The sequence below is a fragment of the Taudactylus pleione genome, unplaced genomic scaffold (genome assembly GCF_031769625.1).
Source record: "Taudactylus pleione unplaced genomic scaffold, aTauple2 ptg000120l, whole genome shotgun sequence".
Lineage (NCBI taxonomy): Eukaryota > Metazoa > Chordata > Amphibia > Anura > Myobatrachidae > Taudactylus > Taudactylus pleione.
The window spans coordinates 12,816,780-12,960,958 of NW_028284522.1; the positions used below are offsets into that span (position 1 = coordinate 12,816,780).

The window sequence follows — 144,179 nt, forward strand, 5'->3', positions numbered from 1 at the left end:
AAATACCTGATGAAATTTTCAACTTCCAAACTCCATACTACAGATTGGATTCTCATGTGCTACGTATTGCACCCACATGCAAAAAACAATGCATATAAATAACTTTGCAGTGTGGGCATTAGGGATGGCCATTGGAAAATAATGAAGGCTGAAGGCTCACCCTACGGTTAATTACATCCTTTCAGCTGGAGACACGCAGAAGCTGCTTCTGCACAACAGTACCTTTCCGCATGTGTGAATTTTTGAGTGCCACAGGCAGCACATGCGTACTAAATAACCTTCAATGCATGCCATGGCAAGGAATGATGTAATGCCGCAACTGTGTGATGATAATCCTTAGTGAAGATTGAACACTTTAAGGTGATCTCGGATTAAATAGGTAAAATCAGGTAAAACTGTTGTTTAATAGTAGACTCACACCAATTAGCACAATCAAGCTCATCTTTCACCCAATTATTATATTAGTGTGCTTACTAAGCCCCTCCCTCGCGTATAAACTCCGCCCCTCGCGTATAAGTTCAGTCCCTCCAATATCGGAATGTATTTGTATGGGGGGGTTTGCATTACTCCGGTGCTGATACATCGACTGTAACTCTGCATCACTCGGTTAATTACAGATCTGTTCCCTGAACTAGCAGCACACAGCACCGGCGGGTGCTCTCAGGGCGTGTACAAGCTGGGGGAGGGCGGGATAGTCAGCGTTATAAGAAGTCATGTGACAGGGAGGCACGAAGATCAGCTGATAAGAGATCATATGGCAGAGGCACGGAGATCATGTGACATGGCTCACACACCGCTGCTGCTATTGCTGCTTTTCGGGTTCTCCATCTGTTGCAATGGCCTCATATACAGGAGGCTGTATACCGAGCCCCCGAGCTCCGGGGTGAACGTGCAGGAGCGCTGGTTTTTGCAAAGGTTGGATCACTTCACCGGGGCTGACACCAGGGTGTGGAAGCAGGCGAGTGCCGGGGAGAGTGCTGGGGAGAGAAGGGTATAATGTACATGTGTGTAGGGGTAACCCTCAGCAGCTCTGCTGTATCTTTGAACATATACATGGCCCGTGGGAGTCATGTAAGATGCTCGGTTCCTATATAAGCTATATTATTACTTATTTTCTGTATATGAGAAATGTATGTTCTTGTAGTTGTGGCAGCACATCAGGAGTAACGCGATGTCCTCATTATCTTCTATGCAAACCTCCTGCATGCAGGGAATGATACCTATATGGTGCAGGGAATGAGACCTATATGCTTGTCATATATGGTGCAGGGAATGATACCTATATGGTGCAGGGAATGAGACCGATATGCTTGTCATATATGGTGCAGGGAATGAGACCGATATGCTTGTCATATATGGTGCAGGGAATGAGAACGATATGCTTGTCATATATGGTGCAGGGAATGAGAACGATATGCTTGTCATATATGGTGCAGGGAATGAGAACGATATGCTTGTCATATATGGTGCAGGGAATGAGAACGATATGCTAGTCATATATGGTGCAGGCAGGGCCGGGTTGAGGGTCACATGGGCCTGGAGCTGAAAATGACCATGGGCCTATTATGAGAAGCAGAGGAGGTGTGACCAGTGCTGTGTGGGTGTGGCCAGTGCCATGTGGGTGTGTACACCCCTATACTCTCAGCCCCAATGTTTCCCTATATATGTAAAAGAAAAACAAATCCTTCATTTTGTGAGGTAAATAGAAATACAATTTTACTACTTATGATTTATGGCTGACCGTATGGAGAGCTGATGGCCAGTCAACATCATGTTTTCATGACAATGGGCCTATTTTTATGTGGAGGCCTGGAGCTGTAGCTCCATCCGCCCCATTGTTAATCTGGCCCTAGGTACAGGGAACTGCAGGACACCTACTGTAGACAAATGATAGGATCCCACCACAATACACACGTTCTGTGTGCTGGAGGATCCATACAGTATATTTGTGTACGTGTACATAATAAAAGTAGCTGAACTCCATAAATGGAAAAAATAAAGCACACACATGATTTTCAAGCAATGTTTCTTGAGTTGACAATAAGCCAGGAAGTCTGCTTACATAAACTTTTTTATTTAGTTCTCTCAGGAATGTTAGAGGTTTACATTAAATGGAGATATATAATAAAACATTTTTATTTTTTTTGTGGGGGGGGTGAAGGTTATATGTGAAAAATGGAGCTTAAAGTTTTATTTTGCAAACCTAAATCCTTATCCTACCTGTGACCATTTTGGATTTGAGCTGGGAAAGCGAAACTAGGTTCTCGCTGTACTCCATTCAAATTACTATAGTCACGGTGCAGTGACAAGTTGGTCAGAGCTAGATGTAAAAATGAGACTGTATGGGGGATGCAATGTGCCGCCGGAACGGTCAGGCACAGTCACTCCACTGAGATCAGTGGTCAGGGAACAGGGGTAAATTACCCCACATGGGGTAAAAATGAATTCCTGGGGGTAATGGACGGATGGCCGAGCATGCATATCAATCATTCTATAATATAGAATGATTCATATGCATGCCAGCCTGTGCCGCAGGGAGGCTCTAAGCCGGACGCCCGGCTCCTTCCCTGCTGCGTTAGCAGGAGTTCTCTTTTGAACTCCAGCTTCCGGCTCTCTCCATACGCACTATGGGAGAGACGTCCTAACATCTCTCCCATAGTTCCGAGGAGCAGCCGGGACGGACAGGATGGCGGCGGATGCAGGAGCGGGGATTAAGGTAAGTGTGTGGTGGCTTTTTTTTTGTACAAGCAGCATAACTATGGGGGCACTACTATATGATTTCCTTCCTTTAAAATCAAGGGGGGATAATGTCTGTGTATATCTAAATTTATATTTTGGAGTAAAAGGTAAAGTTCCCTGACTTAGATGGTGTGCAGGAAAATGAGCAATGATTGCCTACTGTATTACATGGGTCATTCCATGGTAACTCTTCAAAGTGATATAGCAAACTAATAGAAATTCCTGTATAATCGTGGGTTTTTTTTTTTTTTTCTATTTATTTTTTAAAGCATGACAGGTCTTATTATTTTCTCAGAAAAGAAAATTAATTTCAGATAAAATTTTCTTTGCTCTTGATAGCCATGCATAAACTTGCTATGTCACTTTGTAAAGCTGGGTGCACATTAGACCAGGGATGGGGAATCTCAGATCCGGGGGGCCTTATAAGGCCCGCAGAATCATTTGGTCAGAGCTTTTTTTCTGCTAGCCTCATTACACAATCACAAGGTTAGCGCTGGACACATCACTCTTATTTAGCCGCATTTGGCTATCAGGGTGACTAGAATGGCACCCTGTAGCCAGAATCTATGAAATCACTGGTGAGAACCAGTAAGTGACCTTAAGTTACCTTTGCGGTTCTCACCATTGACTTCAAGGTGGGAACTGTTCATTGGCTGAGAGGCGGAAGGCTCGCCTCTCTCAGCCAATGAGCTTTCAGCAGCGGGGTTTCCGTAGTGAAATCCCGCCACTGAGCTCTCATTCGGGAGGTACTGTCCTTATAGGAAGGTACTAAAGTCCGTGGGTCTGCGAAATGCGTGTTTTTATTTTGCCGGGGATGCCTGCTTTGGAACGAAGAGGACCCAAACTTCGCATAGAAGGCGAGTATGGATATTTTTTTTACAAGTACTCTCTGGCTTTTCTATGAGGATGTGCGGGGCTTCAGGGATACATAGGTGTGTGTGCGCATGTATGTTTTGATAAACTTTTACTTTGTATGGGGTGTGTGTCTTGTGTTTATTTTAATATTGCCTTTGCTGTGGAACTACAGGTACCAGCGGGCCTGTAATGCCCCACATGCTGGTACGTGTGGTTTTTCAAGTGACAGCATGCGGGGGAGATTTGCTGGGACCTGCAGTTCCACAGCAAAAGACAATATTTTCAACACTTTCAAATGCTCTACACTACTTAATCAACTCTGCACCCAACGCCCAGGGGTGCCGGAGATAGCCCCGGGCTATCAGCATAGGCCTGGAGAGGGCCCTTTATTGGGCCGGGGGTGGTGGCTCCCCAGGGATCTCCGGCCTGGGCTGATTAGCGGTCAGGGTTAATGCCTTGTCTGGCTGTGGCATTAGCCCCCCGCTAGAAAAAGTCCGGTGCTGGTTCTGGATAATACAGGGGGACCCTACTCATTGTTTTTACCCCTGTATTTTCAGAACCAGGACCGGATCAGAGCCCAGTGCTGGTTGCGTAAAATACGGGGGACCCCTACGTCCTTTGTCCCCCATATTTTGGCAACCATGGCTGGTTCTGCTTAAATGCAGGGGACCCCTAGGCAGTTTTTTTTTTTTTTTCCTTTTAACCAAAGCAGCAGACTGGTCTCACTGATCCCGTCAATGCTTCTGTGTCAATGACATATGCATGTAGCATGGATCTCCCTGGTCCGTGCTACATGCATCTGTATCGTGCATGACGTTGTTCCGTGTGCACACACGGAACAATGTCCTTCAAATCGTGGAAGATGTGTCGATATCTTCCTGCAGGTTCAGTTGAGCTGCGATGACTATGTACGACGGCGGGGGCATGCATCGTTATCCTGCCCACACAGCACTTTTTACACGATTGGTCGTCCCAATCGATTGAAAACTGCCAAATTGTGTAAAAAATCGCACGGTGACCCTAGCTTTGTAGACTGTTTTGCAGTGATACAAGTCCTGCAACTTTCATAAATCTGCGTAAAACTGAAACAAATATTAAAGGTGATAAACAGCCACTTGATGATTTCTACCAGGGTCTTGCACAAAAGTGTGTAAGATGGGTGTGGATCATTAGATTGATAACAAAAGTTTGGCAGTCAATAGGGCGACAGGTACTAAAAATTGACAAACGAAATGTTGACATGGCTGTAGGTTGACTGGGTAAAAAAGGTTTACCTGGGAATGGTCGACACAATATTTTTTTTTATTTTTTTTGTTTCTAACCCTAATCTTCACCCTAACCATCTCTGTGGTGCCTAACCCTAACTGTCCCTCCTAGTGAAAATTTTAAACTGCATTTATAGACTGTGTAAAGTCCTGTTTGTTGACAGTAGTGTAGCGAGTTCCCGTCTAATTCTGAGCAACATGTAGTAGGCAGGACACCTATGCGTTTCAACGTATCTTTGTCAAAGATATGCCACAAAACATTTGAATGTAAGTAGAAAATGTGAATGCTATGCAGAATAAGAAATGCAACCGTAAAGTTCAATAGGCCTGCAGTGTCACAGCCGCAGAAAGGATTGTTGGTCTATTGAGTTAGGCGATACCAGGTCATTTCAGCTGCAGTGAAGAATAGCTCACCAATTAATCCGCATGTGGTCCTATTACAATTAAAGAAATTGGAAATGAAGTGCTTACTGCTAGAAAAGTTGGAACAATTAAAGCCCACTTGAAAATTTTGACCAGAACTAGATCACAGAATCCAAAACTTAATGTACCAGAAATGGCAACAAATCTTTTAGCCATCAATATCCTAGGAACAAGGAGGCCAGACTTCATTTTGCCAAAGGAAAGTGCATTGTATGGAACAGGAAAGGGACTGATGGCAACAGGTACCCAATGCCGTCAGTTATACGTCCTTAATGCTCAACAGTTATGCAATGATGACCGCTGAGTCACTAGAACTGGCATAGAAGATTTGGTCACCTTGGATGGGATATTACAGTATTCAAAAATTACTGAATGGGAATGGTCACAGGAATGTCAATGACTGATACAGAGAAACCCATATGTGTAAGCTGTATAACGGAAATAAAAAAGCAGCCATTTCTAAAATCTGCAAGCATAGCTGAAGCACCACTTGAGTTAGTACATACAGATGTGTGTGGTTCAATGGAAGTCAAGAAGAGTGGATAAAGATAGCTAATAGCATTCCCCCTTCTCTCCATCACTTTGGGCACGCTCCCCATCTGCCCCACCACCACCACCTAGCTGTGCCCTGGAGATGGCCTCCAGATCTGGGTCCCTGAAATCCAGTATTTTATCAGGATTTGGCATTTACTGTACCTTTACAGATTCTGTCTATTAAGACTGCCTGAAAGTATAGATTTATGAATCTTCTGACTCTATTGGACACCTGCGTATGCGTTCTTATTTAAATCTATTTGCATGATTGTGATCATTTTTTGCACACGTAGTGATCATACCCTAAAGTCAAATAGACTTTAAAGAAAGCTGCAAATGCTCTTTAGTCATCTTTTGTGTTTTATTTTATTTCCCTGGCATTTTGAATAAAGATAAAAATCCCAGCTCCATATGTATATGTTGGTTAAATGTAAGCACCAAACAGAAGCTCTATTAAGCATACACTACTTACTTCATATGACCACTAGAGGTCCTGCAAAGCAAGTAACGAAGTCAAAAGTTGTAGAAAAATGTCAACTGATTTGAAATGACTTTTGAGCCCTTTTTTTAAAGGTTTCACTAAACATGAACTTCTGCAAAACAAAAATCCAGGATGGTCTCCCCACATTTCTTGCATTTCTCTCAAGTCTAATTTGGCAGTCAATTCACACCCCTCCGCTGCGAGTAGGCATTTTTAAGGCACCACACACTGTGTAATGGTTAGCATTACTGCCTCACAGCACTGAGGTCATGGGTTCGATTCCCACCACATCCCTACCTGTGTGGAGTTTGTATATTCTCCCTGTGCTTGCGTGGGTTTCCTCATGGGTACTCTGGTTTCCTCCCACACTCCAAAAATATACTGGTAGGTTAGTTGGCTCCCAACACAAATTAACCCTAGTGTGTATGTGTGAGCATATGGTAGGGACTATAGAGTGTAAGCTCCACTGGGGCAGGGACTGATGTGAATGGCCAAATATTCTCTGTAAAGCGCTGCGGAATATGTGTGCGCTATACAAATAACTGGTAGGAAATAAATAAATAATTTTTTTAATTGGATTGGGGAATTCTTAGGCGCGCGCTTCAATGTGAAGTCTGCGAGTTTCAAGAAACAAGCTCTCAATTTGCACCTAATTGGATTGACCCCTATGTGTAGCGGAACAGGCTGCTTCATCGGCGGCATGTATTACCTTAGTTGCCATAGGGGGAGAGTGATAACTTGCCGTTCCGGTGAATGGCACTCTCTCTTTCGGCTTCTGACCGGTGTTTTGTGTATGTGTCGGTCAGAAACCCTTGAGCAGAGCGGCACTTACGGCTCATTGAGAGGAAAAAAAACACCCCTTTGTAATACACAATTCCTGGCTGTCGGAATGGATAGCCAGGTACAGCGCTATGCATCAGGCAGTGACCGCTGCAGCTGTTGAAATCAATAGCTACAGCTGTCTGAACGGTCAGTGCCACTGACTGTTCATAGCAGCGCCGGTAATGACTGGCGTATAGCGCATCTGTCATTTACCATCCAGCCCCACATTTATACATTGGGGAAAAGCTGTATCTGTGCATGTAATGTGTGCCGATACCACTAAACCTCCCGTAAAGACAGATCAGAAACCTACTCCTCTGTTACTCCATTCCTACTTGGCCCGCACTGGAACAGATCCCGGCAGCGGCAGCCCGACAGCGTTCCCCCCAGCGGCTGTCTGCTCGCGGCGCCCGGCGTTTGGGAAATGAGCGGTGTCTACATCTAGACGCCAGGCATTTCAACCTCGCCGGGATATGACAGTCAGGAAGCCGGCTGTCGGTATAAGGTCAGCCGGCTTCCCAATTGCATCCCGTCCATGAAGAGGGCACAGTTAATACTTATCTAGCTTTAATATGTGTCATACAATGTGTATTGTGTATCATAATTCCAGCATATACAGGATCACAGTAAGCCATTAGATGCGGCAGTAGGGCCATCCTGCCTGAGTTGGATGTTTTTTATTTTAGATGAGAGCACCATTCCAGAGTATTAGAGCAAGTCCGGGAGCCTGGAGGAGCAGCAGAAGAACCTAGCACTTCCCTGGACATATATGTACATATTGGGCTCTATAGCAGCACATCCCTAACAGTGCATGTTTTCCAGATCTCCTAGTTGGTGCACAGGTTATTTGTTAATGGCTGATACATGTTAAAAGATCCACAGGTGGTGCTAATTATTTCATTTGTGATACTGAGAAGAACATGTAGCACTAGTAACATTCTATTATATTACTATTTGTACTGTGGTCATGGTATGTGCTGGGGAGGGGGGTTTCCAGGCAGACTGAAACCACCCCCTGCATTTGTCTATGTCAGCTAATACATTCTGCAAGCACATCTGCAGTATATAGTCCATTGGGTGTGTGAGGTGACTACAGAGAGACAATCTCCTCGGCCACAGGTGCAGTCACAGTGCATCCATACACTCCTCTCCTGTCTGCCTTGTGCCCTTTAGCTGATATTGTCCTAATGGAATGGTTAGTATTGGGTGAAGTCAGTTACTGAAAATATAAATATAAAGTATCTGATTCTGTCTGATGCAAAATAGCTGTTTTTGCAAGCAACTATGCAAAAAAATAGACAAATCTCAGGTGCACAACTCCAAATTATTAATACATATAAATGCAATAAAATTTTGCAATCAATAGAGGTTTTTAGCATAATCATGGCCAAGGTTATGGGCCTACCCACCATATCCAGGTAACCTCTTTTGGGTAGGTCTATATACAGTCAGGTGCATAAATATTGGGACATTGACAGAATTTTCATATTTTGGCCTGTATTCACCACCACAATGGCTTTGAAATGAAACAAACAAGATGTGCTTTAACTGCAGACTTTCAGATTTAATTTGAGGGTAATTACATCCAAATCAGGTGAACACTGTAGGAATTACAACTGTTTCTATATGTGCCTCCCACTTTCTACTTCAGGGTCCATAGGGTATCCACAGGATACCTTGGGGTATAGGTGTGACGTCAGTCGCAGGGCACCAAAGAGTTAAGCTTTCAGCCTCCCAGGATGCACTAGGTCCCCCTCCTATACCCCGCCCCCGGGCCAAGGCACCCCAGTTTAGTTTGGTGCCCGGCCGGAGTCGGGTGCACCTGTTGGAGTGGGGGCTAGAAGAGCCCCTGAAGCTTTTTCTTCATGCAGCTGTGGCTGCACATCTGGATGAACAGCATGGACTGTCAGTCCTGACGTCCATGCTGTCTTCCCTACACCCCGCCGGTACCAGAACGCCGGTACTGATCCGGGGATGCTGGTGGGCGTCTGGGGTCACAGCTAGCGGTGACCCCAGATGCTCCGGACCATGGCCGGATTCAAGGGGGACAGAGGTAAGCAGCGGGGTCCCGCGGTGGGTCCCCGCTGATCACATGGTCCTAAGTCCCCAGGCAGGGGGCTCCCTGGGGACTGGCTGCAGCGTGGAGCCAGGCGACCAACCTGCGCTTCCACTACCCCCTGGGACAGCGGACCGCAGCAGAGCGGTAGCGCTGCGGCGTCCCAGGGGTTAAATGCATGCCAGGGGAGCGTGCCTTCCCTGTCTCACAGCCGGCGCCTCCCCCGCTGCACACAGCCCTCTCTGCATGCTGCCGACTGGTCCTGTGGCAGCGCTCCTCCCCCAGGCCAGCCTCCTCTCTGCTCCTCGGCGGCCATCTTCTCCAGAACGCATGGTGAACGCTGCTGGAAGCGCTGGACGGAAGCATCGTGGTCTGGGTCCCCCCGCATACCTCTCCTCCGCTGTGGCTCAGGTCTGTGTATGCAGCGCTGTGTCCTACCAGGCCCTGTGTCTGTGTAGTTGAGTAATCAGCGCTGTTAGTGCAGGAATTGTTATTTCTCTGCATTGTATGTGACTGTGCTAGCGCTGCCTGTAACTTTTCTTCTCTAAACTGTCAGCTTTATTACTGTCCCTGTTCTTCTGCTAAAGCCCTTGCGGTGCGGTGCTGCAGGGTGGTCTCTCGCCTATTTAATACTTAATTGGTGAGAGAGGTCACATACGTGGTGCCATCATGTCTGAAAGTGATTTTCCCCTCCGGCTACAGTGTACCACGTGCAAAGTACCGTTAGCGGAGGGGGAGGGTAGCGCGGAGGGCCTTTGCCGGCAGTGTTTGTCCATGGCGCGGCCTATTACGGTTACAGCACCGGTACAGGAGCCGCCCTGGGCTTGTTTCGCTCAGGCGTTAACAGCTTTAGTGGGCCAGTTAGCTCCGCAGCCCGCGTTTACTCCGATGGGTTTGTCCCAGCAGTCTGTGGTGTCGTCACCCATGCAGGGGTTCCCACGACAATTGGTGGTACCCCACAGTCTCCCTATTTCCCCGCTCCCGGGTTCTCAGGAGCCAGCGTGGGTTAACTCCCTGACGAGTTCTGTACAGCACTTGTCGGATGTGTTGCAAGGGGAGTCTGTGATGCGGCCTCATAAAAGGCCGGTGGCGTCTCTGTCCGCTCCTTATGAGGATGACGAAGGGACGTCTGATGATGGGGAGATTCTGGATCCTTACGATCAGGAACCTCTCCATACTAAGGACGCTGATGCTAAGTCCAAAGTATATATTCCTGGACTTATTCGGGCGGTCCGCACAGCCTTGGTGATTGAGGACGAAGTTCCCCCAGCGGCTAAATCTAAGTATGCCTTTTTAAAGATGTGAAGGGCGATGCCACAGTCTTTCCTCTTTCGGGTCAGTTGGTGGACCATTTAGAGGAGGCGTGGAAACAACCTGGCAAAAGATACCAGCCGCAGAGACGCCTGGCGGTGGCTTATCCGTTCGCGGATAATTATTTTGCTAAGTGGGAATCCCCTCCACAGGTGGATTCTCACGTGACCCGTCTTGTCCGTAGTGCCACATTGCCGATGCCATCCATGTCCTCCCTTAAGGATGCTACGGACCGCAAGGTAGAAATCTGCCTGAAGTCCGCTTATTCCCTTGCAGGGGGGGCAGCACGGCCGGCTATGGCCATTTGCTGGGTTGCCAGAGCGATGGAGCGCTGGGCGGATTCATTAGAGGCTTCTTTTGAATCCGACTGTCCGGCCGAACAGGCGGAGTTGATTGGCAATCTCCGTGATTCGGCCACCTACATCAACGAGGCGGCTCTAGACATTAGTACTCTGGTGTCTAGAATTTCTTCAGCAGCGGTGGCTGCTCGTCGCACCTTGTGGCTGCGATCCTGGAAGGCGGACGCAGATTCCAAGAAAGGTCTGGAAGCGTTGCCGTTTACCGGAGAAGTTCTCTTCGGTCCGGATCTGGATAAGATTGTGGCCACGCTGGCGGCAGCCAAATCTGCTTGTCTCCCGTCGGCCGCTGCTCCTTCTGGTTCGGGACCATCGTCCTTTCGGTCATCTAGGGCCCAGGGCAGGCCCAAACCACAGTCGTTTCCTCGACAGGCTGGCCCTAAGAAATCGGTCAAGCCCCGGAAGCAGGCATGGAGTACCAGACGTCCGGCCCCCAAGCCAGATGACAAGCCTGCGGCCTGACGGTCCGGGCCTCCCTTTGGGGGATCCCAGGGTGGGAGGCCGCCTGCTACAGTTCGCCCAGTGTTGGTCGACCACTACGACAGACACTTGGGTTCTGGAGGTGGTTTCCCACGGATACGCCCTCTCCTTCCGGCACAGACCCCCGGCTCGCTTCTTCACCACGGGTCTCCCATCAGACCGGAACAAGGCTACGGAGCTGCGGAAGGTATTGCACACTATGCTCCAGGCTGGAGTTATAGTGGCTGTTCCATTCTCCCAGAGGGGCCAGGGTTTCTATTCAAATCTATTTTTGGTACAGAAACCCAATGGGTCATATCGTCCGATTCTCAACCTCAAAGCACTCAACAAGTCTTTGCGGGTCCCGAAGTTTCGGATGGAGACCCTACGGTCCATCATTCTGGCGCTGGAACCTGGGGACTACTTGGTGTCATTGGACATACAGGACGCTTACCTGCATGTCCCTATTCTTTTGCGCCATCAACAGTTCCTCAGGTTTGCAATCCGCAGCGACCACTTCCAGTTTCGGGCGTTACCTTTTGGCCTGGCAACAGCACCACGTGTTTTCACCAAGGTGATGGCGGTCATGGCGGCTTCTCTGCGGCTGCAGGGAGTCCGCATGTTGCCGTATTTGGACGACCTGTTATTGGTGGCAGGATCTCCAGAGCTCCTGTTACGCCACTTGGACCTGACCATTGCACTGCTGCAACGGCACGGCTGGCTAATCAACTGGCAGAAGTCCACTCTAATCCCGTCTCGGAGGATTCTGCATCTTGGAGCCTTATTGGACTCGGGACAGCAAAGGATCTTCGTGACTGAGGACAAGATCTCTGCTTTACAGTCAAGGGTGCGCAGTTGCCTGCACAGCCGCCGGGTGTCCTTACACTCGGCGATGAGGTTACTGGGCTCCATGGTGTCGGTGTTCGACATGGTGGAATACGCCCAGTTTCACTCCAGACCTCTGCAGCACCTGATCCTGTCCAAGTGGAACGGGCTGACTCAGTCTCTGAAGTTCCAGACGATTGTGCTCACCCCGGAGGTTCGCCTGTCCCTTGCGTGGTGGTTACAGATGACCCACCTCAACAAGGGACGTCCGTTCTGGGTTCCAAATTGGGTCCTGTTGATAACGGACGCCAGTCTTCGGGGCTGGGGAGCAGTTTCGGGTCCACACTTGTTCCAGGGCAGGTGGACGCCGACAGAAGCGGAGCTTCCAATAAATATCTTGGAACTCCGTGCGGTCTTCAATGCTCTCCAGCAGGCACAGCGGTTTCTCCAGGGTCGCCCGGTGCAGGTCCAGTCGGACAACGCTACCACCGTGGCCTACATAAACAGGCAAGGAGGAACTCAGTCGGGCGGCTCTCGTAGAGGTCTCTCTGATCCTGGTTTGGGCGGAGCGCAATCTTCCGGCCATATCAGCGGTCTTCATCCCGGGAGTGCTAAATTGGGAGGCGGACTTTCTAAGTCGCCAGGACGTTCATCCGGGGGAATGGTCCCTGCACCCGGACGTTTTTCAACTACTGGTGGACAGGTGGGGTCTTCCAGAAATCGACCTCATGGCGTCCCGGCACAACAACAAGTTGCCGGTGTACGGGTCTCGCACAAGAGACGAAGGGGCGTCTCTGGTGGATGCTCTGTCCGTCCGGTGGACGTTCCGGTTCGCATACCTGTTCCCTCCGGTCTCAGGGTCCTTGCCTTCACCCGGACCTGACTCGGCTGTCTTTGACGGCGTGGCTGTTGAGACGGCCATGCTGAGGTCCCGGGGGTTTTCCAGCTCTGTGGTGCGTACCATGTTACGAGCTCGGAAACCGTCTTCCGCGAGGATATACCATCGCGTGTGGCATACGTTCTTCCAGTGGTGTCGACCGAGAGGTTATGCATCGCGGGAGTTTCGTCTGTCTCGGATTCTCGCCTTCCTGCAAGCGGGACTAGATCATGGGCTTCGCCTTGCTTCTTTGAAGGTACAGGTTTCGGCCCTATCTGTCTGGTTTCACCGTAGGATTGCTACAATCCCGGATGTGCGCACCTTTATGCAGGGTGTTCTCCGCATTCAGCCGCCCTTTGTTCCACCTGTGGCGCCTTGGGATTTGGCTGTGGTCCTGAGGGCTCTCCAAGGACCGCCGTTTGAACCACTGGGCTCAGTGGATCTTAAATGGCTAACAGCTAAGACTGTTTTCCTTCTGGCCATTGCTTCGGCCAGACATGTTTCTGAGTTAGGGGCTCTTTCTTGTAGACCCCCTTTCTTGGTTTTTTATGGGAACAGGGCAGTGCTCCGCACTCGGCCCGAGTTTCTTCCCAAAGTTGTTTCCCAGTTTCATGTTAACGAGGAAATAGTTGTTCCGGCCTTTAACTCACCGGGTCTTTCCGTGGGTGAGGCCTCTTTGGATGTTGTGCGGGCCTTAAGGACTTATGTTGACCGCACTTCTTCGTTTAGGAAGTCGGACGCTTTGTTTGTCCTCTATGGCTTCCGTAAAAAGGGTTGGCCTGCTTCAAGGCAAACTTTGGCAGCCTGGATCCGTATGGCTATTTCTGAAGCTTATCTTCATGAAGGCCTACCGGTCCCCCCTTCTCTGAAGGCTCATTCCACTAGGTCTGTGGGTCCTTCGTGGGCAGCTCGACGTGGTGCCTCGGCAGTTCAGATCTGCAAGGCTGCTACGTGGTCTTCTGTCCATACCTTCGTGAGGTATTACAGGTTTGACACCTTCGCCTCTCAGGATGCTTCCTTCGGGCAGCGGATTCTCCTTTCTGCACAGGAGCGTCCCCACCCTTAAAGGATACTGCTTTGGGACATCCCCAAGGTATCCTGTGGATACCCTATGGACCCTGAAGTAGAAAATATGAGATATGGTAAGAACTTACCCTTGTTATCTCTATTTCTACGAAGTCCATAGGGTTCCACAGGACTCCCGCCCTGTCGCACCTGTGCTGCAGATGGGCTTTGCTCTGGTCACCGGTTTTCCGTCTCCCTCTGGTGAGAATGTGATTCTTGTATGTGTCCAGATCTTTGTTCTCTCTCTTCCTTCTCCTCCTCCGGCCTATGGCTTGGTAACTAACTGAGGTGCCTTGGCCCGGGGGCGGGGTATAGGAGGGGGACCTAGTGCATCCTGGGAGGCTGAAAGCTTAACTCTTTGGTGCCCTGCGACTGACGTCACACCTATACCCCAAGGTATCCTGTGGAACCCTATGGACTTCGTAGAAATAGAGATAACAAGGGTAAGTTCTTACCATATCTCATATTTTTTAAGGGGCCAAAAGTAATGGGACTATCAATCAAATTAAATCTGAAAGTCTGCAGTTAAAGCACATCTTGTTTGTTTCATCTCAAAGCCATTGTAGTGGTGAATAGAAGCCAAAATATGAAAATTCTGTCAATGTCCAAATATTTATGCACCTGACTGTATGTACTTCACTTTTTTATTTTCATTCCTTATATGCAGCTGCTCCTAACTATTTCTTTACACTGCACTTTTCTTACTATGGTGGTGCCCTGGGGCAGCTTGGGTGGGACAGTTTTTGGGGGGGTCCTGCGCTCTGGATTTGAACCCTAGTATGTTAGGGACCTACCCGAAAGAGGTTACATGGATATAGTGGGTAGGCCCATAACCTTGGCCATGATTATGCTAAAAACCTCTATTGATTGCAAAATGTTATTGCATTTATATGTATAATTAATAATTTGGAGTTGTGCACCTGAGATTTGTCTTTCTGTGCCTGCAATTAGTCTCATCAGGTAGCACCTCCCATTTTATAGAGCGAGATAGATAGATAGATATATTTATAGTTAGGTTGTGCAGTCCAGAAATCTTTCCCATATAAGCAACTGTGCAAGCCAGATTTATTACCTTAGAAGTGCCTATCCATAGGGCTAATGTGAGAATCGGTACAGCTTCAAACTGGAATCCGCTCTACCCACTGTTTGTTAGGCCACAGCTACAACAGTCATCATTAGTATTGGCACCAGCATCAGAAACTGGCTTCCCTTCCCCGTACGCATGACTCAGAATAGCATGGAACTCTAGCTACATACCCACAACACTGCCGTGACACTCGCACGATACAGATATCTTCTGTGCGTTCCCGGTGTTGCTGTCCTGTACGCCCATTGCGCGCAAAGAGACCTGGCCAAAATCGACCTGAATCAGCCAAAAATGAACAAAAATGTGCATGGACTGTATGTTAAACTTAGCAATTTGCATCTGTGAAAAGAGATGAATCCAACTCTGCAACAGCCCCATAGTGCGGAAAGGTGACACACAAGTGGAGCTCTGCGAAGCTGCTTGTTCCACCATGAAGCTCAACTTTTGCTACAGCTTCACTCCTCTTTAGTGAATTGTGGTATTGTCAGTGACTGCAGGAGAACTGAAACCTTTCTATGTAATGAGTTGTTGGTTACCATTAGCATAGTCCATGTCTGCTCCTTCTGGTTGGAGCATGATAGATGGGCTTTATCTGTATATGTGCTTACTACCAGATTTGGTAAATGAGTAAGGGGGACTCTGCACTATGCATACTGGTGTTTTTAGTGTAATATATTAAGTGTAATGGGCGAAGTATAAACAAATGAACAGATACAAATTGTATACTCAGAATGTACTTGGAGTTAAGTGATATAAACCCAGTCTAATACATCTTGCAGCTCTGTATCTGTAATGACGTGGGAATAAAGACACAAGGCCTGATTCAGAAGTGCCTGCAGCGGCAATATATTTCCAATACCCTTCTCCCTGCGCGCGCCTCAAATTACAACTGCGGCTCTGCACGGACACAATCAGGACGCATGTGTAGTGTAGTGTGATATATAGTAGCAAAACAATCTCTCCACTATGTCCACCACTGGTAGCACGTACACCTCTGGTCAGGCAGACTCTTTCGCTATCTGCGTGTTTGGCGACTTTCTTTTGGAGTTCCTCTTTTCTCAAAGGTGTCTCCGCTGTTGCATGGACTGCTACTATAGTAACTAACCCATCCATGGCTAAAAGCTTTATTCTCCAACCCAGATTCCACTCAAACAATTATTTCTTCTACTTTGATGCCCATAGCAACCATTCCAATGCAGTCTAGAAAGAGCAGTCTGGTCTTTTCTACACTATTGACTGTAGACCCTATTATGCAATTGTGTGTGGGTTTTTTTTTTTTTTGGGGGGGTGACGTTAAGTAAGGGACGTCTGACTGAGCAATTCAAATAGTTTGTGAGACTTATTAATTATTGCACTTATCATGCCTAAAAATACCTGGGATAGCTGCGCAAAGGGGCTAAGCCCGTCTGTCCGGGTTAGGGGGCCCACACTATGGACTTTTCCCCCACTTCTATTTGCCACCTCAGGAGGCTGTGAGCAGAAATGCCAGTGGCTCTTGTGCCCCAGCTGAGCAACAATAGAATTGCTCTGTCGAATGCCCATAAGTTAAAGTGCCCAAGAAAACAATTGAATTCTCACCTATACTGTATATCCATTGCTGATTATTAAGGACCGTACAAGTAATGGTTTTGTGTATTAAATAAGCTAAAAAATTTTTTTTTTTTCTTTTTTCTACAGCGATATTTTGTGAATGACACCTTCACACAGACTAGCGGTCCTGTGTTCCTGATGATCGGAGGGGAAGGTACTGCCAATCTGGGTTGGATGACAGCTGGAACATGGATAACGTATGCTGAGAAGATGGGAGCCCTTTGTCTACTACTAGAACATAGGTTTTATGGCAAAAGTCACCCAACCAAGTAAGAATTATGATTGCACATAAGGGAAATGGTTATATAGGATCTAATGTTTTCTGTTTAATTTATACTTATTACTGTTATGTAATTTTGCACTGCTGATTGTGGTTTATCTCATTTGCTGTTGTAACTATGCCATACAACTTATTTTTTTTATTTTTTTTTAAATGTCAATGGTATCCTTCTGGTATGTTTTTTTGCACAGTTGTGTTGGCCATACACTCCTACTTGTAAGTAAATGTCTATAATAGAAAAACTGTATGTAGCCTTAAATCCCATTAAATAATATGTTTGACTTAATTCAAAATAAATCCTCAATAAAAACCCAAGTCTTAAATTAGTGTGTGTGTGATATAAATAAATATATATATGTATATGTTTAATATTATATTCATCTCCATCTGCTTGTGTCACTCTATGGAGTATTGGAAGGGGACTTGATTCATGATGGGGCAGCTCTGATAAAGGTTGGCTTACTTGTATTTTAGTAGCTAATCCCTATCTATTAATGTCTCTTCAGTACACTTTGCTTTCCCATCTGTATTGCTGTTCAATATTTGCCTCCCAAATAAATTGCATTATGATGGCATATATTTGAGCAGTCCTTTCCTGAAATATATATTGTGGCTGCACTGTGGCCTGGTATATGTATACAGCATGCATTACATGGCATCAACTGAGATACCTTTTTTTTATCTGTCTAAGGGTTATGGCATTAGTCCATACTTACCTACTTTGCTGAGCAGCTTTCCGGGAGCAGCAGGAGGGGGACCTGCTGCTCTCCTCTTCAGGGGGCGGGGCCAGATGGTAGACGGCATTAGGCCCCGCCCCCTTTACAGAAAACCCCCGTGATTCGCGGGTCCGTGAGGAGGGGGCGGGGCTAAATGACGCAATTTGCCTAATTTAGCCCCGCCCCTTCCCGACGGACCCGATAATTTCAGCTAAAATCTCCCCATCCTGCCCACTTCACTAGGAAGTGGGCGGGATGGGGAGATATGCCTGCCCTTCCGGGATCGCGGGGGGTTACCCGAAAAATCGGGAGCCTCCCGGGAGAGTAGGCATGTATGCATTAGTCATATACTTTAATTTTTCCCTATAGGGATATGAGCTTGGAAAATCTACGTTACCTGAGCAGCCAGCAAGCCTTGGCTGACCTTGCCCACTTCCAGACTGTGATGACTGAGAAACTGGGGTTAGGTACCAGGAAGTGGATTGTGTTTGGAGGATCCTATCCTGGATGTCTTGCAGCCTGGTACAGAATAAAGTATCCTCACCTGGCCCATGCAGCTGTAGCCAGCAGTGCACCTGTTAAAGCTGTAGTCAATTTTACAGGTAAGTGCAACATAGAGATGTGTCCTCATGCATCTAGCCTCCAATACGTCATACAGCGCGACATGTCTGGCGTGACTGAGCCACCCGTGCTGCTCTGACAGATTTGGGCATCTTTTTGTTGGCGAAAAATGCATCTAAGTCGTAATGTGATGACCAGCAGATCTTTCTGATTGAATGGACATGTGACACTTGTATATCTATGTGCACCTGAGTCTGTATTTGAAGCACAAAGGAACTTGGAATGAAAAAAGCTGCGGATGCTACATTGTACCTTTTTGTATTCTGCATTTGAACACAGTAAAGTCAGTAGTTTAATGGACTAAACCTATATTCCTGAGACTACATCAATTGCATTGTGTGTTTACAGTGGATGCATATTAATGTTATTTACTCAGAATTATTTATAAATATTGTTACAGTAACACTACCAATAAATTGCCAATGTATTTAACCCTGAAGTGGTGATTGCTAGGTCGGTTTCTTTAGGTTATCGACAGATGCATGTGCATGGAGCCCACTTGTTTGAGGTGTTAAACATGGGTCCATCACAATGGAGGGTCCTGACAAAACCCTTCTGTGTCTTTAAATAGCTTGTGGGCGGCTTGTTGGGATTCTCATTCAAGATAGTCATGACTGTATAAACCTTCAGACTGAAAGCAATCGGGAAGCCGACTGCCTAAATACCGGCAGCCGGCTTCCCGACTGTCGTTTCCCGGCAAGGGTGAAATGCCGGGTGTCTAGATGTAGACGCCCGCATTTCCCCGACGCCGGGAGACCGGCGCCCGGCATCCCGATCGTGGTGATGCCAGGCTCCGCGAGCGGACAGCCGCGGGGGGGGCAGGGTTAGGTTTAGGGCTCCCGGCGGGGTCTTAGGGCTAGGCACCCCCCCCGGGAGGGTTAGGGCTAGGCTAGGGGGAGGGAGGGTTAGGCACCCCCGGGGGGGGCTTAGGGTTAGGCACCCCCCCGGGGGACTTGGTTTAGGCAGCGGGGAAGGGGGTGGTTAGGGTTAGGCACTTAGAGGGGGGGATTAGACTTAGGCACTTGGGGGGGGAAGTTAGGGTTAGGCACTCCTAAGGAGGATTAGGGGGGTTAGGTTAGTATATGCTTATCTATCCACGATCGGGTTTCCAGCGCTGTCGGGTTTCCGCTGCTTCTAACTCTGCTTTTGTCGGGCGGCCGGCGGTATTTCATACCCATTCCCTTCAGACACTTGGTCCTTATGAAATCAATTCTGTCTTGGTATGATGACTAGTATCATGTGTGTTTTTTGTTTTGTTTCTTCCCTGCGACTTTAATTTGGGAAACCTAATTTCACCATTCGTTTCAGTCATAGGTTTATTTGCCAGTGTGCCAAATGAAATGTGGGCAGCACTTCCTGTGCAGCTGGACCGTCTCATTGTTCAGTCAGGGTAGCACAGAGACCATATTACAGCTGAGCACTTGTTAGTCATTGCTGCTTCTAGAACTAAGCTCTGACCTGCACGGAATTTTAATTGATGATATGTGATAGAGTCCAGACGACCTCTTGTTTGCCAAAAGAAACAAACCCCACTAGTACTGTCATTTGTGTGTTAGTTATTCAACGATCACGTCAAGAGTCCACATGTGAAATAGTGGCATACTGAGGGTTTTCTATGCAAACTGACCAGGCATTCTATAAATATATACGTATGTAAGTGTCGGGGTTAATAACGTTCTGCATTAGCTTCCAGTGAATTGCTTCCTCTATTTGTAGCTTCTTTCTTTGCACAGAATAACAATGTGTGGTTTGTATCGCCCACATTCTCTACTAGACCCTACAATGCTATCTGAGTTTACCATAAATCGTAATTGTTCCTCCATAAACTGAGAGCAAAGGCAGCCCAGAGGAAGGAAAAGGCCAGGAAACACTAATGAACATTAGGTTTGATCATACTTGTTGAATCCTTTAATGCCGTCTGAAAGCAAAGATTCCAAGATGCCTACTTACTATGTGTAACATATAATATTGGTTGTTGCAAAAAAAATAGTCTGTCTGCTTCATGACTTTGATGGAGCTACAGATATGTCAACATACATCTTACCTCCGTGTGTTACAAGTTGCTTTAAACATAACGCGTGAGTGCCTTACGACTCTGTAGCGCATAGCATCTTTTCGTGCGACTTTATCTTCAAATGCGTCTTATTTGCAAAGTGACTGACACTGTAACGCAGCATTTCTCGCAGTTGCACACAGACTATAGGCATGCCGCATATAATTTTAATCAGCAGAACTGCTTATGTGTCCTGATCACATCGCTTTGCGAGTAAGACTCGTTTGACGGTAAAAATTTGCACGAAAAGATGCTCGTACTGAGTCACACCGCGGCATGGCACGATTAGAAGGGCTAACATGCAAGTAAGATGTATTTGGACACGGCTGTACTGTGGTTATAGTGGTTTGGAACCCTGACTGAATCCTATTTGCCTAGAAGCAAAGAACCAGCAAAGTTTTTGTTTTTTAAGCAACCTGAATTAATTTTTGGTTCTAGTCTCCCATGAATTGATGCATATAGTGTGTTGTATCCTCACAAGGCTTTTTACTTTTGCTTTGTAGAATACCTAGATGTTGTGCAGGCCTCTCTGGCACAAAATCACTCTGATTGCCCCAGGACTATTAAATTGGCTTCGGACACTGTGCTAGAACTGCTAGCTTATCAAGAGAATTATGAGAAAATTACAAAAGATTTCAAGTAAGTTGCTTATTAATAATGCATTGTTTGTAAGTGAGTGCTAAACTGTGTATCTGAGTGTGAACACCTTTTGGTGCATTTTTTTCCCACCGGCGCTTCAAATCCCTGCACTATGCTGATCTGGCTGGGTACTTGCTGGCCTAACCTCTCCCACATCACTTCTGCCTACAGGTGCAGCTGGAATTTGTGCTGCGAACGATACAATAAACTAAAGGATGTTCTAATCACAGGTTGTGTCATATCTTTACCTGTATGTTCTGTCTTTAAACACAGATTGGGGCGCGATGCACTGAGCCTTGGAGGATAAAGTGGATGGAGACAAAGTACCAGACAATCTGCTCTTAACTGTTAGACTGCTTGACAAATGACAGGAGCTGATTGGTTGGTACTTTATCTCTTATCACTCTCCAAGGCTTAGTACATCTGCCCGACTGTGTAGTCTACATCAGTGGTTTCCAAACTGCGCCGTGGCACTCTCGGGTGCCTCGGGACACTTGCAGAGGTGCCTCAGGATGGTGGTCCAGCACTAAATCAAATTTATTTATGGCCGATGTAATGTAAATATATGGATAAACAGAAGCACAAACCTGTCCATCACCACATAAGCCTAAGGATGACGTGTAAGCACAACTTACTTCACTTTACTACCTTTTTTTTTTTTTTCCTGAATTTCTCAATCACAAACTTTTGGCTTAGTGTTGCCATGAAAAGCAATGGTGATTCTCTAGGGCACCGTGATTGATCATTTATTACACTAACTAACAGAATAGAATGTATGAAAATTCATAAACAGATCATGTGAATTTGTACATCCTATAATCCAACCTCAGAGTTCCTAGTAACACATTAATCACATATTTAGCTTGTTAATGTTTGCTGTTAGTTTATGTGCTGAAAATCTGTGTTTAAGCCAATGTAAACACTTTTCTTTTTTTTTCAAAGTCTAAAAAAACAAACTTATTTTAGCAAATCTAATTCTGAAATGTATTAAGGGAAATGCACACTGTTGTAACACTGACTGTAGTTTCTGGAAATAGCTCAGGTTGGTTTATATTGGCGGTAAATGAAATTATGTAACCGGTTGTATTTAAGGAAGAGAAAATTCTGCATCTCAGATTATAATATATGTTTGTCCTGTCGCACTCAGGATAATGTCTCGCTTGGCTGGCCAGACGCACACTGTTTTCTGAATAGAAGTATTCTGTGGTATTAGGAAATTTTCCATACTGTATAAGGAAATAGTTGGAATAACACTTGAGATTGTAGTGTAAAGGTTTCAGCACCATTAATAATTAGTCTTCTTAATCTGTGTTCTGCTACTAGAGACACGATCTATTTTCCAACTTGCTATACAGCTAGTGCACAAGAAAATGTTAGCATTTACCATTTCATTGTAGCTTTCATGTGTGTATTGCAATTTTGAAAATTAGGCTAATATCCAATTGGTTTCTGTGTGTATTATATGTTTCAATAAATATTGTTCCTCTATCACAGTATTTTTCAACCACTGTGCGCCACAGTGCTCAGCGCACTTGTACTGTAGTGTGTTTTTATGGTTGTTTTTTTTTTTTTTGGTGGGAGCCGGTGTATGTTTTATCACTAGTCACGCACGCTGCATAGTGTGCCTTGGCAATTTTAAAATCTTGCCTAGTGTACCTTGAGTTGAAAATCGCTGGTCTATCCATTCACATGGTGCTTTTAGACAGTGAGGCTGATAGGCAATTGGGACGTAATTGCTGCCACCATTGCATGCAAGGACCTATGTCTATATTTCTGTAGGCAGAGCTGCAGCTTCCCTGTTGGGACCACTACTGTCCAGAGCTGTGAACAGAAATAAGCGTTGACTCGCGTGATCTGTTCCCCTGCAGTTAACTGCAGCTGTGTGTATACAGATGTGTCCTCATAAATCTAGTCTCCTTGCCCGCTCAGCAGCCCTCGTTCGGCATCTTATTCGCACAGCGGTGCAAATGGTTAGCACAAGCAGCTTCTGCTGATTAAAATATGTAGCATTCCTGTATTCTGTGTGCAGCTGCGGGTGTATCTGCATAAAAAAAAAGCTACATTACAGTGTTACAGCCATTGACAATGTAACGTAGTGTTTCACATGCAGACACACCTGCAGTCACACACAGAACGTAGGCACGCTGCATATTTTAATCAGCAGAAGCGGCTTGTGCTATCTAATCACATCACTGTGCTAATAAGACTCACACGGAGCTCCCGCGTTGTGTAGCGCACGGAGAATAGATGTATGTGGACACATCTGTATGTGCAGTAGTTGGCTTTTTTTGGTTTTAGGATTTTTTGTTTTAGGACTTATTTTCCTTGAGTTACACAACACTTCTCACAGTTACTTGACATTAGTGTGTGCTGGATATACTGAGCAGCACCCTTTGTTATGCTGAATCTGCAGCCTTTATGGTTGGGGAGATACTGCTGTGAATCCTTCATATTTTTTTTTTTTTCCCCTTTTTTAGTTTGTGTAAGCCCTTGACGATCACTTCAAAAATGGACTTTGCCTTCTTCCTTGATACAATTGCTGAATATGTCATGGATGTAGTTCAGTATAACAATGACAACCGAGAGTTTGAGGTAATTTTTATTATTATTGCTCACCTAAAGAGTTGACAACTGGTGAGGGTGTCCATAGCATCCAATCGGCTAATGGATAACAAAATGCTAGCTGCAAGTGGATTCGTTGCTATGGGCAACTTCTCCATTCTTTAGAAGCATTGATGCATCTCATCCTCAGTCCTTTTGTTACATTGCGTCACTCAGGTCTTGCCTCATTTTCATCCTCTCCAATGCCTATGCACTTTATACATTTTGCTGCTATATAATGCATGTGGATATTTGTGTGCAGTTATACAGCTAATAGTTTCTAGGAATAATTGGTTTTTCCAAAACTCTCATTATTTTTACAAAAAAATCTAGGAATGAGAATTCAGACATGGTGAATCTTGGGGGCAATGCTACCAAATATGAAGGAAAGCGCTGTGCTTATTTGGAATCATTTTATTAAGAGAAGCTGAGATACAGTCCCACTTATAGATTATTTTAAAGACACTTTTTTTTTTTTTTTAATGCAGACACAAATGGAAATGGAGGCTGTGGTAGCACAGGTCTCTTCATATTCCTTGTCATCCATAGACTACCAGATTTTCCTCACATGAAGATTCATGATGGCTCCTAGGAACTAGGAGTGAGGACTGACGTTCTGAGTATAGTATCGACCAGGCCTGGCCATCCTGTGGCTCCCCCGCTGTTGTCAAACTAAGTCCCAGCATACCCTCCCACCATTTAGCTGGTAAAGCATGCTGGGATGTGTAGTTTCAGAACAGCTGGTGTCTGGAGAGTCACAGGTTGGCCAAACCTGGTATGGACAGTAGGACCTTGATAGAGGCTTGTCGTAGGATCAGGGATTCACATGTGCTAAGAGGTATGTGTAGTAAATGCTGTCTAGTGACTGTGTGAAAATTGTCCCAATTTGAGTAATTGATAGATGCAGTTCCAAAAAATGTAGGGAAGGTGCATCCGATAGTGATATAATTTGGAAATCTTAAGCTGGCCATCCACTACACAATTATCTGTCCAATCTGGCTAGTTGGAATGAAAACCTGCTAATGTATGGCAGCAAATGACGGTTGATCATATGGTTTTAAACACTGAAAAAAGGACACAAAAAATTGTTCAATTTGTGTGTTTTAACCAATTTGTCTGAACAACCATTTTTGGCTATTTTCCAGTAATTTGTGAGCAAATGGACGATTGTCATTTGCGCCCATACTTTACCAGGTTTTCATTCCAACCACAAAAAAAACAGACAAATCTCAGGTGCACAACTCCAAATTATTAATAATATATAAATGCAATCAATAGATTTTTAGCATAATCTTGACCAAGGTTATGGGCCTACCCACCATATCCAGGTAACCCTAGAATTGAAAAGTCTGAAGGAGGGTAATATTCACATCTGTGGCTGCCAAGAAACTCCATCCACATGGAGAGCAATTCTAGTGTGCGTACCAACAGACTCCATAAATGTTTGAGTTAGTATGATTTGTGACTGCAAGATGCTCAATTATTAAGGAAAAATATGGCAAGAGGGGGCATTCCTGCTGAGTGTCCATTGGTATGGCTAAGCGAGTACCACATTTAATGATGCTGTAGCTCTAGAGTTGTTATCTTGCCCTTATCCTCTCATGGAACTTGTCCACGAGCCACGGACTCAAAACCTAAATGGACAAAAGATGCAGTCGAACGTCTTTTTTAGCTGAAGTTTTTCTTCGGGCATACCATCCATGCTAATTGTACAAGTTTTCTAAAAAGATACAGTATATGTATTTCCATCCTTTATTGTGGACCTATCAGCAGAATGAACCTGAATGGCATATTGTCAAACTGTTCACCTGGCCATGAGAGACTGAAATCATACCATGAGTCACAAGGGGTTAGAGATAGATTAGTGCTGCAAATATTGCGGTGCAAGGACAGAAGTCCAATTTCTCCAGCAAGAAAGGGCTTTCCTGATTCCTAGCCTGGAACATTCCCTGTATTATGACCACCATTTCCCAAATATAGAAGTTCTGTTGCTGGAGAGGCCAAGCAAAGTTGTTGCTCGGCCACCGAAACTATTACAACCGAGGTCGAGTGATCCTTTTTAATAGAGTAAGGAAGGCACAATAGGTGTGTTTTATAGCTTTAGATCACTATTGCAGATGATTTTTCCAGCGCTGATGTGCAGGGGAGACCTTGGGAGACTGGGACCCTCTCCCTCCCTGATGAAAGAATGGTTAGTTGGGGAAAAAAACATACTTTAACATAAATTGCTAATTTTGTTGCTGCCAAAGCTCATTATTTCCTGAAACTGTTTGTTTTTGTTGAATCCACAAATTTAGGCAAAATTTAAATTCTGGGGTTTTTAAAGAATATAATTTTTGTTCAGTAAAACCTGGCTTATTTCCATCTAAACCCTAAAACATGACCTATTTTAGAGGACTAAAATTGAGGAACAAATACAACAGTATTCAGTGCTGAAATGCTACTTAATGCGATGCAGAGATAATGTAGTAGTATGAACACAAAAAAAGTTTTTTGGGGGGAAAATTTTTCTACAAATGGAAAAAACACTAGAATGGCACTTCTGGAAAAATAACTTTTTTTTTTGTTTGTTTGTTTTGAACACTAGCACATTCATACCAAGCTTTTCTAGGGTGTAGTAACACAGAAAAGCCCAGTATGTAATTTGAACCAGCTTCATTATGATAATGTAATCCTGTTGACTGCTTGGACCTGGATGTATTCTCTTTAGGAAGTGTAATTACGCATTGAGCTTCTGGAAGGGCTTTGAATGGAGAAGTGTTTGCCAAAGAAATGTTTTCTTTTGTGCTTAGCCCTCAGTGTTTTAGAAGAACACACGAGCATAGCTAACGGGAATATATGGCTTGCGTCTAAAGTGACCTTAAAATACAGGAAGCAGCCAAGTAAAAAACGGAGACTTGCATGTGTGATCGTTTTTACTGTTGGCTAAAGATTAATATTGAAGGGATTGGTGCAATATAACCTCATCTGGTTTGGAAACTCCAACTGTTATTGAATTGTGCTCCTATTGACAGTTTACTCATAGGTTACACTTTTCAGACAATCTGAGTCACTTGAAAGCACTATAATTATTTAAACAACAAACGAAAAAAAAAAAACACCCCAGCAGCACTCTACCCTTGTATGAAATAAGGTTCTTGGATACAAAAAGTTAAGCCACACAAACCAGTATCTTGAAAAAAGATGCAGTTTATTACAACAAATAACAAGATCTAAAAGAATAATAGTTACTTGGCGTTGGATGTTTTATAAAATGGTTACATGTTCCAGGAGCCTCGGTCTATTCAGAATAGCTGGAACGAACAATATCCTGGCCACCAGCTGCAGACAGATCCAGGCATAAGGCAGGCCACTGGAATCTCCTTTGTCTTTGCTTCTATAGCATCCTACTTGTCATACCCAGCTAACTCTTACTAATATGGGTATAAACCTACTTCAAACTACTCTATTGGTTAACTACTGATAGACTTTATAAAACTTAACGCAGGCATACATCGCAAAAGGCAACGCCTAAAGGATTTCTGGCTTTGTCTACTTTCCACATTCCTTTACCATTTCATGCCTCATACACCACTTCATGTCTGATACACACATAAGAACTATGAATAGAGATGGCTGTCAGTAGCCATTTTGCTCTCCCAATACAACCCTACAGTGTGCATAAAATATACTGTCTCCTTAAGAAAACTTATGAACCCACTTTCTCTACATGACTACCATATGCCTTTTTATCTGTTCTTAAATCTCTCTACTCGAAGCAATGTCAATGTTCAAAACTCAAATATATGATGGAACATACTCATTGTGCACCATGCATCTAGTAGGGAATGGCTAGCTGCACCTACGGTTCCTCTCCCATCTCCTACTAATGGCATAATTTTGCCCACTCACCGGAGAGGCCTGCAGGCCCATATCAGACTTGTGATGGATTTCTTGGAGAAGATGCAGCTACTGTAGCTTTTTCCCATCAACATAGCTTTTGTTATATTATATAAAGTTTCTAATTGTTTTACCTTTATATGGATTTGTGAACACCTAATCACTGGAATCATATATTTATTAATTTTTTTTTTTGTCCCTCGTTTCGCTCGAAAGAATTAATCTGATAGCAAGTATAATTGTACAATATCGTATACTGTCTATCAATCGGCATATGTACACATAGGAGGCATAGAGTATACAATTATTGCGAGTCCTTTTACACAAATTTGTCACAGTATGGTTTTGTACAAGCTAAATTCAGTGTCTTATTTGAGATCAGGGTTTGTGTCCCTTTTATTCGGGTGTATGTATAATATATATATTACCACCCTGTTACCCACAGCTTCACCCATGATGACATTGCTTCTGCCAACATTTTTTTTTATTTGATGTGTTCTAGTTGTATTGCTTTGAATAGGGGCCCTGTCGTGGAAGTGATCAACGTGACCAGCAGCGCCTTCACCCACCACTCACACCAATGTCACACTGTGCACCGTGGACAGACTGCTATGTAGCCTATCCTATTCAAGTGAGCGCGGACCCATAGCACCTCTCACCCCACCCCTTACTGGCCACGCGCATGGTGCCACACCTATCTTACATTGATGTCAATAAACTTTTTGTTATTGCTCAGTTCTAATGTGACTGATCATCATGAAACACAGTGCAGGTTATTTCTAGGACTTTCCACTACACAATGATGCAGTTTTCATGAAAATATCCTCTGCCTGTTTGTTCCAAATTTGGTGCAAAAATCTACTGACACACCATTCTTATATTGGTGTGTATATATATTTAAGAATGTTGATTGTGACATAGGAGTTCTGGGTTTAAAGCTCTTTGCAGTCCCAAAACGTTCATAGTAAGAAACGTTAATCTAGAAAATTTGTGTCATTGGTATCTAACTGCTTCCATGTCATTCTAAAGATATAAATATTCAGTCCCATATAGTATTACATCTGTAATATTGTGGAAATTGTTACATTGATTCAATGACTCTGAAGAGGATGTGGTCAATATCCTGGCACATGGGATACCGGTGCTGGCATCCCGACACCTTTCAGAACCCTAGCACTTGCATCCTAACTGCCGTTACCCCGAAGGTAAATAGCTGGGTCAGGTTTAGGCACTAGGGTGGAGGTTAGGTTTGTTGACCGGGGAGGGTTAGGAGTAGGTGTAGAAGGGTTAGTATACCTACCGACAGGTGTCTGTATCCTAACCCTGTCAGGATACCAGTGTCAGGTTTTTGACTGCCGGCATACCATACCCAACCCCTCTGAATAACTTCTCCCAGAACCAGACAGTATAATGGAGACCTAAACACTTTGCAATTCTGAGATCTCTAATGTTGATGTCCCATTGTGCATTTGATAAAGTGCCATCCTTATGCCAAATTCCTAATTAGATTTGAATTTTTTATATGCAAATGGATCCTGTTATTGCAACATTTGAAGAGCGTGAAATTCCCTAAGCCCTTAGACATGTCTTCAACTTCCTCCTTTTAACATTTAAATTGATTAGACATTTGCTTTTAATTCTCCTTTCCAGACTGAACATTGTGGTTTTCTCTTCTTTCCAACTGTGTATCCCAGCGTAATATGAAATAGTTTTTCCCATGTCAGAGGGAGGAAGATGCCAAATTTGGGCTGTTTCTATTTGTCTTGGAATGAATGGTGTGTACGCCGTGAAGTCTCTGGATGAAAGATTAAAGTCTTTAATATCTTAAATCTGATCTGCTTTTAACCTACAAACTTTGTTAGTGAAACTCCTCATTTCAAATGTAAAAGCATGTACTGTATTTGGACTATCAATATTTAGAGCAGCTGGACCTAGGAAACTGTAGTCTTGTTTGGTACGATTTTAATGTTTCTTAAAGACTTCAGTGTTTGGACTGAGGATAAAGCAGCTTTTGATTGAAACATTGTCTGTTTAAGTCAGTGATCTTGAAGATGAGTGGTCCCTTTACTGCTAAACGTCTTGATACGCTATTAATAACATTGAAGAGGTCCGCATACAGTAAGGCCAGCTGTTTTCAATTGTTTGTTTTTTAAAATCTGCCCTCTTTCCCACAACCTCTACTAATCCTTACTCTGAAACTTTTTTGGATAACTTCCTGAATAAAATATCTGCCAAGCATTGAATGCAACAGGCCAGGAACAAAATTGTATCTCCAGGGATGAACTTTACTATCAACTATAGTTCTGAAACTGTAGAACAGCCATTTGTAGTGTTCAAGTCCGAAATCTGTCTGTCTGTATACGTCTCACTCTCAAAGGGGTGGGGGGGATGTCAATTGTTTGCATGTTTGGGGTTTTAAACTGTTGTGTAGTTAAGTGTGTGAGTGTGAAACTAGAAGCTTTTGGTATTGTAGATCTAAGAAACACGTTATCGCGGGATAGATATGCTTTTTGTTTATGGTGGTGTTTTTTTTTTTTTTTTTTTTTAAACATTTTATTGGGACACTGAATGAAAAATTGAACCCCTCCTTTGTAGTTTTTCTCTTAGGCAAAACCTTTTTATTTATTATTATCATTTATTTATATGGCGCCACGTTCCGCAGCACCTTACAAAGTACATAGACAAAGTAACCATTGACTTACAATACAATACAATACAATACAGGACATGGATAAACATTGCTATATTAGTGACATTAACGCCCGCATAAGCAGCCAAGTGTTAGTTGCCCTAGTGGCTAGTAAGAGATAAATTAAATTACAGTAGGGAGAAGCACAAGAGGGTAAAGGGCCCTGCTCGAAAGACCTTACATTCTTTAAGGGAGGGGAAGACAAACAGGAGTGACACAGAATGGGGTGGGCAGGGAGAAAGGAAGATGTAGCAGCAAGTTAGGATGAGAGCTGGAAGGCTTTAATGAAGTAGTGGATCTTAAGAGCTTGTTTGAAAGATGGTAGAGAGGTGCAGAGTCTGATAGGGAGAGGGAGGGAGTTCCTAAGGTGAGGAGCAGCACGGGCAAAGTCTTTGAGGCGGGAGTGGGAGGAAGTAATCAATTGGCATGAAAGGCGGCGTGTATTAAGTGAACGAAGAGGGCGGACAGAAGAGTGAAGGGAGATGAGATCAGAGATGTAAATGGGAGAGGAATGGGTGAGGGCTTTGTAAGTGAGTGTAAGAGCCTTGAATTGGGTTCTGAAAGGGAATGGGAGCCAGTGGAGGGCTTGCAAAAGAGGGGAGGCAGATGTAGAGCGTTTGGAGAGGAAGATGAGCCGAGCAGCAGCATTGAGCACAGACTGGAGAGGAGAGAGATGGGATTTGGGGAGGCCAGCTAGGAGAAGGTTACAGTAGTCCAGTCTGGACATGACCAGTGAATATACAAGGGTTTTGGTAGCATCCTGGGTGAGAAAGGGTCTGATCTTGGAAATATTCTTGAGATGGAAACGACAGGACTGTGAGAGGTTCTGAATGTGTGGTTTAAAGGAGAGGGAAGAGTCCAGGATGACTCCAAGACAACGCACTTTGGGGCTAGATGAGATAGTAATGCCATCTATTAATAAAAAAATAGTGGGACATGATGTTATGTGGGAGGTTGGGAAGACTATCAGCTCAGTCTTGGACATATTAAGTTTGAGAAATCGCTGGGACATCCAGGAAGAGATAGCGGAGAGACAGTTGGAGATACAAGTCAGTAGAGAGGGGGAAAGATCAGGTGAGGAAAGGTAGATCTGAGTATCATCAGCATAGAGCTGATAATGGAGGTCAAAAGAGCTGATGAGTTTACCTAGAGAAGATGTATAGAGAGAGAATAGGAGAGGTCCAAGAACAGAACCTTGGGGAACACCTACTGTAAGAGGCTGTGGGGGGGGAGGAGTCACCATGAGAGGAAACAGAGAAGGAACGTTCAGAGAGGTAGGAGGACAGCCAGGAGAGAGCAGTGTCACGTAGACCAAGGGAGTGAAGTATATGCAGCAGTAGAGGGTGATCCACAGTGTCAAAAGCGGCAGAGAGATCAAGGAGAATGAGCAGTGGCCCTTGGATTTGGCAACAAGACAAATCTGCTGCTAATTTAGAGAAGTTGTGCTGCAAAAATGGGTGTAAAGCATTTCTTGCAGTCTCATCCTTCTTATACCACTCTGTTGCTCTGCCAACAAGATAATGAACTTGTGGACTGAGTGTCCCTGAGCTGTATTTAAACAAAACCTGAATCTCTAGATCAAATGCCAGGTTTTAAACTCTCCATTATGTGGATTGGCATTATATACATATGGATGTGTGTGTGCTACAACACATGTACACATAAAAGTAGAAAATATATTTTTGACTTTGCATATTTCTTTTTCTATTCCATTAGGGCGTGAAGGGCACCAATATCACGATCCAGGTTGTATGCAACATAATGGCCAGTGAATCACTGGGCTCCCCATATGAGAGATATGCTGAAGTTATCAACCGCATTATAAAAGCTAAAATGGAAAAGTGCATTGATGTAAGGTACCAGAAATATGTTCAAGATATGACTGACAGCCGCTGGGGAGGGCCTTCTTCGACTGGAGGTAGGGAAGCATACCTGTTCAATGTACTGTGTAGTAACTATGTATGTATGTGAAAAAAATAAATAAAATTATATATATATATATATATATATATATATATATATAATCCAAAGTCTGCCGGCACTCACAACACCAACACAGCTGCCTCCGGTGCGCAATTAAATCAATCCACAGAAATCCAAAAGAAATTGGCACTCAGAGTAATTGAAAATGCAAATATAGAAATGTATTAAATTCGGTCTACAGCCGTTTCTGGGCCGAAGCCCCGTCTTCAGGACCACAATACAAACAAAACACATAAAATAACCACATAACCCCCCCATATGTACCTTACCATCAACCGGCGCGCGCCTCCAGCCGTCCGTCAGGAACCATCCGCCGGAAGCACGTGACCGTCACACTTCCGGAAACTACAGCCGACATCGTCATGGGGACCGCAGAGTGCGTTCCACAGACCAGAGAGCCTGCGTTCCACAGTCGTGAACCGGCCCCGCCCCCCAGCAGTGGCACCTAAAGACACAGCAAGACACCCACCGATTGGTGTATGTACATCACAAGCCCAACAACATTACATAAACATTAACAAAAAATGACAAACATCATAAAAACCGAGCAAATAAGCACATACCCCGTTAGGACCCCCACAATCCATAATCCCACACTCCAGAATCCCAATCGCAAACATAGCAATACAAAGTGAAAATAAAAGATCACCATCACAATACCAAATCAGTCATATGAGGCTATTCCAATTAATTTTTTCATTTAAGCCATGTGGGGCAATGGTATTAAGTCTTAAAATCCACTTGGATTCCTTGATAAGTAACTGCTTAGCCCTATCACCCCGTCTCAGAGTGACGGGCACATGGTCAATCATAAAGTATCTAAGTGATGCCAGCGTGTGCCCGACCTCTTTGAAGTGTCGAGCAACTGGCTGATCAATAAGCCTCCCTAGTAATGACAGCCTGATAGCGGACCTATGCGCTGCCATACGCTCTGAGAATTTACGTGTAGTCTGCCCCACGTAATATAGCTTGCATGGACAGATAACAATGTATACAACATGATCAGTAGAACAAGTCAACACATATCTTATGTCAAAAATTTTGTTCGTATGTGGGTGTTTGAAAGATTGACATGTATGCAAAAAAGAACATGTTGTGCAATTACTGCACCTGTAACATCCTGGCTGTTTTCTCTGTGTATTCACTGTCACAGGGACAGCTTTACCCGTGATGTCTGTTTTAACAAGTCTATCTCTCAAATTTCTACCTCGTCGCATTGCAGCTATGGGTCTACTATTGCTGAAGATAGGAAGATCCCTATCCGATGAGACCACTGGCCATAACGCCTGCGTGGCTCTCCTAATGATAGGACTGGCAGTAGAAAAATCACTAGTCCAAGGTATTATTTTAGATGAGTCCCTAGCCTTGGGACACAATAGATCATTGCGTGACATAAGCATTACTTTGATTTTTTGTTCTCTTAAAGTTTGGGGATTATAACCTCTATTAATGAACTTGTCAATAAGTACATCCAACTCCCCAGCAACCTTACTCGCATCACTCGTGATGCGAGCTATCCTCATCATCTTGGACAAAGGTAGACCCTGTTTCAGGGGTTCTGGGTGATGGCTAGAGGCTAATAGAAAAGTGTTTCTATCTGTTGGTTTATGAAAGACATCTGTTTGAAAACCCCCATTAATGAACTTAACCGTAACATCTAAAAAATGCACCTCACTTTCGTGATACAGAAACGTGAACTTAATAGGAGAATCAGACCTATCGATAGTCTCCATAAGATGAATAAATCTGTCGGTACCCCCAGTCCACAGAAGAAAAATGTCATCAATGTACCGGGTGTACCACAGAATATCATTCGACACCTCCTCATCCTGGAAAAACAACTGCTGTTCAAGGTCAAACATAAAAACATTAGCATACGAGGGTGCCACAGATGACCCCATGGCACACCCTCGTAGCTGTAGATAGAACCCACCATCATGGAGGAAATAATTACGACATAAGGTGAGCTCCAAAAGCTTCAAAAATAAACCATGGTCAAACAACGATTCATGCAGATTAATACCCAAAAACTTTTTCATGGCCAGCATGCCACCAACATGTGGAATGGAGGTATATAGACTGCATATGTCCAAACAACATAATAGGGTGTGTGATGGAATATTCTTCAAGTCCGCGAGTTTTTGTAAAAACATAGAGGTATCCTTGAGGAATGTAGATTGTCTGCCCACCAGTGGTTGCAGAATAGAATCCAGCAACTGAGACACCGGTTGCAGCAATGAGTCTCTCGCCGATATAATCGGCCGTCCCGGGGGATTAATGCTGTCTTTGTGCACCTTAGGTAAGGTGTACAGTACAGGAACCCTAGGATACTGAACTAATAGGGCTTTGTACACTTTCAGAGGAATTAATGACTGGTCCTTAGCTGTCGTCAAGATCTCTGCCAATTCCCTCTGATACTCAATGGTAGGGTCTCTTGACAGTTTTTGGTACACTGCCGTGTCTGATAATTGGGACTCAATCTCAGCCCTGTAAGTTCCAATGTCATGTATCACGATGGCACCGCCCTTGTCGGCAGGCCTGATGACGATGTCTTCATATAACTCCAAATTTTTAAGTGCCCGCAACTCTGAGTTAGACAGGTTAGGGTGAACCTTACCAGGTGCCGCGACAAATTTAGTGACTGCCTCATCAAGTAGACGACCAAAAGTCCGCAAAGATGCATTATTGGAAATAGGATCATAATTGGACCTCGAGGATCGATGCAAAAATACCTCAAATCGTAGGAGCAGCACTTAAATTCTCATGCTGAAAATGCTCCTTGAGCCTCAATTTTCTCGCAAACTTATGAGAAACACACCTCCACTTAAACTCATCAAAACGATTTGTAGGAACAAAATTTAATCCTCGGTTTAAGACCTGAATCTCCAATGCAGATAGTTGTCTCTGAGACAGATTAAAAATTAGATTTTCTTCTTGGTGGGAGGTCTTCCTCTGCCTCTTATTTTGCCCGCCTCTGCGGGTAGTTGATCTGACCTGGTTTCCACTAAGGGTACAGGGGCCTGCCCTAAAGGGCCTCTCTGTGACCTACTAGAATCGTCGCTTTCTGAGACTTGAAAATCACTATCACTATTACTGTTTGAAATGTTCCTGCCACTTCGTTTATCAAAATTTTTTTTGTGCCAAGGTCTACGTCTGACAACCCTCTCCTGCTGAAACCGAGAGGGGGCGCCCCCAGATAGCCATTTGTAAACACGGTTGTCATCATAATCAGCATCCACCGTGTATTTCTTATTTTTCTTGAACTTGATTAAGTTACGCTTGTACGTATCACATTGTTCCTCCATCTTACTGAGCCAATCATGGCTAGGTTCATCTTTTAAGGTTTTCATATGGGATTTTTCAAAGAGAGCAATCTTCTCTTTCTACTTCAGGGTCCATAGGGTATCCACAGGATACCTTGGGGTATAGGTGTGACGTCAGTCGCAGGGCACCAAAGAGTTAAGCTTTCAGCCTCCCAGGATGCACTAGGTCCCCCTCCTATACCCCGCCCCCGAGCCAAGGCACCTCAGTTTAGTTTGGTGCCCGGCCGGAGTCGGGTGCACCTGTTGGAGTGGGGGCTAGAAGAGCCCCTGAAGCTTATTCTTCATGCAGCTGTGGCTGCACAACTGGATGAACAGCATGGACAGTCAGTCCTGACGTCCATGCTGTCTTCCCTACACCCCGCCGGTACCAGAACGCCGGTACTGATCCGGGGATGCTGGTGGGCGTCTGGGGTCACAGCTAGCGGTGACCCCAGATGCTCCGGACCATGGCCGGATTCAAGGGGGACAGAGGTAAGCAGCGGGGTCCCGCGGTGGGTCCCCGCTGATCACATGGTCCTAAGTCCCCAGGCAGGGGGCTCCCTGGGGACTGGCTGCAGCGTGGAGCCAGGCGACCAACCTGCGCTTCCACTACCCCCTGGGACAGCGGACCGCAGCAGAGCGGTAGCGCTGCGGCGTCCCAGGGGTTAAATGCATGCCAGGGGAGCGCGCCTTCCCTGTCTCACAGCCGGCGCCTCCCCCGCTGCACACAGCCCTCTCTGCATGCTGCCGACTGGTCCTGTGGCAGCGCTCCTCCCCCAGGCCAGCCTCCTCTCTGCTCCTCGGCGGCCATCTTCTCCAGAACGCATGGTGAACGCTGCTGGAAGCGCTGGAAGGAAGCATCGTGGTCTGGGTCCCCCCCGCATACCTCTCCTCCGCTGTGGTCAGGTCTGTGTATGCAGCGCTGTGTCCTACCAGGCCCTGTGTCTGTGTAGTTGAGTGATCAGCGCTGTTAGTGCAGGAATTGTTATTTTTCTGCATTGTATGTGACTGTGCTAGCGCTGCTGCCTGTAATCTTTTCTTCTCTAAACTGTCAGCTTTATTACTGTCCCTGTTCTTTCTGCTAAAGCCCTTGCGGTGCGGTGCTGCAGGGTGGTCTCTCGCCTATTTAATACTTAATTGGTGAGAGAGGTCACATACGTGGTGCCATCATGTCTGAAAGTGATTTTCCCCTCCGGCTACAGTGTACCACGTGCAAAGTACCGTTAGCGGAGGGGGAGGGTAGTGCGGAGGGCCTTTGCCGGCAGTGTTTGTCCATGGCGCGGCCTATTACGGTTACAGCACCGGTACAGGAGCCGCCCTGGGCTTGTTTCGCTCAGGCGTTAACAGCTTTAGTGGGCCAGTTGGCTCCGCAGCCCGCGTTTACTCCGATGGGTTTGTCCCAGCAGTCTGTGGTGTCGTCACCCATGCAGGGGTTCCCACGACAATTGGTGGTACCCCACAGTCTCCCTATTTCCCCGCTCCCGGGTTCTCAGGAGCCAGCGTGGGTTAACTCCCTGACGAGTTCTGTACAGCACTTGTCGGATGTGTTGCAAGGGGAGTCTGTGATGCGGTCTCATAAAAGGCCGGTGGCGTCTCTGTCCGCTCCTTATGAGGATGACGAAGGGACGTCTGATGATGGGGAGATTCTAGATCCTTACGATCAGGAACCTCTCCATACTAAGGACGCTGATGCTAAGTCCAAAGTATATATTCCTGGACTTATTCGGGCGGTCCGCACAGCCTTGGTGATTGAGGACGAAGTTCCCCCAGCGGCTAAATCTAAGTATGCCTTTTCAAAGATGTGAAGGGCGATGCCACAGTCTTTCCTCTTTCGGGTCAGTTGGTGGACCATTTAGAGGAGGCGTGGAAACAACCTGGCAAAAGATACCAGCCGCAGAGACGCCTGGCGGTGGCTTATCCGTTCGCGGATAATTATTTTGCTAAGTGGGAATCCCCTCCACAGGTGGATTCTCACGTGACCCGTCTTGTCCGTAGTGCCACATTGCCGATGCCATCCATGTCCTCCCTTAAGGATGCTACGGACCGCAAGGTAGAAATCTGCCTGAAGTCCGCTTATTCCCTTGCAGGGGGGGCAGCACGGCCGGCTATGGCCATTTGCTGGGTTGCCAGAGCGATGGAGCGCTGGGCGGATTCATTAGAGGCTTCTTTTGAATCCGACTGTCCGGCCGATCAGGCGGAGTTGATTGGCAATCTCCGTGATTCGGCCACCTACATCAACGAGGCGGCTCTAGACATTAGTACTCTGGTGTCTAGAATTTCTTCAGCAGCGGTAGCTGCTCGTCGCACCTTGTGGCTGCGATCCTGGAAGGCGGACGCAGATTCCAAGAAAGGTCTGGAAGCGTTGCCGTTTACCGGAGAAGTTCTCTTCGGCCCGGATCTGGATAAGATTGTGACCACGCTGGCGGCAGCCAAATCTGCCTGTCTCCCGTCGGCCGCTGCTCCTTCTGGTTCGGGACCATCGTCCTTTCGGTCATCTAGGGCCCAGGGCAGGCCCAAACCACAGTCGTTTCCTCGACAGGCTGGCCCTAAGAATTCGGTCAAGCCCCGGAAGCAGGCATGGAGTACCAGACGTCCGGCCCCCAAGCCAGATGACAAGCCTGCGGCCTGATGGTCCGGGCCTCCCTTTGGGGGATCCCAGGGTGGGAGGCCGCCTGCTACAGTTCGCCCAGTGTTGGTCGACCACTACGACAGACACTTGGGTTCTGGAGGTGGTTTCCCACGGATACGCCCTCTCCTTCCGGCACAGACCCCCGGCTCGCTTCTTCACCACGGGTCTCCCATCAGACCGGAACAAGGCTACGGAGCTGCGGAAGGTATTGCACACTATGCTCCAGGCTGGAGTTATAGTGGCGGTTCCATTCTCCCAGAGGGGCCAGGGTTTCTATTCAAATCTATTTTTGGTACAGAAACCCAATGGGTCATATCGTCCGATTCTCAACCTCAAAGCACTCAACAAGTCTTTGCGGGTCCCGAAGTTTCGGATGGAGACCCTACGGTCCATCATTCTGGCGCTGGAACCTGGGGACTACTTGGTGTCATTGGACATACAGGACGCTTACCTGCATGTCCCTATTCTTTGGCGCCATCAACAGTTCCTCAGGTTTGCAATCAGCAGCGACCACTTCCAGTTTCGGGCGTTACCTTTTGGCCTGGCAACAGCACCACGTGTTTTCACCAAGGTGATGGCGGTCATGGCGGCTTCTCTGCGGCTGCAGGGAGTCCGCATGTTGCCGTATTTGGACGACCTGTTATTGGTGGCAGGATCTCCAGAGCTCCTGTTACGCCACTTGGACCTGACCATTGCACTGCTGCAACGGCACGGCTGGCTAATCAACTGGCAGAAGTCCACTCTAATCCCGTCTCGGAGGATTCTGCATCTTGGAGCCTTATTGGACTCGGGACAGCAAAGGATCTTCGTGACGGAGGACAAGATCTCTGCTTTACAGTCAAGGGTGCGCAGTTGTCTGCACAGCCGCCGGGTGTCCTTACACTCGGCGATGAGGTTACTGGGCTCCATGGTGTCGGTGTTCGACATGGTGGAATACGCCCAGTTTCACTCCAGACCTCTGCAGCACCTGATCCTGTCCAAGTGGAACGGGCTGACTCAGTCTCTGAAGTCCCAGACGATTGTGCTCACCCAGGAGGTTCGCCTGTCCCTTACGTGGTGGTTACAGACGACCCACCTCAACAAGGGACGTCCGTTCTGGGTTCCAAATTGGGTCCTGTTGACAACGGACGCCAGTCTTCGGGGCTGGGGAGCAGTTTCGGGTCCACACTTGTTCCAGGGCAGGTGGACGCCGACAGAAGCGGAGCTTCCAATAAATATCTTGGAACTCCGTGCGGTCTTCAATGCTCTCCAGCAGGCACAGCGGTTTCTCCAGGGTCGCCCGGTGCAGGTCCAGTCGGACAACGCTACCACCGTGGCCTACATAAACAGGCAAGGAGGAACTCGCAGTCGGGCGGCTCTCGTAGAGGTCTCTCGGATCCTGGTTTGGGCGGAGCGCAATCTTCCGGCCATATCAGCGGTCTTCATCCCGGGAGTGCTCAATTGGGAGGCGGACTTTCTAAGTCGCCAGGACGTTCATCCGGGGGAATGGTCCCTGCACCCGGACGTTTTTCAACTACTGGTGGACAGGTGGGGTCTTCCAGAAATCAACCTCATGGCGTCCCGGCACAACAACAAGTTGCCGGTGTACGGGTCTCGCACAAGAGACGAAGGGGCGTCTCTGGTGGATGCTCTGTCCGTCCGGTGGACGTTCCGGTTCGCATACCTGTTCCCTCCGGTCTCCCTTCTTCCACGGGTAATCCGGAAATTCAAACAGGAAGGAGGGACGCTCCTGTTGATAGCTCCCGCGTGGCCCAGACGGCACTGGTTCTCAGACCTTTAGGGTCTGTCCGTGGACATTCCTCTGCGGTTGCCGCTACGACCGGACCTTCTGTCTCAGGGTCCTTGCCTTCACCCGGACCTGACTCGGCTGTCTTTGACGGCGTGGCTGTTGAGACGGCCATGCTGAGGTCCCGGGGGTTTTCCAGCTCTGTGGTGCGTACCATGTTACGAGCTCGGAAACCGTCTTCCGCGAGGATATACCATCGCGTGTGGCATACGTTCTTCCAGTGGTGTCGACCGAGAGGTTATGCACCGCGGGAGTTTCGTCTGTCTCGGATTCTCGCCTTCCTGCAAGCGGGACTAGATCATGGGCTTCGCCTTGCTTCTTTGAAGGTACAGGTTTCGGCCCTATCTGTCTGGTTTCACCGTAGGATTGCTACAATCCCGGATGTGCGCACCTTTATGCAGGGTGTTCTCCGCATTCAGCCGCCCTTTGTTCCACCTGTGGCGCCTTGGGATTTGGCTGTGGTCCTGAGGGCTCTCCAAGGACCGCCGTTTGAACCACTGGGCTCAGTGGATCTTAAATGGCTAACAGCTAAGACTGTTTTCCTTCTGGCCATTGCTTCGGCCAGACGTGTTTCTGAGTTAGGGGCTCTTTCTTGTAGACCCCCTTTCTTGGTTTTTTATGGGAACAGGGCAGTGCTCCGCACTCGGCCCGAGTTTCTTCCCAAAGTTGTTTCCCAGTTTCATATTAACGAGGAAATAGTTGTTCCGGCCTTTAACTCACCGGGTCTTTCCGTGGGTGAGGCCTCTTTGGATGTTGTGCGGGCCTTAAGGACTTATGTTGACCGCACTTCTTCGTTTAGGAAGTCGGACGCTTTGTTTGTCCTCTTTGGCTTCCTTAAAAAGGGTTGGCCTGCTTCAAAGCAAACTTTGGCAGCCTGGATCCGTATGGCTATTTCTGAAGCTTATCTTCATGAAGGCCTACTGGTCCCTCCTTCTCTGAAGGCTCATTCCACTAGGTCTGTGGGTCCTTCGTGGGCAGCTCGACGTGGTGCCTCGGCAGTTCAGATCTGCAAGGCTGCTACGTGGTCTTCTGTCCATACCTTCGTGAGGTATTACAGGTTTGACACCTTCGCCTCTCAGGATGCTTCCTTCGGGCGGCGGATTCTCCTTTCTGCACAGGAGCGTCCCCACCCTTAAAGGATACTGCTTTGGGACATCCCCAAGGTATCCTGTGGATACCCTATGGACCCTGAAGTAGAAAATATGAGATATGGTAAGAACTTACCCTTGTTATCTCTATTTCTACGAAGTCCATAGGGTTCCACAGGACTCCCGCCCTGTCGCACCTGTGCTGCAGATGGGCTTTGCTCTGGTCACCGGTTTTCCGTCTCCCTCTGGTGAGAATGTGATTCTTGTATGTGTCCAGATCTTTGTTCTCTCTCTTCCTTCTCCTCCTCCGGCCTATGGCTTGGTAACTAACTGAGGTGCCTTGGCTCGGGGGCGGGGTATAGGAGGGGGACCTAGTGCATCCTGGGAGGCTGAAAGCTTAACTCTTTGGTGCCCTGCGACTGACGTCACACCTATACCCCAAGGTATCCTGTGGAACCCTATGGACTTCGTAGAAATAGAGATAACAAGGGTAAGTTCTTACCATATCTCATATTTTAGTGATGGTTAATTCACGATTGGACTCCTCAATATCTGCAACCATCAAATCGAACGCACATTTATTTAAAATGGCGATCCACTTGTGTACAAATTCTGGGTTGTTCCGCCCAATTGTGGGAACATTATGCACACGGAAGCCACGGGGAATTTTGTGCTCCCTATAATACTCGGATAATGAAATCCCGTGCAATGAATAATTAATTTCATCAATTGATAAAATAAATCCTCAGCTTTATGCACTGGATCATTCAGCATTAAGACTTCTTTGGATAAAATTTGCTCAATGTCACTAGCAGAGTAGCTGAATGTAGCACCTGCATCTTGGTTAAATAATCCTCGACATCCTGTCTGTTCACTAGGAAGGCTGGTATGCTCCATTATGCCACGCTGAGATCCTCACACATGCATTAAAGTGAGCTGGCTTGTTTCAGAAGAAAGGTGGTTCCTATGTCTACACGAAAGACATGGGTGCCATGCAACAGGTACAACAAATGTACAAAAAATAATCCAAAGTCTGCCGGCACTCACAACACCAACACAGCTGCCTCCGGTGCGCAATTAAATCAATCCACAGAAATCCAAAAGAAATTGGCACTCAGAGTAATTGAAAATGCAAATATAGAAATGTATTAAATTCGGTCTACAGCCGTTTCTGGGCCGAAGCCCCGTCTTCAGGACCACAATACAAACAAAACACATAAAATAACCACATAACCCCCCCATATGTACCTTACCATCAACCGGCGCGCGCCTCCAGCCGTCCGTCTCAGAGCGTATGGCAGCGCATAGGTCCGCTATCAGGCTGTCATTACAAGGGAGGCTTATTGATCAGCCAGTTGCTCGACACTTCAAAGAGGTCGGGCACACGCTGGCATCACTTAGATACTTTATGATTGACCATGTGCCCGTCACTCTGAGACGGGGTGATAGGGCTAAGCAGTTACTTATCAAGGAATCCAAGTGGATTTTAAGACTTAATACCATTGCCCCACATGGCTTAAATGAAAAAATTAATTGGAATAGCCTCATATGACTGATTTGGTATTGTGATGGTGATCTTTTATTTTCACTTTGTATTGCTATGTTTGCGATTGGGATTCTGGAGTGTGGGATTATGGATTGTGGGGGTCCTAACGGGGTATGTGCTTATTTGCTCGGTTTTTATGATGTTTGTCATTTTTTGTTAATGTTTATGTAATGTTGTTGGGCTTGTGATGTACATACACCAATCGGTGGGTGTCTTGCTGTGTCTTTAGGTGCCACTGCTGGGGGGCGGGGCCGGTTCACGACTGTGGAACGCAGGCTCTCTGGTCTGTGGAACGCACTCTGCGGTCCCCATGACGATGTCGGCTGTAGTTTCCGGAAGTGTGACGGTCACGTGCTTCCGGCGGATGGTTCCTGACGGACGGCTGGAGGCGCGCGCCGGTTGATGGTAAGGTACATATGGGGGGTTATGTGGTTATTTTATGTGTTTTGTTTGTATTGTGGTCCTGAAGACGGGGCTTCGGCCCAGAAACGGCTGTAGACCGAATTTAATACATTTCTATATTTGCATTTTCAATTACTCTGAGTGCCAATTTCTTTTGGATTTCTATATATATATATATATATAATATATATTATATAAAAAAAATTTTAAATGTGAAGTTCTGCACGTTTCCCCATTTAGCATTCAGTAACTGCTTTGTGATTTAAGGACCTTTCATAACTTCATGACCAGGCTCCATGTCAATGTTTTGCTATGTGTTGGATAAACTGGGAGTGAGAGCGGACGAGTGCCATTTGATTGAGCAAGAATCCTGATAAGAGGTTCTTATGGCGGGAGCACAGCTCACCATCAAATGACAAGTCTGTAGCTCGGGCAAACTAACTGGATTTAAGCTTGGGGGTTCTCAGTTGCCAAACTATAATCATGTGTGGAGTTATGGCATGTTGTCCTGGATTGTGGCTTCATGAAGTTAGTATATGTGTGTATGTATGTATATGTATATGTGTGTGTGTATGTATATGTGTGTGTGTGTGTATATATATATATATATATGTGTGTGTGTATGTGTATATATATATATATATATAAATTATTCTGCAGTATATGGCCAAATCAATAGTTTTATTAAATCTTTTATAAATGCATTGTGTCCTCCTGCATGGATGCATTCTACTTAGGTCTCCCAGAACAAGAATTGCTCCTCTTACAGCTGGTACAAATTGCAGCAGGCAGGCTGTTAAGTAAATAGCTGTGTTCTTGCCACATAACATGTTCTCAATCTGTTTGCTTATTAACTTTGAAAGCCCTGTAGAATTGGGGTCCTTGAAGCAAGTGTTGACTCTTTCGACTTCCAATCGTGCACTTCAATGAGCAGATGTATCAAGAATATCCCTGATTTCATTTTGGGGACACTGCTTTTTAGCTGTGTAGCTTTGGAACTCGCTGCATTGCACAGTCTAGAAAATAATCAAAAGAAATGATCAAGATTTACCAGTTTACTCAAGTATTTCAGTACCGATGTTTAGCTCTTTTTCCTTATCGACTTCATGGCAGCATAACCTAAATGTGTTAACTCCCTATTCTGCTGATTAGAAAAAGTAAACCTTTCCAGAAGTTATATGGTGTGTCGAAACTTTAGTGTCTGGCTTCTAGGCCTGCTCCTCGGGGGCATGCACATGACTGCATACAGCACTGTGTATGCATGAAATCCCTTCTGGGTCAAAGTACAAAAGATGCTGCTTGAGGCTTGAATACATAAAGAAAAGCCTCGGAGGCTTCTGCGTTTCCCGGTTTCCTTTCAGAAACTCTGAGTATATGATCACTGGTTGTGCAGTTTGGGGTGCTTTTGTATTTTTAATTACTTATGCCTTCTGTTTCTTTTTGGCTTCTATTCCAAGCTCTCCTGATAAACAAAAACATTTATTGACATCAATCTGTTTATTAATACAAGGAATTTCCACATAGAATCTGTCCTCCACACAATAGAAATCCTCTGTAGATGTACAGGGGCCTTGTATCCACATTCCTATAACAAGACAACATCAGACTCTTTGGTTTTCCATTATGTGCCATTGATTCTAGACCAACTGTCTCCCATTCAGGCTGTTCACATCTCTAAGATCTTCACAAAGGTCGAAGCTTCTTGTGGTGTGTCATGAAACTGTGTAAGGGTGCATATCCACTAAGCGATTACACTGAGCGGTGGCACGATTATGACATCATAATTGTGCAATCGCTTAATATCGCCTGCAAATCAGGCAGTTAAATGGTCAAAACGACCAGCTTTTCTTTTTTAACATCTATCGCCCGAACGTGACTGTCACCCTGCCCATGTTCGGGGATGGTTGATGTGCATACACTGAACGTTCAGTGTATGTACAATTCACCCCTAGGGAGACGACTGCACGATTACGATGTCGTAATCGTGCCGTCGTCCCTGCATCTTCTAATGTATAAGCACCATAACTCTTATCGGGGTGTGACCGAAAGGTCTTGACTCATCCAGTACATTCCATGTGATATCTTTCCTTCATTATCATGGCAGGAACACTATTGTGGCAAAAAGTTACATTGTAACTTTTTACAACAACTGCAGTTCTTTGGAGTACAGATAGACACCACACGAGGCCGTGTCTTTGCTAGAGGAAAGGTTTCTCAAAACTCAGCATCAGCTTACCATCTTCAGTTCCAGCAATTAACATTTGGGATACGTTCATTCATCCTAAAGCTTCTACCATGGGTAAGGGGGCGTACGCGGGAACTTCAACTGAATCTGCTTAGTCAGTGGGATAGCAGATGAGCTTCCCTGTATAACCTAATCAGACTATCAATGATTTCTAGCGAGTCCCTTAACTGGTGGCAGGATCTGAGATTAAAATATCGGTCATGTAGGCTCTTGGAACCAGAATGGATTGTGCTTACTAGAGTTAATTACTCCTGCCATAGCAATACTTGTTAAGGCTGTGCAGTGCTCATGGCTCCATATTGAGAATGCAGCTACCAGAAACATTCTGGAGATGAGGACAGTGTGGCATTCAATCTATTCAGCCTCTTCTATTTACCCAAACATATCGGAATCTTTTCCAACGATCATACAATAGTGCTTTCGGAAATAAGCAAAGGGTATCTGAAGCAGGATCATGGCGATGTCGGCAGTCATGTCTTTGGGAGAAGTCGTCATTTTCTGCACTTCATGAGTCAGGTTAAGACCGCAGTGTAGCTTATTTATCTCAGAAGATGTCTGATTAATTCAGAACTTTGTAATATTTTGTCTAAAAGTTCAGGCTTCTGCAAATAATGGTGACAACCAACTTGGGTACACAAATGTAGCTCTGTTCTACTCTAACCACAAGGACAGAAGGAACTGGTGCTATGTCTGTAATGGTACTTCCAGCTGGGATAAGGTGAAAAATGACCACGTAAATTTGGGGCGGGGGGAAAAAAAATTCAAAATGGCTAAAGTATTGGGTCTGATTTTTCAGGGGGCGGTATGGATGCGTCAAGTGTTTTAGACCTTGCACGCGGTCACAGGTGGGTTTTTAAAATTGTGTTTTTATGACAAATACACTTGCACCCATTTTAACTTTCCTCCAATTTACGTGGAACAGTAATTTCCTGGGGAAAAAAAAATTGCTTTTTATCTTCTTCTTCTTCTTCTCTTTTTTTTTTTTTTTTTTTTTGAGTTCTCTCCATATTGAAGTCAGGGTGAAGAATAAGCCGCTGGTCAAAATAAAAAGGACTACATAAAGAAGTATTGGAGATTTATACCAATTTAGTTTTGGTGGATGACGCTTGTGGACTATTCCATATTTGTTCTTGTTATACAGGTTGAGTCTCCCATATCCAAATATTCCGAAATATGGAATATTCTGAAATACGGAATAATTTTGGCATGACTGAGATAATGAAACCTTTGATTTTTGATGGTTCAATGTATACAAGCTTTGTCTAAGGCACAAATGATTAAAAATATTGTATAAAATTACCTTCAGGCTGTGTGTATATGAAACATAAATGAATTTCATGTATGTACACAAACTTTGCTTGAGCTACAAAAATATTGTATAAAATGATTTAAAGGCTGTGTGTATAAGGTGTATATAACACATAAATGTATTCTGTGTGTATATTTGGGTCCCATTCCCAAGATATTTCATTACAATATGCAATTATTCCAAAATACAGAATATTCCGTTATCCAAAATAACCCTGGTCCCAAGGATTTTGGATATGGGAGACTCAACCTGTAGTAGTAAAAGGTTTTGGTGTGCCTGTGCAGCTGTTTCATTCCACAGATAATCTGTTTTGTTCTTCTCATAGAACACAATTAAACGCATGCGCTATCCAAACATACAGAGGCATATAAGTGATATGTGTGCGCTATATAAATAACTGGTAATAATATAGAATGTGCAGTTAGAATTTCTGACACTTCATATACAGAAGTGTGGTGGTAACCTCCTCCTCCTGAGGCTTAGGTGGATGATCTATGCCAGGAGTAGGCAATAAGCGGCCCTCCAGCTGTTTTACTACAAATCACATTATGCTTTGCAACCGTTTTAGCATGGCCATATAGCAAAACTGTGGCAGCACATGCTGGGATGCATAGTTCTACAACAGCAGGGGGCTGCTTTTTGTCCATCCCTAATCCATGCAAAGCATCAGGATGGCCAACTCTTCATGCCTTTTTTTTTATAAGACCTTCTTGATGAGGTGTCTCCTGCGGATGTGAAGTGTGAAATGAAAACCCTTCTAACACAAATTTTCATTTGCACTGTGTTTCAGTCCCTATCTTTTCTTGTGATGCTTGGGTAATTCCCATGTGTGTGTATACTGCAATGGAGTTTATAAGGAAGTTGGAAAATTGTTATTGGTAATATCAATCCCTTTTTAAATGATCCATGGTAGCCCAGTGTGCCCACCTATGTTTTGTATGCTTTAGGGTCGCTTAGGAAGATCAACCTAGGAGCCAAGAGGAGTCAAACAAAATACATCTGGGGGTATTTCTTTTTCCGCTCTGTACTCAGTTGACTTGGGAGCTTTACAATAGAAAATGCTATTTTTAATTAAATATTTTTAAACATATGAACTTTGTGCAACCTATTACTAACAGCCCATGTCCATCACAGTTGCAGGCTATGGACTGCGTTATATGTGTGGATATCTAGGAGAGATGAGACCTCTCCCTTACAACACCCTATTATAAGCTTTGTATCCCTGTACATTATACTGTATATTTGCCTTGTGACCATAATGACATTTATTTCAAGCTCCCAACCTTCACTGCATGAGCAGGACCCATTAGAATTTTGTTTCTAAAATGTCATTATACTAGTCACTGCATTTGCATTCTAGAAAGCAGAGCTAGAACTGCTGAGCTGGGGAATTGGTAAAAATTACCTGGGCCTAGGCCTTTGTAGAGGACCGGAAGTGCAGGTAAGGTGTCCACGTTCCCCCGGTGTGCCAAAGAGATGTGCACAACTGGGTGTAGCTGTGGCCACATCCCAAGTACTCTGGCCTACACAATGAATTGGCGGCCATGGTTAGTGCTGCACTCCTATAGGCAATGCTCAATGTAAGTGTATATTTGTAGTAATAGTATAGCTGTCTTGGGAGAGCCAAATGCTTGGGAATTAATTCTTATGGTTCTTAACGGATGTACGGGATGGAGAGACCAAGTAAAGGAAGTGTGGTACAAACTGATGGACACGTACCAATATTTAGCAAAGGGAAAAGATTTATATGTGGTCTTTTTTTATTTATTTTTTTTTCTTCCTCTAAATGTAGGCTTTAAGTACCATATTCATGTATGGGCATGCTATCTGCCTGCTGTATGGGCACAACGATGGGAATAGCCTATGCTCTAGGCCCGGCCTGGCCAACCCGTGGCTCTCCAGCTGTTGTGAAACTACAAGTTCCAGCTTTACCAGCTGATCGGTGGGAGGGTATGCTGGGACTTGTAGTTTCACAACAGCTGTAGAGCCAGATGCAGGACAGGTCTGGTCTAGGCCACTATTGCTGGGCCAGCTGAATAAAGCTCATCTGTCTCATTTTTGTTTTATTTCTTGCTGCAATAAAATGGTTACAAAAATAAATACATTTCTACTGGGATGGTTGTGGGGCAAATAGGGCCCATTGTCTGGTTGCCTGATAAATTGGTTGATGGACCGGATCATTCACAAAGATCTGAAGGTTACCGAAATAGACATACAGAATTCTTGGATTTTGTTGTTTTTAGCTGAGTGACTAAATAATTCTACGTTTTATGTAAATGTTTTAAAGACACAATTGTAACTAAAGCTATTTGGGATTGTTGCTTTATGCACACTGGCCGTGTCAGTGTAAAGCTGGGTACACACTGACAGATATATTGGCCGATCGATTGTTCTGCCAATATATATGGTACCCGCCGGCCAGTGTGTACCAGCGATATGTCTGTGAATGACTTAGTTCAGACATAGTCGGCTGTGCTGCACAGCTGATGGCAGATATCTGTCCATCGGCAAGTGTGTATGGGCGATCAGCCGATCGCCCGTACACATGCAGCTGCGGGGAGGGAGGGGGACTCTCCCCCAGCCAGCGGGACCCGCGGCTGCCTGAACAATGATGGTCATTCAGTGTATATGAATGAACATCATTGCATATCACTCGATTTGCAGATATCTTTGCAGTGTGTACCCACTTTACGCCTGTTGGAGGACTTTATTGGAAACCTGTCTGTCAGATTACCTTATCTGCCTCCTGACCCGTAACAAGCTAATGTCTCCTATAGATTCCTGAGATCTATAAGCAGGTTGTGATCTCATAGCCGTCCGGATTAGCATCTGAACAGTTTAATCAAATGTTGATAAGGATTAGCGGTTTTATGGCCACAAATTTCTGTTCATTACAGATAAATTCTTATTTGACTGTCAAACTGCACAATTTAGCGATCCAAAAAATAATTATTGTCCTTTAATTACCTTTTTATATTGTTCAGGTCTCGGCAAAAAAAAATCACATCCAGTTGTTTCCTCAGTAACCACCACAATGCTCACTAGCCTTGGGTTTCATGACTCTTTGCTCTTTTAACGGATCATGTGCAATTATGTTTATTTGTTCATGAGAACTCTGCGTTTAGAAGTTCTATCCCTCTGTGGTTGTAATTTTCAGCTGTGTGCTACTACTTCCAAACGGTACAAATCTGACTGGTCAGTATGTGGACAGACATGTGCTTGTCATTACCCATGTTATTTCAGTTGCAGTGAAAGGAAGCATTTTGTGCCAAAAATACACTATATAGAGAAGTTCTCAGGCATCCATTTGCAATTTTGCTGCATACGTCAGACCACTCAATACTGTCACATGAATGATGAAGACTAACCATTGAATATACAGGCATACAAAATGAATAGACCTTTAATTGGAGGAATTGGATACTTCTTAGTGTCTCATTACTGTACTTTTTTTTTTTTTTTTTCTCCTTTTATTTAAGGCCGGCAATGGATGTACCAGACATGCACTGAATTTGGATATTTTCAAACTACAGATTCACTTTCTCAACCATTCTCAGGTTTTCCTTTAAGGTAATATATATATATATATATGTGTGTGTGTATAATTTTCTACTTCAGGGTCCATAGGGGTATAGGTGACGACGTCAGGCATCGGGCACCATAGAGTTTTCAGCCTCCCAGGATGCACTAGGGTCCCCCTCCTATACCCCGCCCCCGAGCCAAGGCATCTCCGTTTCGTGTGGTGCCCGGCCGGAGTCGGGTGCACCTGCTAGAGGGGGGCTTAGAAGAGCCCCTGAAGTTTTCTTCATTGCAGCTGTGGCTGCACATCTGGAAGTACAGCATGGACAGTCAGTACTGACGTCCATGCTGTCTTCCCTACACCCCCGCCGGTACCAGAACGCCGGTACCGATCCGGGGATGCTGGTAAGCATCTGGGGTCACAGCTAGCGGTGACCCCAGATGTTTTGGACCATGGCCGGATCTAAGGGGGACAAAGGTAAGCTGCAGGGGTCCCGCGGTGGGACCCTGCTGAACATGGTCCAAAAGTCCCCAGGCAGGGGGCTCCCTGGGGACTGGCTGCAGCGTGGAGCCAGGTATTAACCTGCGCTTCCACTACCCCCTGGGACAGCGGACCGCGGCAGAGCGGTAGCGCTGCGGCGTCCCAGGGGTTAAATGCATGCCAGGGGAGCGCGCCTTCCCTGTCTCACAGCCGGCGCCTCCCCCGCTGCACACAGCCCCCTCTGCACACGCCGACTGGCCCTGTGGCAGCGCTCCTCCCCCAGGCCAGCCTCCTCTATGCTCCTCGGTGGCCATCTTCAGAACGCATGGTGAACGCTGCTGGAAGCCTAAGATCGGAGGCATCGTGGTGTGGGTCCCCCCGCATACCTCTCCTCCGCTTGGTCAGGTCTGTGTATGCAGCGCTGTGTCCTACCAGACTCTGTCTGTGTAGTTGAGTATCAGCGCTGATAGTGCAGGATTTATTTTTCTGTGCATTGTATGTGACTGTGCTAGCGCTGCTGCCTGTACTTTTGATTTCTTACTGTCAGCCTTATCACTGTCCCTGTTCTTTCTGCTAAAGCCCTTGCGGTGCGGTGCTGCAGGGTGGTCTCTCGCTATACTAACGAGTATTGTGAGAGGGGTCACATACTTTCCACCATCATATCTGATAGTGACTTTCCTCTCCAGCTTCAGTGTACTACATGTAAAGTACCTATAGCGGAGGGGGAGGGTAGCGTGGAGGGGCTATGCCGGCAGTGTTTTTTATTGGCGCGGCCAATTACGGTCACAGCATCGGTACAGGAGCCGCCCTGGGCTTGTTTCGCTAAGGCGCTTACAACCTTGGTGGGCCAGTTAGCTCCGCAGCCCGCGTTCTCACAGATGGGATTGTCCCAGCAATCTGTGTCGTCACACACGCAGTGTTTACCGAGGCAATTGATGGTACCCCACAGTCTCCCTATTTCCCCTCCCCCGGTCTCTCAGGAGCCTGCGTGGGTTAATTCCCTGACTAGTTCTGTACAGCACTTGTCGGATGTGTTAAAAGGGGAGTCTGTGTTGCGGCCACATAAGCGGCCGGTGGCGTCTGTCTGCTCCTTATGAGGATGACGAAGTGACGTCTGATGATGGGGAGATTCTGGATCTTTCTGACCAGGAACCTCTCCGTACTAAGGAGGCGGACGCTAGGTCCAAGGTGTTTATTCCTTGACTTATTCGGGCAGTCTGCACAGCTTTGGTGATTGAGGACGAAGGTCCTCCGGTGTCCAAATCTAAATATGCCTTATTTAAGGATATTAAGGGTGACGCCAGTGTTTCCTCTTTCGGGTCAGTTGGTGGACCATTTAGAGGAGGCGTGGAAACAGCCTGGCAAACTATACCAGCCACAGAGGGTTTGGCGGTGGCTTATCCGTTTGCGGATAATTATTTTTCTAAGTGGGAATCCCCTCCACAGGTGGATTCTCATGTGACACGCCTAGTCCGTAGTGCCACATTACCTATGCCGTCCATGTCTTCCCTTAAGGATGCTACGGACCGCAAGGTGGAGATCTGCCTAAAGTCCGTTTATTCCCTTGCGGGGGGGGCAGCTAGGCCGGCTATGGCCATTTGCTGGGTTGCCAGAGCTATGGAGCGCTGGGCTGACACTTTGGAGACGTCCTTCGATTCCGACTGTTCGGCTGAACAGACAGAGTTGATCGGCAATCTCCGGCATTCGGCCACTTATATCAACGAAGCGGCCTTGGATATCAGTACCCTGGCGTCTCGCATTTCTTCGGCAGCTGTAGCTGCTCGTCGCACCTTATGGTTGCGATCTTGGAAGGCGGACGCTGATTCCAAAAAGGGCTTGGAAGAGTTGCCTTTTAACGGAGAAGTTCTATTTGGTCCGGACCTGGACAAAATTGTAGCCACAGTGGCGGCAGCCAAATCGGCATGTCTCCCGTCTGCTGCAGTTCCTTCAGGTTCAGGTACGTCGTCCTTTCGGCCTTATAGGGCCCAGGGTAGGCCTAAAGCACAATCCTTTCCCCCGACAGGCTGGCCCCAAAAAATCGACCAAGCCCCGGAAGCAGGCCTGGAGTACCAGGCGTCCGGCCCCTAAGCCAGATGACAAGCCTGCGGCCTGACTGTCCGGGCCTCCCTTTGGGGGATCCCAAAGTGGGAGGCCGCCTGCTGCAGTTCGCCCGGTGTTGGTCAGTCACCACGACAGACACTTGGGTTCTCAAGGTGGTTTCTCACGGGTACGCCCTCTCCTTCCGGCAGAGACCCCCGTCTCGATTATTCACCACGGGTCTGCCATCAGACCGGAACAAAGCCTTGGCACTGCGGAAGATTTTGCACACTATGGAACAGGCACTAGAACTCCAGCCTGGAGCATTCTCCCATAGGGGCCAGGGTTTCTATTCCAATCTCTTTTTGGTGCAGAAATCCAGTGGGTCGTATCGTCTGATACTCAACCTCAAAGCTCTCAACAAGTCTTTGCGGGTGCCGAAGTTTTGGATGGAGACCCTGCGGTCCATCATTCTGGCGCTGGAACCTGGGGACTACATGGTGTCGTTGGACATACAGGACACTTACCTGCATGTCCCTATTCTTTTACGCCATCAACAGTTCCTCAGGTTTGCAATCCGCAGCGACCACTTTCAGTTCCAGGCGTTTCCTTTTGGCCTGGCGACAGCACCACGTGTTTTCACCAAGGTGATGGCGGTCATGGCGGCTTCCCTGCGGCTGCAGGGAGTCCGCATGTTACCGTACTTGGACGACCTTCTCTTGGTGGCAGGATCTCCAGAGCTCCTTCTACGCCACTTGGACCTGACCATTGCGGTACTGCAACGGCACGGCTGGTTAATAAACTGGCAGAAGTCCACCCTGATCCCGTCTCAGCGGATTCTGCACCTCGGAGCCTTATTGGACTCCGGACACCAAAGGATCTTTGTGACGGGGGAAAAGATCTCTGCCTTGCAGTTGAGGGTGCGCAGTTGTCTGCAGAGCCGCCGGGTGTCTCTGCATTCGGCGATGAGGTTACTGGGCTCCATGGTGTCGGTATTTGACATGGTGGAATATGCCCAGTTTCACTCCAGACCTCTGCAGCACCTGATCCTGTCCAAAAGGAATGGGCTGCCTCAGTCTCTAAAATCCCAGACGATGGTGCTCACTCCGGAGGTTCGCCTGTCCTTAGCCTGGTGGTTGCAGACGACCCATCTCAACAAGGGTCGTCCGTTCTGGGTGGCGAATTGGGTCCTGTTGACAACGGACGCCAGTCTTCGGGGCTGGGGAGCAGTCTCGGGTCCACACTTGTTCCAGGGCAGGTGGACTCAGGCAGAAGCAGAGTTTCCAATAAACATTTTGGAGCTCCGCGCGGTGTTCCATGCTCTCCAGCAGGCACATCGGGTTCTCCAAGGTCAACCAGTGCAGGTCCAGTCGGACAACGCTACCACCATGGCCTACATAAATCGGTAGGGAGGAACCCGAAGTCGAGCGGCTCTCGTAGAGGTGTCCCGAATCCTGGTATGGGCGGAGCGCAATCCTCCCGGCTATATCAGCAGTATTCATCCCGGGAGTGCTGAACTGGGAGGCGGACTCTCAGTCGCCAGGACGTTCATCCGGGGGAATGGTCCCTGCACCCAGACTTTTTCAACTGCTGGTGGACAGGTGGGGTCTTCCAGAGATCGACCTCATGGCGTCCCGGCACAAAATTCAAACAGGATGGAGGGACGCTTCTATTGATGGCTCCCGCATGGCCCAGACGGCACTGGTTCTCAGACCTTCAGGGTCTGTCCGTGGACAGTCCTCTGCCGTTGCCGCTACTACCGGACCTTCTGTCACAGGGTCCCTGTCTTCACCCGGACCTGACTCGGCTGTCTTTGACGGCGTGGCTGTTGAGACGGACATGTTAAGGTCCAGGGGTTTTTCCAGCTCTGTAGTGCGAACCATGCTCAGAGCTCGGAAACAGTCTTCCGCGAGAATATATCATCGTGTGTGGCATAAGTTTTTCCAGTAGTGTCGGCCGAGAGGTTATGCACCTAGGGAATTTCGTCTGTCTAGAGTACTAGCCTTCCTACAAGCGGGACTGGACCATGGGCTTCGCCTTGCTTCTTTGAAGGTGCAGGTGTCTGCCCTGTCTGTCTGGTTCCATCGTAGGATTGCTACAATCCATGATGTGCGCACCTTTTAAGGTGTTCTACGAATTCAGCTGCCTTTTGTTCCACCTGTGGCGCCTTGGGATTTGGCTGTGGTCCTGAGAGCTCTCCAGGGACCGCCGTTTGAACCACTGGGCTCAGTGGATCTTAAATGGCTAACAGCTAAGACTGTTTGTTTTCCTTCTGGCTATTGTTTCGGCCAGACGTGTTTCTGATTTAGGGGCTCTCTTGTAGACCCCCTTTCTTGATTTTTCATGGGAACAGGGCAGTGCTGCGCACTCGTCCTGAGTTTCTTCCCAAAGTTGTTTCCCAGTTTCATATTAACGAAGAAATCTTTGTGCCGGCTTTTAACTCACCTGGTCTTTCAGTGGGTGAGGCCACTTTGGATGTGCGGGCCTTAAGGACTTATGTTGACCGCACTTCTTCATTTCGGAAGTGGGACTCCTTGTTTGTCCTCTATGGCTTCCGTAAAAAGAGTTGGCCTGCTTCCAAACAAACTTTGGAAGCTTGGATCCGTATGGCCATTTCAGAAGCTTATCTTCATGAAGGCCTGCCTGTTCCATCCTCCTGTGAGGGCACATTCCACTAGGTCTGTGGGTCCTTCGTGGCAGCTCGACGTGGTGCCTCTGCAGTCCAGATCTGCAAGGCTGCCACGTGGTCCTCTGTCCATACCTTTTGTGAGGTATTACGCGTTTGACACCTTTGCCTCTCAGGATGCTTCCTTCGGGTGGCGGATTCTCCTTTCAGCACAGGAGCGTCCCCACCCTTGAAGGATACTGCTTTGGGACATCCCCAAGGTATCCTGAGGATACCCTATGGACCCTGAAGTAGAAAATATGAGATATGGAAAGAACTTACCCTTGTTATCTCTATTTCTACGAAGTCCATAGGGTTCCACAGGACTCCCGCCCTGTCGCACCTGTGCTGCAGATGGGCTTTGCTCTGGTCACCAGTTTTTCTGTCTCCCTCAGGTGAGAATGTGATTCTTGTGTGTGTCCAGATCTTTTCTCTCTTCTTTCTCCTCCTCCGGCCTATGGCTTGGTACGTAACTGAGATGCCTTGGCTCGGGGGCGGGGTATAGGAGGGGGACCCTAGTGCATCCTGGGAGGCTGAAAACTTAACTCTATGGTGCCCGATGCCTGACGTCATCACCTATACCCCAAGGTATCCTGTGGAACCCTATGGACTTCGTAGAAATAGACATAACAAGGGTAAGTTCTTACCATATCTCATATTTTATCCTTGCAAAAGTATTGATACCCCTTGTGTTTTTTTTTTTTAGCTTTTTTGTTACAGTACAACCTGTAATTTATTTATTTTTTAAAATCACCGCTTCTAAACAGGTTCGACCTCACAATTTAGTCACTAATATTTAGTGTAAACAATGCAAGGCTTTGCATTTAATATAAGTGTCGCTTTAAACTGAGGCAAAACCCCCAAGTCTGAACACAAATGCTATTTTAGAGTATTTGTAAACAGAATCAGTGTAAAAATACGGTCATCACAAACAGATGACCATATTCTCAAATAAGTTTTACCCCCCCAATCAAAATAATCTCTGCAGATCCCCTGCATAATCTTTCTGTAACATCTTATGTCTAATAACACTTACACTTGTACTATCAAGTATACATTTCAGTAACTTACTCACTAACCATACAAAATGTAAAAAAAAAATATATATATATATATAATTTTTTTTTTTTTTTTTTTTCTGAAAATTGGCATATGCCAATATGGTTAAAGGTGACCAATGTTTCAATGCTGTATTAAGCATTTTTTTTTTCAGGAAAATGCTTAATACAGCATTGAAATGTTGATCACTTTAACCGATTTGAGCTGTCATTTGTATGCTTGGAGTGCCACACCGTATGGAATCGGACACTGTGATGTAGTGGGCGCAACCAGCTAAGTATCAATATACACGGAGTGCCGGATTTATGTGGAATATATAATGTGTCATGGAAACAGATCTGTGATTGTAAGTTAGTCCTGGTACATTTTAGAATGTACCTGTTCCCTATATACAGTCGTCTTTGATAGGAAGACTATCAAGTCAGTAGAGATCCATGATACACTTAAGGTGTTGAGGAATTAAGTACTGTTTTGCCTCTGTAATTTTAGCTAGTTCCATGTACTGGACTGCATATAGAAATTATATAACCCATATTTTGAAGTTGGGGAATCAGGCCAACGAGAAGGGGATATGGTCATTGTACACTGCGTGTCTCCCCTGGGGCTTGCCTACTGCTTCTGGTCTCCCCCATCCTTTTCCCTAAGGACAGATGCCTTTTTTTATACTGTACACACTAGAGACTGAAGTGAACAGGACATAGATTTGCCCCAATCAAGCCAGGCTGTATCGCAATTAGGACATCAGGACAGAACCCTAAAATCTGAACTGTCCTGTATAAACTTGGACAGTTGGGAGGTATGCTAACCCCGCAGTTCTATTACAATATTGTTAGTGCAGATAAGTGCCTTTTTTATTTGTTAAGGTGTTATTTTTTTATTTTTTTTTAAGTCAACTTGAATTTGGTTTAGTGACCATTTTAACATTGCTGAATGATTTTTCCTCATTCTGTCTGATACTGTAGGTGCTGATTAGCCTCTGGTAACCTCCTATAAGCAGTGTAGTAGATTGTACTGTGAGAACATAGCACAGTGTAATCTGGAAATGTACAGTTATCCACTTAAAAGTAAATTGTTGCAAGGAGTACAGGAAGCTAAATGTTAGTGCTTTCCCATGAGCAGAGCGGTTACCCTATGAGGTTCTGCATAGCAAGGTTGCATATGGGATTATATTTATCAAAGATGCTTATAGAAAGTTTGTAATACCTAGATCTGCTGTTCTGTCTTCTAAAGTAAGATGAATACTGTCGTTTCAGCACTTCAGGGACATGCAAAGCATGTCCACCTTCAAAATATATTGAAAATGCCAGCAAACATTCTGTGCCACTCTATTTTAGCAATCTATGACAATAAGGACGAATTTTCTAATCTATAGCTGTGATTGAGAATCCATTATTCCCACAATATATTGATGGCAGCTGAGTGATGGTCATGCGAACCTGGCCAGGATCGACAGGGCTTAAATCCATCTCTGGACACTTGCATGCATGAATCAGATAGCCGGTTTGCCCATTGGAAAAATAAAACCACTTTTATGAATTTTCATGGATATCTACCTTGTTTTATTAGTTTGCTGTGAATTAAATGGTGGTTTAAAGATATCTTGCTGTTTTGAGCATCAAAAATCGTTGCAGTTTTGAAGCACTGAGTAGGGCTCCACTTCGATGCATGGTAAATGCAGCCCTCTATATGGGGTGTGGTATAAAGATCGACCATGTCAGTTGATAAATAGACACCAGATCATCGAGAGTTAAAAGATCAACCGGGTCAAATTGTTGGGGCGGGGCTTGGCTCTGGTCAGACCAGGAAGCTGGTTGCATGAGCCCCTGCTAAACATCTGTGTTTTCTGTTCCCCTGGTGGTATTGGGCTGAAACTTGAACCACAGGTGCATTACGTATCACTGCAGCTCCGGTGGTAGTTTTGTCTCCCTGCGTGCCTGCTAATTATAGTTACCGGTTCCGACGCTGAAGGCTGAGGTCCAGGCAGTGTCTCTTTGCACTGTGCCCGACTCTCCTGTGCTGTCTGATCCGTGGCGGTCCTCACTGTCTGGTGTTTGTGTGGTCTGAAGATCGTGGATGCTCTGGCTCCCTTACTGATGTACCAAGCTGTCAGTCTGTCCTGCGGCCATTTTAGGTGAGGAGGCTGTTTACAGTCCCTGCCCTGCTTCACTAAGGCTGCAGGATCCTGGGTACATGTGGAGGGGCAGTTTCTCTGCAGGATTGCCCACACTGTAATCCTTGGTCGTATAATTCTTGTTTGGGCCCCACCCCAGCCTCCATTACACAGCAGAAATCAGCAAGGACTGGGTATAGGAGCTATCATCACACCTGTACAAAACAAACATGGAGGCCTCTACAACAGATCCTGCAATCTATCAATGCCTCTGCTCAGAGACTTATCAGCAAAGTTGGAAATTTACAAATGAATATTCTTGCTTCCTGCTGTATCCCTTGGCAACCCCAGGGGGAAGAGACTGGGATGTCTGAATCTCCATATATATTTTTTTTTTTTTTCTTCCTGCAGTTCACACTTCATTTGGGGAAAATCTGTTCATGTAATTCTCCTTCCATATGTCTGTGGTTCTCTCTGCATTGGCCAAGTTCAGATGTTTAGCCCTGTGGGGTCTACCGTGGTTCCAGGACCTGCTGCTGTTACATTTTATGTACTTCCCTGTCGGTTTTTGGGCATGCTGGACCAGGATTGCTCATTATAGTGCTTTTTCACAGGGGACCGAAGCTTGGCCGGACTGATCTGCATCAATCTACTATATATTTTGCCTTACCAGTTGTTATATGCAAGTTGTTAGTAAGATATGACCTGCCAGAGTATATTTGAAGATTCATCTGTAATTGCCTAGTACTTTAGTGTGTGTGTGTGTGTGTGTGTGTGTGTAATATGAAGAAAAAAAAAAAAAAAGAGATATATATATATATATATATATATATATATATATAATATATATATATAATATATATATCTATCGTATAAGCCGACCCGAATATAAGCCGAGGTACCTACTTTTACCCCAAAAAACTGGGAAAACTTGTTGACCCCAGTAGTAATTCCCCCTGGTTTTCCCCCAGTAGTATTCCCTCCTTTCAGTGCCCCCTGTAGTAATCCTCCCCTGGTAGTGCTCCCTGTAGTAATCCCCCAGTGGTAATCCCCCATTTTAGTGCCCCCTGTAGTAATTTCCCCCCTGGTAGTGCCTCCTGTAGTAATCCCCCCCCCCCCCCCCTGGTAGTTCCCCCAGTGGTAATCCCCCATTTTAGTGCCCCCTGCAGTAATCCCCCCCCCCCCCCGTAGTAGTCCCCACCCCCCAGTAGAGAGAGACGTGACAAGAATAAAAAAAAAATCACTTACCTGTAACTCCCGCTCCTGGTCCCGCCGCTGTCCGCTCCTCCGGCCGCTTTGCATGGGAGAGACGTCGTCATGACGACGTGTCTCCCATCACCTACTGCGGGAGCCGGAAGATGGCTCCTGCAGTGGGAGCAGCAGCAGCCGCTGAGAGTCTGACAGACGGCGGCTGTGTGTTTGGCAGTGTGTAGCACTGACCGAACTCCGTCCGGTCAGCGCTACACTTGACTCGAGTATAAGCCGAGGGGGTACTTTTTCAGCACATTTTTTGTGCTGAAAAACTCGGCTTATACTCGAGTATATACGGTGTATATATAAATATATATTCTCTCTACATCAGGGTCCATAGGGTATCCACAGGATACTTTGGGGTATAGGTGATGAAGTCAGGCATCGGGCACCATAGAGGTAACTTTTCAGCCTCCCAGGATGCATCAGGGTCCCACTCCTATATCCCGCCCCTGAGCCAAGGCATCTCAGTTTCATTGGTGCCCGGCTCTGAGTCGGAGCACCTGTTTAGAGGGGGCTAAGAATGGCCCCTGTAGTTTCTTTAAAGGCAGCTGTGGCTGCACATCGGAGTACAACATGGACAGTCACTGCTGACGACAATACGGTCTCCCCTACACCCCGCCGGGACCAGAACTTCGGTACTGATCCGGGGATGCTGGAAAGTGTCTGGGGTCACAGCTAGCGGTGACCCCAGATGCTTCGGACCATGGCCGGATCTAAGGGGAGCAGGTAAGCAGCGGGGGTCCTGCGGTGGGTTCCTGCTAAGAACATGGTCCAGAGTCCCCAGACAGGGGGTTTCCTGGGGACTGGCTGCAGCGTGGAGCCAGGTACTAACCTGCGCTTCCACTATCCCCCTGGGACAGCGGGCCGCAGCTGAGCGGCAAGCGCTGCGGCGTCCCAGGGGTTAATTGCATGCCAGGGGAGCGCGCCTTCCCTGTATACAGCCGGCGCCTCCCCCGCTGCACACAGCCCTCTGCGCTGCCGATTGGTCCTGTGGCAGCGCTCCTCCCCCAGGCCGGCCTCCCCTCTGCTCCTCGGTGGCCATCTTTGCATGGTGAACGCTGCTGGAAGCTGCTGATCGGTGGCATCGCGGTCTGGGTCCCCCGGCATACCTTTCCTCCGTTTGGCTAAAGGTCAGTGTATGCAGCGCTGTGTCCTACCAGACTGTCTGTGTAGTTGAGAAACAGCGCTGATGGTGCAGGGATTAATTTCTTCTGCATTGTACAGTCAGGTGCATAAATATTGGAACATTGACAGAATTTTCATGTTTTGGCCTCTATTCACCACCACAATGGTTTTGAAATGAAACAAACAAGATGTGCTTTAACTGCAGACTTTCAGATTTAATTTGAGGGTAGTAACATCCAAATCGGGTGAACGGTGTAGGAATTACAACGGTTTCTATATGTGCCTTCCACTTTTTAAGGGGCCAAAAGTAATGGGACTAACAACTCAAAAGCTATTTCATGGACAGGTGTGGGCTATTCCCTCATTATTTCATTATCAATTAAGCAGGTAATAGGTCTGGAGTTGATTCTAGGTGTGACATTTGCATTTGGAATCAGTTGCTGTCGACTCTCAATATGAGATCCAAAGAGCTGTCACTATCAGTGAAGCAAGCCATCATTAGGCTGAAAACTCAAAACAAACCCATCAGAGAGATATCAAAAACATTACGTGTGGCCAAATCAACTGTTTGGAACATTCTTAAAAAGAAAGAATGCACCGGAGAGCTCAGCAACACCAAAAGACCCAGAAGTCCACGGAAAACAACTGTGGTGGATGACAGAAGAATTATTTCCCTGGTGAAGAAAAACCCCTTCACAACAGTTGGCCAAATCAAGAATACTCTCCAGGAGGTAGGTGTATATGTGTCAAGTCAACAATCAAGAGAAGACTTCACAAGAGTGAATATAGAGGGTTCACCACAAGATGTAAACCATTGGTGAGCCTCAAAAACAGGAAGACCAGATTAGAGTTTGCCAAACAACATCTAAAAAAGCCATTACAGTTCTGGAACAACATCCTATGGAGAGATCAGACAAAAGATCAACTTGTACCAGAGTGATGGGAAGAGAAGAGTATGGAGAAGGAAAGGAACTGCTCATGATCCAGAACATACCACCTCATCAGTGAAGCATGGTGGTGGTAGTGTCATGGCGTGGGCATGTATGCTGCCAATGGAACTGGTTCCCTTGTATTTATTGATGTGACTGCTGACAAAAGCAGCAGAATGAATTCTGTAGTGTTTCGGGCAATATTATATGCTCATATTCAGTCAAATGCTTCAGAACTCATTGGACGGCGCTTCACAGTGCAGATGGACAATGACCTGAAGCAAACTGCAAAAGCAACCAAAGAGTTTTTTAAGGCTAAAAAGTGGAATGTTATGCAATGGCCAAGTCAATCCCCTGACCTGAATCCGATTGACCATGCATTTCACTTGATGAAGACAAAACTGAAGGGAAAATGCCCCAAGAACAAGCAGGAACTGAAGACATTTGCAGTAGAGGCCTGGCAGAGCATCACCAGGGATGAAACCCAGCGTCTGGTGATGTCTATGCATTCCAGACTTCAGGCTGTAATTGCCTGCAAAAGATTTGCAACAAAGTATTAAAGTGAAAGTTAGATTTAGGATTGTTTAGTTTGTCCCATTACTTTTGGCCCCTTAAAAAGTGGGAGGCACATATAGAAACCGTTGTAATTCCTACACTGTTCACCTGATTTGGATGTAATTACCCTCAAATTAAATCTGAAAGTCTGCAGTTAAAGCACATCTTGTTTGTTTCATTTCAAAGCCATTGTGGTGGTGAACAGAGGCCAATATATGAAAATTCTGTCAATGCCCCAATATTTATGCACCTGACTGTATGTGACTTCTGCTAGTGCTGCTGCCTGTACTTTCACTTTCTACTGTCAGCCATTTTACTGTCCCTGCTCTTACTCTGCTAAAGCCCTTGCGGTGCGGTGATTTCAGGGTGTTTCTCCCACTATACTAACTAATATCAGTGAGAGGGGTCACATACTTTCCATCATGTCGGAGAGTGAATTTCCTCTCCAGCTTATGTGTACTAAGTGCATTGTACCAATAGCTGAGGGGGAGGGTAACGCGGAGGGGTTATGTCGGCAGTGTTAATTGGCACAGCCAATTACTGTCACAGCTCCGGTACAGGAACCTCCCCTGGGCTTGTTTCGCTAAGGCGCTTACAACCCTAGTGGGCCAGTTAGCTACGCCACCTGCGTTTTCCCAGATGGGATTGTCCCAGCAGTCAATGGTGTCGTCACCCATGCAGGGTTTCCCGAGACAACTGATGGTTCCCCACAGCCTCCCTATTTCCCCTCCCCAGGTTTCACAGGAGCCTGCGTGGGTTAATTCTCTGACGTCTTCAGTACAGCATTTGTCGGATGTTTTACAAGGGGAGTCTGTGTTGTGGCCTGTGGCGTTTGTCTGCTCCTTATGAGGATGACGACGTGACGTCTGATGGGGAGATTCTGGATCTATCTGACCAGGAACCTCTCCGTACTAAAGAGTCGGACGCTTCGAATAAGGCCAGGAATATATACCTTAGACTGGCAGTCCGCACGGCTTTAGTTATTGAGGAGGATGATCCTCCGGTGTCCAAATCCAAATATGCCTTTTTCAAGGATATTAAGGTTGACTCCACAGTGTTTCCTCTTTCTGGTCAGATAGTATACCATTTGGAGGAGGCGTGGAAACATCCCGGAAAACGGTATCAGCCTCAGAGGCGCTTAGCTGTGGCTTATCCGTTTGCTGACAATTATTTTTCTAAGTGGGAATCTTCTCCGCAGGTGGATTCCCATGTGACACGCCTAGTCAAAGTGCCACTTTGCCCATGCCTTCCATGTCCTCCTTGAAAGATGCTACGGACCGAAAGGTGGACATCTGCCTAAAGTCCATTTATTCCCTTGTGGGGGGGGGACGTCCAGACTGGCTATGGCCGTGTGTTGGGTAGCCAGAGCTATGGAGCGCTGGGCTGATAGTTTGGAGGCATCTTTGGACTCTGACTGTTCGGCAGAACAGGCCGAGTTGGTGGGCAATCTCCGGGACTCGGCCACTTACATCAATGAAGCGGCCTTGGATATCAGTATCCTCACCTCTAGGATTTCTTCTGCAGCTGTTGCTCATCGCACCTTATGGTTGCGATCTTGGAAAGTGGACGCTGATTCCAAAAAGGGCTTAGAAGGTTTGCCTTTTAATGGAGAAGTCCTATTTGGTCTGGATCTGGACAAAATTGTGGCTACGCTGGCAGCAGCCAAATCTGCATGTCTCCCGTCTGCTACGGTCCCTTCAAGTTCTGGTATGTCGTCCTTTCGGCCTTACAGGGCCCAGGGTAGGCCTAAAGCACAGTCTTTTCCCCGACAGGCTGGGCCCAAGAAATCGGCCAAGCCCAGGAAACGGACCTGGAGTACCAGACGTCTGGCCCCTAAGTCAGATGACAAGCCTGACTGTCTGGGCCTCCCTTTGGGGGAATCCCAAAGTGGGAGGCCGCCTGCTTCAGTTCGCCCAGTGTTGGTCGTTAACTACAACAGACACCTGGGTTCACGAGGTGGTTTCTCACGGGTATGCCCTCTCCTTTCGACACAAACCTCCATCCCGTTTCTTCACCACAGGCCTTCCACTAGACCGGAACAAAGCCTTGGAACTGCGGAAGGTTTTGCACACTATGCTCCAGGCTGTTCCATTCTCCCAGAGGGGCCAGGGTTTCTATTCCAATCTGTTTTTGGTGCAGAAACCCAGTGGGTCTTACCGTCCAATACTCAACCTCAAGGTCCTCAAGTCCTTGAGGGTGCCTCGGTTTCGGATGGAGACCCTTCGGTCCATTATTCTGGTGCTGGAACCTGGGGATTACATGGTGTCATTGGACATTCAGGACGCTTACCTGCATGTCCCTATTCTTTTGCACCATCAGCAATACCTCCGGTTTGCAATCCGCAACGAACCTTTCCAGTTCCAGGCGCTGCCTTTTGGACTGGCGACAGCTCACGAGTGTTCACCAAGGTCATGGCGGCTCACCTGTGGAAGCAGGGAGTTTGCATGTTACCGTATCTGGACGACCTTCTGTTGTTGGCAGGGTCTCCAGAGCTCCTTCTACGCCATCTGGACCTGACTATTGCAGCGCTGCAGCATCACGGCTGGTTGATAAACTGGCAAAAGTCCACCCTGACCCCGTCTCAGAGGATCCTGCACCTGGGGGCCTTGTTGGACTCCAGGCAGCAGCGGATCTTTGTGACTGAGGAAAAGATCTCTGCTTTGCAGTAGAGTGCGCAGTTGTCTGCAGTGTCGCTGAGTGTCTGTGCACTCAGCAATGCGGTTGCTGGACTACATGGTGTCAGTTTTCGACATGGTGGAATATGCCCAGTTTCACTCCAGACCTCTGCAGCAATTGATCCTGTCCAAATGGAATGGACTGCCTCGGAGTCTGAAGTCCCAGACGATGGTGCTCACTCTGGGGGTTCGCCTGTCTCTAGCCTGGTGGTTGCAGACGACCCACCTCAACAAGGGTCACCCATTTTTGGTGGCGAACTGGGTCCTGTTAACAACGGACGCCAGTCTCCGGGGCTTTGGAGCGGTCACGGGTCCACACTTGTTCCAGGGCAGGTGGCTTCCAATAAACATCTTGGAACTCCGCGCGGTGTTCAATGCTCTCCAGCAGGCACATCAGGTTCTCCAAGGTCACCCCGTGCAGGTCCAGTCGGACAATGCCACCACCATGGCCTACATAAATCGACAAGGAGGAACCCGAAGTTGGACGGCACTCGCAGAAGTGTCCCGCATCCTGGTCTGGGCGGAGCGCCATCTCCCAGCTCTATCAGCAGTGTTCATCCCAGGAGTCCTCAACTGGGAAGCAGATTTTCTCAGCCAGCAGGATGTACATCTGGGAGAATGGTCTTTGCACCAGGACGTCTTTCAACTTCTGGTGGACAGGTGGGGTCTTCCAGAGAGACCTTATGGCGTCCCGGCACAACAATAAGTTGCCAGTGTACGGGTATCGAACAAGAGACGAAAAGGCTTCTCTGGTGGATGCTCTGTCCGTCCAGTGGACATTCCAGTTTACCTACCTCTTTCCTCCGTTTTCCCTTCTTCCGCGGGTAATCCGGAAATTCAAACAGGAAGGAGGTACGCTCCTGTTGATAGCTCCCGAGTGGCCCATCGGCACTGGTTCTCGGAACTCCAGAGTCTGTCAGTGGACGTTCCTCTGCGGTTACCATTGCGGCCGGATCTGCTATCGCAGGGTCCTTGTGTTCACCCGGACCTGACTCTGCTGTCTTTTAACGGCGTGGCTGTTGAGACTGCCATGTTAAGGTCCAGGGGGTGTTCCAGCTCTGTGGTGCAAACCATGCTAAGAGCTCGGAAGCCGTCCTCTGCAAGAATATACAATCGTGGGTGGCATACGTTCTTCCAGTGGTGTCGACCTAGAGGTTATGCCCCTCGGGAGTTCCACCTCTCTAGAGTGTTGGCTTTCCTACAGGCTGGCCTAGACCATGGGCTTCGCCTTGCTTCTCTGAAGGTGCAGGTGTCTGCCCTGTCAGTCTGGTTCCATCGTAGAATTGCTGCGCTCCCTGATGTGCGCACCTTTTATGCAAGTTGTTCTTCGCATTCAGCCACCTTTTGTTCCACCGGTGGCTCCTTGGGATTTGGCTGTGGTCCTGAGAGCTCTCCAGGGACCGCCGTTTGAACTACTGGGCTCAGTGGACCTTAAATGGCTTACAGCTAAAACAATATTCCTTCTGGCGATTGCTTTTGGCCAGACGTGTTTCTGATTTAGGGGCTCTCTCCTGTAGACCCCCCTTTTCTGATTTTTCATAGGAACAGGGCGGTGCTGCACACTCGTCCTGGATTCCTTCCTAAAGTGGTTTCAAGTTTCCACATCAACAAGGACATCGTTGTGCCGGCTTTTAATTAACCTGATCTTTCAGTGGGTGAGGCCACTTTGGATGTTGTGCGGGCCTTAAGGATTTATGTTGACCGCACTTCTTCTTTTAGGAAGTCGGATGCCTTGTTTGTCCTCTATGGCTTCCATAAAAGAGGTTGGCCTGCTTCAAAGCAAACTTTGGCAGGTTGGATTCGTATGGCAATTTCAGAAGCTTATCTTCGTGAAGGACTTCTGGTTCCATCCTCTGCGAGGGCTCATTCCACTAGGTCTGTGGGTCCTTTGTGGGCAGCTTGACGTGGTGCCTCTGCAGTCCAGATCTGCAAGGCTGCCACGTGGTCCTCTGTTCATAACTTTGTGAGGTATTACGCTTTTGACACCTTTGCCTCTCAGGATTCTTCCTTCGGGTGGCGGATTCTCCTTTCAGCACAGGAGCGTCCCCACCCTTGAAGGATACTGCTTTGGGACATCCCCAAGGTATCCTGAGGATACCCTATGGACCCTAATGTAGAAAATTTGAGATATGGTAAGAATTTACCTTTTATCTCTTTCTACAAAGTCCATAGGGTCCCACAGGACTCCTGCCCTGTCGCACCTGTGCTGCAGATGGGCTTTACTCTGGTCACCGGTTTTTCCGTCTCTCTGGTGAGAATGTGTGTGTGTGTGTGTGTGTGTGTGTGTCCAGATCTTTCTTCTCGCTCTTCCTTCTCCTCCTCCGGCCTATGGCTTGGTACGTAACTGAGATGCCTTGGCTCGGGGGCGGGGTATAGGAGGGGGACCCTGATGCATCCTGGGAGGCTGAAAAGTTAACTCTATGGTGCCCGATGCCTGACTTCATCACCTATACCCCAAGGTATCCTGTGCAACCCTATGGACTTCGTAGAAATAGAGATAACAAAGGTAAGTTCATAGTATGTATGTATGTTTGTATGTATATATAAATCACACACATATTATATACACACGTGTGTGTGTGTATGTATGTGTGTGTGTGTATGTATGTATATATATATATATATACATACATACATACATACATACATACATACATACACACACACGTGTGTATATAATATGTGTGTGATATATATATATATATATATGAGTGTGTGTGTATATATATATATATATATATTCCAAAAGGTAAAAGGGGCACTCACCAGAGCATTTCCAATAGAAAAAACAATTAATTATTTATTTCATATCAGTCCGGTCGACGTTTCGGTCATTCCTGACCTTTATCAAGACCAACAGCATAATAGCAACGGTACAGCTAACAGCATATGTCACCAAACAGGAAATGCTCTGGTGAGTGCCCCTTTTACCTTTTGGATTGTAATATTCTGGACCAAAGAATTTTATTGTTTTTGATTCAGGGGGAGCACCCCATAAAGTTGACAATCATGTAGATGTGAGTGCAGACTCTTTGGAATGATGTGAGTGCAGACTCTTTGGAATAAATATATATATATATATATTTATTCCAATCACATTTGTATGTCATTTAATATAACTTGTAATTATTTCATTTTATTTGGTTATATGTTATGAGACACCTGCTATATCTAGATATTCTGTTTTTTTATATATATTTTGCTGTGGCTATTTCTAAGCTTCTGTCTATTTTATGGGATTACCCTGCTTTCCTAGTAAAGGTAGTTCCTCTGTCAAAGCACCTTAGATATACATAATCTGTTTGTTTTTAGCCTATTATATTTCAGTATTTCTGTATATATTTCTAGTCATTTTACAGAAATGCGGGAAAGTAGTTTATGGGAGGAGCCGGCTGCCTGCTTCTTCCTGGATATGGCCATTTTTGTATTTTTGCCCCAGTCAGTTATCCAAATATCTATCCTTTCAATTGGGGGGAGGGAGGGGGGTAATGTTAGTAGGTTAGTTTAGTTAGGGGGGAGAGAATTGCGGGATCCAGGTATACCTGACTCGGGGATAGGCTATACAGGGGGTGGGGTTATAGGATAGGTTTGCTTTGGGTGTATCTTGTATTTGTTTAGCTATTAACTTAGTGGTTAGTCTTATGGTGGGACTATATATATATATATATATAAATATATATATATATATATATATATATATAGACCATACTTTACTTTGTCTGTATGTCACAAAATTTACTATTCATACTTACTTGCTGCACTTTCTTTTATTACTATTTTTTTAATTGGGTGTATTTTCAAGTCTTTAAAAAGTACTTGATAAAAAAAACAGGGTCAAACTGTTGACACAAAAAAAAGGTTGATATGTAATTTTTTTTTTTTATCCTCACCCAAAACCTAACCCGCCCCTAGTGCCTAACCCAAACTGTTCCCTTCTGCAGCTTAACCCCAACACTCTGCCAAGTGCCTAACCCTAAACCTAGCTCTCACTCTAAAAATCAAAACAATGTGGTGATCTTGTCTGTCGACCTATTGCATGTCGACCATGTGGTGTTAACCTATTGACAATCTGTCGAGATAATGTAGATCATCCATCCGGATACCCCCTCTGTGACATACAAAGCTATTAGTATAGGCACTGGGGCACCCTAGTACAACCAACCCAAAATTTAACGGAGAATAGATTATTCGCATTTTAAGCTCTGTATCAGTCTCCACAATGGATCATTTTTATTTCACCATGAAATGCACAGAAATGTTTCCATGGGGTGTGTATAAAGCATTTTAATGTGTTTTCTTTCCCATCAGTTATCACGTCCAGCAATGTACAGATATCTACGGTCCAGACTTTAATTTAACAATGGTTACTGGAGCAGTTCAGCAAACAAATGAAAATTATGGAGGTCTTAAAGTCCAAGCCAGCCGAATCATTTTTCCAAATGGCTTGATCGATCCATGGCATGCTCTGGGCATTAACACAAACCTTAGCAGTGACCTTTTGGCCTTTCCAATGGAAGGTATAGTAATTGCAGTGTTTTTTGTTTTTATATAGATAGATCTCAATCATTTAAGCTGTAATAAAAGCAATGAAAGATGAACAGAAAATGTACACACAGGTCTTGATTCTGAGTCCCATGTAAGTTTGAATGCGGCTGTATGTAGTGAGATTTAGCACACTGCACATGTGTCTTAGCGACCATACCCATCTATGTATAAATATGCCTTTTTCTTTTTATCTCTGGGTGAGTCTGAGTCGGACGCATCTCAGCCTTTTTCTCAGTCCATAAAATGGGTGTTTCTGAGAGTCGCGCTTATGCCATGGGGACGCCTACTTCAGCATCATCTTTCACCTACCATGGGGAAGGTGTACGGGATGATAACTGACTGCTGTGCTAATCTACAGGAAAAGTGGAGCGTGTGATCTGCGTGCATTGGCATTATGGTTGCAATCCATTTACATTCAAAAGTGGGTGCATTTGGTACTGTGTGTGACTCGGAATCAGGCCTTTAGTGTACAATACTTGTGTAGGTACCTCGTTGCCTCACTGGTTGGATTAGAATGGACTGGGGTTAGTTGCAACAAGATAGTTTTATTAGCGTTTTCTGGAATTATTCTAAGTGTTTCTGTATTAATGTCTGGTCCATACTGTACTTTTATTTTAATCTTTAGAAAGCGATTATATACAATATTAGCAGCAAGTAAGAAATGGAGGGGGAAAACGTGATAGATCCAGGCTAGGACCCTCAGTGGCCTTTCACTGGGCCCAGAGCTCTTTGTGTCAGAACCCCCTGTGCTGAGCGTTCAATCACAGCTGGAGAGAATTACACAAGAGACAACCACCAGGTCTGTGTTCTGTATTCTCTGACTATATGTTGTGAGGCACAGTTTTATAAGCCTAGTGATTTCATAGTGTAACACAGAGGGTCCCAAACTTTTTTGAATCACGGCGTCCTAGTGCATCAGCATTGTTTTCATGGCACCCCTAAGCCAAAAGTTTGTTGTTGAGAAATTCAGAAAAAAATGTAGTGAAGTAGAACAGTGATGTAAATTGTGCTAACATGTCATCCTTCGGTTTGGTTATATAGTGGTGGACAGGTTTGTGCTTCCTTTTTGTGCACATATTTACATTATATTGACCATAAATTTGATTTGGTGCTGGATCACCAACCTGAGGCACCCGTGCAAGTGTCCTGAGGCACCCCAGGGTGCCGCAGCGCACAGTTTGTTTATACACGTTACACCAGTGGTTCCCACTCATTAATTCTAGACAGCTCATTATTGAGCGCTTAATCATACAGTCATACCTTGTTATTTCTTATCTATGGTCTAAGGCAGGGGTTCCCAACCACTATCCTCAAGGCACACTAATACCCCTTTTACACCGGAGCTAAAACCCGGGTTATTGCAGGGTTAATCGGGCCGCTCCCTGGTGTAAAAGGGGAGAGGGTTGGATCGCCGGGCCGAGTGACCCGGCAATCCAACCCTGGTAAATAGCAGGGTTTAACACTGGCTACGCCCGTGAAACCCTGCTGTGAGAACAGCGCACTCTGGGTCACGATGACCTGGAGTGCGCTGCAAGCCGGCAGATTGGTTCGGCTTCAGTGGCGCTTGGAGATGACGTCATCTCCAAGCATCCACTTTCACACTGGGAAAGCCAGGTCTATGCAGACCCGACTGCGGTGTGAGCGGCGCTGACTCATGAATATCCTGAGTCGGCGCCGGCAAAATTCCGGGTCTGCTCCGGATAGGAACTTTGTTCCAACTCCGGGTCAGACCTGGAATTTTGGTGGAAAAGGGGTTATAAAAGTCCAGGTTCTAGGGATAGCCATACTTGAGCACAAGTGACTTAATTAGTACCTCAGTTATTTTGATTTAACAATCTATGAACAATCATGAATGTAGCTAAAACCAGGACTGTTGGCGTGCCTTGAGGTCCAAGGTTGGGATTCACTGGCCTAAGGAGTAAAGGAACATTCTAAGGAGTATAGCATCCTTAATTGGCAAAATACAATTATCTCTGGTACGTTCCAATCTATTCCAGTGTTGACAATGGAAACCTGGCATCTGCCAGAGATAGTCTTGTACCTAAGGGTGCCCTTTTGTGTACAGTGTAGTCAGTAGGTTTCAGAAAGCATTTGGAACATAATTCAAAGAAATGAGTTTATTAAAAGATAAATGCCATGAATATGCTTTAGGGATAAGTTGTACTGTGTGCTCCTCCTCTCAAAATACAACTGTACGGTGCTAGGTACTAGTACATATGTATCCTCCTACACCTAGCATCTATACACCATACGGCACGGGTCACCGCTTTGAGGTGTAGCATACAGTATTCATCTTATTGGCATCACAGATACTGCAAAACACCACTTGCAGTGTACTAGAGATGCTGGGCTGCGACTTTAACTGCACAAGAATTGGTTTTAATACTAATACAAACAAAAAATGTACAAACCCTATGGTGCTGCAGAGGTTAATAAAAAGTCACCACCGTCTATCTATAATAGCACATAACAAAACACATCAACCTCACCTGCGCTCAGGATTGTTCCAACAAGTCAACAATAAGTCCATCAAAGGAATTGTCTCACGTCCTCCGGTTATGGCAATTCTCCAGTATATAAAATAAATGGGAAACACAATATAGTGTAATAACGTCACTGTATGATGTAGCCACTCGGGGATGTGAATGAAGGGAATATGGTGGTCTATGACTATCTTCTCCCAGCTTTATATGGTCCCAACACCCGTAAGAATGACCCAGATGTGCATGAGGATAAATCTTGTGTGGAGTTTCTTACATGTATACTTGCTTGTATTGGCAATGTATGGGCACATAAAGGAATCTTTAGCTTCAGAAACCTCGACCTGTGGTCCTTAACGGAATGTGGGGACTTTCAAGTCGTGATAGGACAAGGTAAAAGAAAAGACAGTCATCCAATACCATGAAAAACAGCTATTTATTATAAATAACATAAAAAAAAAAAGTAGCAGTAGACACATATCAGGTAGTAATATTATGCAGATTCCTATTGCCCTGCAGAAGATGGATCCGGGTCAATAAGGGCAATTGGATAGCATATAGAATGGATGGGATACTGCATACAATAGGTGAAGCAACAAGTGGGAATTTAGCGTGAGAAAAAGCTGCGGCCGCTCGTATCTGATTATTCCTTACACAGATTCACACTCCGTCACACACACATACAAATGCCACACATCAAATTGATCAGTGCAAGCCAGCAATGTAGTTTTATTACGTCCAGTTTAATTTATGCGACTAAAAGGCAAATTTTCAGCGAGAGGCACGCGGCCTAGAAGCCTGGGACTTGGTGTGTCTGAGGGGCTATTTGACGCTACTTGAGCAACAGTGTATGAGAATGAGGATACATCTGTAAGAGTTACTATCACTGCAATATATACTGCTATACATTAACTTGCTTGTGGATGAGGCTTTAAAGAAATAAGGACTGAAAACTCATACTCAGTTGCCGGTATACTGTAAGTCTGCATACATGAAAGCTTTCTGAAACAGAGAAAATCTGTGAACCTGACACTCAGGCTAGTAATTACCAACTCCCATAGATGGCTTTATCCACATTCCTATAGCAAAATGACTGTGACCATATTTCTCCTTTTTAAGTGCACTTTCTATTTATAACTAGCTAAATTTCCATCAGTGTTATGGGACAAATATATAATCTAATCTGTTTTACAGTGATTTATCTGGATTCGAGTAAATCTGCTGCTTTCAGATGAACATTGGTTTAACACCTAAAATGGCTACTGTGTGTGTGTGCGCGCGCATGTATGGCATACTTACTTATTTTATCTCTTTATTACAGATGCCGCTCACTGTGCAGATATGTATCCAGCCCGCCCTGAGGAGCCTCCGGTGTTACCTTGCGTAAGAAGGCAGATATTTGAGCAACTTACAAAATGGTTGCAATTATAAACAAGCTAAAAACCCATGTTTTCTGGCTGGCGAACTTAAAGCTTTTGCTATGATGCAAGTGAAATCTGATTGTCAATTAAATGTGTGCTAGATGATGAGACTGCAATCTGTGGGGTTTACAGAATATCCCATTACGAAACCAGTCAGAATGTGACTGTATTGTGCTTCTCTTGGTTTATACTAGCTGAAATTGTATTTGATTAGGACATGAATAAATTGATATAGTCTTTTTTGCAAGAAGACCTGTGTTTTCTTCTGTGGTGTGGGTTTTTTTTTTTTTTTTTCTTTCACTGTCCCTAAAATGTCTGCATATTTTCATTGTTATGTGACACAATTACATGCCCCAATAACGTGAGGTGTGATTACACTTTAGCCACCTTACAAGTAAAACCCTGCATTGCCATGTGTGTGGTACCCAGCTAATGCAAGGTATCACTTTACCGCCATCTGGCAGCTCTGATAGCCTTTCTGTTCAGTGGGAGGGGTACTGGATGAACATACTGTACATTTGGTATTTGAAGGCCCCATAGCAAATGTTTTTGTAAGGACCCCTATGTACCTCCCAATAGTGAAAATGTATATAACACTTTTACAAGGAAGATGGTCTCCTCTCAACTCTAGACCCCATATCAGTTATGCCCATGCCTAGAAGCAGTGGCGTGTCAAGGGCGGTGCTGGCCGCACCCGGGTGTCACCCACCGAGGGGTGACACAAAGATGCTGGCTCCCCCTCAGTGACAGGAGCCAGGTGCTGCACTGTAGCATTAAGTGCAGCACTCTGCTCCTGTCACATTGAGGGAGCGGCACTCTGCACCCCCCACCACCCCAGTGATAACCACGGGCTGGGATTTGGGCCGTGATGCAACGCCCCCTGTCTGCAAGACCACACCCCAGTTTGATTCCTGCATCTGAGCGTAAGCTACTCAAGAGTGGTCCCCTGACTCAGTAAGAATGGATACTAACGTGTATTCCAAGTTTGCAAAACATGTAGTTTTAAGGACACCTGGACATACTATTATAGCCAGTCTATTCTATTCCTTTTTCCTAAACAACACTGCAGCATTTATTAATTTTTGGAATGAGACTTCCCTCATTGTTTGCAGCCATCAGGGTAACTGCCCCAATGTGCACAACAACTTCCCTTGTAACCCAGATAACCTACATAGATCCAGGCCCTGTATTCCAATATAACAGGGCGTCTAGGGGGCATATACAATTGAGTGCAGAATTTTGCCTACAGACAATTTACGTGGACCTTGCGGGCAATTTTGGATTGCCGCAGGTATGCTCTGTCCCGATACCCATGGTATCCAAATAAAAAAAAATTGCCCACGGGCAAAATCATGCAGGGGAGGGAAAAAGAGATGCGGCATGGAACTTAGGAGGAGGGAGCTTATGGGAGATGTAGTTCCTGGCTGTGCTAGGGGAGGGGGTGCAGGGTTAGAAGTAGTACCAGTTCTGTGCCCAGCCGATCTTTGGAAGTTGTCTGCGACAGACGCGGAGGACAGCGTTGCTGAAGGTAAGGACTAATTAAGCTAATTGGAAACTTCAAATTCATTTAGATGTCCAAAGGGTTCCAGTGCAAGTGTTGACAATTTTTCCATAAAATATGGATTGGACCTGCTCAAAAAAAATAAAAATAAAAATAGTGCACCCTATTGAATATCAAAAATTCCGCAGGTGCAAGTTTTTTGTTAAACTCTTACCTAATTGAATATTGGAGCATTGTTTGGACACTACATATATATATATATATATATATATATATATATAAAATTTATATATAAACACTTTGTATGGTTAGTGAGTAAGTTACTGAAATGTATACTTGATAGTACAAGTGTAAGTGTTATTAACCATAAGATGTTACAGAAAGCTTATGCAGGGATCTGCAGAGACTATTTTGGTTGGGTGGTAAAACTTATTTAAGAATGTGGTCATCCGTTTGTGATGACCGTAATTTTACACTGATTCTGTTTACAAATACTTTAAAATGGCATTTGTGTTCAGACTTAGGGGGTTTACCTCAGTTTAAAGCGGCACATATTAAATGCAAAGCCTGGCATTGTTTACACTAAATATTAGTGACTAAATTGTGAGGTGGAACCTGTTTAGAAGCGGTGATTTGCAAAAGCTGTGGCTTTGTAAATAAACCCCTTAGTGTTAAGTTATCTGAATCCATTCTTGCTTGCAAAACTAATTCACTATCAGGTTGCAGAATAAATACTATCATTTTATTGCATAACCTGGCCTTGCAATTATTTTCGTGCAAATCTGTCTGGGGAATCCTTGCCTCTCTGCTACGGTGTGGTACAGGAAAGGACTGCTTCCAGATAGTGCCACAGTGGAAACCTGTAGATCCTTCTCACCCCAAAGTACACAGAGCTATATCTGCCCCATGTTTCACACACACTTCTTACACTGGTGTACCACATGTGCATCATTGTAAAAGGCCTCTGCATCTCCCAGCAGTCTCTCACTACAGTAAAAGTAACTTAATGAGTCTAACCTCTACTGCAGTGATTCCCAACCTCGGTCCTCAAGGCACACTAACAGTCCTGGTTTTAGTGATATCCATGCTTAAGCACAGATGGTTAAATCAAAATAACTGAGGTACTAATAGTCAATTGTGCTCCAGTATGGCTATCCTTAAAACCTGGACTGTTAGTGTGACTTGAGGACCGTGGTTGGGAACCCCTGCTCTACTGTATAGTTAAACACTTATTTGTATTGTACAGATGTGTCCTCATACACCTAGGGTTATTTTTACTACAGTGCAAGTTTTTAGAAGTGGAGATGTTGCCCATAGCAACCAATCCAATTTTAGCTATTAAGTAGAATCTGGGTGCTATGGGCAACATCTCCACTTCTAAAAACCTGCACTTCAGTAAATTTACGCCCTAGTGTCAATACACCATACGGTGCGAGGCGCCCAGTGTGACTGAGCCACTCCAAGAGATGTAGTGTACTTTCCTTTAACGGCAAGGGAAATGGTTCTAAACCTGTACAAAGTCCTAGATGAAGCAACTTGGCATGAGAAAAAACATTGGCCGCTGCATTGTTACATTTCATATACAGACTCATTCACACACAGATGTGCTAAAGTCACACATCAAATTGATCAGTGCAGTCTAACAAAGCTGTTTTGTCCCTTCCAGTTGTTTGTGTATTGGACTTCTGTGTGGGTTTCTGGTTCAACAAATTCTGGATACGAACTTATTTGTTAGATCTAAGAGAATTATTTTATCTTCTGCTTAATCACCAGGTGACAGTGGAGAGGGGGGACATTTTTTTATATTGGAGTTCAGAAGTGTTATGTAAATAAGTACAAATACACTATGATGATGTAACATGCTTACTTTTTAACTTTTTCAGAATTCAAATTAGTGAAATGAAGTCCACCTGTGGGAAATCTAAGTGTCACATGATCTGTCAGTATAAACACCCCTTTTCTGAAAGGGCCCAGAGGCTGTAACACCACTAAGCAAGAGGCATCACACCATGAAGACCAAGGAGCTCTCCAAACAAGTCAGGGACAAAGTCGTTGAGAAGTACAATTCTGGGTTGGGTTATAAAAAATATATATATATATTCAAATCTTTGATCCCCCAGAGCACCATCAAATCAATCATCAAAGGGAAAGAACATGGTACCACAACAAACCTGCGAAGAGAGGGCCACCCACCAAAACTCAGACCGGGCCAGGAGGGCATTAATCAGAGCCAGCACAGAGACCAAAGGTAACCCTGGAGGAGCTGCAGAGTTCCACAGCAGAGACTGGTGTATCTGTGCATGTGACCACAATAAGCCATACACTCCGTAGAGCTGGGCTTTATGGAAGAGTGGCCAGAAAAAAATCCATTACTTAGTGATAAAAATAAGAAGACACGATTTGAGTTTGCCAAAAGGCATGTGGGCAACTCCCCAAATGCATGGAGGAAGGTGGTCTAGTCAGATGAGACTAAAATTTTACTTTTCGGCCACCAAGGAAAATGCTATGTCTGGCGCAAACCCAGCACATACCATCACCCCAAGAACACAATCCCCACAGTGAAACATGGTGTTGGCAGCATCATGCTGTGAGGATGTTTTTCAGCAGCAGGGACTGGGAAACTGATTCGAGTTGAGTGAAAGATGGATGGTGCTAAATACAGGGATATTCTTGGGCAAAACCTGTTTGCCTGTGATTTGAGACTGGGACGGAGGTTCACCTTCCAGCAGGACAATGACCTGAAGCATACAGCTAAAGCAACACTTGAGTGGTTTAAGGGGAAACATTTAAATGTGTTGGAATGGCCTAGTCAACGCCCAGATCTCAATCCAATTGAGAATCTGTGGTCAGACTTGAAGATTGCTGTTCACAAGAGGAAACCATCCAACATGAAGGAGCTGGAGCAGTTTTGCCTTGAGGAATGGGCAAAAATCCTAGGGGCAAGATGTGGCAAGCTCATAGAGACTTATCCCAAGTGACTTGCAGCTGTAATTGCCGCAAAAGGTGGCTCTACAAAGTACTGACTTTAGGGGGGTGAATAGTTATGCACGCTGAAGTTTTCAGTCATGTTGTCCTAAATGTTGTTTGATTCACAATATTAAAAAAACATAACTTCACAATTGTAGGCATGTTCTGTGACTGAAATGATGCACACCTTCACACAATCCATTTTAATTCCAGGTTGTCAGACAACAAATGAAAAATGCAAAGGGTGTAAATACTTTTGCAAGGCACTGTACATGAGCCAGTGTGGAATAAGGAACACACTGAAAACATTGCCTATATCACAGAGGGTACACAGTCCTTCTCCCTTTTTTTTTTTTCTTTTGCCATTTGTGAAGCTGATTTCTTTTTTTTTTAATCCATATGTGGGTGATTGCAAAAGAAACAGAAAATCTGCCAGTTTACGAAAGTCAAAACCGACTAAATGAGACTTTAGAACATCGGACCAACTATCGATTATTTACCATAGACAAGTATACAAGCTGCAGATTTATCAAGTGACAGCTAATCCACTCAAATATTTGACTACCAACTGACAGGCATGTTTGAGATCTAAAATGCATTGTATTGAATGAAGTTTCATCATGAATAAGAAAAAAAAAAAGGAACACAACCATGTGGTGAACTGTAGCTGTAGGAATTATAGCCTATCAAGCGTAGTCTATGCTCATCACTTGCCTGAGATATTCAGCACACCACTACCTGACTGAGAGGTGCAGCTTCATGAGGTACCACAGAGCACAAGCAGGCCTAGGGTCTTCCATGCATGGTTAAATCTCAATGCAGTGTCTGATGTTCTCGTCAAGGATCAGCTTGAGCCAGACACTGTGTGGTCACTTGCAGTAATGGGCGGATAGAAGTTGCTGTGTGCTCGACTTTTTTTTTTTTTGCTACTGGGTCCTTCCTGTCATTCACATCTATAGTGCTGGGCATATGACAGCCCTGAAGACCCTTTCCTATACCTACTGCACTCCTGCTTTCCCAGTCAGGAGTGACAGTGGCAAGAGCTAAGGGTAGCTTTCTATAGTCTCGCAGGCATGCCTAATGTCCTGGGAGCTATGGACTGCAGGCACACTGGACTGAGACCACCTGCGCTCCACTGCCATATTCGCCTTTTCTTTGTACTTAATGTCAGAGAAGCACTTAATACTGTTGGCCATATAAAGAGGAGCAGGTCCCAATGTAGCAACGGCCTCCACTGCAGCCATCCACAGCTGATTTTTACTTCTACATGAAGTCCGTGAAGCCTGCCTGCCTCCCAAAAAGGGCTTCTAAATTTGGGATTAATGCGTCCACCAGGGCCATATTTTCCTTAGAATTTTTGCAGCTTTAAATCCATGGGCTAAATTGGCAGAATTGTTCCGGTTACTGTAACTCCTAGGCTACAACAGATGTGTCCTCCTACACCTAGCCTCAATACGGCATGCAGCATGAGATGCCTGGTGTGAGCGAGCGGTGCAGTGTCTTTTTCTCTTGAATGTGTGTTTTAGCTGAAATGGGATGCATCAAAACTGCTTCACGGGACTGCACTGATTAATTTGATATGTGACACCTACTGTATATCATTAGGCGACTGAGTCTGAACCTGTATATGAAACACAACGGAAGTTGTCGAAAAAGTAGCGGCTGCTGCGGCATCGTAGCACTTTGTATATCTGTGTGCGACAGAGTCTGAATCTATATACAAAGTGTCGCATATCAAATTAGTCAGTACAGTCTCATGAAGCCGATTTCTTGCATTGCTTATTCGTTGCAAAGATGTTTGGCGCAAGCCGAGGCACATGGGACCTGACTCACTGTTTGGCGCAACTGCAGCAATAGAGTATGAGGACACATCTTTACTTATGGGTTTCAATTTTAAATAAACCCTTCTTAGCATTGAGATACTTTTTATATTTATTTTTTACAGTACTACAAAAATAAGTACAAGTACATTTGTTCTGCCCTTTTGTGACTTCTTGGATAACTGTATACATCTCCTGAAAGTAAATTAACAATACATTTATTTATGGGCCCCAGTCAGACCTAGATCAAGAAAAAAAATAAGGCAACTTGTTGTAATAGGTAAGAAATCATCTGCATGAAATGCTGCTCCCGGTACAGTAACAGCTGTGTCTGTTACTGGAGTATTGTCAGTGGCATTGTGTGAAGTGAATTTATGAACTGATGATGAATAGGTAGAGCTGAAAGCCTCAAATCCATATACCCACCTGGGCTAATTAGACACATTTATGTCTGCTATAAATTTCCCACCAGCTATGTGTCTTGTTTAGTGCATAAATGTCTAGCTCCGGGTTTCATTATCCATCTGCAGGAAATAAATGAGCATTGCAGTCATCTGTGACACCATTTTATCCGGCTAGTCAAATGTAGATGAGCTTGAGGGAGATGCCCCTTTCTATTTCTTTAAAGTAAACTGAGGTGGTACCACATCTATTGTCATTGTCTTCCTGTTCCTAATATATTAGTGCAACATCTATGAATTCCCAGTTAAGAATATATTACCTTATTGGTACTAAAATGGTGACTTACAAGATTTTTACTTTTTTTCTTCAGAGTCAATAGCAGAGTGAAAAGCTAGTCTTACGCTGGGTACACGCCATACGACTGTGCGACCCAGAGATAGTGAACTATGTAATGGTGCATTGTGTGCGCTGTACACACTACTCGATTTGGCATACAAAGGCGCGATGTATCGTTACATTTAGTGCAGCGCGTCGTTCATTGCATCATCCCATTGGCCGTGCTGCACAGGAGATTGGATGATGTGATGAACGACTGATGGGAACGATGGATCAGGTGTACACTATGATTTTTTGGATGTTAGTCCTTGAATGTTGAATAAAACCTACGTGGAAACAACGAACGCACTGATTGAACTGCTAATTACTAGAGCACTCCTTAAAAGGCTGGTTGGCTAGCATAAGGAACGAGGCTGTAGGAGCAAAGAAAAAAAAAAAAAAAAATTTGCACCTTGTCAAAAACATGTTGACATGCAGGAGGGGCTGACCTAAAATGTGCAGAGAATTAGAGTTAAGAGGGGTGTGTTCTAGCTAAACCGTATATTGCAGTGTCCAGAATGTGCAGGCTACATGTAGAGCATACTTACCGACTTTTTAAAACTCCTCTCCGGTAGCAGCCCAGAGCGGAGATGCTTCTGGCTGGTTTGGGGGGCGTGGCCGGCACATAATTGGACCCCGATTTGCGGCATTTAGCCCCACCTCACCCTACAGGCCCACAAATTCCCCATTAAAGTTCCCCATCCTGCCTGCTTCACTAGGAAGTGGGCAGGATGCAGGAGATCTGCCTTTGCTTCCTGAGGTGTGGGGGGCTACCCGAAAAATCGTGAGCCTCCAGCGACTTCCGGGAGTGTAGGCAAGTATGATGTAAAGTAGCCGGTATGTACCCTGCATGCAAATCATTAAATACATGTTTTTGCACACCTTGCAGTGCAACAGAGTTGTAACTAACAGTGTGTGACACGTGCCGTCAGACAGGGTGGGGGAGCCCTGGGGTAGGGGGTGGGTGTACTGTCCCTCCCCCACTTCTCCTGCATCTGGCTAGCAGGATGCCTGGAAAGGCAACCTGCAGCCAGAATCCCTGCTACAGTACTGCCAGGAGTGTCCTTTGGTCACTTCAAGCAGCTACTCTACAGCCACTCAGAGCGTCTAGGCAATGCTGCACTTCCCGGTGCTAGCGTCCCCATCCCCCTTTGTTTCTACAGCTGCAGTTTTGAATATATATATATATATATATATATATATATATATATATATATATATATATATATTTTTTGGTACTCTGAATAGGCCTCAACTATATGTGGCACATGGATGCCCGTAGCTGATATTCAACAAGGAGCACCCTAGCCACCGCCCATCAGAAATGAGAAACCTTTGCACCCCTTGGCGCAAAGACATTCGGCTTTCTGTCAAAATTGGAGCATTTTCGTGAAATTCGGATACATTACAAAATGTCATCTACCTTTATTGTGTTCTGCAAGGCCAGCATTAAAAGGCTTATAAAAAGGACATGATTGTATGGCTATTGTGCCAATACAGCATGCAAGACTGGAGTAGTTATACAGTAGTTGCCAAGAAGCAGAAAAAGGAAAAGCGTGAGGGTGGGGCATGGCATGAGTACCAGTCTGGGTAGTATATAACTTCTTGGAAAAATCTGTATTTTCTTTGTAGCAAAAAAATCTGGTAATAACTAACAATTTAAAAAAAACAAGAAAAAAAAGATTTTAAAACTTTTTTAATTAAGTTTTACAATGTATTTTTAGAAAAATATTTTATTCAAAAACACACACTGACACGGGGTATTGAAATGAGCACTCTAGACAGGCTTCCTCCATTTTTACAGTAGTGTATGTAAGTACTTAGCGGCTTTTATATAAGAGGAATGACAAGCCACTTTACACAAATAAAACATCTCTTTCAGCAAAGCAACTGTAATTCACATTTAACACAGAAAAATAAAAACTGCTTTTTTTTCTCTTCCAGCAATGCAGTGCTTAATTAGACCTCAGTAATATGTGTGTCTTGCTCTTGTTCAGTCAACAGGTGAACTTTAATTAGACAGCATACTAGCTGGTGAAGATACTAATTAGCATTTGTTATATCTCAAGCACTTTAGTAAAAACAAAGCAAAGTTACTTTTTTTTCTCCAGAACACAAACCGCTTTTGCACAATGCATAGCAAGTTATGGTGTCCTTAATATAACTGCATTTTTTTCTGGTTCGCCAACCATACTTACGTATTCCAAACGTTTTGGCTTGTCAGTTCTTTTACTACACCGTAGGCTTCTAGCAATTTGTGCTACGATACAGCAGTGCAGAGGTCCCCGCCTGGCCCACCACATGTAACACGGGGTATTGAAACGAGGACTCCAGGCAGGCAGGTACTTGGTAAAGCAGTGTCTTTTTACTGGTAGCAGACACTGCACCTTAGCATATGTGAGGTTAGGTCTGGACACACAGGCACATAACAGAAAATAAGCAAACAACCTAAAAGTAAATTTCTCAGCACTCCTTGTGCTAATGTTTGTGGACCCTCCAGGTCCTGGCACCCTAATGCTAAACACCACCTCCTTGCTAGCTTATCCAGCAGCATGAGCAAGGAACATCAGGTGTGTGGGAGTTTTAAACCCTTCCTGTGCTCCAGTGATTATTCCAGCTGGGTCTGTGTAAATGTGAAAAACTCGGAATTCCACACCTCTACTGCTAATGCAGAACACACAGGTTTCACTCCAGCCTCTATTGGAGAAAGCTGATTCAACCAGAATGTGTGAATTTCAGGTCAGAGACAATCCCCCTCACAACACATTCTCCCCCCCCCTTTCGCTTTTCCAAGCTTGGGGAAGTGCACATATACTTGGTGATGGCCAACACCCTTCAGTCTTCTTGTGGATGCTGGGTTGTACTTTTCTCAACCACTCCATAGACAACGTAACTCTCAAAGAGCGTGTACGACATCCGAGTGGTCTAGCGAGAAGTACATGGTCCGAACTCTCTTCTTGCCAGTGTTTGAGCAAGTTGACATGGTATATCTGCTCTGCATGTCTCCTTTCTGGCTGCCTGACACGGTAATTTACCGGTCCAACAGGTTCCACCACTTAGTAGGGCCTATACCAATGGGCAAACAACTTACTTTCTTGTGTCAGCACCAACACTAGAACTTTGTCACCTGGATGAAACTTTCGGACCTGAGCTGTGGCATTATAAGCTCATTTCTGGACAAGCTTGGGCCTCTATAAGGTTTTCTCGAACATTGGGCCCTATTTTATACAGTTGTTCATATAATTTTCTAACAAACTACAACGTTCGGTTCTTCTATTTTCTGCTGTTCCCAGCCTTCCTTCAAGATGTCTAGGATGCCTCTTGGTTGCCTTGCAAAGAGGAGCTCCAAAGGGCTAAACCCGGTTGAAGATTGGGGTACCTCACGTATGGCAAACATGAGGTAAGGGAGTACTTCATCCCATTCCTGTTTATTAGTCAGGACAGCCCGGTGTATCATAGACTTTAAGGTCCTGTTAAATCTTTCCATCAACCCAACCGTCTGTGGGTAGTATACTGAGGTATGCACTCGTCCTATTCCCAACTTCTTACACAGTTCTGTCATTACTTGGGACGTAAATGGAGTCCCCTGATCTATAAGGATTTCTTTAGGGAACCCAAGACTAGAAAAGGGGAGCATAAACTCCCTGGCAATAGTAGTTGTTTTGGTATTCCGCAAGGGTATCGCTTCTGGATAGTGGGTGGCTAATCAAAGATCACCAGAATATATTGGTTACACCGCTTTGATTTTTCCAATGGACCAACGAAATCTATTGCAATACGGTCAAATGGTACCCCGACAGTAGGCATTGGCACTAGTGGTGCTCTCAAATGAGGCCTTGGGCTGGTCTTCTGGCACACAGGATACCGTTGGCAGTATCTTTTTACTTCAGCTGTGATTCCTGGCCAAAAGAATCAGAGCAGAATACATTCCAGTGTTTTCTCTTCTCAGAGATGACCTCCTCAAAGATGGGTATGAGCGGCTCGCAACACTAGTTGTATATGTACCCTGGGCACCAACACCTGCTCAATCTTCTTCCCTTGCTTCACTTTCACTCTGTATAGTACATTGACTTTAAGGACAAAATATGGAGTGCCTCCAGTGGGTAGGTTTTTACTATGCCATTAACTTCTATGACACTAGCCATGATATTCCCGAGGGCAGCATCATTTTGTTGATCTCGAGCAAAACTTTGCAGGTCTATGTCAGGCGGCAGTGTATCCCTATCTGGACTGGGGCTATTCTCACTTAATATTGGTGAGTCAGATGTTCCTTCTCCAAAGAGGACTGGCCATGTTTTTCCACTATTCTCCCTTTTCCAAGGTAGAGCCTTGGAGACTACAGCGGCGTTGTCTCTGTGGTTCCTTTTTAAGAGCTCAACAAATCATTGGAAATTGTGTCCCAATATGAAAGGATAAACCACGACGACCACATCATAAGTGCGCGCCTTTATGGTGAGACTCACTCGCACTCTGGAAAAGTTTTCTGTGGATCTATGAACGCTGAGTATTTCAACTAATCCTGGTACTTGTTTTACTGCCCTGGGCAGGCCAGCCTCAGAGATCAGGGTTAGCTCACTCCCTGAGTCTATAATAGCTGGGAGTTCTCGGTCATTTAGTAACAGTGTCCTGCATTAATGGGGGTCTGGAATCCAGGGGTACCACCATGCAAAAAGCGGGGTACATAGTGCCCATATTAGCAACCCCCGCACTCCATACGCTCTATTTTTCTGGGACAGTCCAGCCTTATATGACCTGGCTTTCTGCAATCATAGCAAATGACCCTGGCATCTCCAGTGGTGTTTCCTTGAGGAGGGTAACATGCCAGTGGGGTGCTATCTTAATGTGTCGCTCATACCCTGGTTTCTTTTCTGGCATTTTTGTTATATTGCCTGTGGTCTCATACCGTTCCAACACTGTACTTAATTCCTCTGGATTTTGAGGATCAGCGTGTATGACCCAGCACTGCATATTTCACCCTACAGTTCTTGTACACTGGTCAACAACCATCATCTCTACAATCTGAGTGGCAGTGCAATCTTTGGGCTGGAGCCAACCCTGCCCCTATCTGGCGAGTTCTGCAACCTGCTTCTGAATTGGGACCCCTGGTAGTAGAGCCCATTCATGGAAGCGCTGTGCTTTCCCAGAAGGAGTGAGACCTGACCTGGCCAGAATGGCACTTTTGACTAGGTCATATTTCTCTGCATCAGCAGGGGAAAAATCAGCATAGGCTTTCTGAACCTCACCAGTGAGCAAGTCTATCAGCCCAAGTATCTGCTGGCCATTTTAAATACTGTGCCACCCTCTCAAATATCAGCAAATATGCCTCTGGGTCATTTAAGGCAGACATTTTCTTCAGATGCCCAGCACCTGGTGTGGCCATTGAATGGGTCACTAACTGTAACATTTGTTCCTCTGTCTTTTGGTGAGAGGCAAACAAATTTACTATAGTGCAAAGAACTTCCTCCATTTTTTACAGTAGTGCATGTAAGTACTTAGTGGCTTTTATATAAGAGGAATGACAAGCCAATTTACAGAAATAAACATATCTCTTTCAGCAAAGCTGAATTCACGTTTATCACAGAAAAATAAAAAACTGCTTTTTTTTTCTCCAGCAATGCAGAGGTTAAACAGAACACAGGAAAAAAAACAAAAAAACAGGCCTTTTCTCTTCCAGCACTGCAGTGCTTAATTAAACCTCAGTAATATGTGTCTTGCTCTTGTTCAGTCAACAGGTGACCTTTAATTAGACAGCATACTAGCTGGTGAAGATACTAATTAGCATTTGTTATATCCAGGGGCATTTCTAGAGAGGAGGGGGCCCGTGTGCAGTCTCCAGCACAGGCCCCCTCCTCTCCTTCCGGCGGCCAGCAGCGCACTGAGCTGTGCGTGGTCAGCGCCAGAGTTATAGACTCTGGGCACTAGAGTGTGCCCAGAGTCTATAGTGTCTGCACAGGTCACCGGGAAAATGGCCACGGCGCCCATTTTCCCTGTACTGCGCATGCGCAAATAACGGGAAAATGGCCACCGCGGACATTTTCCAGTCGTTTTACAGCGCCGGACCCCCACACCGACGTGGGACGCCGGAGAGGTAAGTAATATTATGGGTGCAGGATGTGCGGTGCGGGGCCCCCCTGGACCCAGGGGCCCGTGTTCCCTGCACCCATTATAGATATGCCCCTGGTTATATCTCAAGCACTTTAGTAAACACAAAAGCAAAGTAACTTTTTTTTCCCAGTACACATAAACAGCTTTTGCACAATGCATAGCAAGTGGTGTCCTTAATATTCCAAACACGTATTCCAAACATTTTGGCTCGTCAGTTCCTTTACTACACCGAAGGCTTCTAGCGATTTGTGCTGCGATACAGCAATGCAGAGGTCCCCGCACGGGCCGCCAACTGTGACACGGGGTGTTGAAATGAGGACTCCAGACAGGCAAGTACTTGGTAAAGCAGTGTCTTTTTAATGGTAGCAGACACTGCACCTTAGCATATGTGAGGTTAGGACTGGACACACACACAGGCTCATAACATAAAAGTAAATGTCTCAGCACTCCTGCTAAAGGTCTGGCACCCTAATGCTAACCACCACCCCCAGCCTATCGCCAGGCTAGCTTATCCAGCATCAGGTGTGTGGGAGTTTTAAACCCTTACTGTGCTCCAGTGATCATTCCAGCTGGGTCTGTGTAAATGTGAAAACCTGGAATTCCAAACCTCCACTGCTAATGCGGAATGCACAGGTTTCACTCCAGCCTCCCTTGGAGGGAGCTGATTCCACCAGAATGTGGGTAATTAAGGTGAGATAAAACCGCTCTCGCCACAATATAGATAGATAGATAGATAGATAGATAGATAGAGGTCTTAAAAGCAATAATCTATTTATTCCCAATGTTTCAGGGCTACTGCGCCCCTTTGTCAAGGTAACAAGAAGTACAAAAACATGCTCTTACCTTTGTATAACATCACCCACGTCTGCACACTGCAGGGCGCGTCTCCCAATGATGACATGCAGGCGTCCAGCATTCTCCTGTCTCCATAGTAACAGGACGCAGCCTGACCGCACCGCACATCTGAGGCAAAACATACAATTCTACGTGCTCTCACCATCAACATATGTTAAAATCATAACAAATATACTCACGGCTGCTACTAATCATAATGGAAAGTACCAAATAAACAAAATATCGGCAGACTATTACATACTGTATGTGTAACTACCAAAGACCCAAATTTTCTAAACTATATCTCACTAGGACAATGTGATCACATATACCAGGACAAGTCCACGTCCTGGGGAAACCTATTAAGGACCGAATATAAATATTGTCGCTAGAGCCTATCACAATGCATTCCAGCATATTTTATCGTTTAGATCCTTAGGAGCAATAGTGTTCAATTTCAAGGTCCATTTTGCCTCCAGGCGTAACAACTGGCCTGCTCTATCTAATCTTAATGATAGGGGGATATGATCGATGATCTTATGTTGAAATAATGTGAAGCTATGGCCTATTTCTGCGTAATGTCTGCGTAATGTCTGCGTAATGCCACTGGCTGATCCGTCGTTTTGCCTTCCAATGCTGATCTTATGGCAGAACGGTGTAGCGCCATCCTTTCTCGCATTGTTCTGGTTGTTTTGCCCATGTAGTATAAGCCGCAAGGGCATATGATGATGACTGTGGACATACACGTTACTACGTGATTAATCTTTTAGATTTTTCCACTATGGGGGTTTTTAAATTCACCCCCTGTGACCGTGTTGTGGCAAGGAGTGCATTTTAGGCATTTGTAGCATTCTGAAGGTTTGTGCAGAAAGGTGGTTCTAAGTTCAGATGTTCTATTGAATCCTGAGATGTCTGTGTGAACTATCATATCCTTAATGTTTCTACCTCTCAGATAGCACTCCATTGGTCTTTGGCCCTTGAAACAAGGTAGGTCTCTATTGGATGCAATAATTGGCCATAAGGCTTTACTTGTGTGCTGTATGACTGGGCTTGATGTTGAGAATCGTTTTTTCAGGTAACAACTGAATCCTTCTTCTTAGATGTGGATTGCAACAGAAATCCTCTCGATAACATCTTCCTTCTGTTGCTTCAATATCTCAAGATTATATCCTCTGTCACCAAACTTCACAATTATTTGGTCAATTGCTTCTTCTACTGTCATAGGATCAATGTAATTCTAGCAACCCTCATCATTATTTGCAATTTGGGGAGACCTTGTTTTATTGATGCTGGGTGATGACTTGCAGCAAGTAACAGGTTTACTTGTCCGTTGGCTTCAAGTAAATACTGGTGATGATATTTCCATTATGTAAAGTAATCCTTGCATTCAAGTAGTTGAAGGGGAATCAGCTTGACATACAGCCGGACGTGAGCCCAGCGGAGGTAATGCCGACGCCGGAAGACAGAAGAGTGAAGATCCCAACAAGGTAAGTAACTATACTATCCCTAACCTCCCCCCCCTAATCCTAAGCCTACCGTAGGGATGCCTAAACCTAACCCCCCCTCCACGCTCCCTAAACCTAACCCTCCCGGGGGGTACCTATACCTAAGTCCCCCCGGGAGCCCCTAAACTTAATCCCCCCCGACTGTTCGCTCCCGACGCACAGATTACCTCCGTTCGGTATGCCGAGCGTCGGGATTTCGATGGGTGGATAATGATAGACGTCGGGATTTTACCGCCTATCATTAGTCCCATGCCGGAATTTGACAGTCGAGAAGCCAGCAGTCGGCATATCGACCGCCGGCTTCCTGACCACATACTGTTGAGGGAATGTGGGCTATATTTATAAGTTAATCTAATTTGTGATGTTCTTGTATTTATTTAGATATCAATTCAACAAAGGCCCTCTCTACCCGTCCAGAACATAAACAGGTCGTCTATGTACCGACAAAAAAATAAGATGTGTTCCGACACCTCTGGGTTAGTAAAAAAAGATTTGTAGCATGAAGATGTTTGCGTACGTCGGCGCCACGCTGCTACCTATGGCGCAGCCAAACTTTTGGAGATAAAAAGCACCATCGCACAAAAAATAGTTACGGATCAATGTTAGTTCCAGAAGTAGAATCAAAAATCCAGGTCAAGATCTTGCATGTTCTCTGTTATCAGAAAGTCCCGTACTGCTTTAAGGCCTGCTTTATGTGGGATGACTATGTACAAATTGCACACATCCATAACGCAGATTAGGGTGTTTTCAGGGACTGTCTGCAGATGAACTAGATGTACTGGAAAATGTGTGGTGTCTTTAAGAAAAGTTGTCTGTTTAAGTAAATACGGTTGCAGGATGCTGTAAGAAATTGAGAAATCGGTTAATACATTGAGTTCCGGGCCGAAATTATGGGATGACCAGATGGGTTCTCTAAGGACCTGGGGGTGTTTTGTACCCCCTCTCCTCATGTGCCCATAGGCCACCATTGTAAAATCACCTCCCTCCCCCCAGTGGCAAAAGATCCCCAGCGGTATCATCCCCACCCACTAGAGGTAATAGATCCCAGTGTCAAAGCCCCTCCCCCAGTTAATGGGTCACCACTGTATTGGTGCCCCCTCCCCTATGTGTCACTGAATATGTAAATGTATATTTATAATATATTAACCCTTTTTATTTCAGCTCATGCACCCTAGAGTGCTGTTCGCATGGTATTCTGTGGTGTGATGTTGGTGGTCACAGAACTAAATCACTAATGTGGGATGGATCAGAAGGAGGAAATCCATTCTTGACATGTGTCCGTGACCGTGTTAGGTAAAGCCCACCTGGCTGCGGTCGTTGACCATGGACTTGTACCTTATGGTCTAATATGCTAACTATTTTAGTGTTAATTGAGTTGACTACTTTATAGTTCAGCAGAGATAGCAGCTTCTTATGAAATGTATATTATGTGCCCATCTGTCGTCTATGCATTATGCACATATTATCAGAAGTAAAGAGTTCAGCAGCTTCTGCTCCTCACATACCCAAGATCAGTGTGTTTACACGGAATGACATAACCCACACCTGGTGACGGGGATAAAACCGCATTCACCAGTGAATTGTGTAACTTGGGAGACAGTGTAAGGAACAGGGCATCTCCATGTGTACAACCGGGGGGCACAACATCAGCCATTAGTGTAAGTTGTTTGCAGAAGGCCCCCAAAAATTGAAAGTTCATGAAAATGTCAGGATACATTGCATGGTGTCAGCTTTAGATGGCGCTATAGAAGATTGAGCTACACGTGCAAAGAGTGGAACTTTATAGTGATGTAAATTATGTTAGTGGTGAGAGAAAATGCCAGTCCTGCTAAGTATTATTAGGGCAAATATAATTTGTTGTGCAGGTTAAAAACCCCACCAACAAAATGTTTGAGGAAATAGCAGATGTTTTAATGAATCATTTAATTACAGAAAGCTTTAGTTTTATAAAAGAGGTCAATTTAGAGGTGAAAGTATTTCTGCTTGTGAAGCAGAATTGAGATTGTTATCTGAATACTGTCAATTTGGAGTGGGTCTCTCCGATGCAATTAGATACAGGGGATGCAATCAGGAAGCCGGCTGACATTATACCGACAGCCGGCTTCCCGACTGTCTTATCCCGGCACGGGTGAAATGTCCGGCGTCTAGATGTAGACGCCGCTCATTTCACCGACGCCGGGAGACAAGCGCCCGGCATCCCGATCGAAGGGATGCCGGGCGCCGTGAGCGGACAGCCATGGGGGGAGGGTTAGGTTTAGCGCACCCGGGGGGGACTTTGGGTTAGGCACCCCCCCGGGAGGGTAAGGGCTAGGGTTAGGCACCCCCGGGGGGGACTTTGGGTTAGGCACCCCCCGGGAGGGATATGGGTTAGGATAGGGGGAGGGAGGGTTAGGGTTAGGCACCCCCAGGGGGGACTTAGGGTTAGGCACCCCCCGGGGGACTTAGGTTTAGGCAGCGGGGAAGGGGGGGTTAGGGTTAGGCACTTACAGGGGGGATTAGGGTTGGGCTCTTGGGGGGGAGGTTAGGGTTAGGTACCCCTAAGGAGGGTTAGGGGGGTTAGGTTAGGTGAGTCATTACTTACCTTACGACGATTGGGATTTCAAGCGCTGTCGGGCTTGCTGCTGCTGGGATCTGTTCCAGTGTCGGGCTGCCACTGCCGGGAATCGGTATTTCATACCACTTCCAGATACAGGATTGTGTGTAATATGCACAGTGAAAGTTTTCAACAGAGATTATTATATGAATCAGAGGTTAACATTGGATTGTGCCTCAATGTTGCGTCAAAAAAGGCTTGAAGGTGCAGTATGCCCATGAAATGGCTTTTAAACAGAGAATGTCTTGCTTTTAAAGTGGACAGACCCCCGTGACATCAGCCACTAATAAAGCAGAAGGTAATTATGCACAAATTGATCATGAAGCTTTAAGTTTTGTATGAGTCATAAAGAAATTCATATTGGTTAAAGACCACAGCCTCTGTCTATATTCGATTCTTAAAAAAGTGTACTTGCAATGACAACTGCTAGATTATAAAGATGGTTCTTATTCTTAAGCCGGGTACCGGGTACACACTTGAGCGATGTTGGGATGCCTACATTGCTCGGTGTGTAAATATGATTGCGCGCTCCCGCGGTTGCTAGCGACGATCGCCACGTTTGAGGTGCTGCACATCAAACCTAGTGATATCACTAACGGCCAGTGCATTGTTAATGAATGATGTAATGGTAATCGTTATGTTGTTCATTAAAGTCGTCCAGTGTGGACGCAGAATCACTGTTGACGGGCATTCGCTCCGATGTCGTAATGAATGCCTTTCGCTCCAGTGTGTACCCAGGGACGTCAAGAGCCGGGGAAAGGTGGCGTGGCCTAATTGCAGGCGGCGCGACCACACCCCCTTAGGCTAAAATTAAAATGTAAACAAAATTTTTTTTGTAGAGGCTCGCCGGTAAAAGGGTCACTGTGAGCCCCTCAGCTCAGCACAAAGCCAGGAAGGGGTGCGATCAGTGTGATCACTCCCCCCCCCCCCCCACAGGCATAGCAGACTGCTGCAGCCCAGCACACAGCAGCGTGGGCTGCTGTGAGCTAAGAGGGAGGGTGCCAGGCCCTGGTAATTAGTACCCGCTCACACCCCTCTCGGTGCCCTTGTGTGTATCCATATCCAGCCTAAGAGATTGAATTTAGTTTGGCAAAACTTTACAGCAATGTTGATGATTTGTCAAGATCCACTTTACAACAAACTAATGACTCTATACAAATGACCAAGAAAATATTCTGAAAGCCAACAGAGACCTCCTCCGAGACTCAATGTATAGTCTAAACAATGTATTCATATAGTGAAGTTATTTGTGCCTAATTAATTCCACAATGCCTTTGGAAGCAACGACCCCACAAGAACTGTTCATGAGGAGCTTCTTGGATTGTGTTCCATGGTCGTAGAGCTGCACACAGGCCTTGGATCACCCTGCACAATAACACGTATCTGGAGCTACTATTGGACTCTGGAGCAGTGGAAATGCATTTTCTGTACTAATGAATCATGTTTTACCATATTGCAGTCTGACAGATGAATCTGGGTTTGGCAGATGCCAGAGAACATTTTCTGCTCAATCGACCAAAATCAGTACCCAGCCTCACCAATGCTCATGTAGCTAAATGGATGCGAATCCCCGCAGTCATGTTCCAAAAAGAAAGTGTTATCACGGTTCAAGAAGCACAATTGCACCTGCTTATATATTGTGATCATAGGCGCCGAGAGGGGGAGGGGAGCGGGTACAGTTTACCCAGGCCCGGGCTTGCTAGAGGGGCTCGGCATCGCCCCCCCCCTCTCCCTCACAGCAGTTCAGCACACAGATTGTGCTGGGCTGCAGTGTGAGACTGCTTGCGGCTTCTGTAGCAGCCGGAGCAGTCTCCTATGGCTGTGGGGGGGTGCGATCATACTGATCGCGCCCCCTCCCGCTTAGTGCCGGGCTGGGGGGCTTACAGCGCCCTCCTCCCTAGCATGTAGCGGCGCTGCAAAAGTGTTAATTTATTTTTTTTCTTCAAAGGGGTGTAGCCACACCTCCCGCAATTAGGCCACGCCCCCTCTTTACCCGGGCCAGGCTCTCTACGGTCCTGATTGTGATTTGATTTATTTGCGGAGTTCAAACTCCAGTTTGCTGTAACAACTTATTATCAGCCGTATACAATCTCTGTGGGAGGAGCAGACAATTCAGCACATTGAACCAATGCTTTGGTTCACTTTTAAAAAACCATCCAAATATGCCTCTATCACCCACCTGCAATCTTAAAAACACCTGTCCCATTTATATAGCACCTTCACATACCTGTCCCATTTATATCGCACCTCCACATACCTGTGCCATTTATATAGCACTTCCACATACCTGTCCCATTTATATAGCACCTCCACATACCTGTCCCATTTATATCGCACCTCCACATACCTGTGCCATTTATATAGCACCTCCACATACCTGTCCCATTTATATAGCACCTCCACATACCTGTCCCATTTATATAGCACTTCCACATACCTGTCCCGTTTATATAGCAGCTCCACATACCTGTCCCGTTTATATAGCACCTCCACATACCTGTCCCGTTTATATAGCACTTCCACATACCTGTCCCGTTTATATAGCACCTCCACATACCTGTCCCATTTATATAGCACCTCCACATACCTGTCCCATTTATATAGCACCTCCACATACCTGTCCCATTTATATAGCACCTCCATATACCTGTCCCATTTATATAGCATTTCCACATACCTGTCCCATTTATATAGCACCTCCACATACCTGTCCCATTTATATCGCACCTCCACATACCTGTCCCATTTATATAGCAGCTCCACATACCTGTCCCGTTTATATAGCACCTCCACATACCTGTCCCATTTATATTGCACCTCCACATACCTGTCCCGTTTATATTGCACCTCCACATACCTGTCCCGTTTATATAGCAGCTCCACATACCTGTCCCGTTTATATAGCACCTCCACATACCTGTCCCATTTATATAGCACCTCCACATACCTGTCCCGTTTATATAGCACCTCCACATACCTGTCCCGTTTATATAGCACCTCCACATACCTGTCCCATTTATATAGCACCTCACATACCTGTCCCATTTATATAGCACCTCCACATACCTGTCCCGTTTATATAGCAGCTCCACATACCTGTCCCATTTATATCGCACCTCCACATACCTGTCCCATTTATATCGCACCTCCACATACCTGTCCCCTTTATATCGCAGCTCCACATACCTGTTCCGTTTATATAGCAGCTCCACATACCTGTTCCGTTTATATAGCAGCTCCACATACCTGTCCCGTTTATATAGCAGCTCCACATACCTGTCCCGTTTATATAGCAGCTCCACATACCTGTCCAGTTTATATAGCACTTCCACATACCTGTCCCGTTTATATAGCAGCTCCACATACCTGTCCCATTTATATAGCACCTCCACATACCTGTCCCATTTATATCGCACCTCCACATACCTGTCCCACATCAATTAAACCATTTTCCTGCATTCTGCACTTTTTCACACCAAAAATGACATGTCTGTCATTTTTGGCCAAATTAAGCTAATTAAAAATTACTTTTGCCTAAAAAGTAATTAAGAAGGGTGTCCCAGTGGATGTGATCCAAGTCCCGCCATTTTTACCTTGAAATAGGGATTTCCCCCAACTTTTCACCTGTTCAGGGGCTGGTGAAAACTTTTCACTACTTTATGCTATGGAAAATTCACACCCGGGTAACTCGCGGCTGATAGGATAGCACGAAGTACAAATTTGCATGATAAGCAGTTTTTCATGAAGAACCTGCTTATGGCGGCTAATTGAATTTCCTCCATAATCTTTGATTTATGATTATCAATATATAAAATTCTCTATAAAAGGGGATTTTTGACTCCAGGACACTAGCGTTATATATGTGAAATAAATAAAAGCTTTCTCATTTTCATTCCAACCAAAGTCTACTGAACATTATATGTAACTAAATAGCCACATTCTTATTGCTGCCAGAGCAGCTTGGTACAGTAATCTCCAAGGTTATCTTTTTTTACATCCTTTTGCTATATCTGTTTGTATCTGATGTTTTTTGTCACATTTGTTTATTCCTCTTCCCTCCACTCTCTTCCCAGAGTTGCTTGTCCTCTCAGTTTCCTTCCATTCTTTTTATGTCTGTTTATTATTATTAATTGTTGATGTACACTGTATTGTACAATTTTTTTATGAAATGTAACAAAATTCATAGAGTTAAAAAAGTTCTTTTGGCTTGATAATATAAATATCGAACTGTAATGATATAGTATCGGAATTAAACTTGCTGTTTGAATATTAGTAGTAGTCTGAAAAACTAACTTACTTACTAATCTTGAATTGATTCAAATGATGTTTATTCACAATTTAGTTTGTAAGAAATAAGCCTAAATCAGATCTAATGTTCAATCCTCCTGGGACCAGTGTTCTGAAATGACAAATTAATTTGTCTTGTAATCTGGATATTATAGCCAGATAATCGCTTCCTCTCCGGTGTGTGAGCAGCAATTGTTATTTGATCGGAAAAGCTGAGTAGTTTTTCTGCTATTCCTGTGTGTTCTCTGATAAAGTAGTTAGACACACTGAGTTGAACTTAGGCCAGTCTACATAGCCTAATGCTGGGTACACACTGGCCAATATATTGGCCGATCAATTGATCGGACAATATATCTGCTGCCTGTCGGCCAGTGTGTACCAGTGATATGTCTGTGAATATATCTGTCCATCGGCAAGTGTGTACGAGCGTTCTGCAGACTGTCTGTACACATGCAGCCGCTGGGAGGCCGCCCCTGGTCAGAGGGACCCGCGGCTGCCGGATAGATGATGGTCGCTCAGTGTGTACGAGCGACCATCATCTACAGATATATCTGCAGATCACTCAATCTGCAGATATATCTGTCATGTGTGTACCCACCTTAAATTGCACACATTTTCACTGCCCATACCCACAAAGGGAACGTGCACTTAGGAGGCAATTAAAGCTGGGTACACACTATATCTGCAGATCGACTGATCTGCAGATGATGGTTGTTCATACACACTGAACAACCATCATCTGGCCGCGGGTCGCGACCCCCTCCCTGCAGCCTCCGCTGCAAGTGTATGGGTGGTCAGCTGACCGCCCAAACACACAGCACGATGGACAGATATATCTGCCATCAGCTGTGCAACACAGCCGATGTGATATGTCTGTGAACAGCAGCAGAGGTAACTGTCCTGCCAAGGCAGGTTTTTCTTCCATATGGGCAGCATACTGGGGCAGATGTATGAAGCTCTGGGAAGTGATAAAGTGGAGAGTGATAAACGACCAACCAATCAGCTCCTAACTGTCATTTTTCAAATAGTCTGTAACATGACAGTTGGGAGCCGAGTGGCTGGTAGTTTATCACTCTGCACTTTATCACTTTCCAGAGCTTTATACATCTGCCCCACTGTCCGTTAACAACATGCTGCAAACAAAAGTGAGGACACCTACCTGTGTGGATTTCTATTGGATTGATGAACTTCAGGCAAGTAATATTCTGCATTTACGTTTAGTCTAATGAAATTTAAATTTGGGGTGGAATTATTTTTGAATTATGGGAAACACCGCTATTCAGTAATGATCAAGACTATCAGCAGCACTGGCTAGCAGGGGCGGCTCCTATCCTCTTGGTCGGAGGGGGGCTACCCGTGCTGCAGTCCACAGTTCCAACGCCTGCGCAATTGATCTGGAAAGTTCCAGTACTGTCACATGCACACAAGCATGGAGGTGCTGCTAGAACATACTGTAAACAGACGTTTGCTTTGCAGTCAGGAAGGTTGCTAGGGATAATGGGACCAAGACTTGTTTGGGATAATGGGACAATGACTTTTTTTTTGTGGATTGACAATATTAATTTTATTTCACTTTTATTTTTTTTTTACACTGGGGAAGAGCACCCCTGAACGAGACGGCAGCCCCTTGATGAACAACACAGACAGCTCCCCTTTTTTATGGACAACAAAGCACCCCTGCCGAGTGCGGAAAAACCACCTGCAGTGCAGTCACAAATACGTGGATGATTAACTGCGGTCTGGCCGGCAGTGTCACCAAACAATAATAGGCAAGCTAAGTTGCTAACGCACACACAAAAATAAAATTAAAAAAACTATTTTTTGACACTGGGGAAGAGCAGACCTTGCCCCTTGATGGACAGGACAACAACACAGCAGCAGCCTTTATGTATAACACAGCAGCAGCCTCTTGATTGACAAAACAAGTGACAACACCTGCAGCATCCACTGAAGCCCCCCTTTATATACTACAGCCCCAACCCCTTTATGGACAACACAGCAGCAGCCTTCAGCCCCAGACCCCGACAGGACAAGTTGGTCAACACACTGATGCAGACAGTGACAGCAACATGTCTGTTCAGTTCACCAACCACACCCGGAGTGAAAATGTCGCCAACCACCGGGACCTTTATAGAATTCAAAACCCGCGAGAATCCAACAGCAGAAGGGCGACGTTTTGAGATCCGTCAGGCGGGAAAACCCGAGACGGTCTTGGATCCGACTTGGAATTGCAATGTTTGGGTTGGTTCAGTTCTCAGAGAACCGGAACCGCTTATCTCCATTTCTAAGTAATTACACGTGATGCTCAGAAATATTATAGATATGCCACAAAAGTGTACCATTGTTGCCTAAGAGTTAAATACATATTTGTTTGCCATTTAGCATTTACCACCCACCTTTTCTCAGTGTGTGAGCAGCAATTGTTATTTGATTGGAAAAGCTGACAGTTCATTTGCCTAATTAGATTCATGCTAAAGACAGAAAAATGTCTTGCACGGAACGAGATAACTATCAAAGACTATAACCTGGCAATGCAGATGAATTAGGCTGTCACTCTTAATTACAGGTCTTCACCGAACAATTATCAGGGCTGGAATGGAACAGGCATTTGCTTACAATACTATAACAGAAACGGGAGAAATCCAACTGTTCAATTAATTCAAGCAGATCATTAGTTGCTATAAGAGCACGGCCTCATGTGCTGGGTATAGAATGTATTTTTAATGGAAATAGCAATGATTTATTTCCCAATTTTAAAGCAGGATATACTGTTACTTAAATTAATCAATGCTTCTGTCTTACATTTTTATTAATATTATTAACCTTTTTAATTATATAGCATGTAGCTATTACACAGTACATTATAAACAGTATTAAAACCCTTCACTGTGGAGGATGGGTGGGCCTATTCTTCCACATATACATAAAAACTGCAGACGACAAACCACACTTATCCTTCCCAGTTACAGGGCCCAGAAGAAAATGGAAGTGATTTACCTCCTCACCAGCGGTACTGACCAGCGCTGTAGCCATACTTGCCTACACTCCCGCCTTCCGCAGGAGCCTACCCCACCCACAATATAAAGTGAATCTTTATGAATTCCCCACTGCCCTGTCAAAAATCTGGGCTGCGCATGCGCGAGTCCGGATGTGACAGGGTTGGGGCTTGAGATTTCACGACGCACTTGTCAGGACGTCACACTTAATACTACAGGCCAGCCACCGCGGGGTTGTGAGTAGTGGTGGTCGGCTGCCTAACACTGCAGATAGTCCCACTTACTGTGGCTTCCCTGGAGCCTGATCCCAGTGCGACTATACAAGCTGTAGATGGGCAATCATTGTTGGAATAGTGACACCCTAGTAAGTGACAAACTGTGGAGACTGCACATCGGGAAAGTGATAATGATATATGGGAGGGGACTCAGCTCCCAGTACACACTGAAATAGGGTATTATTTTTATTATTTACAATAGTGGGGACTATACTGTGAAATACGAGGGGAGGTGGACCCAGCTCCCAGCACACACTGATATGTGGTATTATATAGAGGACAGAGGACTGTACAATGATATATGACACATCCTGCACCGCTGCAAAAGCAATGAGACACCAGCTCACACACAGCAACTGGACAGCCATTACTCTTACCCTCAACCCCCTCAACCCATTTTGTAGTATCCAACCCTGATCTCCCGTTATTGGCGGCATCCCAACCCTGAGTAGAAATATATGTGGTAGTGTATTGATCCCCTTCAGTAGATGTACCTGGAAGTGACGTAGAGTGAGGGCGGAAGTACGGTTCCATGCCCACAAAGGCCATCAAATGTAGAAATTTGCTTCGATCGCCACGCTTCGGGCACAGTGGGTTACTTCACTATCCACAGGTTTATATTTCCCCTCTATGTGTACGTGGATAGTAACTAATGATGTTGGATAGTAACTGATGATGTCAGGGTATATCTACTGAAGGGGATCTATACACTACCAAATAGATATTCCCATAGGTAAAGCTAGAAATGCCCTTTGGGTGGAGCATGGCACACCTTCATTGACGGCACATACCACAACTGACTATAATTTCCCTGAAACTAATTTTAAAAAGTAGGAAAATATGGGTGTAGCTACCGTGGATGCAGTTGCTATGGGGCCTGCAGCACCTCCAGGGCCCACCTCACCCTGCACCCAGCTCACCTCAGTGGCATTACACAATGCAGTGGTGGATTGGCCGTAGAGACCTCACCGGGAATTTTCTTGGTGGGATGGACCATGTTGGGGCCGCTAAAATAATTTTTTTTCTGTTTTATTTTTTTTAAATACGTGCCCCAGCCAGGGCTGATCGTCCACTAAGAACTGAGAGCTGGAGAGAGGGCCTACCTCCAGTCCTCCAAGCTCAGCTTGTCATTGATGGTAGCTGCCTAAGACTGACGCCTGATCCTGTCTCCCAGATCCCAGCAGCAGCAGTGGCAGGAGCTGAGGGGCTGCTACCTCAAGTCAGTGCTACCATCCAAGTGCAACCCAGTGCCCCCACCATCTCACTGACCCCCCCATCCCAGTGTTACCTACCCTGCCAGCCCAGTGTTCCCATCACTGCCCTTATCTCACTGCTCCCTGCCTAGAACCCCCCAGTCAGTCCAGTCACATTGTCCCCCTTCATTCAGCTCAGTGCCCCCCTCTTCTCCAGCTTAGTGTCCTCCCTCCCACTCCCATCTCACTGCCCCCCTTCCCATTCAGCCGCTCGCAATGTCGCCCCCATCCAGCCCAGTGTCTTCCACATATATCACTCTTCTCACTGTCCTGTACAGTATAGTATATTAGTTTATGTATTGCTGGGTCATATCAAGGTACAAGCTCGACCTATGGGGGCCCATTGGAAATTTTGTGATGGGGCCTCTATAGTTCTAGTTACGCCCCTGGTACTGACAACCAGTGGGGAGGCTGGAGTTCAGCGTTGATATTGAACGTATCCCCCAGCGCTACTAACATTTAATTATCACAGGTGGTGGCAGTAAAAGAAAATGCTGTGCCACCTAGGTATTCAAATTACGATGTGCTGGCCATAGTCAGTGTGACGGTGAAATATACATTATTTTTAATAATGTTTTGCTAACTTGAGCTTTTTTTTTTAACCTCCAGCAGTTTCCCACTTACTTTTGTACCATTTCTGGTTATTTACTGGACTTCAATTGCTTATATTTCAATAAAAAAGAATGGGGGTGTTCTATAACTTTTCACTGGTAGTGTATATGGAATGTTTGATAAGGGCGGAATATACAGTAGATGATTATGTGCAGCGATATGTGCATTAAAGCTTTCATTATATTTATACATGGACTCGTCAGCTAAAGCTTAATAAACATTAAAGTGTTACACGATTAATATTACTGCTGGTATGTTACTCATATAAACTTGTTATTTCTATAAACATGAATCACTGTTAATTAAATTAATTCGGTCACAGAAGTCTTCAATACTTGATAGATGCTATGACGCTTAACAAATGAGGGGCATGATAATGTTGGGGGATTGATGGGGGAAATAATGAAATTAGAGATTAGTAAGGACATGACACTGGGGATTACTGATGACTAGAGATGAGTGGGTCTGGTTCTCAGAGAACCAGACCCACCTGAACTTCCAGATCCGAGGCGAGAATCGAGCTCGGATCTCAAAACGAGGCAAAACGTCATCCTCCCGCTGTCGGATTCTCACGGGTTTTGGATATTATAAAGGTACCCGGTCATCGGCGCCATGTCACTCCGGCTGTGGAAAGTGTAGTGAATGGATGTGCTATGTCCATCCAAGAGCTGCTGTATCTGTCCAGGGCAGGGGCTGCTGTGTCCATCCAGGGGTTGCTGTGTCCATCCAGGGCAGAGACCGCTGTGTCCATCCAGGGGTTGCTGTGTCCATCCAGGGCAGGGGCTGCTGTGTCCATCCAGGGGTTTCTGTGTCCATTCAGGGGCATGGGCTGCTGTGTCCAACCAGGGGTGCTCTGTCCATCCAATGGTGCCCAGTGTATAAAAAATAAAAGCTAATAATATAATTTATAAAAAAAGAATATATATATTTTGTGCTGTACCCTAGTGTACTATATTATTATATTTTTATTTTTACTGTGACGCTGCTGGTCAGACCGCAGTGTAATATTTATAAACGTATTGTTTGTGACACTGTGAATGGTAGCGCAGTTTAAAATAATATTGTGACACTGTAAGTGGAAAGTACAGTGTATTTGTTAAAAATATTGTGACACTGTAAGTTGAAAACGCAGTGTACTCGTACAAAATATTGTGACACTAAGTGAAAAATGCAGTATATTCATAAAAAATATTGTGACACTGTAAGTTGAAAACGCAGTGTACTCGTACAAAATATTGTGACACTAAGTGAAAAATGCAGTATATTCATAAAAAATATTGTGACACTGTTAGTGGAAAACACAGTGTATTCGTAAAAAATATTGTGACACTGTTAGTGGATATACAGTGTATTTGTAAAAAAATATTGTGACACTGTTAGTGGAAATGCAGTGTGTTCGTAAAAAATATTGTGACACTGTAAGTGGTAGCGCAGTGTGTTATTCTTATTCATAAATAATCTTGTGAAACTAAGTGGCAGAGCAGTGTGTTATTCTTTTCTTATTCATAAAAAAATCTTCTGACAGTGTAAGTGGTAGCACAGTGTGTTATTCTTATTCATAAATAATCTTGTAACACTTTACGTGGTAGCGCAGTGTCTTATTCTTATTCATGAAAAATCTTGTGACACTGTAAGTGGCAGCGCATTGTGTTATTCTTTTCTTATTCATAAAAAAATCTTGTGAACTGTAAGTGGTAGCACAGTGTATTATTCTTATTCATAAATAATCTTATGATACTGTAAGTGGTAGCGCAGTGTGTTATTCTTTTCTTATTCATAAAAAATCTTGTGACACTGTAGGTCATTGATACCGCAGTGTAATATTTAAAATTGGTACAAATTGACGTGTGTGCTGTACCCCACTTCATTTGTGTTTGTTGATATGGAGAACGATCAGTTGAGAGGAGAGCAGGAACCACATACTGGTGCTGGAGCTGCTGCCAGTGCCACCAGTCATGAAGATACTAGTCCGTCTACATCATCTACTAAAGGCGATGCTGAAGGGCATACATGGCTTAAATCACAGCATCTAAAATTTACTACCAGTCAACTATTCATGTCCCTGCCTTCAACTACATATATACTCCAACTCCCTCAGGCCTCTTGATTAATGAAAACATATGTTTCTTGATGTGCCATGTTGGAGTTGAACTGCCGCTTGTTTGTGCTGCCCACTGCTGCCGCTTATCTTAGTCAGCCAGCTAGCTTGGTGCAAATTTTGGGCCTAAACCGGATGAAAACAATATTGGGAGCTGTGAGGTGGTCAAAATTGACTGGAAACGAGTGGAAATAAACGTTAAAGAAAGGCCCATTTATGTGATTTTAGCTGTTTTTATGATTTTTTAAGAAAAAATCCAGATCCAAAAAAAAAAAATACAGATCCAAAACCAAAACACGCAAGGGGTGGTTTTGGCAAAACCAAATCCAGATCCATAACACGAGGAGATACAGATCCAAAACCAAAACATGGGGGTCAGAGCACATCCCTACTGATGACATTGAGGGATTGGTGGCATGAAAATTATGATGAGTACTAGACACAACTTTTGGATGGAGCTAGTATCCTCCCCCTTGTATTAGCCTTAGCACATACATTTTAGCAGGGCTTTCAAAAAAATAGAGCCCATAAATTTCTAATTATGCCCTGTATATAATATATACATACAAATAAACAGGCTCACTCAGTTGATATTTACAGAGACACAATGCAAGAGCACATCACCAGGGACAGGAAAGATGTGCTAGCATGCAGATACACAGACCCAGAAACAGTCATATATATTAGCATTAGAATTGCACTTTGGTCACTGAGTACTAAACAGTATCATCATAGTGTGCTGTTACTCTTATGTCTAAAGCCATGGTATAGGCTGGGCTGTGGGTTCTGCTTCTAATTTGCTTGGACATCACTTTCCAACATTGAGAAATTAATTTGTTTTGAGGGAATGCGTCATTTGTACATTGGGATAGATTGTGAATAGTGCTACAGGCACATTCAGACATATTTAAAATATCCACAAATGTTACTTCTGGAAGCGAAAGGGAGAAAAACAATAATTACGTTTAAACCTCTATTCAAGCCACATGGTTGGATGTGACATCTTGCGTTTGCTGTTAATTGTTGAAATTGACAATAATGTATTGTATACTGTGTGCGAGGACATTGTGGTGGAGTTCCTGTGAATGAGGCCTTGTGTAAGTAATAACTTTACTTCCCGTACAGTGCCAAAGCCATGGTCAGGCCCGGATTAAGGTTTGTGGGGCTACTACCTATAAAACTGTAAAGTAAAGCATAATTCAATCCTCCTTGGAGAGTCTGCCACATCAGCTTCATACTCCCCATGTGGGTAAAAGGGACCTACAGTATTAGCCAGTTCAGTGGTGTGTTGTTGTGTGATTTAATATGTTTGGCACTTTCGGGGAGCGGTGGCTGGTGGTACTTACTTGATTACTATAAGACAGGATTTTCTACAGCTTTGAGAGAGACGGCAGTCGTTTAAGTGACCCTACGGTTTCAAGTTCATCTCGGAGCGTCAACACTGTTCCACTGATGGGATGGCTGATCTTCAAGCACTGGAACAGGTACAATCGGAGCAATGGTGGACAACCATGGTATCGCTCTAGTTATGGCCCTGTGAGGGCTCCTTATATGTGGTTACCCCTGTTCGACTGGCCGACAAGTAATTCGGCACTGGCCATGGTGCCAAATTAATTACAGCAATGAAGTCATATTGCTATAGCCTAGGGGCAGTTTTATCAAATTAATGTACTGTCATAAACAATATCTGATATTTTGTTTTCATTCCCCATATTAATGGAATAAACTAATTTGTGTTGTTATTGTTTTGTACAAAGACTGCTGTAGTGTATGTCTGAGTTTTACTTAAGAGAATACAAATTGTGTGTACAATTCACAACTTTATCTTAACTAAGAAAAACCTAACAACTGCTAACACAATGGTAAATGTGTGTGCACCTCTTGGTTTATAAAGCAGATCTCAGATTATAAAGGGTGTTCGTTCATAATCGGAATACAAAGGATGTATATATATATATATATATATATATATATATATATATATATTGTGAAAACAGTGAGAGCAGTTTAATACAGTATTCATGTGTTTCTCAGGAAATTAGGGCCTGATTCAGAGCCGCTCGTAAGCGGCCGCTCGTTCGCTCCGAGCGATGTTGCACATCTGCGCATGCGTATGGGTCGTAATGCGCATGTGCCAACCAGTCAGTGCGGATGGAAAATTGCGAGTGCCTGCTAATTTGAGTGACAGGATGAGGCGTTTGTGGGTGGTAACAGGGGAAGGTGCTTGAAAACGGGGGTGTGGAGATCCGAACGCAGGCGTGCCAAACGGTCAAAACGGGCGTTTTAAGGGTGTGCATAATTAACAAAGCAGCGTCATCGACCACATCACTTGGTTGTCTCTTAGCCTGAACTGTTCGCATGATTGCGGTAGGAAAATCCAACCACAAGCACTGCGAGCAGTTCAGACGCCTTTCGATGTACTCGATTAATCTAATAAATAGCGGAGATGACGTATGATGCGAGCGGCCAGGGGGCGTCTTTTCAAAATAGCGAGCGCATGTTTCGTTCACTCGCTCAGACATAGAGGCGTCAACAGACCGCAAAGAGCGAGCGCTCAATTTAAATAGCCGGCCCCTTTTTCTGAACGAGCGAGCGCAAATAGCGTCCGGCTCTGAATCAGGCCCTTAGGTAGAAGACACATTCTGCAAAGCCACTAGAAGCCGTTCTGTTGTCAGATCAGGGGTAATGAAAACTGGCCCCTTGTCTCTCTGACCTGCCTCATTTTCATTTTTTGTGACACATTATTATGTTAAAATATTATGGCAAAGAAAACTGTAAAAGTTAAAGGTAAGTCACCAAGTTATATCTTTCTCTTCTTGTGATAGAACATGCTCTCTGAAACGGGTCTGACACACATGTTGGGAACATTTGCAATACTTTATGCCAACCAGCTGTATATAGTATTGCCACCTGTCTGTATCCCACTGATTTCTCTTCATTCTCTGAGGTAAACTCAGTGTTCCAGGATGGACTTTTACCGCGCTGTTTTCTGATGGTTATCAGCAGCAACTTTCTTTTTTCCCAGAAATAGGAAGTTCTTCTAATTAGGACCGTCGAGAGCTGAATGGGGCCCGGGTACTGGGAGGAGTGGTCAAATCCGGGAGGTGTGACCATGCCCCCTCCCCCCACAAAAAAGGGAAGTGAGGTGCCACACAAGGAAACATTTTTCCCCCACAGCAGCACTGCGAAGGAAGACAATTTGCCCCTGAGCAGTTGACACGGGCCCCTCCAATAAGCCTGAGCCAGGTAACTAAAAAACCCCTCCCGGTGCACCTGCTTCTTCTATCATCACTGGTATATTTTAGCACTGCTGACAGAACCTGTATCACCAGACTCCCCCATTCCAGCTACTCTACCGAGAAGACACTAGCTGGACCACAGGACCTTCAGCAAGCTGGGGGGGTTAAGTTTAGGTGTGTACTGTAATCTCTTTTCATAGAAAAAGACACTGGATTTGTAGACACTTTTCTTTTTTTTTTTAAAAGAAACTCTCTCTGACTATTTTTATCTTGCTCTACTGACCAGTCTGTGGCTACAGTCATATTAACTAATAGAAAACACAGGCTGCTTCCTACAGTGGCGTAACTAGGGTGGGGCAAGTGGGGCACTTGTCCTGGGTGCTGGAGCAGGCTCGGCAAAGGGGAGCATCATGGCAGTGTGTATTGGCCCTCCAGAGTTCTCATTATGTTCCCGGAAAGCGCCCTGCTGCCCTCCTCCTCCCTTTGCGCCCTCTAGTCAATCCCTTTATGACTTTGATGTTCCCCAGCTCTAGCCCCACACTGGCTGCCTGTAACGGCTCTGGCTCGCAGCCAAGGTTGGGTCTGTACCAACCACAGTTCTCTCCCTGGCTGTTGTGGGTTTTCTCAGATTTTGATGACTTTAAATTAATGTTAATAATATAAATACTAATGGAAGGAACAAACAAAGCAGCAAAATACACATTTTAAAGTTTTTATAAATTTTTGAGGAAATCCAGATCCAAAACCAAAACATAAAGACATCTTTACCAGTGAGTAAGTAATTTGAACTGTTTCCACAACATATGTGCTTTGCGAACAGTCATGTGTCAACTGCAAAATGTCCCATTTTTTTTTTACAATAGCTCTACACCAAGGTAACATTCCCTGGCCCCTAAAAAGTGTGGTACATGTATAAATTCCCTATAGGGAGTTTACAAATCTGGGAGATGGACTAAAGCATAACTGTTTGAAGGACATGAGGTACAGAAGAAAAGCAGCATAGGTATTGGTTGTATGCAAGAAATGGCGAACCTACAGGTATCTCCATTCCTCAGAGGCAGGGGCACTGCAGGTCATTTGCAAAGATGCAAAGGAGCAATACCTCTGCTTAAACTATGGAGAAAGAGGCAATTATAGAGAAATTATGTCAGAAGAGAGGCCAGAGATGAAACAGAAACATAAGTCCTAAGGGACTTCTAATATGAGAGTGTGGGTGTAATAGTGCTCGGGAGTTGGAGACCTCTATGTTGAGGTCTTATTGAGAATATATAATTTCAAACAGAGACATCTGGAACCTTAGAAGAATTCTCTAAAGTTTGAACATCCAGGAACTACCGAGGTGGAATCTGAATAGGTAGAACCTGGAGAAGGTACAGTATCTTTGGAAGGGAGTCTTAAGAATCCTAAGTTGACCAAGCCAAATGAGCATTTGGGACTGTCAAGACGGAAGCTCCCTCCTTATCTTAGTTAAGAGGGGAGTGAAGTAATCTTAAAATAATTTAGATAGATCCTTAGTAATGCGAACCTTCAGGTATCTCAGCTGGGAAGGGTGCCATGTCAACTGAAAACCCTGACCAAGGCCTTACACTACACGTGGGATGGCAGCAATGTTGAGGGCCACCAATTTTGTATAGTTTATTTTAAATTTGGATACCACACCAAATGATTTTTAATCCATTAAATTAGGTATGGAGACTACTGGATTGGTGACCAATAAGGCTAGTTTGTAAACCTTATCCTTAACGCAGAAAATATATTGGGGTGAAGCCAGATAGATTGTGCAAGAGCCTTGATACAGACAATGATGAGTGGAGAAAGAGGACAACCCTGGCAAGTACCATTCTTTATGTTAAGTGGAGGGGAGCAATAATTAACCTCGACTCTAGTGAAGGGTTAGTAATATAAAGACAAAATGCTCTGAAATCAAATTGGACCCAGACCTAAGTGTCCCAACACACCAGCCATAAAATCCCAATCAATGAGATCAAAAACATTTTCTGCACCAGTAAACAGCAGAATAACTGACAATTTGGAATTAGAGACATGGTGAATAAGGGAAATGACCTTTGTGGTGTTGTCAAGCCTCGCGACACAGCACAAACCCACTTGATCGCTATGTATAAGTTTAGGCAACAAAACTTTCAATCAGTTCACAAACAATTTAGCTAAAAGTTTTAGATTGACATTAAGTAGGAAGATTGGCTGGTAGCTGGGACACAGGGAGTGATCATTACCATCTTTAGGGATCACTGCTATATGTGCTTACAAGGATTGATGGAAAAAGGAAAATTATCAGAAATATCAATGCAGCAGGAGCAGGACAATGGACCTCATTCAGAGTCAGTCGAAGCGGCCGCACGGTCGTACGCCACCGATGTTCGCTATACTGCGCGTGCGTAAAGTTCGCAATGCGCGTGCGCAAACTAGCCGCTATGATCAGAAATTTCTCTCTCCTTGAACACAGCCAGGTCGGTAGTTTGAGTGACAGAATTGAGGCGTTTGTGGGTGGTAACAGGGGAAGGTGCTTGAAAACGGGGGAGTGGAGATCCGAACGCAGGCGTGCCTAATTATGCGAACGGCATTTTATGGGAGTGCATACGGTTTATGGGAGTGCATAATTAACAAAGTAGCGTCATGGCACATGTGACATGGGAGGTTTTTACACTGACATGATCGTAGAGCTTAAGAGAGGGTATGGTCAACCTTAAGCTCTACGACCAGTTTCGATGGTTCCCAATGGTCTCGATTAATCCTTATATGCCCGGAGATGACGTGCAATGTGTACAAGAAGGGGGCATATTTTTTGAATTCCGGCCGCTTCCTCCCCTTGGTCGGCCAGCTACCGATCCGAACTTAGGGACGCAATTTGCGAGGGAATCATTTGAATATCCGGCCCCTTTTCCCGTACGACCGTGCGGCTGCTTCGACCGACTCTGAATGAGATCCAATATGTCTAGAAAGGCTTTAAAATTGCTTATTATAAAGCCGTCAGTTCCTGGCCTTTTTCCAAAGGAGGTTGAATTAATAACCTCCTCCAGTTATTCCAGGATGAAAGGCAACTTCAGTTTATCTCAATCCTCTGCCTAAGTGATTAACTTCCACATAGGGGCATATTCAATTGGGCACGAGGTTTAGTGAGGTAAAAAACCCTGTGCCCAATTTTGGAACACTGCGGGTATGCCTGCTCCCGATACCTGCGGTATCCAATTTGAAAAAAGGGGTCGCTGGGTTTTCAGCTCTGAAAACCCTGCGCCGCATAAAAAAAATAATAATTCGGCACTTACATGCCTTGGAGTCTTTGGTGGTTTCCGCGGCTCCCGGTGGCCTCCCCTCTCTCTTCTCACTGGAGAGGGGGCTGTTAGGAGCCCCGGGGGCTGCTGGGAGGGACAAGGGCTGCTGGGAGATTTAGTTCTCCCAGCACCCATTCTGGGAGGCCACGAAGACAATGGGGGGGGCCACACAAACCGGGGGGGTCACACACTCACACACACACACTAACAAACAGTAACAAACACCAAACACTCACAGACACTGACATGCTCACCCTGCTGCAGAAGATTCGGCTTCCGCCGCTGGATGAAGAAGACACCGATTCGGAAGGTTAGTAATTAAGTACTAACTAAGCTAACTGGTAACTTCCAATTGCTTAATTAGCCCTCAGGGGAGTACCGCCGGCGTGCCAGAGCAAGTCCCGGTGATTTATCCTAACATTACATATTTTTTTACGAAAAATCCCATTTGCTGGAGGTGCGTGGATAAAAAAAAAACCCCAGCGAGTAAAAAAAGTTAAAATCTGCAGCTATTTGAATAGTAAAAAACCCGCACCCGCTGGAAAAACCTTGCAGGTGCTTTTTTTTGTATTCTCGCACCCAATTGAATATGCCCCTTAGTAGTGGTATCCTGGGATGGACTAGATTGGGAGAGACTGAAAAGGGAGGTAGCAAAAGATAAGGATGCCTTTTGAGAGGTCTCAAGCCGTGTGAACTAGATTGGGAGAGATCTCCCAATCTAGGGAGGAATAGTAAGAGCAATGAAGAAACAATATATTGTGTCATGATGCGTCATCTTTTATAGAGTGTATAATGGTAGTGGTTCTCTGACCTTATAGGGCCCTTGCAAGAATTTTGCCCCTATTATTACCCCATTGGATGTAACAACTACGGCATTTTCTAAATTAGTATTTTACTCTTTCAAGTAATAATTTCTTAAGTGCACAGCGAGCCAGGTTAGCAAAAGATAGGGATGCCTTGTGAGAGGTTTCAAGCCATGGACTGGAAGCCTGGTTGACCCTGATTTGGGCATAAATGTTAACAATAGTGAATGGCTGGATAAAAACAGTACATTTAACCTCCCCTACTCCAAACACAAACAGAAACATTGGAAACAGGTGGATGTTTGGCAAAGAGAATAGCAATTTATATTTGCTCTTGGTGTTGATACAGTATAAAATTAGAGGGAAATAATAACTTTGAAAACAGAGAATGCTGAAAACGGGATTCCTGAATAAGCGCTAAATCCACCCTAAGGGCCCTCAGAGTATTAAGGACCTGTGATTCTTCACTTGGGTATTTAGGCTCCTGGCATTTATAGAAACAATACAAAGAGTCCACAGAATTGAGAAAAGTATTAGAAGGATATTGCAGGATAATGAACCACTGTGAAGAGGGCGAAGAACCCTTATAGAGTATGAAAGTGTCAAAACAGAGGATGGGGAGAGGAAATACATGAAGAAAATGGGAAAACAGAAGGAGCAAGAACAATATATCTATACAGCGAAGCAGAATAGGATATTTTAAACCAACCAAGAATCTATATCCCGGATAGAAAGTATGCACTGGGGCAAGCTGGGGGTAAGGAGATCAGTTAACCTAGTATTAACATATTACACATAGAATTTCTTGGAGCAGGTGACTGTCTGCCCCTCTCTCATTGGGGGAGGCCTGAAAGAAGGGTCGTAAGGAGAGCAAGGTCCTGCCAGTCGGGACGGATATCTTGCCAAGGCCCAGAGTGGAACAAAGGTTGGTGAGGACGGAGGGGGTCTACAGGGAGTGCAGCTTCCCACCATTGAGCACTAGAGGAGTATGTGCAAACCCCCAGCAATACTTAATGTCACATTTATGAAGTTCCTCAGTCAGGGGTTTCAACAGCCTACATTGCTGTAAGGTGCACCGGGATAGGTCCTGAAATATATGGATGCTACTGCCACTGAAATTAACACCTTCATGGACTCTCTTGAAGATCTTGTCCTTTTTAGCAAAATAGTGATGTCTGCAAATCACATTACATGGACGATCTCCAGCCTTACCCTTTGGACTCAGGGCCCGTTAAGCACTGGCTATCACAATGGTGTCATTAGGTTCTAGGTCCAAAATCTCCCCAATAATTTTTGTGAGAGCATCAATCAGACCATGTTTTCAGGTAGTCCTCTGATGTTTTTCTCTGACCTCTATTGTCTAGGTCATCTATTTAGGACTGCATAGGCCACATATTATCCTCTTGCTGTTTCACAGTGTCATATAAGCCGGAGATAAGGTCCTAGGAAGCGTCTCTACTATCCTATAGAGCGAAGACTCACGCCCCTAGATGTGTTACATCCCCTTGAAATGTTGAAATGTAGTGATATGTGACTGCAGTGATTTCTGAATTTAAGATTCAAGGGTTTGTATATCTTGCTTGGAGGGGAGATTATAGACATGAGCGAGAATTTCATTAATTTCGCTGTGGATTTGAGTCAACTGAGAATAAAGGCCCCCGATCTCTCTACGGGCCTGGGAGGGTGCCACACTACACACCTATCATTACCTGTATTAAGCTACTTGTAAAGCAATGATGTCAGCACAGTTGCACAACTGTCAGTGCAGCTGGAAGGATCTTTCATATTCTTAATGAAAAGGGACCTGGGCACTTCACAGCTTTACCAGACCCTTGTAGGGTAATATGAAAGATGCGGCAGCAGGTGGAATAGAAGGAGATGGAGACAGAATTCAAACTCAGACCACTCAGACTACAGGAACAGTGTGAAGAGTGAAGACAACTAAGCAGCTCTCTCACTTGGCTACTGACACATTTCTGTGTCTGGGAGTGAAATTCATCTCAGTACAGTAACTGTGATGATATTACACGTACTGTACATGCAAATACAGTCACTGTAAAATCACACAAAGTCAATGTAAAATCACATTTGTAGGTGTAGAACAGGGCCAGAGCATGTTTTTTTTTTTGCATATAAACCACATTGCCGCTTTTGTCCATATGTAGATTTGGTAGCACCTAATGCTACTGTACCTATGCATGGGAGGGCAGAGGTGGGAGGGGGTAATCAAGCATAAGCTGAGTACAGTACTTTAAGGGAGTGCTAATGTATATTTAACTGTCAGGAGACGCATCACCTGCAGGTGCTTGTCCCCCGTTGTAAAAGAAACACTGATGATTATGGTGCTCGGCAGCTGCTTATGATGGGCTGATTGCATTTGGTCCTTTTACATTAATAGTATGTGAATAATTTAGTTTGGCTGCTATATTATATTAAATTGCAGCCATCTACAGTTTTCACATTACTTTTATGATATTTGAATCTGGATCACAGCATTCCCAGGTGATTTTTTTCCTATTTGAAGAGGAAGGCAAATTATGTTTAATTGAATTTCATTTCTACTTTGATTTTCATATTTGTGTTTGTATTTAATTATATTTTACATGATGAATGCAACTTGTGCATTTATTAATGACGCTGTTAGCATGCTATTTTCTCCTGTGTATAGGACACTTCATTTCAGTTTTGTATTGTCTACAAATTCATTTAATGACTTAAGTATTTACTACTGACACTGTAAAGCCATATTCCTCCACACATTTGTTAGTAGTGGCAATAACTAAGCAGGTATGCTGCTATTGCAGAGCGGGACACATCTTGAGATGCGACTGGCTTAGTATACACATAGAAATGTGTCTTTGTTTGGACGCATTTTTTTAAGTAAAACGCGGCAACAACTAATTACCCGGACCTGGGCTTGCTGGAGGGGCCCGGCCGGGGCCTGGGTCACCCCTCCCACCCTCTTACATCAAAGCGGCCCAGCACACTCTGCTGTGTGCTGGGCTGCACTGGGAGACTTCTTGCGACTGCTAAGTAGCAGCCACAGAAGTCTCCTATGCCAGTGGGGAGAGCGATCACACTGATCGCACCCCCCATTGGCTATGCGCCGGGCTGAGGGGCTCACAGCGCCCCCCTCCCTCGGCTGTCGGCACCCTTGGCCACCGATGGAGTTACACTGTCCACAGGCATTGAACGTGGGCTTCTCGGGGCTTGCACAGTTCGGTGCACGCAAGTGCACAAGGGGCGGGCTGAATCTAACATTTGCATACAACCACCGCTGCGACTCCATAAAAAAATCTCAACAGAGACTGCAATAGCGTCCATCTCTGAATCAGGCCCGGTATCTGTATATAAAAGTGAGCACTATTTATCCTTTCAAACATAAAGGGACAAATGTAATAGGGTGAGAGTTTAGAAAATGTGAGAGTTTTTTCACACTTTTTAAACTCGGCCAATATACCATAATAGAGTCCGAGAACAAAGCAACAGAGCAAACTAATACCCCTTTTACACCGGAGCTAAAACCTGGGTTATTGCAGGGTTAACCCGGGTTGCTCCTTGGTGTAAAAGGGGAGAGGGTTGGATCGCCGGGTCGATTGATCCGACAATCCAACCCAGGTAACTTGCAGGGTTTAACACAGGAGTAACCCGTGAAACCCTGCAGTGTGAACGGCGTGCTCCGGGTCATGATGACTTGGAGCGCGCTGCATGCCGGCCAATTGGTCCGGCTTCAGTGGCGCTTGGAGATGACGTCATCTCCAAGCGTCCACTTCAACACCGGAAAAGGCGGGTCTATGCAGACCCGACTACGGTGTGAACGGCGTCGACTCGGGAATGTCCTGGGTCGGCGCCGGCTAAATTCCGGGTCTGATCCGGATTGGAAGCCTGTTCCAACTCCGGGTCAGACCCGGAATTTAGGTGTAAAAGTGGTATTACATGTTTTTCAGACTCAAAAAACTCTCATGATTTAAAATCTCATTCATATGTTTTCTCATTTTGAAGATAAAACTCAATCAATGTGAGAGGTTACTGCTAAACTCACCCATTTTCTAAACTCTCGCCCCATTACATTTAGCCCATAATATATTTTTAAATAATTTAAAATATATTAATAAATAGGCTTCTAAAAGTATTATAGAGAAAATGTTCCATGAGGCTCCACCATATGTGAAATGGTCTCTTTACATTTCCTGAACTTGCCACCCTCCAGCTGCAGAACATGACCTGATAGAAACATGGCAGCTCAGCTGATCCAAAGAAAATAAATTTTGTCTGCATGCCATTTCTACTTCTCTTGTTAAGGTGCCCATACATCAGCGACTGATAGTCGCGATCCGGCCTTGCGATCGGAAATGCCGAACTTCCGGATGGAAACGCCGACCGCCCACCATCGATGTTCAGCGATCCGTTGCAGGATCGCTGAAATTTTACATTTTAAATGCCCCCGATTAGACAATCACGATCATTTTTTGATCGCGATCGTCAAATCGGGAAAATCCAACATGTTGGATTTCTGCGAACCTGCGATGCCAGGTTGCAGCATTGCAGTATCACGGCAATCTGTCGCTGATGTATGGGGCCCTTTACATATTTCACAGATAAATTCCAATGGTGAGCAGTCTTAATTGGAGCAGTTAAGACAAGAAATATTACTCTGCTTTTGAGTACATAAGTAAAAACATTTGGAATTGAGAACAACTATATATATTAGAGATGTGCGCCGACCCACGTGTTTTGGATTTGGATCTGGATCTCCCCTGGTTTTGGATCTGAATCTGGTTTTGGATTTTTTTCCTTGGTGTTTTGTTTTTCAGTTTTGGTTTTGGATCTGGATTTTTTCATAACATATAATAAAAACAGCTAAAATCACATAAAATTGACCTGTTTTTGTTCCTACAGTATTATTAACCTCAATAACATTTATTTCCAGTTAATTCCCATCAATTTTGACCACCTCACAATATTATTTTATTCATCTACTTAAGGCCAAAAGCTTGCATCCAGCTAGCTGGCTGACTAAGCTAAGTGACACAGTGAGTGGCACTAACATGTGGCAGTTCAGCTTCTAATTTCCAATACGGATACAGTGTGTTATAGAGTGTGGGTTGGATACACCAATAGTGCACTTACTGTGACAGCAGTTTGGCAGAGCGGGGTTGCTGACGGTGTCCTCAGTACATGGAATGGCAGTGCTGCGGTGCTGGCAGTGTCCTCAGTGCAGGGTACCAGCGGTGTCAGCAGAGTGGGGTGCCAGCGGTGTCGGCAGTGCAGGGGTTGCTGATGGTGTCCTCAGTATGTGGAATGGCAGTGCTGCGGTGCTGGCAGTGCCCTCAGTGAAGGGTACAGGCGGTGTCAGCAGTGCGGGTGTGCCAGCGGTGTCCTTAGTGCAGGTTTGCTGGCTGTGTTGGCAGTGCAGGGGTTGCTGATGGTGTGCTCAGTACATGGAATGGCAGTGCTGCGGTGCTGGCAGTGTCCTCAGTGAAGGGTACAGGCGGTGTCGGCAGTGCGGGTGTGCCAGCAGTGTCTTTAGTGCAGGTTTGCTGACTGTGTCGGCAGTGCAGGGGTGTTCTCAATGTAGGGTGCCGGCGATGTCGGCAGAGTGGGGGTGCCAGCGGTGTCCTCAGTGCAGGTTTGCTGACTGTGTCGGCAGTGCAGGGGAGTTCTCAATGCAGGGTACTGGCGGTGTCCTCAGTGCATGTGTTCTGACAGTGTCGGCAGTGCAGGAGTACTGATGGTGTCCTCAGTGTTGGAGTGCCAGCAGTGTCGGCAGTGTGGGGGTTGCTGACGGTGTCCTCAGTACGTGGGGCAGCAGTGCAGGGTTGCCAGCAGTGTCAGCAGTGGAGGTGTCAGCAGTGGGGGATGCTGCAAGTGGGGGTGCCGGCGGTGTCAGCAGCAGGGGGTGCTGGCAGTGTCAGGCAGCGGGGGATGGCGGGCGCCATCTTCTTTTGTGCATATTAAATGGGCTTAACGCTGTTTGGCTGAGAGCCGTGACAGATGGGTTTCTCAGCCAATCAGCGTTAAGGCCGTTCAATACAAAATCTCGCGACCCGACAGGCAGGGAGATCCGGGGCAGGCAGGGAGATCTGAAATTTGGGTGGGTTCATTTCTCTGAGAACCGAACCCGCTCATCCCTAATATATATATATATATATATATATATATATATACCTCTGCTGCTGTTCACAGACATATCACATGGGCTGTGCTGCACAGCTGATGGCAAATATATCTGTCCATGGTGCTGTGTGTGTGGGCGGTCAGCTGACCACCCATACACTTGCAGCGGAGGCTGCAGGGAGAGGGTCGTGACCCACGGCCAGATGATGGTTGTTCAGTGTGTATGAACAACCATCATTTGCAGATCAGTCGATCTGCAAATACAGTCAGGTGCATAAATATTGGGACATTGACAGAATTTTCATATTTTGGCCTCTATTCACCACCACAATGGCTTTGAAATGAAACAAACAAGATGTGCTTTAACTGCAGACTTTCAGATTTAATTTGAGGGTAATTACATCCAAATCAGGTGAACGGTGTAGGAATTACAATGGTTTCTATATGTGCCTCCCACTTTTTAAGGGACCAAAAGTAATGGGACAAACTAAACAATCCTAAATCTAACTTTCACTTTTTAATACTTTGTTGCAAATCCTTTGCAGGCAATTACAGCCTGAAGTCTGGAATGCATAGACATCACCAGACGCTGGGTTTCATCCCTGGTGATGCTCTGCCAGGCCTCTACTGCAAATGTCTCCAGTTCCTGCTTGTTCTTGGGGCATTTTCCCTTCAGTTTTGTCTTCATCAAGTGAAATGCATGGTCAATCGGATTCAGGTCAGGGGATTGACTTGGCCATTGCTTAACATCCAGTCTTAACATTGCTTAACATTTAGCCTTAAAAAACTCTTTGGTTGCTTTTGCAGTATGCTTCGGGTAATTGTCCATCTGCACCGTGAAGCGCCATCTAATGAGTTCTTAAGCATTTGACTGAATATGAGCATATAATATTGCCCGAAACACTTCAGAATTCATTCTGCTACTTTTGTCAGCAGTCACATCATCAATAAATACAAGGGAACCAGTTCCATTGGCAGCCGTACATGCCCACGCCATGACACTACCACCACCATGCTTCACTGATGAGGTGGTATGTTTTGAATCATGAGCAGTTCCTTTCCTTCTCATCCTCTTCTCTTCCCATCACTCTGGTCCAAGTTGATCTTTGTCTCATCTGTCCATAGGTTGTTGTTCCAGAACTGTAATGGCTTTTTTAGATGTTGTTTGGCAAACTCTAATCTGGTCTTCCTGTTTTTGTGACTCACCAATGGTTTACATCTTGGGGTGAACCCTCTATATTCACTCTTGTGAAGTCTCCTCTTGATTGTTGACTTTGACACATATACACCTACCTCCTGGAGAGTGTTCTTGATTTGGCCAACTGTTGTGAAGGGGTTTTTCTTCACCAGGGAAATAATTCTTCTGTCATCCACCACAGTTGTTTTCCGTGGTCTTCCGGGTCTTTTGGTGTTGCTGAGCTCTCCGGTGCATTCTTTCTTTTTAAGAATGTTCCAAACAGTTGATTTGGCCACACCTAATGTTTTTGCTATCTCTCTGATGGGTTTGTTTTGATTTTTCAGCCTAATGATGGCTTGCTTCACTGATAGTGACAGCTCTTTGGATCTCATATTGAGAGTCGACAGCAACTGATTCCAAATGCAAATGTCACACCTAGAATCAACTCCAGACCTTTTACCTGCTTAATTGATAATGAAATAATGAGGGAATAGCCCACACCTGTCCATGAAATAGCTTTTGAGTTGATAATCCCATTACTTTTGGCCCCTTAAAAAGTGGGAGGCACATATAGAAACCGTTGTAATTCCTACACCGTTCACCTGATTTGGATGTAATTACACTTAAATGAAATCTGAAAGTCTGCAGTTAAAGCACATCTTGTTTGTTTCATTTCAAAGCCATTGTGGTAGTGAATAGAGGCTAAAATATGAAAATTCTGTCAATGTCCCAATATTTATGCACCTGACTATATATATATATATATTAGGGGTGAGCGGGTTCGGATTTCTGAAATCCGAACCCCCCCGAGCCCCCCCGATCCGAGTCCGATCCGAGTCAGGCTCGACTTTTCCCGCCTGACTCGGATCTGAAATCGAGGCAAAACGTCATCATCCCGCCTTCCGAGTCTCGCGGGTTTTGGATCCTATATAAGGTACCCGCGTCGGCGCCATTTTCTCACTCGGCTGTGGACAGTGAAGAGGGAGGGTGGGAGTTAGGGCTGTGTAGTGTAGTGTAGTGTAGTGCTGCTGTTGTCCACTACTTCAAAGTCCATAGGGGCTGGCTGTGTTGTGCTGCTGTTGTTAATAGGGGCTGTGTCCACTACTTCAAAGTCCATAGGGGCTGGCTGGACTGTGTTGTGCAGTCAGTTCTCCATAGGGGCTGTGTCCACTCCAAAGTCCTGTGCAGTGTCCCAGTCCTAAAGGAGTGCTGTAGTGTTGTCCAGGGGGTGCTCTGTCCATCAGGGGTGCTCCCCCCAAGTGCTAAAAAAATAATATATTTTCTGTGTTTGTGAATTGTGTGCGCAGTAGCCGCACGTGCATCAACAAAGTAGTGCCAAGCGTGCGCCTGTGTCATAAGTAAAGGGCCGGCTGGCTTGACCGTTAAAGGGTGCTGTAACCCCCGAAAGTACACTCCAGTCCAAACCAAAAAAAAATTATTTTCTGTGTTTGTGAATTGTGTGCGCAGTAGCCGCACGTGCATCAACAAAGTAGTGCCAAGCGTGCGCCTGTGTCATAAGTAAAGGGCCGGCTGGCTTGACTGTTAAGGGTGCTGTAACCCCCGAAAGTACACTCCAGTCCAAACCAAAAAAAAAATAATTTTCTGTGTTTGTGAATTGTGTGCGCAGTAGCCGCACGTGCATCAACAAAGTAGTGCCAAGCGTGCGCCTGTGTCATAAGTAAAGGGCCGGCTGGCTTGACCGTTAAGGGTGCTGTAACCCCCGAAAGTACACTCCAGTCCAAACCAAAAAAAAAATTATTTTCTGTGTTTGTGAATTGTGTGCGCAGTAGCCGCACGTGCATCAACAAAGTAGTGCCAAGCGTGCACCTGTGTCATAAGTAAAGGGCCGGCTGGCTTGACCGTTAAGGGTGCTGTAACCCCCGAAAGTACACTCCAGTCCAAACCAAAAAAAAAATTATTTTCTGTGTTTGTGAATTGTGTGCGCAGTAGCCGCACGTGCATCAACAAAGTAGTGCCAAGCGTGCGCCTGTGTCATAAATAAAGGGCCGGCTGGCTGGACCGTTAAAGGGTGCTGTAACCCCCGAAAGTACACTCCAGTCCAAACCAAAAAAAAATTATTTTCTGTGTTTGTGAATTGTGTGCGCAGTAGCCGCACGTGCATCAACAAAGTAGTGCCAAGCGTGCGCCTGTGTCATAAGTAAAGGGCCGGCTGGCTTGACCGTTAAAGGGTGCTGTAACCCCCGAAAGTACACTCCAGTCCAAACCCCAAAAAAATTATTTTCTGTGTTTGTGAATTGTGTGCGCAGTAGCCGCACGTGCATCAACAAAGTAGTGCCAAGCGTGCGCCTGTGTCATAAGTAAAGGGCCGGCTGGCTTGACCGTTAAAGGGTGCTGTAACCCCCTAAGTACACTCCAGTCCAAACCAAAAAAAAAATTATTTTCTGTGTTTGTGAATTGTGTGCGCAGTAGCCGCACGTGCATCAACAAAGTAGTGCCAAGCGTGCGCCTGTGTCATAAGTAAAGGGCCGGCTGGCTTGACCGTTAAAGGGTGCTGTAACCCCCGAAAGTACACTCCAGTCCAAACCAAAAAAAAATTATTTTCTGTGTTTGTGAATTGTGTGCGCAGTAGCCGCACGTGCATCAACAAAGTAGTGCCAAGCGTGCGCCTGTGTCATAAGTAAAGGGCCGGCTGGCTTGACCGTTAAGGGTGCTGTAACCCCCGAAAGTACACTCCAGTCCAAACCAAAAAAAAATTATTTTCTGTGTTTGTGAATTGTGTGCGCAGTAGCCGCACGTGCATCAACAAAGTAGTGCCAAGAGTGCGCCTGTGTCATAAGTAAAGGGCCGGCTGGCTTGACCGTTAAAGGGTGCTGTAACCCCCGAAAGTACACTCCAGTCCAAACCCCAAAAAAATTATTTTCTGTGTTTGTGAATTGTGTGCGCAGTAGCCGCACGTGCATCAACAAAGTAGTGCCAAGCGTGCGCCTGTGTCATAAGTAAAGGGCCGGCTGGCTTGACCGTTAAAGGGTGCTGTAACCCCCGAAAGTACACTCCAGTCCAAACCAAAAAAAAATTATTTTCTGTGTTTGTGAATTGTGTGCGCAGTAGCCGCACGTGCATCAACAAAGTAGTGCCAAGCGTGCGCCTGTGTCATAAGTAAAGGGCCGGCTGGCTTGACCGTTAAGGGTGCTGTAACCCCCGAAAGTACACTCCAGTCCAAACCAAAAAAAAATTATTTTCTGTGTTTGTGAATTGTGTGCGCAGTAGCCGCACGTGCATCAACAAAGTAGTGCCAAGAGTGCGCCTGTGTCATAAGTAAAGGGCCGGCTGGCTTGACCGTTAAAGGGTGCTGTAACCCACAAAGTACACTCCAGTCCAAACCAAAAAAAAAATTATTTTCTGTGTTTAGCCGCACGTATATATCAAATCGATATAACATAAATGGAGGACCAAACTTTCTCCGATAAAAATAAAATAGAGAAAGATCAAGAACCACTTCCTCCTAGTGCTGAAGCTGCTGCCACTAGTCATGACATAGACGATAACATGCCATCAACGTCGTCTGCCAAGGCCGATGCCCAATGTCATAGTAGAGGGCACATACAATCCCAAATGGCAAAGTTCAGGAAAATGACCTTGAAAAAGACATTTAAATCAGCTGAAGAGAAACGTAAACTTGCCAATATGCCATTTACGACACGGAGTGGCAAGGAACGGCTAAGGTCGATCCCTAGTATGTTCATGACTAGTGGTTCAGCTTCACATGACGATGGAAGCCCTCCTCCCACTAAAAAAATCAAAAGAGTTAAGCTGGCAAAAGCACAGCGAAGAACTGTGCTTTCTAAGAAGATATCACAAATCCCCAAGGAGAGTCCAAGTGTGGTGGTGGTTGCGATGCCTGACCTTCCCAGCACTGGACGGGAAGAGGTGGCTCTTTCCACCATTTGCACGCCCCCTGCAAGTGCTGAAAGGAGCACCCACAGTCCACTTGCTGATATGCAAATTGAAGATGTCACTGTTGAAGTACAACAGGATGAGGATACTGGTGTAGCTGGCGCTGAGGAGGAAGTTGGCGAGGAGGATTCTGATGGTGATGTGGTTTGTTTAAATCAGGCTCCGGGGGAGACAGTCGTTGTCCGTGGGATGAAAAAGCCCATCACGGTCATGCCTGGGCAGAAGACCAAACATTCCACCTCTTTGGTCTGGCAATATTTCTATCCAAATCCGGACAACAACTGTCTTGCCATATGTACCATATGTAAAGGTGAAATAAGTAGGGGTAGGGACGTCAACCACCTAGGAACATCCTCCCTTATACGGCACCTGCAGCGCGTTCATAAAAAGTTACTGTCAAGTTCAGAAACTTTGGCTAAGACCGTAAGCAGTCCAGGGACACCTAAATCCCGTTGTCCTGTTGTATCCAAGCGCCTGCAAACCACACCATCAACTCCCTCCTCGTCAATTTCCTCCTTAGTCAGGATCGGAAGTAGTCCTGCAGGCCATGTCACTGGCATGACTGACTCTCCTATCCGGGATTCCTCTGGAGGATCCTGCATTGCTACGCCTACTGCTGCCGCTGCTGCTGTTGCTGCTGCTGGGAGTCGTTCATCATCCCAGAGAGGAAGTAGGAACACCACTACTTTTACTAAACAATTGACCCTCCAACAGTCCTTAGCGAGGAGGATGAAGTACGACAGCAGTCATCCTGAAGCAAAACGTATAACTGAGGCCTTGACTGCTATGTTGGTGTTAGACGTGCGTCCGGTATCCGCCATTAGTGCAGTGGGATTTAGACAATTGATGGAGGTAGTGTGTCCCCGGTTCCAAATCCCGTCTAGATTCCACTTCACTAGGCAGGCGATACCGAGACTGTACAGAAACGTCAGAAAAAGTGTCCTCAGTGTCCTGAAAAATGCCGTTGTACACAATGTCCACTTAACCACGGACATGTGGACAAGTGGAACAGGGCAGACTAAGGACTATATGACTGTGACAGCCCACTGGGTAGATGTATCACCTTACGCAGCAACAGCAGCAGCGTCACCAGTAGCAGCATCTCAGAAACGCCAGCTCGTTACAAGGCAGGCTACGCTGTGTATCACCGGTTTCAGTAAGAGGCACACCGCCGACAACCTCTTAGAGAAACTGAGGGAAATCATCGCCCAGTGGCTTACCCCACTTAGACTCTCCTGGGGATTTGTGATATCTGACAACGCCACCAATATTGTGCGGGCATTACATCTGGGCAAATTCCAGCACGTCCCATGTTTTGCTCACACAATAAACTTGGTGGTGCAGAATTTTCTGAAAAGCGACAGGGGCGTGCAGGAGACGCTTTGGGTGGCCCGAAAAATTTCTGGCCACTTTCGCCATTCAGCGACTGCGTGCCGAAGACTGGAGCGCCAGCAAACACTCTTGAACCTGCCCCGCCATCACCTGAAGCAAGAGGTTGTGACGCGGTGGAACTCAACCCTCTATATGCTTCAGAGGATGGAGGAGCAGCAAAAGGCCATACAAGCCTATACATCCACCTATGACATAGGCAAAGGAGGGGGTATGCACCTGACTCAAGCGCAGTGGAGAATGATTTCCGTGTTGTGCAAGGTTCTCCAGCCCTTCGAACTTGCCACACGTGAAGTCAGTTCAGACACAGCCAGCTTGAGTCAGGTCATTCCCCTCATCAGGCTTTTGCAGAAGCAGCTGGAGAAAGTGAAGGAGGAGCTAAGACGGAGCGATTCCGCTCGGCATGTGGGACTTGTGGATGAAGCCCTTCATTCGCTTTGCCAGGATTCCAGGGTGGTCAATCTGTTGAAATCAGACCACTACATTTTGGCCACCGTGCTTGATCCTAGGTTTAAAGCCTATGTGGTGTCTCTCTTTCCGGCCGACACAAGCCTGCAGAGGTGCAAAGACCTGCTGGTGAACACACTGTCAGCTGAAGCGGAACGTGACACGTCAACGGCTCCTTCTTCATTTTCTCCCGCAACTGGGGCTGCCAGGAAAAAACTTAGGTATCCTAAGCAACCCGCTGGCGGTGATGCAGGGCAGGCAGGACCAAGTTTGGACATCTGGTCTGGACTGAAGGACCTGGCAACAATTTCTGACATGTCTACTGTCACTGCATATGATACTGTCACCATTGACAGAATGGTGGAGGATTACATCGGTGACAGCATCCAAGTAGGCATGTCAGACAGTCCATACCTGTACTGGCAGGAAAAAGAGGCAATTTGGAGGCCCCTGTACAAGCTGGCTCTATTTTACCTGAGTTGCCCCCCCTCCAGTGTGTACTCCGAAAGAGTGTTTAGTGCAGCCGGGAACCTTGTCAGCGAAAGGCGTAGGAGGTTGCTTCCACAGAATGTGGAGAAGATGATGTTCATCAAAATGAATTATCAGCTCTTCCAGGGAGACCAGCCTCCAGAAGGTACAGAGGGACCTGTGGTGGTGGATTCAAGTGGGGACGAGTTAATACTTTGTGAGGATGAGGATGTACACACTGAAGAGGGTGAGGAATCGGTGGATGAGGAGGATGAGGATGACATCTTGCCTCCGTAGAGCCAGTTTGTGCAGGGACACATTAATTTCCAGCTTGTTTTGTGGGGGCCCAAACGAACCAATCATTTCAGCCACAGTTGTGTGGCAGACCCTGGCGCTGAAATGATTGATTTGTTAAAGTGTGCATGTCCTGTTTATACAACATAAGGGTGGGTGGGAGGGCCCAAGGACAATTCCATCTTGCACTTCTTTTTTTTCTTTGCATTATGTACAGTTTGGGGCCTAGTTTTTCTAACTGCCATCCTGTCTGCCACTGCAGTGTCACTCCTAGATGGGTCACGTGTTTGTGCCGCCCACTCGTGTCGCTTAGCATAGTCATCCAGCTACCTCGGTGCAACCTTTTGGACATGAAAACACTATTGTGAGGTGTGAGGTGTTCAGAATAGACTGGAAATGAGTGGAAATTAAGGTTATTGAGGTTAATAATAGCATAGGAGCAGAGAAACCAACAAATTCTGTGATTTTAGCTGTTTTTATGCTTTTTAAAAAAAAAATACAGATCCAAAACACAAAACCCAGAACCCAAAACACGGAAGGGTGGTTTTGGCAAAACCAATCCAGATCCAAAACACGAAGAAAGATCCAGATCCAAAACCAAAACACAAAACACGAAAAGTGGCCGGTGCACACCCCTAATATATATATATATATATATATATATAATATACTGTATATATATATATATGTATATATATAAACAGTGCAACCGGAAAGTATTCACAACGCTTCACTTTTTCCACATTTTGTTATGTTACAGCCTTATTCCAAAATGGAATAAATAAATTTTTGTCCTCAAAATTCTACACACAATACCCCATAATGACCATGTGTAAAACGTTTTTTTTGAGATTTTTGCAAATTTAATAAAAAAAAGCAAAACACTAAGAAATCACATTAAATGTCCCCACACATAGGATAACGATAGGAAAAGTGTAAAGCAAAGAGACCATGTATAGCGTTGTACAGTTATAGCCGATGTAAATGGGCACCAGGTCATTCATTAGATAAATACCTGATACACATTTATTTACAGTAACTTATGACCTGATTCAGACCAGCTCGCTAGATGAGTTTGCTCACTCGATGCGTATGCAAATTCAGCAAGGCAGGCGATCGCACTGCAAGGCATTAGCGAGTCCACAATGGCTTGGCGTGCAATCACTTTTTGTATGCAGACGCCCACCAGGCAGTCTTAAGATACCCACTGGCGCACGTAATCTCCAGGAAGTGTATGCAACCATCGGTAACATTGAGTACCATCGGATGCGATCGCAGCACTTGAGCTTCAACATACCCTGCCGCAAGCACTGCGAGCACTTCAGTGTAAAATCCAGTCAGGTGTCGTGTACAATGACGCTGCCTCTTAATTATGCACATCTCTGAAACGGTGTTAAGATGCTCAGTCACGCCTGCGTTCGCATCTCCACTCCACTGTTTTTAATGGCCAGCCCGTCACCACCCACAACGGCTTCTCCAGTCACTCATTCAGCCAGGCTGTCTATGCGCAGCGAGCAAACGCTTCCCGATCTCTCGCAGTGGTTCCCGCACGTGCACTTATATCCAATCAGGATCCTGCTGCAGACAGTAGTAGTGCCTTCAGGGTATCATCTCACACCACTGGAGGCTTTGACGTCATAGTGGCTGATTCATAGCCATATATATGCGGCTACATTCTGTGCTTGAAATAGATGTGGATCTCGCCCTGTACGCAGAGTTGGCTGACTCAATGTGGAGGCAGTGTCCATATGCATCAGTTTGTCAGACCAGTCATCATCACTATACGCACACATTTTGCACCACTATCCTGGGAATCCTCCAGTTGTTGCAATTCTGTTGCTCCCTATTCTCTTCCTCCTCTTCAGGTATTAAACAACATACATCTCTACTTTGCCAAAACAAACATCAAGCAATGTTGTTTTGAAATTCAATTATAAAAATCAATTCCTCATCCAGATTACTATTTACATTAGCTTCTGGATTTTCCTCGCCAGCCATTTTTTAAAAAAGTTACTCTGTCTGGGGATGCTTCAGATGTTGCGTGGAAGGTGATAATTAAGCAGTTAAATTTTTCTGGCATCTCATTAATTATCGCCCTCTTCATGCCCCATTAGACCGGGTTAAAACGGCTAAATCCATCTAAAGTTCTGGTTATGGCGCCCTAGCTGCGGTTAGCGCGCCCTAACCACAGGTTTCTCACACATTTCTGCTCACACCCTCCTAAGGATGCAAGCAGAAATGCTGGCGCCAGCTGCTGGCGCTCTCAGACAGAGCAACAATTGAATTGCCCCCTCTATGTCTGGTTATCAGTGTTTTTTTAATGATATTGATTTTCAATTTGTTTATTCTCTCAGATCAGGGATGGGGAACCTCAAGTCCAGGGGCCGTATAAGGCCCCCGGAATCATTTGGTCTGGCACCCGTAGCTTTTTTCTGTTAGCCTCATCTGGCAAGCAGGGTGCCTAGAATGTTACCCTGCAGCCAGAATCTATGCAGCAATGCTGCCTGGAGCGTCCTTATGCCACTTCAGATGGTCACACTGCTGCCCTTAAAGCTCCGGGCATTGCTGTAATCACCGTTGATTGTGCCCCCGCCCCTGGGTGACATCACACAGAGGGGGCGTGGCTTGCATCGGGCCCGCAAATAATGTTATATATATTTCAAAATGGCCCTAGGCAGAAAAAAGGTTCCCCACCCCTGTCTTAGATGCAGATGAAGAATCAACTATGGAAAGTCAACCAACACAGCAAACATAAAGTCAGCCAGCACAAGAAACAGAGGACAAATGCCGGCCTCTGCACCACCTACTGGCCTTGCACTATAAACAAAATGGGTTTTCGTGCAGGAGTTGAGATATCCTAACATACTGCATGAGGTTAAAATAGTACCAATGAAGGTCATGCAACCATTATTTATTAACAGTTATTTATATAGCGCACGCATATTCTGCAGCGCTTTGCAGAGTATAACTTACCATTCACATCCGTCCCTGCCCCAATGGAGCTTACAATCTATATTTCCTACCACATGTACACACACATACACACTAGGGGTAATTTTGTTAGGTGTCAATTAACCTACCAGTATATTTTTGGAGTGTGGGAGGAAACCGCAGCACCCGGAGGAAACCCACGCAAGCACAGGGAGAATATTCAAACTCCACACAGTTACATGTCCACATGGTGGGTATCAAACCCACGACCTCAGTGCTGTGAGGCAGTAATGCTAACCATTACACCGTCTGTGCTGCCCATCATGTGTTATTATCAGTACAAAACAATGCAGGACAAGGATGTGGTTTATAAACATTGCTGCATAACACTAAATATAAAAGGACCCTGCTCGTGAGAGCTTACATTTTAAGGGAGGGGGGGGGAGACAGACAGGGGTGACACAGATAGGGTAGATAATGAGGAAGGCGCTTGGAGCATTAGGGTAGGACCAGAGCTGGATAGCTTTGATGAAGAAGTGGGTCTTGACAGTCCATTTGAAGATTAGTAGAGAGGCGAAGTCTGCGGGGGAGAGTATTCCAAAGGTGGAGAGCAGCACGGGCGAAGTCTTGGAGACAGGAGTGGGAGGAAATAAGCAGATGGCAGGAGAGGCGACATGTATTTGTCATGCAAAGTGGGCGGGTGGAAGTGTGAAAGGTGATAAGGTCAGAGATGTAAATAGGATTGGATTGGGTGAGGGCTTTGTGAGTGTGAGAAGTTTGAATTAGGTTCTGAAGGGGAAGGGTAGCCAGTGTAGGGTTTGTAGGAGAGGGGAGGCAGATGTAGTGTATTTGGAGAGGAAGATGAGTCAAGAAGCATTGAGGACATATTGGAGTGGAGAGAGATGGGAGGCAAGGAGGCTAGAAAGTAGAAGCTTGCAGTAGTCCAATCTGGAGATGACCAGTGAGTGGATGAGGGTCTAATCCTGGAGATATTTCTGAGATGGAGATGGCAGGACTGCAAATGGTAATGGATGTGTGGTTTGAAGGTGAGGGAGGAGTCAAGGATTACTTCAAGACAGCATACTTGATGGTTAGAAGAGATGGTTGTGCTGTAAATAGGTAATGAAATTGTGGGAAATTAGGTTATGCGGGAGGGTGGGAATATGATCAGCTCAGTCTTAGACATGTTAAGTTTAACAAAGTGCTGGGATATCCAGGAAGAAATAGCACAGAGACAGTTGGAGATATGAGTGAGGAGAGAGGGGGAGAGATCAGGGGAGGAGAGGTAGCTCTAAGTGTCACCAGCATAGAGATGATATTGGAAGCCAAAAGAGCTAATGAGCTCACCTCTGGAGGATGTATAGAGGAAGAATAGGAGGGGTCCAAAAACAGAACTTGGGGGTCACCTATCCGTAGAGGGGGGGGGAGTAGAGTCATGAGAGGAGATGGAGAAAGAGAAGTAGGAGGACAGCCAGGAGTTCAAGTATCACACAGACCGAGGGAGTGAATGATTTCAGGAGCAGAGGTTGGTCCACAGTGTTGAAAGCAGCAGAGAGGTTGAGAATAAGAAAAAAGTAGTGGCCCTTGGGTTTGGCAGTCAGGGGGTCATTGCTGACGGCAAGAGGTGGAAAGGGGGGAGGACCAGATGAGAGCCATGACTTCATATCCAGATACTGGGAAGAGATAGGTCAGAGATGGTAGGATGAAGGGGGAGGGGCAGGCTGGAAAAGGAAGGGATGGGGTGCTGGGGGTCTGGCATGATGTGATGCAGAATTATACCAATTCATTTAATGTTATGAAAGTCTCTGTCTTTTTTGTGATTTTAATGTCAAATTATTTTCAGGTGTTCTTTTTCTCTGTGTGTAACAAAATAAAGTTTTGAGAATGTTTGAGGCAAAAATCATGAGTAAAGCTGATTATGAGAAAGTAACTAAAACAAAAACAAATATTGTCACAGCACATCATGCCAGAAAGTCTGGAATTCTGGCAGATCTTCACTCACAGGCTTTCCGTCATCAACCCTTTCCCAGCAGCCCTCCTAATGGCAGTATTAAGAAATATCACACACAGAGTAATGATCTTGTATGCCACATCCATCATAGACCGGTTGAAGCATCTGAAGAGTGATTTTGACACGCCAAAGACGTGCTGTGAATGACTAGGTGGGCATTGTATACAAAATTCTATTCTGTATTTGGGTGCGATAGGAGCGACAAGCCAACGACTGAAAGTATATAAGCTATTTCTTGAAAAGGACGTAAAAACCCCCATCTGACTAGACATGTGCTTAGTCATTTATCTATATAATAAGCCAGAAAGTGTTCGTGTATGTCTGTTTGTCCATTATGAATGGCCAAAGTTTTGCACCTAGCTCCACCAAATTTGGCAAGGTGGTGTAGTTTTACGAGGATTAGGTTTATTCGCCTAGGATTGAACTTTGTCAGGGCCACACACTGTCACACAATCCCATAAAACCAGGACACTCTTAAATTACATGGGTTCTGGGACTGAGGTGCTGGTTTCATATACACACTGTCACATTCTCATCTCTTCCAAAGTGCTGTGTTATATCCCTTTTCTAACAGCCACATACATGAAATACGGAGATAATCAGACCTCTGTGTTTGCATGATAAACTTTTACATTAAATAGTGTGCATTATTAGCATTTCACTCACTGTCTCAACTTACAGCAGTCACCCCGGGGGTCTTAGCAGAGTGCCAGGCAGGCTCATGAGTAGCTCAGTACTTGATACATTCAGACTGGCAGGCAGCATAATTAATCCACAAACTTTGATCCTGGTAAAGTTTAGAATGCAGAAATTACAAACAGCAGGGGAGACAGATCGCAGCCACACAGTGCCACTGCGGATGAGCCCACTTCTGTCCAGGAATGGGACTTCAGCCATGGCATTCCTGATGGCAGCCCTACTAGACATGGTTTTCAATGTTGGTCTGAAGAGTGATTTAAGGAGGTGATTAAGATGCGGACGCAGTGACAGGCATTACACAGATTCTCGATTATTGGGAATCTGTACATACGCCTGACCCATATTGCACATGTGCAGTATGGCTCTGTGATCTTGCATGCAGTGTGCATGCATTTCTGGGCAGGGAGGGGGCGGTGACGGCCTCCACTTCTCAAAACGGAGGCTTGTCACTGCTATTGAAAGAGTAGAAAGGCCAGGATCTCCATCGGCTGAGGAAGATTTCCTGGCCTCTTTTACTCATCTGCGGCAGCTGGCTTTCGTGACTCCATGGTCACTCAGTTGGCCAAAGGGATCGATGATCCAATGCTGCATCCTTGGATGCAGCTCGGATCAGTAATACATGCAGGAGGTGTAACGCCACCTGCTGCATTACCATATTACAGCTATCGCAGCTGTTAACATGTTAGCAGCGTCAATAGGATATCTGTCCGCAGCTGAATCACCCCCTCTGTTTTGCAGTGATTTCTGAAACTCAATTGATTTTGGAAGCTATACTGATTTCTGTTCTGTAAGTCAGTCTGCTCCTGATATACCCCATTCCAAACGTTCTGAGAATACAATAAGAAGCACAAAACACAAAGGTGCTAACCTTTAGGATGAATAAATCTATCAAGAATAAGTGCTTCCTTAGCACAACCAAACTGACAGCTGCACCTTCATAAATAAGGGGATACTGGATGCCCCAAAAAACGTAACCAGAAAGATAATCAAAAAAGTGTTTGAGGCGCTAGTCAATAAGAAACTATTACATAGAAGACACTGTTAATAGTTTACAGTTCGTGGATCAGCAAATATACATAACTATATATTTTATATAGATTGTCAGATGAATTAAAGTTAACAGTCATGTAGACTCTGCATAATAGAGAACCATATAGACGGCAGCAATCAATCGCAATACAGACATTCCTCACTTAACGACCGAGTTCCGTTCCTACGACTAGGTCGTTAAATGAATTGGTCACTAAACGAGGAACCAGAAGGTAATACTTTTTATGCATTCTGAATAAAGAAAAGGTCTAAAGGAAACTCAAACTTGATACTGTAACTGTTTTACTTTGCATAACTCTTACATACTGTACAGTACAATTAAAGTTATTAAAAAAATACATTCAGAATAACATTTTAGTCATTGTACTATGGGTTCCAGCTGGTCAGAGTGCTGGTCGTAAGTCCGAACGGTTGTTAAACAAGTAAGTTGTTAAGTGAGGAATGTCTGTATAGCAAAATCATTGTTCATAATAACCAGGTTTGTATCCATTGGAAGAGATGTTGTTTCCTTTTTAGAGGAATATAAGAAACAATCTAATGCTGCATACACACGGAACAACTTGAACAACCATAGTGCAGGTCAAACAATTTTGGTTATACACACTGATAGATATCTATGATAGATATGTCAGTGAAGCTATCTTTTCACAGGCAAATCTTTACAAAATCGTCCAAGTTGGCCTGCATGCATGAAAGAGCATAGATCTCGTTATCGTTCATGCGGGAACTTGCATCGCTGGTCGTTGTCAGGTTGGTCAGGTTGGTGACTGCAAAAAAGTGAATGATATGAACGATAACGATATGAACGATATGGTTCAAATAGCTCATAAAAGTCGTACCGTGTGTACGCACCATTAAAGTTTCAATTCAACAATTGTAACAATGGATCCTTATAATGATACTAGCTGAAATTGGTGAGAGTGTGTTTAAAACACTACATTTCAAATAGCTCAAGCAAAAAAAGAAAAAAACAAGAAGGAATCCAATATTAATGAGTTAGTATTCAGGCTCGTAAAACAAAAAAAATGTGGATTATTTAGGCATGGGTGGTAGGGAGAGTTGAAATCAAGTAGCGTGCATACACAGATAGTTGTCCCAATACTCAATCCCACGTGGTATCCCGCATATGCAGTTTGCACTCGTATAGTTCTTAGTTTAAAGACCACACATTTTTTACCAGTTTGTCATATCACTGTGGTCAGTAGCTGGCAGCCGGTGGAACATCTCCTATACTGAGAAAAGTGCTTGTATCCTGCTAGGTATCGACTTAGACAGATGCCAACCCTTCACTTTGTTGTTAACTCTCCACAATAGCACAAAACCAGACAAATCTCAGGTGCACAACTCCAAATTATTAACAATATATAAATGCAATCAAATTTTGCAGTCAATAGAGTTTTTAGTATAATCTTGGCCAAGGTTATGGGCCTACCCACCATATCCAGGTAACTTCTGTAGGGTATGTCCCTAACATACTATGATTCAAATCCAGAGCGCAGGACACCCCCAAAGCAGCCCAGCTAAGCCGCCCCAGGGCACTGCCATAGTAAGAAAAGTGCAGTGTGAAAGAGATAGTTAGGAGCAGCTACTGCTGCATATAAAGAATGAAAATAAAAAGTGATGTACATATATAATAAACAAACAGTGAAGGGTTAAATGTGTTTTAAAAGAAAAATGTGTTATAATGCGGTGCCCTGAAACAGATCAACAGAGGCAATCCAGGGGGACCCACGCCTGAAAAATTAACCAAAGTTGCACTACAGTATATAAAACTTGTAGGACTTACCTAGAATTGTGCCTAATACTAGTGTGCATATTCATTACAAGACTCCATGCTTTTAAACCAATAAGGTAGGGGTGCTAATCCAGACTGAGGGCATCTCCTTTCCCTCAGGTGTGCAATAAAGCACATTAAATGGAGTATATGGGAAAGATTTCTGGACTGCACACCCTGAATATATATATATATAATGGGAGGTGCTACCTGATGAGACTAATTGCAGGCACAAAAACAGACAAATCTCAGGTGCACAACTCCAAATTATTAATAATATATAAATGAAATAAAATTTTGCAATCAATAGAAGTTTTTAGCATAATCTTGGCCAAGGTTATGGGCCTTCCCACCATATCAAGGTAACCTCTGTAGGGTAGGTCCCTAACATACTACGATTCAAATCCAGAGCGCAGGACACCCCCAAACCAGCCCAGCTAAGCCGCCCCAGGGCACCGTCATAGTAAGAAAAGTTCAGTGTGAAAGAGATAGTTAGGAGCAGCTACTGCTGGGATGGTTTGGGGATGTCCTGCACTCTGGATTTGAATCGTAGTATGTTAGGGACCTACCCTACAGAGGTTACCTTGATATGGTGGGAAGGCCCATAACCTTGGCCAAGATTATGCTAAAAACTTCTATTGATTGCAAAATTTTATTTCATTTATATATTATTAATAATTTGGAGTTGTGCACCTGAGATTTGTCTGTTTTTGTGCCTGCAATTAGTCTCATCAGGTAGCACCTCCCATTATATATATATATTCAGGGTGTGCAGTCCAGAAATCTCTTCCATAAACTCTCCACAATGGGCAATAATTTTATGTATTTCTCCGCCCGGACACACTGACATAAGAAGCTGCTGAGGAACAGCAACACCAATGAGTAGGGACAGGCTATAGATAGGCAGAGACGGCAGCTGATGGTCTGACACGGAGTTCTCCACTAGTTTTTGGTGGCTTCTTTGGTGCCGGGAAGAGGTGCCATGTATTGGGCAGCCATGATGGTACACCATACTTGCCTACTTTTGAAAAAGCATTTCAGGGAGATTGTGAAAGCAACACCTATGAGCACAGCGGTAAAGTGTGCCATAAAATTGACATCCAATTGTAGATGAGACCCAAAGCAGTTAGTAAAATATATTTGTTGATGAAAACACACAGATTATTTTCAGAAAAAATGCATGTAGCCATAGGGATCATTGTGCCTTATAACCAATGCAGGGAAATGATCCTAAGGATCCCATTTGGATTAGAGATGAGTGGGTCCGGTTCTCAGAGATCCGGACCCACCCGAACTTTCAGATCCGAGGTGAGAACCAAGCTCGGCTTGGATTTTCCCGCCTGACTCAGACCTCAAAACAAGGAAAAATGTCATGCTCCTGCTGTCGGATTCTCATGGGTTTTCCCGGTGATCGGCACCATTTTCACTCCGGCTGTGGAGAGTGAAGCTAGCAGACGTGTGTTGTTAGTGTCACTAGAGTAGTTAGTTACTTACAACTTGTCAACTTACTGTGTTGTCCAATTGGTGCCTGGGGCTGAAGATGCTGCTGTGTTGTCCATAAAGGGGCTGCAGTATATAAATTAGGGATGTGCAGGCTCGGTTTTACTCGGCTTTACTCGGTTCTTATCGCCACTTTACCGCAAGTTCGGATTTATTATATTGGCTATCCAAAACACATGATAGGCGATAGCCACTAAAATGCCATTTTGAGATCCGAGTAAATCCGAGTAAATCTGAGCCTGCACATCCCTAATATAAATGTGGGCTTATGTGGGTACTGCAGCTGCTGTATCACTTGTCTTGTTAATCAAGGGGCTGCTGCTGTGTTATACTGTACATAAGGGCTGCTGCTGTGTTGTTGTCCTGTCCATCAAGGGGCTAGGGCTGCAGTCCATAAAAGGGTGCTGTGTTTTCCAGGGGTTGGGGTGCCCTGTTAATCAGGGGTGCTCTTCCACAGTGTAAAAAAAATAAAAGTGCTTTTTTTGTGTGTGTGTGTGCGTTAGCAACTTAGCTATTATTGTTTGGTGACACTGCACTGCATGTGGTCTGCCCGCACTCGGCAGGGGTGCTTTGATGTCCATTAAAAAGGGCTGCTGCCTCGTTCATGGGTGCTCTTCCTCAGTGTTAAAAAAAATATTCTTCGGTGACACTGCCGGTCAGACTGCAGTGTAAGTTTGTTGATATGGAGGTTGATCACATGAGAGGAGAGCAGGAACCACATAACCGTCTTGCAGCTGCTGCCAGCAGTCATGATGATGATGATGCAAGGCCATCAACATGTATGAAGGCCGATGCCCAAGGGGGTTTAAGTCAGGGTATTTAAAATCAAACAAGCAATGTTTTACAGTGTTAAAGAAGAAAAATGAAAAGCTAAGGCCCTCATTCAGAACCGGACGCTCTGAGCAGAGTGCTCGCTCTGAATGAGGGCCGTCCTCCATAAAAATGGAGCGTCCTCCTGGACGCTCGTATAGCTGTGGGTCACCACCCACAGCACATACGAGCGTGCAGGATGATGGTCGCGATGGTCTTGACCATCGCGACCATCGCCAGTGCGATCAGAAGCCTGTGGTCGGGTTTTTCGACCACAAGCCCTGGAGTGATTTTGGCTCTATCAGAGCCAAAATCACTCCCACTGACATCACTAGTGATGTCAGTGGGGCCGGATTCTGATGGTAGGCGTTCCCTTGGGAACACCTCCGTCTGGCAGGCATGCCCCCGGCACGCCCACCAAAGGGGGCGTGCTGTCAATCAACATCGACAGCACGCCCCCTTTGATCAGACACAACGAGCGAAGGAAAGTCCTTCGCTCGTCGCGTCTGGCACATGCGCACGACGGAGCTCCCTCCGTCGTGCGCATGCGCAGTGCACACCATCGACCCACTTGCGAGCAGACAGCCGCTTGCGAGTGGGTCTGAATGAGGCCCTAAGTTAGCTGCAGAGAAACAAAACATTGCCAATATGCCATTTACTACATGAAGTGGCAAGGAAAGGTTAAGGCCTTGACCTCTATTTATAACTGGTGGTTCTGCATCTTATGATGATGTAAACCCTTCTCCCTGTAGAAGTGTCAAAAAAAATTTAATCGCTAAGGCATATGAACCAACTGTGTGCTCAGAAAAGTCACAGATCCCAGAGGAGAGTCCAAGTGTGTCCGCGGTTGCCATGTGTGAGCCTGACCTTTCTAATACTATACTTGGTCCTTCTACCATTTGTGTGCCCTCTGCAAATGTGGGGATGAGCAGCACAAATCACCATGCTGACATAGAAATCGAGGATGCTTCTGTGGATTTGCACCAGGAGGATGAGGAGGATATTTCTGTAGTTGGCGCTAACAAGGATGATGAGGATGTTGATGATGTGGATGTTGATGCCAAGGATTTTGTTTGTGTAAATCAGGCAACAGTTGTTGCCCATGGTATGAAAAAGCCCATTGTCATGCCAGGGCAAAAGACAAAAAAATCCACTTCTCATGTGTGGAATTATTTCCACCCAGATCCAGACAACAGTTGTCAAGCCTTCCGTAACTTTTGTGAAGCAAGAGTGAGTAGAGGTAAACACCTTAACTATCTAGGAACCTCCTCCCTGCTACGTCACTTGCAGCGCATTCATCAAAATCCAAAGTGTTTGCAAAATTCAGAAACTTTGGCTAAAAACGTAACAATTAGTCCAGCATCACCTAGCTGCTCCCTTCTCACTGTTAGATCCAAGTGCCTGCATTCTTCACAACCAACATCTGCAGCATCAACATCCTCAATCATGATCGGAAGTAGTCCTGCTGCATCCAATTTCATAAGCATGACTGACTCCTTTCCTAACCGTGATTCCTCAGAAGGATCCTTGAGTGCTACGCCTGTTGCTGCTGCTGCTGTGAGTGGATCTTCATTCCAGAAGGGGACCAGGAAGAAGAATACTTTTAGTAGTTAACAAACCAATTGACTGTCAAACAATCCTTTGCAATGGGGAACAAGTATGACAGCAGTCACCCAGTTGCACAGCGGATTACTGATGCCATAACAGCTATGCTGGTATTAGATGTGCATTTAATATCCACCCTTAATGCAGTGGGGTTTAGTCAGGACAAAGATCTCAAACCTCCACACAGTGGGCCTGATTCAGAACCGGATGCTATTTGCGCTCGCTCGTTCAGAAAAAGGGTCCGGATATTTAAATAGAGCGCTCGCTCTTTGCGGTCAGTTGACACCTCTATGTCTGAACGAGCGAACGAAACATGCGCTCGCTATTTTTCAAAATACACCCCCTGGCCGCTCGCATCCTACGTCATCTCCGCTATTTATTAGATTAATCGAGTACATCGAAAGGCGTATGAACTCCTCGCAGTGCTTGTGGTAGGATTTTCCTACCGCAATCATGCGAGCAGTTCAGGCTAAAAGACAACCAAGTGACATGGTCGATGACACTGCTTTGTTAATTATGCACACCCTTAAAACGCCCGTTTTGACCGTTTGGCATGCCTGCGTTCGGATCTCCATTCCCCGTTTTCAAGCACCTTCCCCTGTTACCACCCACAAATACCTCATTCTGTCACTCAAATTAGCAGGCATTCGCTATTTTGCGAGCACACAATTTCCGACCGCAATGACTGGTTCGCTCATGCGTATTACGACCCATACGCATGCGCAGTTGTGCGAACATCGCTCGGAGCGAAAGAGCGGCCGCTTACGAGCGGCACTGAATCAGGCCCAGTGTTCAAGAAAGAACTGAACAATAGATCAGGTGCAGGAGCAGATGAGGTGCATGAGCCAAGACTCTGGCATTTTGATTTGCTGTCATTTCCTGGCCGACCAGGAGCTTCCTAGAGCATTTGTCACCAACCTGGAAGAGGGCATAAATGAGGGGGCATTCATGTCTTTTGGTATATCAGCATACATGGATGAGACAGCTTGCAATGGCATAGTAAGTATTAAAACAATAATGACAAATTTGTATGGAATGTTTATTAATGAAATAAAATACAAGATATATGTATTCTGCAATGTCCTGAAAACAGGATGTTGTACTGCACACAGTGGAGGCTTTGCGATGAAGATAGTTGTGTAGGACACAACATGCCATCTCCACCAAGTCTATTTTATCAAGGCGCAGATTTATTGCAGTCTGGAAACTCCAGAAAATGGGCCATTGCAGGCCATTCCTCGGGCTCGATGGAAACTGAAAAGACAAAATGTAAATGTTAAATGACTAGAACACAATGATTTGTTAGAACATACATTTCGATTATTTGTATATTTTTTTCTCCAAAAGCCATCGGTTTTCACTGATAAAGCATCAACTATGACAATAGCTAAAACAGATGAGGCTACAACTGCCACCCAAGTGACCCTACCTCCATGCACCCAAGTATCAGTATCTCCTGCCACCCTAAACCCACAACAATCTGCCTTTTCTATAAGGAGGGGAAAGAAAAGACTATGGGGTCAATTTACTAAACCTTGGATGGAGGTAAAGTGAATGGAGATAAGGTACCATCCAATCAGCTTCTAAATGCCATGTTACTGCCTGTGTTTAAAAACTGACAGTTAGGGGCTGATTGGCTGGTACCATATCTCCGTCGACTTAATCTCCATCCAAGGCTTATTAAATAGACCTTCATGTGAGTTAGGGGAGAGCACAGATCAGCAGAGGCCATGACTGGGTGGATTCAGGAGTTCACCAACTGACTCATGGCAGCCAATATAGCACAGAAGCTGTGATGAATGGATGACAACAACAGAGCTAAAGCACAGAGGATATTGGCAGATGTGCTATATAAGGGGACCAGAGGTCTACTCACTCCTTATAGTGTCCTAATAGAGATGCCTCCTAGGCCACAACAGGATCCCTACACCCTGTGTATACCTCCCCACCTCCCGTATGTCATTTCAAAAAGGGAATGAACCACCAATATGAGAGGCCCTATGTTAACCCTCAGATTTACGCTAGGACTTCACCTCCTGCCACTTCTGGGAGCAGAACACTATTGGACTACAGTGCCAGCTCTGCCTCACCGGAAAGTTACCATTTATACAGTAATTTTAGGATGTTTACAGCTATGTTTTATGTTATGTGTGCTTATTTATATTTTTGAGAGGGAAATACATATTTTATGTTTTTCTATTACATATGTTTCTGAATATTTTATTGAAAATTAAGTTGATCTGTATTATTCACATTTATATACAGTTTGCAAAAAAAGTCCTCATTTAATAAAATTATTCTGAAAAACAAACGTCTTTGATTATTTGTGAGAACTGTTAAGAATATGTATGATAGCCATTGTCGTAATGTGGGTGGGGCACTGGGGGCAAGTGCAGGGGAGGGCACTGACGTGTGGCTTGGCAGACAATGTTGTCAGCACAGATTACATTCACCCAGAGGAGGCACCGAAAACTACAAGTAGTATTATTGTATGATCTATATCTGGATGTTGGACACATCATAATTTCAACATCTGTCACATGGAACACAGAGGAGTTAAGGGACTGGAGAGAAGACTATGTGCTGCATGCTCCACAATGACAGTGCACACAAAGTTGCAGTGATGGGAGACGAGGAGGCAGGGTCAGCATATATTGGGCAATGTCAGGATCACATGACTCAGACCAGCACTGGAGCAAAGCTTAGTTGCTGATTCAAACTGTGCTGTCCAGCTTCAGCAACTAGATGACATGCAGGTTAGTGAGTAGAACTTTGCATGGCTCCTTCCTTTTTATCACGACCATCGGTAACTGCTTAACTACCACAAGTGTTAAACTCACTTAATATCACTGCCAATATCTTCTACATTGCTGTTTAGTAAACCACCCTGCTTCCACATTGATACAGTAATAACACTTATTACCTCTTGGTAGATGACTTTGGTGACTTGTTGCTGCTGGTGAGACTTCCCCAAGTGTCACCAGCCCCGGTGCCGGGAGAGTGTTTCGGTGCTGGAGAGGGGACTGTCGCACCATCTACTGAGTACAGCTGCTGTAAGACACCAGGCCGCTGATCAAGAATGGGGCCCCCGGCAGCACCCCACCCTTGCAGAGTTGGATTCTGAGGCAGAGACAGATGCACGGACCATGGCAGCATGCTGCTCTTGCCTGAGGGTATTCTCTCGGTGCCAAGATGGTTTTAGACACCTGGAGGGTGGAGGAGCTCTGCTTAGATACGCTGGATGCTGGGATCACCCACCAGAAATATCTGATGGCATTGTCTTAAGGACATCCTGTGCTGTTATCAGTGATCTGCTGGTCTCTGATGTTTTCCTTTCTTTTGATAATCATTCTGCAGACTCCGATAAAACCAATAATCCCTGATAGTATATGGAAATAGCCGCCATAGATGATAAACTAAGAGAAACACAATAGAGAAAATACAGATAAGTATAGAAAAGTAAAGTTACTGTATGATCAAGGAAATTATTATAGCAAGTGGTCTGATGGCCTATTTATTGCATGCCTCCCAACTGTCCTGCTTTTCTAGGACTGTCCTACTGTCCTACTGTCCCACTCATGGGTCGCAGTGGGGTGCGGGGTGGAGTTCAGGGGGAACACTCCAAGTCTCACTGCTGGTCTGCTGCATGTGGATGGCATCTGTTCACAGTGCAGTGAGAGCCTGGGGCATCCTAGCATCTGCAGGAGTGCTGGGCACGCCAGCAAGGTAATGAAAGTGGGGGCTTGTCACAAGGCTGCACCCCCTTCCCACGAGGTCACGCTCCTCACACAGTCCCAAGCCCCATCCTGAGAATGTTGGGGGGCATGTTTATTGTATAATGATAAGCCAAAAGAAAACATTTTCTCTTGTGAACAGCAATCTCTGCTATTTGTCCAGTTTATTAAATAGTTACCGTCGGAGCAATGAGAGATTTCTTCATTAGTAACCTCTTTTATGCAGTTACCGCCATCCCCATAGGGATCCATGGGGACATTTCCATCCATGCATGGGAACAGCGTTTCATCAAGATCATTTTTTTTTTGCAAAGTAGCACTAAGGATGATGTTACCATACATTTAACATGGATGTTTTTTAAGTACATACAGTATACTGTATATAAGCCAGCATAAAGAACAAATGGTGCATTTATGTCATATTAAAATAAACTTGATTTTTACACTTTTATACAGAACACAATAATTCCCTTACTAGTTTGCACATATGTATTGGAAACAATGTGATGGTGGCCAGGGCGTCCTTACCTGACTGTTGATATCTAGCTTGATACCAGACATTGCTACGTTCACAATTGCCAGCAGGAGCAGGGATGCAACATTGTTTATCCCAGATACCAAAGCGAATCTTTCCTTTCTCACACTCACAGCAATATTCAGCCTAGGATTGGAGTGGGACATGCATTAGTTATATAAAAAATAACAAGACATGGTGATACTGTGGGTACTGTAATTCCTAGGACTGCGGGCCTGATTCAGACCCGGTCGCGAGCGCTGAGCACTCGCAACCGGGTCGATGGTGGCCCAGAGCGCATGCGCATGACGGAGCTGGCTCCATCGTGCGCATGCGCGAGACCCGGATAGCGACGGGCAATCCGTCGCTCCGGGTCTCGCACCAAAGGGGGCGTGCTGTCGATGTTAAGTGACAGCACGCCCCTTTTGGTGGGCGGGCTGGGGGGTGGCTGCTCAGACAGAGGCATTCCCATGAGAACGCCTACCGTTTGGGGGCGGCCCCACTGACATCACGAGTGATGTCAGTGGGAGAGCTTTCGGCTCTGTTTGAGCCGAAAGCTCTCTGGGGCTTGCGGCCACGAGACCCTACCACAAGGGTGTCGTCGCAAGCCCGATGGTCGCGATGGTCTTGACCATCGCGACCATCATCCTGGCCGCTCGCATTAGCTGTGGCTGGCAACCCACAGCAATGCGAGCCCCCAGGAGGCCGCTCCATAAAAAATAAAAAAGACGCCCTGATTCAGAGCGAGCGCTTGGTCTGAGTGTCCGGCTCTGAATCAGGGCCTGTGTTCCGTGGAGCAGCAACAGTGCCGCCCCCAGGGCCTTCTGCAACAGCACTGCTTGCACATCCTTAGTCTCAGCCCTGGTGTTACATACCATTCATAAAAAACAACACATATGTATATACTGTACATTTAAAAAATTTATTCTGCAGTAAGAGGAGGAAGCAGTAAAGTACGATGGATTGCCTGGATAGGTGCAGACGTAATGGGGATTATTTATTAATATTTTGCAAAAGAAAAGCAAACACTCAGTAATTTGCTACTAAAGATATGGATATATTTACTAAAGTGAGAGTTTTTAGAAGTGGAGATGTTGCCCATAGCAACCAATCAGATTCTAGCTATTATCTTCTAGAAGGTGCTAGATAAATGTTAAGTAAAATCTGATTGGTTGCTATGGGCAACATTTCCACTTCTAAAAAACTCTCACTTTAGTAAATTTACCCCATAGGGGTCTACGTACTAAGCCTTGGGGCGAGATAAAGTGGACGGAGATAAAGCACCAACCAATCAGCTCCTAACTGTCACATTAAAGGCTGTGTTTCAAAAGTGACAGTTAGGAGCTGGTTGTTTGGTACTTTATCTCCATCTACTTTATCTCTCTCCAAGACTTAGTACATAGACCCCGTTGTCATGTTTTGATTTAAATAGTATTGGCATTTTAAATTTCCTGCTTAAAAGTGCCTAGAAGCAGCAGCTTTTTGACGCCACCACTTCGTAAATTTACTATGAACTTCGTGTAAGTTAGATCATTAAATCAGATTTCTGATTAAATGCTGTTATTTTTACTGAAGTTTTGAACGTTTCAATAGTGTTTATTATATATAACCCACATTGGTACTACAACTATAGGGTACTACAACTATAGGGTACTACAACTATAGGTTATTACAACTATAGGGTACTGCAACTATAGGGTACTACAACTGTAGGGTACTACAACTATAGGGTACTACAACTATACGAGACTACAACTATAGGGTACTAGAACTGTAGGGTACTACAACAACTATAGGGTACTACAACTATACGATACTACAACTGTAAGGTACTACAACTATAAGGTACTAGAACTGTAGGATACTACAACTATAGGGAATTACAACTGTAGGGTACTACAACTATAGGGTACTACAACTATAGGGTACTACAACTATATGATACTACAACTATAGGGTACTAGAACTGTAGGGTACTACAACTATAGGGTACTACAACTATACGATACTACAACTGTAGGGTACTACAACTATAAGGTACTAGAACTGTAGGATACTACAACTACAGGGTACTACAACTGTAGGGTACTACAACTATAGGATACTACAACTATAGGGTACTGAAACGTGATACATGCGCAGTATAACTCATATACATGTGCAGGTTACAGATAATGGCTCTAACTGCACAAACAGTGGCATAGCCTCCATCTCTGACTCAGGGCCATTGTACACAGCACACTGGGGCCTATAATGACTAACTATTAAAGAACTGGGAATAACAATGACATTGCTGGTATTACATGCAAAGGAAATGAAATAATTAGTCAGTAACTGTTATAGATCTGTACATGGTAGTAATATGACACATAGGCATCTCAGTAGTAGTGGTATAGAGAGCATACTTACATTATTATTGTGGTAAGTATCATATAGGAGGCCTTACATACAATGTAGCCAGCATAGCCCACCCAGATACTATTACTGTAGGCCATGGCAAATATGGCAGCACTGTCCACTGCACAGAGGACACACAGAGCCAGCTCTCCCCAGAAGCTCCAGTCCATCTTCCTGCAGCCCATCACGGAGAATGCAAATATACCTGCAGGAAACAAACAGGTGCAGAGTAGCTATCAGGTGTCATCATGTATTTTACTGACCTGATATTATCAGAGAAAATTAAAATGAATATTATCACCCGGTCTTGATACATAAGGGAAATAAAATCTTAATTGTAAATATTCAATGTTGATATTTTAATCTTTTTTGCAGAAGTTATATAGGTTATATCATTTAATCTTTCTTATTTAAATTCTGTTGACTGCAAAATCAATGAGTTGTAAGAAAGTACAATATGAGCACTTAAAAGGGCCAGCTCTAGGGGTGTTCGACCAGTGTGGTTGAACAGGGGTGCCACCCATAGAGGGCGCACTCCTCCCCAACATCCCGATTTCAGCAGGACAGTACTGTCCCGCTGTCTCACCCATGGGCCAAAGTGGCCTGAGGGTGGTCAAATTGGGAGGTTGGGGACCCCCACCACCGCAGCTGTGCAGTGGTGCCGTACCCCGGAGTCTGAATGGATGCTGTGCGCATGCACGCAGCATCCATTCAGTGACGGGAGAGGGGCTGGGGTAAGCCCAGCTAGTGAGGCTCCCCCCCCCCAGCCTGATGTTATTTGGAGGCATGCCATGCGGGCATGCCTCCTAATACTGTCACTTAGGGGGCATGACCTATGGTAATTAGGCCATGCACCTATTTCCGGTCACGTGCAGTGAAGGGCGCTCTGTATAGGGCCAGCACAGGGTGCTCCGACTCCTGGAGCCAGCCCTGTGCACATTGAACAGAGCTACGTTCTCTATAAAACATACATTTGGCAAGGCACATAGGCAAACGCAGGGGGGGTTCCAGTTGCCACAAAAGC

The 144,179-nt window shown here is 45.3% G+C and overlaps 2 protein-coding genes across 2 annotated transcripts in view; one reads left to right on the forward strand and one right to left on the reverse strand.

Moving 5' to 3' along the window:
- Positions 1-725: 725 nt before the first annotated feature.
- LOC148524230 (putative serine protease K12H4.7) lies at positions 726-73,620 on the forward strand. Its single transcript, XM_088472068.1, has 9 exons — positions 726-958; positions 16,833-17,014; positions 18,111-18,343; positions 20,919-21,054; positions 23,532-23,646; positions 31,940-32,141; positions 49,993-50,083; positions 69,231-69,439; positions 73,269-73,620. Exons 1-9 carry the CDS (start codon positions 755-757, stop codon positions 73,376-73,378), a joined length of 1,482 nt encoding a protein of 493 aa, XP_088328194.1. The 5' UTR covers positions 726-754; the 3' UTR covers positions 73,379-73,620.
- Positions 73,621-137,687: 64,067 nt separating this feature from the next.
- LOC148524231 (thiamine transporter 2-like) overlaps positions 137,688-144,179 on the reverse strand; it is a 7,918-nt gene continuing 1,426 nt past the window's right edge. The window contains exon 3 of the mRNA XM_088472077.1: positions 137,688-137,764. Coding sequence (XP_088328203.1) covers positions 137,688-137,764 — 77 coding nt within the window. The remainder of the gene's footprint in view (positions 137,765-144,179) is intronic.

Coding starts and splice junctions, on each gene's coding strand:
- LOC148524230 (XM_088472068.1), top strand. CDS start 755: ATGGCAGAGGCACGGAGATCATGTGACATGGCTCACACACCGCTGCTG. Junction 32,142..49,992: donor AGGGCCTTCTTCGACTGGAG/GTAGGGAAGCAT, acceptor CTTTTATTTAAG/GCCGGCAATGGATGTACCAG. Junction 50,084..69,230: donor TTCTCAGGTTTTCCTTTAAG/GTAATATATATA, acceptor CTTTCCCATCAG/TTATCACGTCCAGCAATGTA.